This window comes from Lasiosphaeria miniovina (genome assembly GCF_030549165.1).
Source record: "Lasiosphaeria miniovina strain SMH2392-1A chromosome Unknown B0T26scaffold_2, whole genome shotgun sequence".
NCBI lineage: Eukaryota > Fungi > Ascomycota > Sordariomycetes > Sordariales > Lasiosphaeriaceae > Lasiosphaeria > Lasiosphaeria miniovina.
Window position 1 is genome coordinate 3,007,685 of NW_026848221.1, and position 128,425 is coordinate 3,136,109.

Below are 128,425 nucleotides of genomic sequence, written 5' to 3' on the forward strand. Positions count from 1 at the left end.
CATATAAGGACGGTTTGTCCCCTGGCCAGACCAGTATTGGCGAACTTTTCCAGGTTTACTGGTTGCCAATCTTTCGCGGTAGGAGAAAATGTTTTATTGTGGAGTCTCTCGGCAAAATCGGCTGTCGAAGTGTGGTAGATTTGTAGGTAGAACGAAGTGTCTCGGAACTGAATATGCACCTTGTTATGTATGCCGTGAACGAGACTATCGAGAGTTATTGGCTGTATATTGTCTTCTGATACCTCAAACGGCCTACTGAACCACCCAGTGAGTTTTTTCTTCATGAATTGACGAATACCGTTGCTATGAATGAAGGCTGTGCTCGCCATTGGGACCTCTCCATCAATCTTAGGCAGTTTGTTCTCCCATCTAGCGGCAGTAACCGGCTCGAATGAAACCCGATCTTTTGACGAGAGGAAATCCAGTGTCTCCTGGGGCGGGGGCGGTATGGTGGCTGAACCCGATACTGGCATGATTTGCAATGTGTGCGGAAAGGATAAGAATGATTATTAAACTTCCTAAAAGAAGATAAATGCCTTGCTGGGTATTACCGAGGAATTGATATCGACAACGTAGGTAGCCTCATACTTGGTTGAGAGCTCTCAGGAAAACGTAGGATTATTTAGTAAGTAAGTGGCCGGAGGCCAATTTATAGGAAAGGTAAGGCCCATGCCTTACCTTCCGCAGGCAAATCTCAGGTAGGTGCCTACTGTAGGTCCCTAATTAGCCCGGGATAATCGAGTAGCGCGACCGAGCGTGAAGGTAAAACATGACATGATGCAAACCAAAACGGAGCTCGGATTCTAGGACCTGATAGGGTCGGGCCAGGCCGAATTATAGTGCCACACGGCGTATAGCTCGGAATAATACAGTATGGCACTACCCCTGAGCCGCCCTTTGTTCGATTTTGGGGGGTGTCTGCTTGCCACCCCCTGCACACACCCCTCCCCCCCTTTGACATGGTAGTCCGCTTCCTCCGACCGCCGCCAACGGTTTCGTGTGTCTGCGGCGGAGATTTCGGCTTGGCTATCCCTGCAACATGCCGTGGGATAATTACCAGCCACGTCGGCTGCCTTCGGCTGCAGACTTTGCGGAAACTCGCTTCAAAACTCTCACCGGCCTCGGCTGGTCGCCTGGTGGACGGAACTAGTTGGGACCCGCTGGGTCCCGCCGCCTGGTCTCGTTCTCGGACTCATTATCTGGGAGTGCGAGGAGGCCCTGGTTCGGACCAACCAAGGTCAGCAGCTTTAAGATTACCAGCCGCACCCCCAAGAAAGGCCCTGCTCGCGCTTCTGCGCCCGTACCCAACAACCGAACTTCCCACGACCACGGTCAACGGTTCTGGTGTGTCTCATTAGGCTTCATTTAGCGGGCCCATTCGCTCTGGGGCCGCAGCCATTGCAGAAACTCGCTTAAGACTTTGGCCTGAGGTGGTCGCTGGTTGATCCTTTTAGGATTCTCGAATGCGAGAAGGAGTCGACTCGTACCAAAACCCTCGCCCCATGAACCCGGGCCATATTCCTCCCGCATCCTACGCTAAGTTGCCCCCCGGGCACAACGCCTAGGCCTATCCACTCTCCACGAGTCGGTGGATTCGCAAAGGGACTTGACCTCGTACCAAATTAACTAGGGAGTCAAAGTACCCCTCTTTTTCCTTGGCATAATCAACCAACTAGCAGACTGCTCTACTCAAGGAGGGACTGTTGCAGTTAGATTTATCACGAAAGTGAAATGCCTTGTGTCTATCACGCACACTAAAAGGGAACATAGGCATTTGCCGCGATGCACCAAAAAGTCAAACAATTGAACGGCACCGACAGAGTCATACCGACCGGCTCACGAACCTTAACACGGCCATGCAAGATCGAAGTTTTCGCCTTGGGCACATCAAAGCTGGTTTACTATGCTTGTTTCGTTTTAAAATTGCAACGCCCCGCGTCGCTTTCGGGTCCCACATAGTCTTCTTGTGCGCTACCTAATCAACTACCCAATCTTCCATTCCCAGCATGGCAAGAATATTTCAAAGATCCAGGAGGCGAAAGCCAGAGTACATGGGCCAGCGCGCACACCATAGCCTTCCCCCCTAAGCCATGGCAACAAGAAAAAAAATGACCCCCCTATACGCAGCTTACGTGGTTGCTGCTACTGTTTTTATTTTTGTCTTTCAAAGAATAAAAGAACCGTCACTAGTTCCCGCGCGTCTAGGCTTTGATCTTTCTATACGAAGCCCAGGATATTCTGCTCAACGTCAGTGGCACGTTCGACTTCCTAGCGGGCAAGTCCAGCTACCGTCTCGTGGGCACCTGCGCCACGTTCAAAATAACCAGCAAGCCGTTCGAAATAACCGGAACCAGGACCGCACACGCCTTTGCAGCTATACACTTTTTAGACGCCGGCCCTGCTCACCACTCGCCTTTCAAGGTTGAGGGTGACTGGCACTGGACCGTTAAGATAGTACCCCAGGTTCTGCCGTGCCGAGATCTTGTAAGAAATGGTCATCTCGCCATAGTAGGCTGCTGAAAAGTCCATCCCAGGACAAGCTGTTAATTATCTCGCTATGACCTAAGTCATTCCTCAATAACCCCTTTACCAGGTTTTGAACCGTATCTTCCGGATGCGTAGGTAATGTTCGTTCCATTGCCGGCCGGTAATTAGTTATCTTTGCTTTGCCGCGTGGAACTACTTGATTCAGCAACTGATTCTTGAGTGCTCGTTCGATGGCTCTGAGTAGCAACTGAAAACCCGCGAGGCCGCGCGCCAGAATGGTTGCTCCTTTCTTTGGGACTTCGAGCAATCTAGCAAAGGCCACAAATGAGCGAATTGAGCGGGCAGGGGACGGCGGTTTCTACTTTTTGAACAGACTATCTTTTGCTGATATATTACACCAGAACAGCTTCCCACTTAATTAGCCGCCTGCTTGTCGCTGAAAGACCTCCAAATAAAGCGTCGAGGAGCTTCAAACGAGAGGCGACTTATTAACTGCGACAAAATCGTACCAATCCGAGCCCCTTTTCACGGCCTTGTACGTGACAAGATCCTCTACCGAAGCGGTTCTGTTCTGGGGACCTACGAGCACCAGGACATTGCTGGAACAGGTGGAAAGACTGCCGTTGGCGTCATATGTTTTGTGGGGATAACCAATATCCTATCGCACAACTTCCGAGTCTCGTCCAATCTTATTTTCCATTCCCTCCCTCCCGGGGAATCGTCTTCCAGTTTTACTTCCCATGCTCCTTTCCTGTCCGAATCTAATTATATTATCAAACAGATAGAGACGAGTTGCCCGTATACAGCCCTCTGTGTAGGGTTCATTATGATCCCCATAGGTAGGCATCCATTGCGTTTGTAAAGTTGTAGAGGACTGTGATATAATTATTAGCCAAGTTAGTAAGACGATATGGCGGCCGGGGGGGGGGGCTGTTTCAATTGTTGTTAATTATCATAGACACCTTTGAGCGTCTATGATCATAGTTAGCCGCGCAATGCTTACCTGCCTGTGTTCCGCTCGCTAATTAGATAAACCATTAGCAGAGGTTATAGAGACTGGACCAACGGCGCGCAAGGGGCTTCTTACTAGCCTCGAGTTTACTGTTGATGACTATCAAGATGTCATTGTGGCACCACATGATGATTTGCTGTATCGCTTCCTTAACTAGCAGAAGTTGGCCAAATTTGAGCTCGGGCGGCCTGCGCCAAAACTTTGGTTGGCCATCAAGAGATAGTTTATGGTGGAACAAGGCCTGGGCCACCTCGGGTGTGGAGGTGTGGTACAACTCAAGACTGAAATTAGCTTTGTTTCGGTCTTTAACTTGTAGACTGGCCTGTAGACCCTTGAAGTTCTCGAAGGAAGTTACTATGTCGAGATTTGGGACCCATGTGACAGCATCCGGTGGTAGTTTACGGCGTAAGGCCATTTCTGCAACATGGAAGATGGAGGATTGATCTGGCGCCACGGCGCTCTTGTTTCGGTCGATTGGTATCCCAGTCCTGGCCAAGTCCATCGCTAACTGCTCTGGCGTTAGACTGGCCCCAGAGCCATGGGAGATCGTAGCCATCGGGAATGCTTGACTGGATGCTGGCGTTTCCTTGAGCAGCTGTCTGTTGCCTAGACGAGTAGTCCTAGTTGGGAGCGTGTAGAATTTGGCTTGATTTGAATCGTGAAAACCGCAAACCTTGCTTTGGAGAAAGCGTGTTGCTTCGATCGGGGTTGAGAGTGTTTTAATAGTGAGAATCATAAACCACGGAGGGCGAGAGAGATGTCATCCCATCCGGGTGCAGACTAGAATAAGATATTAGCCTCTGCGCCGGGGTCCGGCCGGATATGCAACAGCCAACCGTTTCGTGTCTGCGAGTTTCTCGGCCGTCTAGCGCCATGGCGAAGAATGCTAGGTAGCCATGTTAGCTGCTTTAGGCCTTGTTGGTAGATCCGTCCGTTCCGGGGCCGCAGCATTGCGGAAACTCGCTCAAAACTCTGACCGGCCTCGGTTGGTCGGTTGGTTGTTGGGGCCCGCCGCCCGGTCCCGTTCTCGGACTATCCGGGAGTGCGAGCGAGGAGGCGTCGGTTCGGGCCTCGACTAAGCAAAGCTGCCGCACCCCTAGGTCCTACTCCCACTTCTGCGCCCACCCAACCACTTTCCACGACCACGACCAACGTGATATCTTTATTGTTTTTACTTCTCTCTGAATATGTGGCTTACTTCCGTCATATCCCGATTTCTGAAGCTCGTGCAGTTTTTTGAAACGAGTGGGCATTTGCCCCTCATCAAGTCCTCTCTGCTTTATTTGCTTCTTAGATAGTGCTATGCATACGAATTTGTCTGTTAACCACTGACTTCGACCCTGTCAGTAGTTTCTGTTAGGGCCACTTGGCCTTTGCGGGGCTTCGGCCGCGGGGCTACCTAACATAACTGCCTGTGCATTCAACAGTCAAGGAATGGCAATAAAAACGACAGAACCTAGGCAAAAGGCCCACACGCGACTAGATGTCAGGGAAGCAAAGTAGCTAGTCGACGGAGAGAGGGCGAGACTGGATTTTGCTAACTCGACTAGACTACTCGACTAGACTAGACAGCCCGGGTCACTCGACGAGACTAGACAGCCCGGGTCAGATCTCAGCCAGGACTTTCTGGAGCCCGGGCCTGTCTTGGTCGAAAATGGCATGAAACGGCGCGCGCCGGGTTTTGGCGAGTGCAAAACCGGCTGCCTGTTAGCGATATCGTGGCGCGGCCTTCTCGCATTTCCTGACGGCGGCAAGAACCAACCGACTACAGAGTTCTGAAGGACTTTGGCCTCCGCGAGATCCGAGCCCACCAATTGTCGCCTAGCATCTGCCTCGGAAACTCGGACCCGAGGTTGCGCCACCTGGGTGCGCATTTGAGTGAAACTCGACTCGTTGCACCCCCGGCCCGGCCGCGGCCAAAGAGGGGGAGGAAGAAGAGAAACACTCGGGTATATTTAATCTGGGGCGTGCATCACTACAGAAGGCGCCGTTTTAGCCATTCTCGCAAATTCATGGCTTTCGTACCTAACCAGAGTACATACGCCTTATCACCGTTTTTGTAATGTCTTTATCCCAACACTTTCCGTGATTATCCGGCTAACAACTCGTACCCTCACCCATAAATATATATATTATTTATTGTTGAACTGCGTGTTGTAGCCAGGCGGAGCGGAAGCGGTAGCGTAGGTGGGGAGCTAAGTGCAGGGTAGATCGTAGGAAACTGTGCCCTACGGTCCAGTACAACAGTGCCCTGTGTGAGGCACTGAGGGAATCAGACAGACTGCGAGGACTCTGCTCAGCAGTCTACCTCGTAGGCTACAGGGGACTCTGCCCTGTAGACAGGGTCTTGGGGGGGCAACAGAAGTGCTGAAGAAGACTGAGAGGAGTTGTATTATAGAAGGATTATAGTACAAAGAGTGGTGAGTGTAATGCTTGCTTACTTGAAAGGAAATCTATCTAAGGGAAAGGATAGGTCTTCTAGAAGGTTCTAGAAGCCGTAAGTGGCCCTGTATTCGACAGTCTTCTAGTGGGCTCGTAGGGGGTTCGAGTAGGTGCTGTGGGGTCTGGCTAACAATTTGGGTATAGCGCCCACAACACCAATCACACCAACACAACCACTATAGTGCCCTACACTTTAGGGCCTATAACTGTAGTAGCTAGCCATACTTTAACATTTATTAAATATGGAAAACTTACCCCCCGCAGTTACCGACACTGACCATCACCCTCGCGTAGCAGGCTGCGTAGTAGGAATCACCAAGGAAGATTTGAAGGCGCGGATTGTTGGAGCCTCCCGGACCGGCATCCCGTTTTCTCGGAGTAAGAACACGGCAATATTAGACGAAAATGTCTTTGTCGGGCTCGCACGGCCAATTTTAAAGCAACTTGGTGAAACTAAAGTTAAAGCTGACACGACGGCGGGGCCGATATTGTATGTCAACAACACCCCGAGCGCAGTACGCACATTCAATATCTGGTCATCCAACATTGCAGTTGGCCTTTACCAACATGTCTGAACGAAAATGCCAAATCGAGCTTCTACAAATACGTGATTAACCATCAGCGAGTCTTTGGCTGGGTTAAGCCAAGGCCAGAGCCGCCCGAATCTTACCAAGCTTTGGCTCGTCAGCGACTGCTGGAGGAACACGCCGAGGGGTCTAGTGCCGAGATGTCCTAGTCGAGTAGCTCGCTTTTTGACATGTCATTAATTAAGGCAGATTTCGGACTTCAAGAGGACCCGTACGAGCAATTCCAGAAAGCCGCAGACCACTTAACCCCAGGACTGCGCCCTGAGAACGCCGACCTCCTGCTCGCGCTAGATGCCGCGGATAAGTTTCATTGCGTCTTGGGTGGAAAGAGGAGGCACAATACCCGGATCATTGCCGCTATTCTAGGCAAAAGAAAGACTTTGGTTGGATTGGAGAAGGGGCTATGGTCAGGGCTGCCAACTCGGATGAAGTTGCTCTTTGATCGGTGCGGTGACTCTCTGAGGATCACCGAGGCAGCAGTTATCACGGCAGGATAGAAGGTTTTACTTTTTTCTCAATTACTACCGCGGTCAGCTCGAGGTTACCGAGCAGGTCATCGGAGTTGCCACGTGGAACCATGAGACCTTCAAGGGAGTCCTTAGCCGGCGTACGCCAGAGTTCAAGGTGGACCAAGTGGTGGTGGACAAGGCGGCATCGGATGGCGATGAAAGGAGGGTGAAACTGCTATCTTCTTCGTCCCCCTACAGGTTCCTTTGTCGCTGCCTATGTAGCTGCTATCTCAAAACCATATTCCAAGGAGCGGGAAAGGAGACTATGTGGTTCCACTGTTATAATCCTCAGTTTGCCTGTGCCTCGGGTGTGGGGTTCAATTCTCAAATTTTGTCCTACAATTGCCCACCTAACATGGCGACTGACATCGCTAGTAATGCCAGTAACATTGCCACTTGTGTCTAGTTCGACCACAGTAAACGAGATTCCTCTCCAGATATGTAATATCGTGATCTCCTGTGGCACCCCTATAACGCATTTCAAAAGCCTGGGGTGGGTGCCGCCTGCCCTGGGCAGACCAAGCTCCACCTGAGGCAGGATATACGTCAACGTGGACGCGGCGTCGATGTCTTTGATACTTTCCCGAATCTTGCCGTCAATGATACGGGCAAAGACGAGCATCTCTAAATTATGGCGGGAGACAATGTCAGCGGGAATAGAACTGAACTTTAGGAGGCGTTTGCATGGCCCGCGAAGTCACTAGGGTATTGGTTAATAGCTGCAAGAAGAACCTCTCACCTTGAAATACCACGTCGCTGGCTATGAGGCCGAGGAGATTGTGTCAACGAAAGCGACAAGACAAACCAGGAGCACGGCTTGCGATCTTACCCGGGGGTCTCAACAGACTAATCTCAATAACGACTGCACTGTGGCACCAGACGATGACCCTTCTATCCTTCATGAGAGCAAACTGGCCCAGATTTTCCGCCGACTTTTCCCACTCGGAGGGATGCGCGGCCTTGAGCACACGGTAAAAGAAGCACCCTTTGGCCCATCTCTGTGTGGTGAAGTGGAGAATTTCGACGCTGATACTGTCCTTTTTGGGCGTCTTGAACCGCACCTCGCGGAACGCGCCCACGACGAAGCGGTGGACGAGCACCTTCCCCTGCAGCGCATCGACGGGCGAGTGTTCGATTTCGACGGCATTTTCGCCGCGGCCCTTCTTGAAGGACATCTTTGCGAACCCGATAATCTCCACCACTTCCAATGCTGCTGTGCTCATTCCCCCAGAGTCGGGTCTTCCGGTCCGGGAGAGTGTGTCAATCTGACTCGCCAAAGCTCCCAAATACGCTGCCATCGGAACTCCCACCTGGTCATGTTGGTTCTCAGTCTTGATAAGGTGAGCCTCATTTGTATCATAGGGGATAGAGGCCAACGTCGGTGTCTGGTCCTCGTTGTCCTCGGACTTGATAGGGAGGGTCTGAGCTCGGATATGAGAGGTAGAGTCCAATGCCATTGATTGGTCCTCAGTTTTGATACCGGATGGTTGGGGTCCGGTCCGTGTAGTCGGAGTTCTGGCCTCGGTGTTGGTACGGGGTGCAGGGGGCTCTTTCGGCATAACTGGCAACAGAATTGAGGTTGGCTGGACTGGTTAAACAGCTTCTTGAATCGGTACGTCGCGGATAATAGTTTTGAATGGAAATTATTGGACACGGGATGAATACGTGGGTAATTTGGCACTGAGGCTACCAAAGCCAACATTTTCTTTGGAAAAATGACCGCAATGCTTTACTTTATAATTAGCTTGGAAATAATTAGTGGTGCAGCCTCCGAACTAATGGAATACCGCAGGGCCTTTTCATTCCCCGTGGCCACTACTCTTTGGCGGCGGCCGGGCCCGGGGTACATAACCAAGGTGCACAAGGCGAGAGGTTGGCTCAAATCCACACCTAGGCGGCGCAGCTGGTTTCGGGTTCGGTTTCCTAGCTAGATTCTAGGCGTCAGTTGGTGGGTTTGGATGTTACGGGGGATGGGGCCGTCCGGGCCTCTCGTGTCTGTTGGTCCTCGCCGCCGTCAGGAATTGCGAGAAGGAGCTAGCGGAAGGAACGGCCGTCACCCAGAGCCTCAGGCAGCCAGGTTCTGACCCAAACACCCCACAAAACCCACGCGCACCGTTTCACATCATGGTCGGCCAGAAAGAGTCTTCAAAAAGTCCCAACTAGGACTCGGGCTGTCTGGTCCAGCAGAGTTTGGCTCAGTCTCTGATTCTCTGTGCATGCAAGATGCAATCTCGCTCCTAATGCCCAGGAGGATGTCTCTAATCGACTCGGCCAATTAAAGGAGCAGGCCAGTGAGAAAGGTGGAGAACGCCATTAGTGGAGTTCGTTCATTCGCTCGTTGCGAGGTCCCCCGTTTTCTTTCCTCTCCCCACAATCCCAACCGCCAAGATTGGCGCTTCGAATCTCCGACTACTAGTTTACGACCGAAACGAAGGAATATGCGTGGTACTTATAATTTCTTAGGTAATTAACCTCAGAAAAGATCAGACCCGCCGCACGCGGCGATGCTACAGTCTCTGCTCCTACCAGGCGGTTTGCCAAAGTAAAATAAGCTACCTGACCAGTCAGGAAGGGGTCAGCTGAACGGATGCCTCCGGCGGCGCCTGCCGCGGCCTGTCCTCGCTTCGCTCGAGGGAATGGGCGGCTGGGCAATTTTACTAAATTAGTAAGGACAACCCCGCTTTGTGCCATAACTCGCAGCCAAAGGTTGACTCAACTGTGTCAACTGTGTCAACTGTGTTAAAAGTAAAAAACACAGGAGAGTCATCACAAAGTAAACAGCATGGTTGAGGCAGAAAAAGTCGATTCTGCTATCTAGGCTACACCCGGAACCAACACTTCGCCGGTGTCAACACGGCGCTGGTAATCCGCCGCACGCAAGGCACTTGTAACGTCATACTTGTCCATCTTGACAAGCAGAACAAAGGGAGCCCGCGGCGATAGCCCCTCAACACCAAAACAAATTCTCGTCATAATTTAATGTTTCGATGTTCATGGTCTAATGTTGGATTTCTAGGGGGCAAGCCCCCTAGGACCCCTAGTGCCTACGGCGATCTTGGTCTGCGGCGCTTTCCTTCATACAGCTTACGCGTTATATCTACTAATTGGGAAATTGCTCCTTCCTGACACAACCACAACACAGCAAAGCGGCATTTCACGGCTTAACCTGTCCGAGCTTCATCCGATCGACCAGTCCCTCGAGTCCATTTCGACACGGACGAAAACTGGCCGATCGCTGTGCGGGAAACTTTCGGCACCCTCACGGTAATATAGAATACAGTCTCTCTACGCCACCTCCGGCTCGCAAGCTCGCCTACGGTAGCTCCGTTCAGCTGAATGAACATTCCGGAAGCAAGCGACTCCGTTGCTCTCTCCAACCTTACACAACCCCGAAATAAAAATCGACGCAGCCGACGAGAAGGTTCTTCTTTTGTGCCCGGTACAGTTTGAACATTCCCTCCCCCTTTTTCTTAGCAATGGGTTGTATTCGCTTACTCCCGGGTGTTGGTGGCTGGAGTTCCATGAAATCCCCGGCGTTGGCCACGGGCTCGATAAGCGCATGCCAAAACGTCTGATTGTTCTGTGGTTCTATTGAGTGGTGGTTTTTATCTACGTTGACGTCCACAGCCCACGGATTGGCTTTGGATGTCGACAAATCGTGCTTGACTGGAGGCCAGCCCACAACTAGCACCAGCCTCTCGCTTGGATCGTAAGCGTACAGCAACTTTCTACGCACTTGCCCTCTAGGGCTGCCCAAGTATTTGTCCAGGGCCGTGCCGAGTTTATAACCCTCGTCGGCCAGCGTCCATGCCCACGCCGCCTGATTCTTCGCCTGTTATTCTTCGACCTTTTTTATGTTATCGGGCCTTGAACTCCCTGTAACGGTGGGAAACGTTGTCGATGGGGAGCTCCCAGTGGATCTTGACCCACAGGTCGCCGTGGCACCACATTAAAAGCCGCCTTGGTCCGCCAATCACCCCAGGCTCTGTTGGTTTCAGTTGATTGTGCTCTGTTGCATTTCTTCTCCAAGCTTGGTCGAGTGTTTTGCAACCTCCTTGATGCGGCGTCGATTCACTGCTTCGGATCACAAATTTGCCTTAATAGCCTATTTCGAGTGGGTAGCATTGTAATATGTAGAACCCGTACGGCTATCTAGCATGTCTGATGATGTGGACGATGACGAGAAGAAAAAGGAAATGCCACAGCTGATGGGCATCTAGAATCGTATAGCAGCCTAGTCCTAGCCGGCTGCGGAAATTGGCGTTAAAATTCTGAAATCCACGGTGTACCGATCCAGGATAACAAGTGTTTTCTTATCCGCGACGTAAACCTGAAAGCTGCACATGCCTTTGCTCTGGAGTTCAAGTGCGACGGACTCTCGTAATTGCGGATACGGCGGTTCGGCCAGTACAAAATTTTTGGCGTTATCCAGAGGCTTGAGTGCCACGTAATACTTGCCGTCTTTGGGGTCGTCTACTTTTACATGAATTTTTTTAGAGTTATTCATCTCCAAAGCAGTCATATATCTCCCGGGCCCTAGGTTAATAAAGGGCACAGCCGTACTCCCAGGCGTAAAGACCTTAACCTCCGGCTTCGGCCCTTCGACATGACCGGGAACCGTACCCTCTTTCAAATGCCTTTCGATCTTCGAGGCAAATTGGAGCAGGCCTTGAATGAGCGTTGAATTAGCTTGAGCTCTTATGGAGGTGACTCACCAGCGGAACCACACTCTTTTAATCGGGGTGCACAAACAGAGCTGGATTCTTACGTTTCAACTCGGCCTCATCGGCTTTTAGCGTAGAGCAAAAGAGGGTAAAGATTAGTTTCTTCTTTTGCGACAAGACGAGGTACTAGAAAGGGGCTTACCATCTCTTCTACCATTTTTTTTGCCATAGTCGAGCTTGAAAAGAAAGTTATTGTGGCACCACATGATTATGTCGTACCCTTTTACCAGCGCAAGATGCCCGAGAGCAAGAGCTGGAGGGTTCGAACCAAGCATTGGCCTGTTGTTCCACTTGCTCAGATCAGATTTGTCTTCCCTCAGGAGGTGCTCGAAGTATCCTTCGGCACCGTAATTGGTCTCGAAGCGGTGGATAAGGACGTCAAAATCGACAGTTGCGTCCGTAACCTTGTACCTTTGCTTAACGCCTAGTAGCACTCTAGGTGGATTGCTCTTCGATTTCACCTCGTCAAGAATCCTGCCTTCGTCATCCTTGACTTGCCCCTTCCTTTCGCCGGCCACGAGGGCACGAGTATCTTTCACAAGCTGTTGAATTCGTGCGAGGTCTAGATCCGCGTTGGTTCTGAGTTCGTCGAGTTTGACATCTTTAACCTTGCCGAGTTCCAGAGTATCTTTCAATGCGTCATTCAGTGACTGATTCGCCAACGATTCTAACACGGAGTTAGCGTCATCCTCCCTGTTATGGCTTTGGATTGGCATGATGACTTGGTCCCAGTGGGTTTAGCGTCTCGGTAAAAGCTTGAAAAGGCAAAAAACGAAGAAACGAGGAGGCAAAAAGGAAAAGAAAAAAAAGCAAGGCAAAGCATTAATAATTCCTGGTCCATTTACGCCACAGCCAACTAGGCCGGTCCGACAGTTTACGGCCCAGCTGGAGTACTAGACCAGCTTCGCAAGCGTTTCAGAGAAATTTGGCGACGTAGGCTTCGTCGTTTGGAGCCAGGCCTGATACCTTAGGCCTCATCTAGCCAACTCCAATGTTCTGGCAGGCTAGGGCCATGAAGATTTAGGAAGTCCGAGAAGGATTCAGTCCATTTCGGAGAGCCGGACCCGCAGGTTCGGACTAAACAACGCGCTAATGAGGTTGAAGCCGCTAATCGAGACCATGTTTCTCCACGGGCTGGTCGAGGGCCTTGGCGGCCCGTTTCAACCCGCTTTAGAGTTTTAGTTACTGCACAGCTGTGGCAGAGGCTCGGGTACTCGTTTATTGAGACTCTACATTAAAGGAGCGACTGCGAAGCTGATTCTCGGAGCTATTATAAAGGACAGAATACCTGACCTAATAGAGGAAACACTCCAATAATACTTGCATTTCCAGTGTCCAAATTCCCACTGAACCGAGCAAATCCCGCAGCAATTATACCGTCTAGAATTCCATGACCACCCTACACAGACTGCTCCAGCCACCTTACAGCGCCAGGGCGAGGCCAAAATCAAATGCCCAGGTGTACTAGCGCATCGCTGTGCCATATACCCGTCCCTGGGCTGGGCCATATGCACTTTATCAGCGTTGCGCCTGCGCTGTTCTTGGAGAGAAAGTTCAACGCGATACGGCACTCGCCCGCCTGCGGCTGAAGAAATAGCCCGCGCTTCTCGTCTAATTATTTGAAACTGCAGCCAGCTGTTTAAGCCTGCTATCTTTTAAGTGCTTCTCAAGGTCGGAGGCGAAATCGAGCAGGCCTTGATTTTAGTGACGCGCCGTGTTAGCGGGAGGAATTAACCAAAAGAATGAAGAGGAAAAGATAAGAGCCAGGCAGGCTTGTTTTCTCGGGTTTTGGTTGCCTCACAGCCAGAGTCCAGACTAATTACTGAGACTAGGCCTCAGCTTACGTTAGTAAGCCCAGGGCCTCAGAATCCCCAAGGCCATCTAGAACGTTTTGGCCGGACTTTCGGCCGCCCCCGCCCCGGTAAGAAATGCGAGAGGTGGCCCAGCCGGCCGGCCACCTCGGACTATGGCCGCCCAATGGCCCCCGCCCCCCGCAGGAAATGCGAGGTGCGGCCACCTCGGGCTGCCCACCACACCACCAACAGGCCGTCGCAACTAGTGACCAGTGTTTAGATCTTAGAGCGAGATTGATCTCGCTCCAGCACCGTCTAAGAAGCTAGCTTCGGAGCCACCCTGGAACATCAAGTCGCGCCCGGCCGCTCCACGGACCACGCATCACATTTCTCGCATCAAAGGGCCCCAATCCGGAAACAAAGCGTCATCTTCTCTGATGGGGGCATCTGCTCTCGCAACTATGTACACCGGCCCCGCTCTAAGAGAAACACCCCCCAGGATCTAATAGAATTTCCAAAACCTCGTCGGGTCATGCTGCTATGACTGGGAACACGAGCACGCCCGCCGAAAACAAAAGCCAGAAAATATAATTAGATAGCATCGTCCTCACTCGGCATCCAATGGCGCCCTCGGCGCCGTGTTGTTGACCTGGACGCCGCCGCGCTTCTTCTCGTGGCTGTCGGGCATGGGCAGTGCCCAGCCGCCCTCGCCCTCGGGCGTGGCTAGCCACAGGCGCAGGAGATGCCGCCTCGGCGCGGGCGCAGGGAAGTCTGCACGCAGCAATGTCAGCAAAAGATCACACAGACACACATGGCGACGACGAGAACTTGGGCCGCCTACCCTTGTATTCCGTCCGGGCGTGCAGGAGGTGCGCGTTGCTGACGAACTGCATGTCGCCGACCTCGAGGACCATGTGCAGGGCGAGGCGGTTGCACGTCTCCTCCAGCACGGCCATGGCGTGCTTCTGGGCGTCGCTAAGGGGCGGGACCAGGCCCGCGTCGGAGAAGCGGGTCAGGGAGCGGACGTAGTAGGGGTCCCACTTGCAGTAGAGGCGGCCCTTGCCGCCGTTCTCGAGGTAGATGACGGGCTGGCGGATCCACTGCTCCTGGCCCTCCGAGACCTCGCCCTTGCGATCAAAGTACCAGACGGGCTGGGTCAGCAACTCGGCCACGTCGGGGTGCTCGCGCTGCAGCGTGTTCCAGACGTTGTGAACGCTGACAATGTCGCTCTCGCCGCCCTCGGCGGCGCGGTGGACACACAGCAGGCCGACTATGTCGCCGTCGTCGGCGTGGAAGAACTGGCGGGCCGTGGTGCGGTAGATGCGCACCTTGTGAATCTGGGTGGGGTCGTCGCCGACGTCCTTGACGTGGCCCAGCACGTGGCCGCGGCCGTTCTGCGACACAAAGTAGCCCAGGTAGGTGCCGAGGCCCATGTAGGCCACCGCGTTCTTCTTGGGGCCCCAGACGTCGGCGGGGAAGCGCTTGAAGAGGATGAAGCCCTTGCCGTTGAGCAGGTCTTGGCGCAGCACCGTCAGCACCTTGCCCAGCCGGGGCAGCGGGAAGTTGGCCTGCGAGATGCCGGTGAGGGGCGTGCCACTGGCGATGAAGGCGTCGGCCGTGTCGCTGAGCTCCTGCGCCTCGTCGTCGGTGAAGGGGTGCACCCAGCGCTCGGGGTTGTTGACGTAGTCATCGCGCTTCCACACCGTCGGGCCCGTGATCTCCTTGGGGAAGTCCGAGTACGGCCGGAGCACGTCGTAGAGAGGGGGGTGCTGGCCCGAGGTGCGGATGCCGTCGGGGAAGATGTCTCGTGGGGCTGTGTCCTCCTTTGGCTGTGATGTGCGGCCTGCATCTGTTGGGCGGTATTGGAGCTCGTCGACGAGGATTCCGGGCGCCATTGTCGGGGAGGGGTAGTGCTGCGGTTGTGTGACGATTCTTGTCGTTGGAGTTGGATTTGATGAAGAATAAAGAGGATTTGATTAGGAATAAAGAGGATTAGGGAGGATTGTTGGTCTTTGTATCAGCTCCAGGCTCGAGTCGCAAGCAGGTGATTGATTGATTGATTGATAGTGACGGATCGGTGTGGTGGTGCAAGACAATTGCCTATATAGCTACCTAGCAAAGTCGGTCGGGGTCATCATCGGCGACGTAACGGTGGACAGTGACGAGGCGATTGACGTTGGACAGTAGCAGCCGGACGGGCCGCTGGCCGAGACGGAATGGCGTGATTCCCGAATTGGAAGCCATCGGCCGTGTGGTTGGTCGCCTCCATTGGCCCGTAACCTTCTTTGTCGGGGGCAGCTTCCGTCCGTGCCATGGCGATATCAATCGCGCTGATTGCGTGCTTGCTCGTCGATGGCGCACAAACGCAGCCCCGCACACACTTGGCTTGATGAGGAGGTGGATCCGGAACTTTGGAGCCGTCTTAGCGCCTTCCAACCCACCTCGACCGTTGAGAGCCTATTAGTAATCTGATAATGACAAATTCGGCATTTTTGCCGGGAATAAGTACTAAATGCAAGCGCGATAAGCACAGGGTTAGGGTTGCTGAGACCAGGTGTGAAAGTCAACACCGCAGCTCGTGAAGCCCACGATAAGCTATTTGCAAATGCTAAGCGTTGGAATTTTTGAGTCAAGGACGATTTAACTCGTATCTATCTATTTCGTTTCTCTTTTCTCATAAAAAACAGGTAAATTTTCTCGGGACTGATCGTCAGGACGGAGAAGCCGAAATCGGCAGCTATGAGTTGATTTGTCTGCTGACAAACATGACAACATCGTCTGTCTCATTTATACAAAGAAAGAGATGCTCAAGACGGTTTCTATTTTATTTTATATGTCAATTGTTAACTCTGCAAGCAACTGAAGCTCGTTTTCGTCCCATCCCGTCATTATATCCCCATCATTACCCATTATTCGCTAAGGCTACACCATACCGGCTCGCTCACTCCACGGCCACATCCAAGATGCCCAATGAGTGCCTACACATCCAAATACCGGGAAAGACGACCCAAACATCAATTAACGCCAATTTTCAATGCTTTCAGATTCTCCGAGTCAATTAACAGAGGAATTTAACAGCTCGACACCCGCATCACGCAAGGGCCGTCAGCTCGTACGGCGTAACGTCAACATCAACGAGGCTGCACTTGATCTCGCGATCCGAGTAGATCTGGCCCATGGTCCAGTTGGGGTTGGTGTACTGCGTGTCTGTGCAGTCGAGCTTCAAGTTGACAGCTCCATAACCCGTAAAAGTAGTCCTGGTCGCCTCGCGTCAGCCGGGGCTCCCTGGCCAATAACCCAATCAGGAACAAACAAAAGCAGAAAAAGAAGACTCACGGATACTGCGGATCCTCGTCGCGACACGTCCACGACTGATTAACGCGCAGCGCACCCGTCGCGCGGTTAAAGTCGAACGACGCGCTGCCGCCGCTCTCAGACCCGGCAGGGTACGTGCAGGCGTAGGCCAGGTTGCCATAAAAGAAGTCGCTGAGCTGGCTGCTGGCGGCGGCGCACGCGGCCACGGACCCGTCGGCCAGGTTGGACAGGTTGAAGCTGGCATATCCCCACGAGTTCTGGTGCGCGGGCGTCGTGAAGACGTACGACGCGTGGAAGTCGAACCCGCGCACGCCCCACGCGAACGCCCCGAACGACGCCGCCGTGCAGCCGCCCTCAGATGCTGCTGTTTCTTCTGTAGCTATTGTTGCCACTGGCGAGGCCGTCGCTGGTGCTATTAGCGGCAGGGCGAGAAGGGCTGCCAGGAGGGTGCGAGGGGTGGTGGAATGCATTGTCGTGGCGGTGGTATTGGGGAGGTTTCTTGTATATATAAGAATATTGCGTTCGAGGCGACAAGTGAGGCAGATAAAGTATAATTAATTCGACACGCGACGGCTCTCGTGCATGGAATGAAGAACGAGAAAAGGTTCTGCTCGCTAATCAATCCGTCTGCCTGGGCATGTGACGTGGAGACTGGAGATGACGATGACGATCCGGCGATCGGCTATGGGTCCATGATTAGCGCTCGCAGGCATAAAACCTGGGGACTCCCCGGGCTTTTATATATGTACTTCCCGATATGGTACATCAACGATCCCTTTGGCTCCCTCTCCCATAAAGCTGCTAATTAATTGGGATTTTGGCGATTGGGTTCCTGCATTTCAGCTCCCTCTTTTCTTGGCTTCCGTGTGTTTTCCTAGGTCCGAGGTGCCCGTGCTACCCCAGGTTTTGGAGCAAGCGAGACGGACGGCGGTCGCCGCCCAAAAAAGTCCGGCTAAAATGCGAAGTGCGAGTACGAGAGCGTTGCCCCCTTGCCTTGCCGGGCCCCATTCAATAGCTATTATTAGAGCTGCGGATTCTGGCCTTTTTTTTCTCGTGCCTTGTCAAGATGTCGGTGTGGAGTTGAACGTGGCCCCGTAATTATGTTTTTTTCTCCCCTTCTCGTATCCCTAGAGCTAGGACCCTAGAGCTAGGATGCGTATTTTCCACCGTGCCACTGCAGCCCTGCGCGACGTCATCGTTCCCCAGCCTGTTAATGCGTTGTAATTGCGGCGCCGCTGGGAGGCCACCAATCAGCCATGGCCGGGTGGAGTCATGCAAGATCAATAGGAGGACCACGGCGTGGCTGACGTAGCGTTTACAGTACAACTCAGCGTTTACAGTACAACTCTTCAGGTCCATGTGGTATTGTGTTGTGAAACCTTGGAGGAAATTCTTCTTTTGGCCAAGATACATATTAGCGTATATTAACATTGATAATTAATGTTCTGGTTGTTTCTGTCTTTCTGTCTCAGTAGTCCTAGTCTGAAGACAGATCCTTATTTTTCGTCTTCATGCCTCCCCTGAATGTTCTCTACTCCTCCAGTTTGTGTCGTGCCATTTCTTGAGTCCATGCTGACCACGAACCAGGTAGCACCCGCCGCGGAATGAATGTCGGTTGTCAGGCTTGGGAGTGCCCGTCTTGTGCCTCGCACATTTCTAGAAGACCTCGGTAGTTGTCCTGGCCAGGCGGTGACTGCATCCCACCCTCCGTGCCACGGCGTACGGCAGAGGCTGGGAGTTGGCAAACCTCGTGCAGGTACGACCGTGTGTCGCTGTATGTGGCTCTGAATAACGATGTGTGCCTCGGCAAGGAGGAATGAGATCACTCGAAAGAAATGTGTCCGGGTTCTGCCAGAACTGCCACCACCTCGTTTAACAAACTCAACGACGCTCTACTCGCAGGCGAGGTTCAGTGACAGCCAGTGGATCTATGCAACGACTTTGGATATTATTGCGTATCACGAAGAGTATACAAGCAAATCCGGGTTTACCTTGCTCCGTCTCGCCCTTTCTATCCACGTAATCTAGCATTCACTACCCGCGTAGCCACAATTTACATCTCGCTGGGGCTTCCCGGGAGACTAGGGAGCCCTAAATCGATCGCGGCCGCGAGTCAGCATGTTTTCCCCATGCGGGTCAGGGGAGTAAGTCGTGCGGGGGAGACACTTACAGCCGTCGACATTCTCGTCCACGGTCACGGGCACAGTGCACTTGTTCATGTCCGAGATGCCCTGCGTCTTGAGGGTCGGGCAGTTGACGTAGCAGGTCGAGTCCATGGCCCGCTGCAGCGCGTCGTCCTTCCAGCCGAACACGTAGTCGCCGTGTGAGCCGAAGCCGGTGCTATGCGGGAGCTCTTGTCAGCGGATTAAACCAGAGGAGAATCCCCCCCTCCTTCAATCTTGCATCTGGACCTCTGTCTTTTTCGGCCAGGCCTACTCCGGCCTGAAGCTAAGCACGAACACTTACTGGTCTCCCATGGCCCAGACAAACGGCTGGCCGGTCTCGGGCCAGTCCGCCTTGTTGTTGAACCGGCTCGTGTTCCACACCGTCTCGTACATGAGCTGGGGCACGCGGACGGGGTGCGAGTCCGGGCAGGGGCCGCCGCTCTCAAAAGTTCCCGTCTCGGGGTACGACATGTGCGACATGTGGTCGGGCGAGTCGAGGTTCTTGCCGTCCCAGCAGGTGGGGAAGCGCACGTTGGCCATAATACCGGCCGGGCACGGGCTGGTCGGGAAGTTGACCGACTCGGGGTAGCGCGTGCCTGGCGTTTGCAGACACGTGTACGTGATCTGGCGGAAGCGCGCCGCCTGGTTCTTGCTCCGGTACGACGCCTCGCCGATGAGCATGCGGAAGCCCGGCTTGAACGCCGTCACCTTGGACGTCTGCGCGTAGTTCGCCAGCCCGTCCTGCATGTAGTACACCGTCATGCCGCCGCTGGCGCCCTCGAACCCCACGTTGGGGATGATGGGCACCCGGTGCACGCTCCCGTTCTTGGCTTGGAAGAATAGCACTGCCGTCCAGTAGTTGGAGAAGTCCTCTGAGAACTGGCACGACGTGCAGGTGGCCTCCTTGGAGATGTCCTTGGTCGGATCCATCGTGACGTTGAACGCATTCTGCACGTCTATTGTTAGCTGCTTCCCCGTAGCCGGCGTGGACCCAGGACACACTCACGCCGCCGATGATCTGGTGCAGATGAGGCGACGGGTTTTGACCGGGGTTGACCAAGGGGTCGAGGCGCTCAATGACAATCTGCGAGCACCCAAAACGAAGCAGCGCCGAGGTGGGCGCCGCGAGCCCGAGGGCAGCGAGTGACGTCCAATGCATTGCGGTTGTGTCGTCCACGGATTGATGTTGTGATGCCGTGCTTGAGAGCGGCCGGTCGGGGCCTCGGATATCAGCCCGATCAAGTGCAGACGTTGGTAGGAAGACTTGCACGAGGACAGGGCAAAATCCGCATGACACCCAGGCGCATTTCATGGGTTCTATGGACAGCCCGGGCCTTTATCCGCGGATCTTTGGTTCGGGTCACGATTACCCCTGACATCTTTCCTATCAACTTCGGCTCTTGGCACGGAAAGCAAGAAGACACTCTCTCGACCAGCAATTCCCACGCAGTGGATCCCGGTTGAGCGTGGCTCTGCATGCAAATTTGGATCAATCGACGATAGAAGCGTGGCGTCGGGACGCCAAAGGCTCCATGTGCGGGCTGCCGTGTTGTTTTGGAGACGATTTGCCGGCCAAAAGGGGGTAATCTGGAATTTATTTACTCAACAGCCATCAATCCTATTTTCCCGCCGATCGAGACCCCGCACCTAGCAGAAACTTTGCTCACGTCGGATCCGAACCGTCCCTCATTGGCTGGTGGCAAGTTTGGGGGGATATATACAGCCTTTATTATGCATGGCGCTGTGCCGTGCTCGACCACAAACACCACAAGTCAGAGAGACGTTTATTAGATCAATATCAGTGGGATGCCGCTAGCTTTCCCGGATTGGCAAATCAGCCTCAACCGGCCTGGGCAGGCCTTGGTGGCCTCTGTATGTCCAAAGGATGATAAAGCTTGGAAGCTTCCATGGGCTCTTCTAGTGGCCCTTTCTAGACAGGCACAGGATGCTATATTGAAGGCCCCGGTTTGCTCTATCAAACATCCGTGTTATCTCTCGCCAAGATTCCGAGTTAGTGCCTCTGCATCGGCGACTATACCACTCATTGCGATCATGAATAAGACCTGGGTACAGCAATAGTTATTGCAGCTCTACCTTTAATGTCTGTCGGTCCTCGTCATGATCTTGGAAATGCCTGATCTTCTCCTTTCAAGATTCATCAAGAGAAAACGTGGTCGCTTCGTCCTTTCTGAGTCTCAGACCTACAAATCCGGCCCAGTAAACCGTGAAGAGTAGTATCCCCTTTCCATAGGTATTAAGAACACAAAGAAAGCTATATGCAGGTGCAGGTCGCTTGAAAGCTACTGCAGGTGTGAATATAGCCACTGGTGTTACGTACATTCCTGTTTCCGGATAGAGATAAGTAAAGACAAGAGTTCCCGACTGTATCACATAGCTCACAACGGTTACCAAAACACCACGACTAAGGACTCAAGCCCCTTATACCCCCTGCTCAAGAAGGTTTCGTAGGTCTGACGGCTAGTTCCCCCACGAGAAGAAAGCTCGTTTCGAAATGTACTTTAAAATATACCTCCCGTAACATGGGACGTAAAACAGATAGAACATAGCAAACGTGAATGGTCCTCAAATCTTGCAAAGAGCACCCACCAAGTATCCTTTGGTGTCTCTGCTAACTATGCTTTATGGCGTCATGGCGCCTGTAGCAAATATTAGCACTGTTTCCCAACGAACGGCGCCGCTCAAAGGTTCTCTAATTAGCAAGGCCACGAACCGCGCAGCATTTGCCTCGGCGACAAAGCTCCCAGCTCCGTAGCATAAGGTGTGACTACTGTACGAAACACCGTCTAACGCACGCACCAGCCTCTCTCTGGCTCCGGGACTAGCACCAGTTGGCGGTCCCTCCAGGCCGCTATAGGATACCGGGCTCCGGTAGCGCAAACTTACTCGGTCGTCGACGTCATTGCTTGACACAGTCGTTTTTGATCATTATATCATATAGGATTTGTATCCAGCAACACCGACAAATGTACTATAAACTTCCTCTCTACCGCCGTCTTTGACATTGCGAAACATATACACCAGTCCTTGACTCAACCAACGACGTACACCACAGCTTGACTCAACCACCGACACGTCCCCTATATCCCGCCCCGACAAGACACATACACACACTAAAAATGTCGCCATCCAACAAGCCACTCCGCCAGCTGGCCGCCGAGAAGCTGCACGGCAAGGGCGCGAACCCGAGCCAGCTGGGCGACCCCATCAGCATGAAAGCCGAGACGAGCGACTTAACGTCGCTGGCGGAGACGGGCGGCGCCGGTGACGACGCGGGGTTCCCGGAGACGGTGCGGACGCCGCCGTCGTCGTCGGGCGGGTCGCACGAAGAGAAGAAGCTTCGCGGGGGCCACCACGTGCGCGGCATGATGACGGAGGAGATCCGCGAGGGCCGGGCCCTGCCGCCGAGCAAGAGCCTCGAGGGCGACGCGACGAGCCTCAAGGCCGAGAAGACCGCCGGCGCGGACCCCGCCGACCACGACAATGGGCCTAGGGCTAGCCGGGGGAGCGGAGGCAAGGCTAGGGGTTCCAAGATCTGAGGTCCGGCGCGGAGATGGACTCCCAGCATTGCAAGCCGGCTACATACCAGGGGACATATACAAATTTCGGAACGGGAGCTGAAGAGAGAAGATGGCTAGTATTCCATTAATATAGTTGTTGATAGAACCATTAATATAGTTCTTGTTGATATATTCAACAGAATTGCCAGGGTTCCATGTCGACCCTAGTCAACGATTCTATTGATCGTTTGCCCAAGGATGCGGACATTTAGCGTGTAATACTACCGAGATAACTGCAGACAAGCAGCCCAGCGGCAAGTCACCCTAGAAGCGTCCCGGATCCGTTCTCGTACCATCAGGCTCTAGTGAGAACTCTTTCTTGTACCCGTAGCCTCTGTCTAAATCCATCACCTTAGCGTCGTAATCCAGTCGATACACAGGTATCCGCCGGGGCCACCTCTTTCCTAAGAGCTCCCTTACAGTTGGTTTTCTCCGTGGATAGTTGGGCACTTCCAGCTTCGGCGCGGGTTCTTGCTCCCAGCCCTCGACCAGCGCGGTCACGGCCTGGAAGATGCCGTGGGGCGCCGTTTCCTCGATTACGGAGCGGCAGCGGTTCGTAACCTTACTGAGCACGAACTCGGACACGGCGTGGTTCGCGCGCGAAGACGGCCGCCCCGTGCCGACGGCAAGGCGCGCCCACGGGTAGTTGCGGCACCTCATGGACTCGTGCAAGCTCTTGACGCCGTTGTGGCCGCGCGGGCTCTGCCCCCAGGCCCGTGTCTTGATCGCGCCCAGCTCGGCCTCCAGCTCGTCGTGCACGACAATCAGCGCCGTATCGGTGAGCTGGAGATCGTTATCTTTGACGTAGCTTGTAAACGCTCTGTTGAGCCACTTGCCCGAGTAGTTCATGACCGACGGGCTCTGCCATAGTGTGATTCGCGGACCGACCGACGCGAGGGTGTACTGGCTGCCGATCTTCTCGGGCGTGAAGGGCGGTTGGTCGTGTGTTAATGATTTTTGTAACGCCTCGAGCGCAATGTGGCCTATAGAATGGTACGTGTCTCGGTATTGGCCCGGATTCCCGAGGCTGGTAATGACGATGCGCTTGATGCTCGTCATTTTGCGATTGTTCAAGCCGGCGGGAATCGCGGGCTCGCGAGCTTGGTTGTCGTCGTGCTTGTCTCCCGGCGGATATCGATCTCGGTTTTCGCAGATTGCAAGTTGAAGTCGCGGGAGGGTGCGTGCGGAGACATTAAAGACAGAATATCCCACGACTTGCTCGGTAATCAGTGTTGTTGCTACTAAAGTGCCACCCCCGAGAATTGGAAATCCTGTCGAAAACCCTAGAAGTGGAGCTGCCGCGCACTGGCCCTCTTGCGCCCAGTGCTTACTGTTCTGGTTTGACCCGCCTTGCCGAGGGGTGGCTTTGCAATGGTCGCGCTGACGTCGCTGTTGCCTGTGCCACACTTGATGTCTCGCTGGAATTGGGGTCGAGGAAATTGTTTGGGCGGGGGAATCTGGAATCAGCGGACGGCACCGCCACACTCAACGTCGTCACCCCTCCGCAAACCCGCTGTCCCCTTCCCAAGCCAGGCACGACAAGGATCCGCGAACTTGCCGGCAGTCATCATTCTTGCGGTTTGCTTTTTCGGCCCGGCCCTCTCAACACCAGCAGACGACAGCTACATCGACAACCTCCTGGAGCGCACGAGCTCCACGGCAATACTCAGCATTCCTGATTTTATTTTCGGCCATATTTCCACGTCGCCCTCGACCCGAGAACCCGCAGTTTGCCCATCATGTCGTGGGCAGGTATGCACGCCCCGCCACGGCCGCAACCACCAATAAATGTGTCTAACATGTATTGCCTTCCCTGTTTGCAGGCTTCAAGAAAAATGTCAACCGTGCGACGACGCAGGTGATGATGAAGACAGGTTCGTCACCCTCTCTTGTTTTGTATGTCGACCCCTCACCTCTGAAGGTGGCTAACCCGAGGTTCCGATAGGTCATGTCGAGAAAACGAACGACCGCGACTACGAGGTTGAGGAGAGGTACGATATCTTCCGAGGGGGTTGGGTGACGGCCAAGAGCTAAACTTTTGGATAGGCGGTTCAGGACCATGGAGGCGGCGTCACTGCGGCTGCAGAAGGAGGCGAAGGGATACCTCGATTCTCTACGAGGTAAACAGCCAGCAAGCAGGAGGGGAGGCAGGGTCACAAGAGATGGCGCCAGCTAACCTTGCGCGTAGCGATGACGGCCTCACAAATGCGGATTGCCGAGACGATTGACGCTTTCTACGGCGACGCCGGGGCTAAGGACGGCGTCAGCAGGAGCTACAAGCAGGCCGTCGAAGACCTCGACGCGGAAACGATCAAGGCCTTGGACGGGCCGTACCGGACGACGGTGCTGGAGCCCATTACGCGCTTCTGTGCCTACTTTCCTGACGTGAATGAGTGTACGTGGCCCACGCCCGCAGTTTCGCTGGATTTTAAAAACACTTCTTTCGTCTTTTCCCTTCAGCACCGCATGCGTCCTCTAACATGATCCACCCCCGGAGACAGGTATCAAGAAACGCAGTCATAAACTGCTCGACTACGACGCCCTGCGCGCCAAGGTCAAGAAGCTCGTCGAGAAGCCCGACAAGGACGTGACCAAGCTCCCGCGGGCTGAGAAGGATATGGACATGGCCAAGGCAGCGTACGAACAGCTCAACGAACAATTGTGCACGGAGCTGCCGCAGCTCATTGACCTCCGCGTACCCTACCTCGACCCGTCGTTCGAGGCGCTCGTCAAGATCCAGCTGCGCTTCTGCGCCGAGGCGTACAGCAGGATGGCGCAGGTGCAGCAATACCTCGACGCCGACACGCGGGAGCAGTACGCCCAGGGCCAACTGGACAGCAGGGTCGAGCAGGTGCTGCAGGAGATAAGAGAACTGAGCATCAGCGGGACCGTCTGAGAGGTGTTAGTTCGGGAAGCCGGCAGAAGTACGGCGGACAGAGGAGAAAACGGAACTACGGGCTTTTTATTTTTACGGCGTATGAGATGTGACATTGATAATTGTGGGGAGCCTGAGGCGAGACAACCTGGCGTGAGACCCGTGGTCAACACTCGTCCGCGTTTTTCTGTGCTTGCCGACGAGCATGTATTTGGAGGGGCGCCTTTGCCAAGGCAGGGCCATCCTCCACCGGGGCGTTTGTAACAGTATAGCATCATTAGGTCCTTTGTCAATGGCGGCACCTTAAACTTTTGGACAGACGGAGTACGAAGTACTGGTGTTAAGATCTAGTGTTTCTGCAGAGTCTTGACTAGTACTAGGATGCATGTACGAAATATTCGTACAAGCTTTGTTGACATCTGTATTGACAGATATTCAGGATCCAGAGAAGCAAAGATCCATAGCGGGAGGTCAAGTCCGTAAGCTTGATCACTGTTGGGCAAGACACAGCAGGATGAACTACAGTGCCGGGCTAGTTATCTGTACTCTCCCCTTCCTTGTCGTCATTGAGCTGCGTGTCCGGATATGGGAATCTAGTGCAGCGAGGCCGTGGTCGGAACGCCCCGGCATCAACTTTAATGCACAGATATGGGACCCCACCTTGGTGTTTCATGAACTGGACAGGTATCCCATGCATTCAAGGTCTATCCAGACGCCGCCGCATTGAGTCTGGAGACATTGCAAAACCAAGCAGTTCGGGGCTGCGAATGGCGGGCGCGTGGTGGATCGTTGACGACGAGCCCAGACAGACAGGCATTCTCGGAAGCATCCCCGGAGCGAGGACGAATAATTACCAACTAGATCAGCGCGCGGATCTGAGCGGATGTGATTCTCGACCTGAGGGACAGAGGGATAGCATGCAGGAACACGGCATTTGGCAGTCTTGGCATCCAAAGATAGATCACCGCGCGCATAAGAGATCAGCCCTGCAACGAGGGCCCCACGAGAACGAGACGGTGACGAGGCGCTAGCAACAACGCCTACGTTCTAGAAGTCGCAATTTGGGCGACGGTTTGTTCCGGCCGACACCAGAGACAGACAAGGCTTTCTCTGCTGCAACGTGTGACGATGTTTTAGGTTGTTTGCCTGTTGGGTAACCACACCGAGGCTAGTCGGTCGCCGCGTCTTTTCCAGCCAAAGACAAACAAATCATCGGATCCGAACAGCGATTAAGAAAAAAAAAAAAAAAAGGAGCTGGCGGCAGAAAATGTTCCCCGTCGATTGGATTAGCGGCTCGCCGACACAAGCCGGCCCAGCTGGCGGGAACGCGACGATTGGAGGTACCCCGTTGAGGCTGAAACATGCACCCAAGCCAGAGCCCACTTTCCGGGGCGGTTTGACCACAGCTTAAAATCGCAAGGTCTGGCTCAGCGTGACGCAAAAGGGAGAATGCGTTTCGGGACTTGCCATGGCCTGGCCACACGATTGGCGACCAAGGAGAGGCACATGGGTTTGGCGGCTCTGCAGCGTTTAGTCTGAGCGCCGGGCCCGGTGAAGATGTTGTGAGATGGTGGCTTTTTCTGGTTTCCATTTTTACACCTTGGCGTCAAAAGCTCAGGGCAGCTCTTTCCCCCTGCTTGGGCCCCCGGTCATTCGATGCCGCTGGACTGGCATACGGAATACTAAGCGCGAATCCGTCGGCGCCAAAGTCCGAGAGTCTCTGATCAATGGAATAGTATTACGGCATCGCAGGAGATGGCAGGGGATTAGTCGCACACCACTTGCGTTCTTTTCGGGCCGGAATTCCAGCGCCCAGAGTCCTCTTTGAAGAAGGTGCATGTCGTGATGTGTAGCCATGGCAGTCATGGCGAGAGGGGGATACGGTAGCTCTTTTAGGCTATTGCACCGCGAACATGTGGGTGGGGGAGACATTTGGCGGCCCGAAGACAAATCGCGGCCGAGACGAGATTGCAACGACAAGCGCATGACGGTGGCCACTAATCTCCAGTTGGTGGGCGTCCTTTCCCGAGCGATGCCCAGCCAGCTCCGATCCTTGAGCTTGTGTGGGAATTTTCTTTGAAGCGCATCCGCAGGCCCATCGCATCGTCCCATTGAAACACGCCGAGAAACGTGTCTGTTGAGATGACACGCTAGCTAGAGGCAATAGACTAGACTTGTGGGGGCGGAGATGCTGCGCCTCCTCAAAATCGGGAACCGCTTGGCTGGGGAGACCCAGAACGACCCTGTCATGCTGCTATTTTCCGGGGTCCAGGAACCAGCGACTCTGATGCAACGGCAGGCAAATGGTCGCAAAGACGGCCGCCGCTTGCCATACAACGCAGAAACCGTCCCACTGAGCGTTTCGATCAGGCAAATAGGATAGCCAAGGCTGGGGCCCTTGTGGACTCGCGCGCCTTCCTCATCCGTATCTGAGAGCTGAGACGTCCCTAATTCGGACCACTGTCAATCGAGAAGGTGCCCAAAGTGCAGAGCGCGCCGGCGCCGTGGTCCGCCAGTCGCCATCATTATTCGCCAGAGCGACTGCGACAAATGGAAAATTGCGCGTTTAAATGGGCAGGTTGGGCCGGCGGCCGGCGCCGGGTGCTGCACGTTGGTTCACTGGCCCCCTCGGCCAGTCCGTCACCGAAGGAGTATTGCGTGGTGCAGTATGTGTGTGTGTACATACATTCATACAGTATCTGTCCCCTTAAGCGGTGTATTAATGAACATGGTCCATGGGACGATACTGTAACGGTATCGCCATAGCAATGAAATGGTGCAGTGGATGCTACCAGTGTGGATGTGTGAGTTCGCGCATCGCACCTTCCACACTCCGGCTTTCTGGGCAGCTGCGCACCCAGGAAATAGAATCGCACTTGGAGGATTAAATTATTTTCCCACTTCGGTTGGATTTCCCGGGATGGGGTATTGTTGTCATGGTGTGCGCATCCATTAAGACCTGGGCCTTTGCCCCGCTCTACGGCCGTGTTAGTGGCATTGACGTTGACTGACCCCTGCAGTAGGTGCAAGTGTGCCTTAGCGCTCTGCAAGTACTGAGTGGGCAATCGTGGGAATCGTGGGAAATCACTGGCCCGCCTGCCCCCGCCCCTGGTTGCAGCGATAAGACTGGCTTAAACTGGGGATCTCAATTCACCCGTTTTTGCGGTGTCGCAAGAAAAAAGATACCACAGTACATCTTCCAGGTATTGCCACCGCACCATTTCCACTCCTTTGCTCTGCTATCGGTACATATCAAGCCTTTCTCCCACCTACCCCCTTTGTACGCTTCTTGGTCTCTCTTTTTGATCTTGTGTCTGCCACTTCACTTTGGTTACCTGCAGGAATTTGGGCCAGGCTGCTTTGGACCGAGACGCAATACGTGGGTGCTACATTGCAATCCCAGAAGCCGTCGCACTCATTACAGCATCACACCAACCACCCCTGACGTATTCTCGGAGGTTGGAAAGCCCAACCTTTTCGGCTGCCATCTCCAGTGCCGGCCACCACAAAATATACAATTAGCGTCCGGATTTGCAACAGTCGCCGTTATCCCTCGATTCTTCTCTACACAGCCGTCCGTCCTGCAGTCTACACACAACAGTCAAGACTCCTCGTTGCTATCGAACACCGCCACCCACCATGAATATCACCAAAAAGTTTGACCGCGCCTTCCAATGGGCGGGCGAGAAGATGGGCTCCGAAGCCAAGACCACGATGCCAGAAGACTTCAAGCAACTCGAAACCGAAATGGCGCTCAGATTTGACGGTAAGCCTGCACGAGGGTCTGTCGCTGCAATAGCATGCGTCCCTTGCTAACCCGGTTCATCTGCACAGGCATGGAGCGCATGCAAAAGTCGATGAACATGTATGTCAAATGGCTTGGCCGCCGCGGAGAGCTCGCCGACGACAAAGAGAAGGGTCTCCCAGCTAGCTACTTGGGCCGCACCATGATGGCCCACGGCGAGGAGTTTCAGTCAGATTCGGAATTCGGCAACTGTTTAATAGCAATGGGCCGCGCCAACGAGCGGGTATCTGGTATCCAGGAGTCGTTTGTCAACGAAGCAACCGCTACATGGCTCGAGTCCCTGGAGAGGTCTCTGGCCATGATGAAAGAGTACCAAGTTAGTGCCCACACACCTCCGCAGTCACCACAACTATGTCGCTGACAGACCGCCCAGGCCTCACGCAAGAAGCTCGAGAGTCGCCGTCTAGCCTACGACGCGAGCATAACCAAGATGCAGAAATCGAAGCGGGATGATTTCCGCCTCGAGGAAGAGCTCCGCACTGCCAAGGCCAAATACGAGGAGTCCTCGGAAGACGTCCTGCGCCGCATGCAGGACATCAGGGACGCCGAAGTCGACAGCGTGCGGGACTTGACGCAGTTTATGGATGCCGAGCTCGACTACCATGAGAGGTGCGCTGAGGAGCTCAGACGCGTGCGCAACAACTGGGCCGGAACAGCAATGGCCGGTGTATCCAGCAGCTATGGCAGCGCCGTTGAACGTCGCCCCACAGGCAGAAGCCGATCAAACACGGCGCGCAGTTACACGGAGCGACTTTCGCGGACCAACAGCCGCAACATCTACGAAGCCGACGAGATGGAGCTTGACGTCGCGCCACCCGTCCGCATGCCTATTCGCGGCAACACATCTCGGGTGGGCCTCTCTGTGCAGCCGCAGAACCAGCAGCACCAAGATGCCCCAATCCGCCCAACTATTAGCAAAGCGAACACCTTCCAGGGCGGAGCAAGCCTGGACCGTGAACGCATCGGTGGGCGCATCTCTGGTGCAAACACACCCACCTCGAACTACGCGGTGGTCAACCAGAACGTCGGCCCCAACGTCGGAACCCTGCGCAATCAGCTGCGTCCTGTCACCAGGATCGTGACGACGAGAGATGACGTCTTTGGGGATCGCGACCGCGACGACGACACTACCAGCGACAGCGGGAGTCCAGACTGGGCCAACCGCAGCGAGAGCCCGGCCACAAGTGTCGGCAGCTTGAGTCGCACTTCCAGTCATGTCGGGGTGAGCGGCAACGGCGGTTTAGGATCACGCAAGGCGCCGCCCCCGCCCCCGCCAAGCCGTTCCAAGAAGCCCGCGCCTCCTGTTCCGGCAAGACGAGAACTCGGATACTAGATGTGCCGCCACGGCGCCTAGCATGGAGCTGCCAGTGCATATCGGTCGATGCATTAAGTTCGCTGTCTGTCCTGGACATGTTTGGCAACATCCCGGACAGAATGGGGCTTTACGCGGGGTGAGCTAGACTCGACGGCAGGCAAAGAGTATCCCTTTGCTCTCATGCCTTGTCATTTGACTCTTTAAGGAGGAGGATTATATTAACAGAGAAGGGAGTTGTGATTATTAGTGCTAGCGTGTTAATTATGGGCGGCGCTCGGTTGTTGGTGAGGTGGTTGCCATGTTGATTAGCCTCAGTGGGACTGGATGGACTGGATCCGCGACCTGGTGGGAAGGCGTTTATCCTCAAGCTTTTTGGACCTTTGGACTTTTAAGTGGTAATCCTGTTAACCCCAACTACGTAGATTATGAACGAAAGTATCACTTACATAAATAACTCTCGTCCCCTTGTTGTGTGAATTTCGGTCTTCTCTCCGCTCTCTGAGCCGTTGACAGCCTATGATTACAGCGCACAGACTTTTATTGCGTCTAACAGGAGCCCCACTTCGGGGTTTTCTTTGTTCATCCACTCTTCGAGGCCGGGAAGTCGTCAAGCTTCCCCTCCATCGCAGTGCAGCAACCCAAAAAAACAGCTACCTCGACGTCCAGAAAAAAGGGTCGAGCTTACTGCGACGGTAGCGGAAGACAGGCCAGACTCTCCCTGCGCCTTATTTCGTTGAACAATTCTGTTCGATTGACCCGAAATGCGATCAAATTCCACCGCCCAAATTCCACTTTAGCCCTCCCTTCCATCGCTCCGAGCTACGATCCATTCGCCTGCGCACCCCTCCACCCAACCCGCGGGGCCGTCACCCCCGCCAGCCATGGCCACCGAAGATGCGCGATACCGGCTCTCGTCACAATACCGACTATGGTCCTTCTCTCGCGCGGAGCTAGCATCGCTGCGCGAGAAGTCCAACTCCCTGGCGCGGGCGAGCATCTCGGAGCGCCTCTCCCGGGCGTCGTCTTCGTCGGAGAAGAACAATAATGACCGGTCCGCCTCAACGTCGAATGCGAACACGCCCGACCCGGACGGCGCGTCTTTCCGCCTACCCGAGTTCCTGACGGTCGCCGACGAGTCCCTAATGACTACCTTCTACACGACGCAGCTGCTGGGCGCCGGCAGCGCCACGGGGTTGTCAGACGAAATCTGCGCCACGGCCGCCGCCTTCTTCCGCAGGTTCTACATCACCAACAGCATCATGACATACTCCCCGCAGGACATGATGATTGTCGCGCTCTTTTTTGCCTGCAAGGCAGAAGGGTGGTTTACGAGGGTTACCGAGTGAGTCAGGCCCCCTTCCGCTTCCGTCTCAGCCACTCTCTCGACTGCGAGTTCTGCCATGGGCAGAGGGGTTGGAGAGGGATTTCGAAGGGTAGCCCGGGAAGAATCACCGAATAGACTGCTGACCAAGAGTGTTGCCACCTAGCTTTCTCAAAATGGGCTCTTTTCGAAGTCTAAAAAAGCAACCCGAGGACATCCTCGCCGGCGAATTTCTGTTTTGTCAAGGCATCCGCTTTGCCTTTGATGTTAGGCACCCTTTTCGCCCGCTTATAGGCGCTGGGATGGAGCTCCGAAGGCTCGGCGATATCAAGGTGGGTCAAATTACTTCCGCTCCGTGCCCATAAATCTATACCATTGTTTAGCCTAGTTGCTGATATTTCTCATCGACAGGAGGAACGTATCCGAGCTGCCGAGGAGCGTGCCAAGTCGATACTGAGATTCAGCTCGTTGGTCACCGACGCCTACTTCCACTACACACCGAGCCAGATCATGCTGGCCGCGTTATCGCTTGCCGATCGCGAGCTGGCCGAACGACTTATACATGAAACCTTCCACCATATCACCCCGCCAGCTAACAAAGGCACGCCTACAAATGGCGGCGATGGTGCACCGAATGATAGTCATCAGCCCAAGGGCCAAAACAAAGAAGCCATCATAGGGCAGCAGATCCGGGACAAGGTACTCGGGACCATCGAAGCGTGTAGGGAGATGATGGCGCATGAAATGCCGGAACGAAGCAAAGAACACTGGCAGAGCGTAAGCTAACCTTACTACCCCTGCCTCACTCGTACTTCTCAGACCCGTCTCTGACAATTGCCACAGAAAGACATGTACCAAGACCTGATTCTTCCCATCAAGAAGAAGCTCAAAAAGTGTCGCGATCCGGACCGCTCGAACCTTGTTGCGCTGCAAAGAGCACGGCGCGAAGAGGCCCTCAAGAAGGGAGACTCCGACGACGGAGATCCGGAAGACCGCGGAGGGACGGTCGACGACGACGCCGCCGTGTTTGGCGAAGCGGCCCGAGACGCTAAGAGACGAAAGGTCGCCAAGGGTCTCGACGACCCGTTTGGAGGACCCCTGTGATTTTGGGAGGGGTGACGCAGATCGGGTGGAAGGGGTGCGGCGTAGGCGCGGGTGTAAGGCAAAGTCGTCGGCCTAAGACTAAGCAGGTACGGCAAGGTCGTCGGATTGAGGCACGGCAAGGGACGGACGATAGCATATTCGCACGTCATTTGCATATTGTATAGGTACGTATATTATTGATGGCTGGCGTTTATAGGGCGAATTGCCTTTTCAGGGGGCTACGATGTTTTAGAGTGGGGCAGCACGTGGGCAAGAAAAAGTTTACGATATGATGCGGAACTTTGGTCGAGGCGTTTATCACGGCCGCGTATATAGAATGCATGTGGCATAATTATTTCTCCTGTCCGTATTGGTATCATCACTCCAAGTGGTATCATTACTCCAAGGAGTATCGTCACTCCAAGTAGTATCATCACTCCAAGTCTTGGAACTTTAACTATTCATTAGGTCAATATTTGACGATATTTTTAGTATGTGTATTTCGGTCATGGGCTTTATTTACTAGACTACCCCTTTATTTCATGAGTATCGTAGTATTGTTATTGTTGTAAATACCCCCGCGTTGATAGTTGTATATTTGTATTTTTTCTTTATTCTTTCTTTGGTGTATTACCTTGTTCTTTACTTTACTACCCAAATATGCATTTTGGTCTAGTCTAGACTTGATTTCGCTATAAAATTTAGGGTGATTATATGGGACCAAGTGCTTGGTTTCGCACGAGAAAGATAGGAAAATATTGCGAAAGGAAAGTCCATAATACGGATTCAAGCCACTGGTACAAAGAGATAAAAGTGCGGTTCTTAAAGGCATTCGTGTGCGTAAGCCGTTAGCGGTGATTTGGCGGCTTAAGGGATGAAGGATGAAAGTATGTTCAATTCCTAGCTAAACCCAATAGTCTAATCTACTGTCTAATTACCGTCCTCTTCGTTTCCCGTATGAGATGCCGTCTCGTTTACGTCCTCGCCAACACCACATACGCCTGAAACAAGACACCGCCGCGAGCGTCAATCTCGGCCTGGACGGCCTGCTCGACGGCCGCCGGCCACCGGGCCACTTCCTCATCAGTCCAGCCGACCCTGGCGGGCTTGACAAAGTCGCTCGCCCAGAACCCGCGTAGGCCGTCCAGCTGCGGCCCGGGCCCGACCACGACGCTCTTCTCCAGCACCGTGACGTTCGCCTCGTCGAACCCGGCCTCGACCGCCAGCGCCGCCAGAACGCCGGGCTGCCAGAACTCTGGATGCGGATACGCCATCGGCGGCAAGTCCGGCCGCACGAGCGCCTGCGCTGCGCGCACGATCTCGCCCGCACCAAAGCGGCGCCAGGTCAGCAGCGCCGCGACGCCGCCGCCGCCGCCCGCCAGCGTCCGCCGCACCTCGCGCACGCACCGCAGCGGGTCCGATATCGCGAAGATGCTGAAGTTGAGGATGCTGTGCGTCACCGAGCTATCCACGACCCCGCTCAGCGCGAGGCTGTCCATCTCGGCCGCGGTTACCGAAGGCACGTGCGCGAACGACTCGCGCGCAGCCGAGACCATGGCCGCCACCCGGTCCGTCACGAGGATATTGGGCAGAGAATCCGGGGTAAGCCGGTCGACCAGCACCGACGCCGCCGTGCCCGGGCCCGCCGCGTTGTCGTGCACCCGCGACGTTGATGTGAGCGGCACCTGGGCGGTGATGTCGTCCAGCGCGGCTGCGAACAAGCTGCGCGTCGTGTCGCCCGTCTGAGCGTTGTACGTCGCTGCTAGTGCTGCGAAGTACTTAGGGAACGGGATGCCGTGCGCCTGCGACAGGTGCGGCGCGCCGCTGGCGCTCTTGCCCTGCGTGGCTTCTTGTGCTGTCGCCATTTTTGGGGTGTTGTGTGAGTTTCTTATTGGGTTGGTCGGGAGAGAGTGTGTGAGGGTGGACGAGGTGTTTCTAGTTGTTGCTTGCTTGTTGGATGTGATGGAGATGATGGTTTCTTGCTTTGCTAATTAGAGTGCAAGACTGGAATCTTGTGGGTGTGAGACGTTGGAGGTTTTATTTATACTGGAGAATGGCTGCTCGGACTTGTCATATAGACATCAACTCGGACTGGGCCAGCCAAGAGGTTACATTACATCCCGTTCCGGTACTTCGGTCGCCACAGCCAATGGGATCAGGGTGAGCTTGTTAACGCCGTTGTACTGCTCACCAGAGGCAAGGATTGCAGCGCTGCTATTGGCTTGCGGCGCAGGCTTATTATGCCCGAGCCTAGTATATCCGGGCTTGCCCGTCGAAATCCGATGTGGGCCGATCTGTTAACCCCGGAGGATTCGAACTACAACGTCAGTCAGCACGAGTTCTGTTCGGTTCTCCACAGCGTCTCCAAATGATTCCAAATAAGGTCTTACATAGGTAGATCTCGGCTGTCCACTTTACGGATACGGCGGGGTGCTCCCATGGGCCGCAGCTCTTTCGGGATGGTCGATCCCACGGCCTGCAATCTGTTCTGGATGTGATGATTATGCCACCGCACTTCGCTGTAATTATTCAGATGGACAGATAGCTGTGCGTCGGTCACCCGAGAGTGACATCAACCGACTCACGCTCTGCCGACTCCCAGACGGAGGCCAGCACACGCCCAAGTCCTTGCCGGTACGCGACGCCATCGTCCCAGGTAACGAAGAGAACATTGACGAAACGGTACTCACCCCCGTCCCGAGGCCGTTCTGCCATCTTCATCTCGTCGAGCTGGGGGGCGTAGCCGTCGTGTGTTACGGCTCCCGTGGATATGGCGAGTAGCTCAACCATTTCCCCACGGCCTGTGACTGGGAACTTCCGGGCCGTCTGGTAGTTGTGCAGGTTCAGGAATCCGGCCCACGACCCGTCTTCGCATCTCAGGGTGACGCCTGGACGATGGTTCCCCTTGTAACGTATTCCGTGCAGCCAGGCTCTTGTTGTGGTGAAGAACAAGAGCGGGGTCTGTGGGTGCGTCGGCTGCGAGCCGGGGAGTTCGTTCAGCGTGCTTGACATGGGGATTGGATAGCTGTAGAGGGCATTTGGGTTTTTCGGATGCGTGTAGACAGTAGACCCATCTTCTTGTTGATGGCGAGTCCATCCGGGCGGGACGGGATCGTTGTCAGATATCTCCGAGTACTTGCGTCCCGACGGGACAATTCTTCTTCTCTGTTGGGCAGATGCCGACGGGAAGCCCGTCGACCACTCCACCGACTCCAGTATCCGCACGCCCCCCTCTTGGGACATTACTATATTGCTCTGACCGCCCAACCAGCTCAAGCCGTCGATCTCGCCACACCAGCCCATCCAGGACCAGCTTGGGAGGAGGGAGCCTCGTAAGAACGGAGCACTGGTGTCTGTTGCAATGCGTCTTGTGACACGGGGAAAGGGCAACCAGAGCAAGGCATCGTCGAAGAACATTTCCGGCAGGCCGTAGAGGAAGCCTCCGTCGAATGTGGATACCAGTAGCGACGTGATTCCGGAGAAGGCGGGCAGAACATCTTCCTCTAGCGAGAACTTGCGCGTGTTGTAATATTGCACAATGCTTGCATACGTTTCAATGTTTGGCCATGTGCTCGAGAGGGCTCTGGTCAGAACGCGATCGTCGTCGGGGCCGATTGGAAAAGGGGCCACGTCGAGACCGGAAAGGTGGTCGACATCTTCCTGCCAGTTACTGCAGGGACACTGCCATCGGACTCTCGCGTCGCCAAACATCAGTCGCCGCGAGGAGAAGAGCCACTCTTGAAAGGTCCAGCCCCGGCTGAACCAAGTCTTGTCGTACATCTCGGGCCACGGGACGTGTATTATGTCAGTATCCCCGGGAAGTTGGAAGACGTGTTGTTGGCAGTTCCTGGGCTCGGACACATTCCGCAGTCCGCATATGCCGTGGTTCGCATCATGGCCTTCGGCAGCGATGATGGTCAGGACCGAGTTCGCATAGATAGATGCCATGCTGCGCAATTGCTGGTGTTTTGATGCGTCGTCGTCTTGGACGATACAGAGGGCGTCAACCCATAGGTAGCGCTCCTCCAGGATACCGACAAAATGCATGGCGTGCACAATGGTGTTTGGAATCGAAGAATCTCGAATGGCATGCGAGAGCGCATGGTCCCTTTTCAACTCGGTGAGATTCTTAGTCGAGGTTCTGAAAGTGTTGCAGTTTCCCCAGACGTAGCTGAGGGCGATGTAGGATTGGTCTCCAGACGCGTCCGTGAGGCACATTCGCCACGTGTCGATGAGAAGCTGGGGTCGCTGGGTGAGGAGTTCTGACGCTGCCTTTGGCAGGGCGAAATCGCAGCGGTCGCCGTGGTCCTCGAGACAAGACCGCTTCCAGGAGCGGAGAAGCCCCGTATCAATCCATTCACGATTAATAAGCTTCCCGTGGCCTTGGAGTTGCACATCTTTTCGGACCGAGTGATAGGATGTGTGAACGAGGCCGTCCTGGAACACCAAAAGAGACCCGGGCGAGTGGTGCCTCGAGGCATGCACAGGAGAATCCACACACGGGTTGGGCGGTTTCAAGGATTCAACGTGCGTTCGGTTCACACCTGCGGCGATGGAGTGTAGGATGATTGGTGTGTGGAATCGGCACGACGACCGAAGTAGATTAGACGGGGAACCGAGCTCAAACCAGAACGGCGACGCACTTGTTAACACGCACAGGAGCTTGTCACAAACAAGGCATTGTGTTTCCCCATTCTAGACACGTATCAGCGCAAAGGTTTTTTTCTTGGTTTGCCCTGGTAATTATACCTTTTGAGGTGCGTCTCTATCGGGCCCTATGAGCAACGACTTTGACCTTAGATATGTTTGCACTTGCTCTAAATTTAGCATGGCCCGGAACCGTTTCTTCATCCACTCGTCCGGATCAGGGTTGTAAAACCACTTCCAATCGAAAGGCTCGCTGGCCATTTCTTTTAATCGCGATAATTAATTGGGGAGGTAGGTAGCATATAAGAAGATGGGTTTTCGGCCTGTCGGTGTTCACTTTTCCGAAGGCTGATAATTGGTGGGAATGCTTGAGGAAAGGTAAGGTAGTCGGATATCCCTCCAGCCGGGTCGTATTGCATATGTAGAAGCAGAAAAATAAAAGAAGAAGCAACTCAAAATCCCGCGGCCTCTCGGCTGGGGGCTGTGTTTAATAACCCCGAAAAAGCGGGGTTTTAACTGTGCCTGCGCTTCAGCACATGCGTGTTTTTTTGGCCAATGGGCAGGCAGTGTGGCTTTTCCCACACGCATTGCGTAAAACCTTGATTTGCGGGCTGCGCAAGAAGAGGGCTGATAACTTCAAATGGCATAGTGTAGCTTGACACGACGTCGTGACCGACACCTCACAGAGATGTTGAAGACATCGGTCGGTACTCTCCCCTAATCTACCTTACGGTCGAGCTCTCTGGTAGTGCAGTGCTTCAGCCGAAATTGTGTAATTGTCACGTCAAGAATCTTGTCATTGATTATTTCTCTACCTGCCCCTCCCGGCGTCTTCATTTCCTCACCTCTCAACGATCAACTACTTCTTTTCGCACCATCTTCGCCATCCTTCACCAAAGTTATCACCACCTCTCTTACGTCTAGTAAGTAACACTTGACCACTAATAGTATAAAGAGTCGTATCCTGGCGGTACAGTTTCGTGCCTACTTCCTGCGACGATCTCGGTTCTAGCAAAATCGGCAAGGTACAAAATCTTCCACCCTGGTCTTTTCTTCTGTGCCATATCAGGAACAGCGAAATCGGAGTCTTGAGCTCCGAGGACCTTGCCTAGGACCCCGAGCTTATCGCACGTCGACCAACTCGTTGACTAGGCAGAATCGTGACATGTAGCCCTAGTAGTAAAGGCTCTCTGGCATCTATATATACGGTGCTTATATATATCCTTAACATCCTGCTCGAGAGTAAGCCCAAACTTGAACAGAACTCAAGCGTCTGACACGTTTGTGTCATTTCCGAGTAACCTACATTGGTATTTGGCTAGGACACTTTAGGGGAATTTCCCCAATACTCTCCTCAGTCTAGAGCAGTCCTCGCACAGAGTTCACATCCACTGTGCCTAGTTACCTACCTTCCCGAGTTGTCGGTTCTAACCCCCTAACAATCCATCATGCAAACGGTCATCTATGATCTTTTAAGGCGGTTCGACGTCTCCGTCTACTTGGTTTGCTGAAACGCCTCGGCTTACCCTGCCTGAAAGAACGGCAAATATTGTCCTGCTCTTCCTTCATTGCGGTTGCTGCTGAGACTCACACGAACCTTGACAAGCTTTGACTTGAGGCTACGGGAGTGGTCTAAAGGAACGAATACTACCCATGTTCCTTTCTGGTCCGGTCTAGCCACTGCGGCAGCGACTGATTGCTGATGATACAGAGTCGTATGGGGGTCACCGTAGAGGAGAGAGGGGGGGGAGGGGGGACGAATCAGAGCTTATGTATTCCGTTCTCAGCTGTCTTCTAAATCCTCTCTCAAGTGTAAGCCTCTATATTCTTGCTATGCAAAGACCTCCAACCCGTAGTCTCTACCACGGCAAGGGACCGCGCCATGCGTCCGTATCATCCGAGTCCTCCGATTAGGTATTGCCGAGTCCATTGGTTCCTCCGTTGACAAAATCCACGCCCTTGGGCTGCTGGGTCCTCATCTGGGGGCAGACGGGACGTTGTGGATCCCGCGAGGGCCAACTCGCTCTTTGACCGTCGACATGTTCAGCCAGTCGCTGGCGTTGCCGGTTTCCATTGTCAGTAGTATTTGCTCCGCCGGCAAAAGACTCTGCACGCTGGTTGGCGGGGCCTGCAGTTTTCGAGCCTTTTTTGGCCGACGGCTTGAAGGTATAGACGAGTCCCGCCAGTATTTGACGGGCCAGGCCCAGCCGCGGAAGGGGTCGAGGCGAGGTGGGAACTTCTGCCAGCACGGCGACAAGAGGCTCGAGTTTGCGTCGTTTGAATGAAAGCTGTCGAATGTTGAGCTTGTGTCGGTCGGCTTGTTCGGTTTGGTTGCTGTCAGTAATTAGGGCAAGGACAGCGTCGGGGCTCGTTTTTCTTTGAGGAGTGGGCTATCTTTAGTTGTTAGAAAGGAAAGCGGACTCACATCTTGGTCAGCGGTGACCGAAGTCCCCTTCGGTTGGGATTCCTCCATCCGCTGTAGCGGCTTTGGTAAGGGCGACGTTGGTAAGGGCGACGCTGGTAAGGGTGATTTTGCTTTGTGCTCAGTAAGACGCTTCTCAAGGTCTTAGGCTCCTCAGGAGCCCCGATTTCGACCCTCTTCGTCGGACGATAGTCAGCCCGATTTTTAGGGCGGTAACTTTTGTTGTCGTTGTTGGGTCGGTCTTGGGGCGGGCGATTCCTTTTGGGCGGGTGATTTCTTTTAGGTGGGTGATTTCTTTTGGGCGGGGATTCCTTTTGGGGCCTAGGCGGAGAGATTCAATCGACGAGGTGAAGCGAGTGACCAGAATCGAGAGTCGGTGGAAAATGAGATGGTTGGTGTCCAGCTCGTGGTTGCCGCCTCTGGCGGCCGAGGATTGGTGCACTGGTCAGGGACCTACCTACCTTAAATACACCAAATTTCCTACTACACTAGAATTAATTGTGGGTCAGCCTTTAGACGTCTTTCAGTTTATGCTTTACAATGTTATGTTCAAGTAAGAAAACACGATACCAGCTAAGCTAGGTAATTAATCCTCTTGAAAGCTAAGGCTTCTTGAAAATTCAAAGCCTTGCTAAAAGATACAAGGCTTTTAACTAATAGTAAATATGTAGGACCGCCTATAGAATAGTGAAGGCATTTTATTAAAAGTCTAAGACCTACTCAATTAACGCCGAGGCCTCGCACACAAACAATGAGGCATTTTGGTTCCAAATTCACGAGTCACCATTGGAACAAGTTTAGCAACGCTGGGGCTGGTTGAATTCTACAGCTAGCACAAAATATTAAAAAAATCAAAGAATTGAAATAAGCCTCAGAGGCGGTAAGGCGAATGCGGCAAAGTGCTGGCGCAAGCAACGAGCGAGAGACGTAAAAGGGGGGATTGGCTATCCCCCCCCTGAACATGACCGCTTTCCCGATTAATAAAGGCCACAACAAAAAAAGAAAAAGAAAAACCATCCCCAGCCCAAACACTTCCCAAGGCGCAACCACCTACCGACTACCTAATGCTCTCTATCAGTAGCTATTGTGTCCTCCCGAGGCAAGGGCCACCGGTGCGGGAGGGGGCAAGAAACCACGCCCCGTGAGGATGAGGTCCATGCCGGCGCGGAGCCTCTCGTCCACTCGGGACAGGGAGGCACGCGCGGAGAGCAGGGCCATGATATGGGGCGCGTGGACCCAGAAGTGGTGGCGAATGACGGAGCCCCAGATCTCGTCGTCGCCCGATTGTTCGCGCAGGCAGCGGCTGCGCAGTTCCTCGGACCGCGGCTCAGGCTCCTTGTCCATGGGGTACTTCTGCATTTGCTTCTGCACCTTACGCTTCTCCTCCGTCTTCTTGGCCGCGACGGCTTTCGGCATGACACCCCACGGGGTCGACCCCGATGGCTCAGAGGCTAGCAGCTGGTGGTGGGCGTTGAGTCCGAGCTTCGCCCCGTGGCTGATCGTGACGTGCGAATCAGGCTCGGTGTTGGAGGGGATGCTCTGTTCGCCTTCGCCCGGGTCTGGGCCTGTGGTCGGCGCGGCGGGTGTGATGGGGTCGAGAGGGGTCAGGCGGTTGTCCAGCCAGGCCGTCATGGCGTACTCGGCCGTGTTCTTCTCGATGAGGCGGTTGTAGGTATCGGAGCTGACCTTGTCCATCAGCTTCTCGCGGCCAGGCTCGTTGTACCACGGTTCTGCGGTGAATATCATGGCTGTGACGATGCAGTGTTAGTTTTCTGGTCTTGTGAATGCACGGGCGGGAGAGGATTGTGGGGGAATAAACCGAGACTTACCCTGTATGGACACCAAGAGCTGCAATAAGGTGGAGCGTTCTGGCTGCCATGTCGGGCCGTTCCACGTGCCCAGAAGTGAGAAACAAACTGCGAGTAGTATTAGCATTAGACACGGTTCGGTCAGATAGGAACTTGACACCACGGAGAAAGACATACCTTTGCCATTCGTATAGAGGTTTGGATTAAACGCGACTCTCCCGCGCCCAGTCGTCCGAAAGTGCATCTTGGGGGGGTGTACGGGGAAGTTCTGGTTGCAGAACAAATCAAACTCAAAGAGGCCGAGCTCGTATGGGGTGTCGGCCGGGCCCGTGACAATGATACGCATGACGTCGAGCCGCGAGCTGCCGTGGCGGACGTAGATACCCTTAGGCAGGTCCGTCTGCAGCGAGGCCAGCTGGGCGACCAGCTTCTTCATGCGGCCCTTGGGCATCTTGCCCGGGTCCATCTTGTTGGCCTCGTGGTAGAAGTGGCTGCATCCAACAATCTTCTCGTCGGCTATCTCGCCAACACAATGCGACCGGTGGAAGCGCTCGATCTCGTCCTGTGCTTGGCGCTGTGCCGATGGCAGTGGCAGCGCCTTCTCCACCGCCGGCGCATAGGTCGGCCGCGCGAGAGCCTGGGACTCGGCCACGGCGCAGACGCGCGCCGTTACCTTGATGAGGCGCTGGTCTTGCTGGGCGTTGAATTCTTTCATGTTCACTGCGGCCGTGTCCCTGAAAAAGCGGCACGGTATGGCCAGCTTTTCCAGGATGGTGATGATGGGCTGGCCAGTGTTATCCTTGCCAGCTGCGGCATGGCTGCGGAGGAAGCGGCGGGTCGGCGTAGGCCAGATGGTGACAGGGCCGAGTTGCTTTTCCGGCGAGTAGAAGAAACGGTCTTGATACAGGAGGGGAGCTGTGGAAGGATGAGACCCCACGACATCAATCAAGCCGATCATGGCGCTGTACACATCGGGCTGCTTCCCGATTTCTTCAATCGAGTCGTTGCGCAACAGCTCGCACATCTTAGGCAGGAGTGGGCTCCGCACAATCATGGCCGAGACGAGGGGGTGATGGTGGTCGTCAAATTCCCAGGCCCTGCGTTGGACTCGCTCATCTCTCGGCAGGACATGACAGAGGCACGTCATATAGTCTCGCAAGACCTTCATCTCGTCGCTCAGCTTGGGATCCTCCTTGGATGATGTTGCCAGTAAGCTCTTGGCTGATGGTAGAACCCCAATCGTTAACGGAGGGAGAATGTCGCTGTTACCGCCATACCCGGTTCCTGGTGACAGAGGGAGTAGATTACCGTCGGCTCCCAAGTTCGTTGGAATCATTGGCAGCGTCGGCATCTTGAGCACTTTTGGGGAGCTGGGGATGGGGTTGTTGTCCGAGCCGTTAACCTTGGCCACCCCGGTACGAGATCGCAGCCTGTCCTTGACTGAGGTTGATGGCTTACTCGACGAGCTTGGATCAACTTCCAAGGCCAGGCCAGGCTTCTTAATTTCGGTTGTGCCGCATAGGAGAGTCCAGACGAGGAACAGGCGGCCGTCATCGCAGCACCAGGTGATCTTGTGCGTCGAATTTGCAGACGCCGAGCAACCAAGACTGCGGATCGTCTTATCGCCGGCGCCGCAGCTGATGCAGCACATAAACTTGCAGCTGGAGCACCGGACCCATGGACTAACAATGCCTATAGGGCGAGGGTGTGTTAGCAGTGCCCGAGACGAAGGTGATGGAAGCAAAGAAACCGCATCACGGAATCTGTCCGAACCAGGGGTAGAACGAAAAGTGCTGATGAATATTTCAAACGAGACAGGGAGAATTGCGATGACATAATGATCATAATGAAGCGGATATATTCAATTTCCGATCGTCATGATGAAGGAGAGTCTCGCAGAGCTAGAACAGGTGGACGAGAGTGCAAGACGGAAACCCTGGGTATGGACAAGAAACGCAGACAAGAGTAATATGCTGCGGTGTGTGGTGAGAGTGAACAGAAAGGTCGTGTGAAAGGTGAACGAGGGGCGCTGCCTTCTGCTGAAATGGAAGGAGGCAGAGGATGAGGAAAAGCACGAAAAACAAGAACAAGGTATCGTCGGAAATAAAGTCGGCTTACCATCCCTCATCATGACCTTGGTACGGCCAACAAAATCTCGCACCTGTGGGGAGACATCGGCATCGCACTTGCTGCAGGCCGCACCGGCGAGAAAGTGGCTATAGGCCTCAAGGTCGGTATCGGTGCCCAAAGGCAGCGGCTTGCCCGATTCGGGATTCCAGATGGCGCTCAATGGCTGCCCAGTGAAGCAGCTCGCCTTTGAGCCCCGGGCGCTCCCTTTGGGCAGACCCGTAGCCAGGTTTGGCTCCATTGGCTCGGCTGGCGCGAGAGAGAGCGGCGAGGTTGCCGGGGTGTGACCTTGGGTCAAAGTCGATGAGCCGCACGTATCCGCGAGATCTAGGGGAGACGGCCGTTAGCGCTTGCGCACATGCAGCTGCCTTCATGTTTTTTTTTCATTCAATTTTTTTTCATTTTTTTTTTGGCGAGGGTCGAGACTGAACGGTGTGAGGGAAAACGAGACGCCGGTGGCTTGCGGCTTGCCGATAGCGTGTGGAGGGGTGGAGGGATGGAGAGCAAAGAGGGCAGAGGGGTGGAAAAGATAACTGATTAACACACCGGCAGCAAGGTTTTGACTTCCGAGATTATTACCGCTGTCCCCGGGAGAGGGCTGCAGGTTGCCTGCGCTGGCGCTACTCGAAATGGACGCTTGGGTCACCGTGGAAGTTGTCAAAACGACGAGATGCGGCGACGACTTCCTCTTTCTGGCTTTGGATTTCCTGGAAGGGAGGGAAAGACCGAATCGAACCCTAAAGGCCTGCTGTGCGACCTGGAGATGTGCAGGTTGCGAGAGTTCGGGAGGGTCTGGAGGTTCTGAGGGGTCTAGTTGCGCAGTTAGGGTTTGGAGAGGGAGTGGAGGCGGGCTTGAAAGGGTGGACGTGGAAAAGTTCGGTTGACTAGAGGTTGGAGAGATGAAAGGGTGGGTCCTGTAAATCGAAGTAGAAGCGGCCGTACTAGTCTGCAGAGATTGCTGGCTTCCGCCTGTGCCGTCTAGGCCTGGACCTGGACCTGGACTTCCTAGGCCTGACTTCGAGCCCTTCGAGTGCCGCAGCTTGACATTCAACTTGTGCAGCATCTCCTCGAACTTGGCCATCAGGGGCGCCATCCTGGTAATGGGCCTCCTGCGGTCGGCCTGAAAGGAAGCAGAGTCTGTTGCTGGTTCTTGATTTATGTCTAAGAGAAAGTAGTGGTGCGTCAGCGGCGGGAGAGGAAGGAATTAAGGTAAGGCAAGGTCAGTTCAGGTCAGGCCAGGCCAGGAATGGAAGGCCCAGACGTCCCTCCAATTCCGGTTCCATGCTTCCAATGCTTGCTTCGAGAAGCAACCAGGGCAAGCATGCTTAAGCACCAAACCTAACAGCAGACCCGACTAGAATCCTTCAGCAGCCAGCGATGCAACCACCCAACATCGCCATCTCTTGCCCTCGTCGGCCCCTTGCATCGGACTGAGGATGCAATCCCTAGAAGCAGCATGTGGATGGACACACGTACCTTTCATCACTCACTGCCCTTTGTTTATGTCGTTCGGTGCACTCCGGTACCCGCTCGAGTTCCCAAATAAAACTGTTGCCGATACCGACCGCCGTTTGCTGTCCAACAAGCAGAGGGAAGTCGACCGTTCAACAAGAAGAGGAAATTGACCGTCCAGCCTGGGCTCCAGACCCACCGAAGCAGCACACAAAGATAAAGCAGCAGAGCAAGCCCCAATATAAGCTTTTCGCTTTGATTAATAACTTCGTTGTACCTTGCCGGTGGACTCGCCGAGTGCTCGCTTTTCGCCGCGGTAAATGCCTCGTCGCCAAACCTTAGATGTGCCGCTCTTCTGCTGGCTGTGACGCCACCAGTATTGTGCAAAGGCGTTCCATGTGCAACCAACGACCCGAGAGATTCCCGCTTCCTCTCCTGCTAGCTCCGGCTTCCTCGCCCTCGGTCGCGGCGTGTGCACGACAAGCGCGCGTCGACGTTGACAGGAGGCGCAGACAATCAAAGCGACTGCGACCGAAGACGGACGGCTGCGCGACGGCAACACGGTGACGGGAGGGCCGCACCCCGGCCTCGGAAGTCGGGGAACGGGCGGGCGGACGATAAGACAAGAGCCGGCAGCGACGGACGGCTCGGCGCACGATGGATGCACGATAAGACCACGCGGCAACGGCAAGAGACAGCGGCCAGAGACAGAAGGGAACGAGGCGGGGAGCGAGTTTAGAATTCGGCGCCGGAGCCCGTTGAGGCTGGGGGCGGAGACGGCGTCGGATGAGAGCAGACGACGGCGTGCGGTTGCATGTTTGGGGCGACGTTCTAAATGAGGCTCCTTGGCCGACCTCCGCCGGAAGCACGCCTTACCACGATGCTTCAGTCCTTAGCTGCAGGCCTGTCTGCCTGCCTGCAGAGTCCTGCACCTGCTGCACGAGGCACAAGACTACCTTGGCTATTGGTGGGCGGCGGAGGGTGTGCCCGACTGGCTGATCGACTGATTGCGAAGCAGCACGCTCACGCGCGCACGATGTGGTGTGGCCGGTATAGCACCCCCTCTCGCTCCCCTTCTGTCTCTCGTCTCTTGTGCAACAACCAAACAAGCCTCGCTCGCTGGTGGCCCGCTTGAGTAACCGAATCGGCGCTTGCCAAACCCCGACGCAAGCTGCGGCGTGCATGCGTTACCCCCCTCCAAAGCACCCGCGCCGTTTTGGACCACTCATGGGCCGCCATTGGCCGTGGGTGTGTGTGTGTTTGCCGTGTCTGCCTTGCACCCACCAATCCGTCCGCATCAAGCTCGGCGCGCCGTCAACGGAGTCAAGGACCGCTGCCAGCCTGGCAAGGATTCTGGGAGAGTTCGGAATCAAAACAAAACAATAATAAACAAGCAACAAGAGGGAGGCAAGGCGGCACTAGTCAGCCAGTTCAGATCGTCTTTGGTTTTACGATATCTGCTGCCCCTTTTGTCTGGTACACATCATGGCAGACTCCCCATCCAACTGACAGTGCGTTCAGAGTCGCGCACCCCCCTGCTCGGAGCACTCGATGCACATGAGTCAAGAGCGAACAAGGATGCAACTAGGCATAACGGAAGCCTGATGCACTTGGGACCACAGCACGCACGCCCTTCCATGGGCTTTCCAGAACCGCCTGGTTTATACGATTAGGTAGCACACGGATATTGCTGCCGGACTAGAACTAATAGGTGAGCGATTATCAGTCTGACACGCCGGATCCGGATATTCTCCGCACGACAACAAATTGTCTGCTCCTCTCAAACACCGACAGCCAAGGAGACCCGGACAGGCTTTCTCGGACCCCGGCAGCAATGAGGGGCAACAACCCCATAATTATATACATGCATACGGGTTCTGGTGGGCGTTTCGGACGTGGCGGAGCACAAGTGCATGTTCAGAGCCTGATAGGATATTGTGGAGACGGCGCCCTTGGCGGCTGCGAATCAATCGCAACCATGGTCTGGCAGTGGCCACCGACGGCTGAGCTGGGCCAAGAAGCAGACTGCTCCCACGCTAGAGCCTCGGGTCTCGAGAGTCGTGCAGGTCGGCGTGTGAAGCGAGACGGAGGAAGACTTCAATGGGTAACAAGACATGCACAGACGCCGGGGTTGATTTATAGTAAACGATTGATCTAACGGCTGGTTACTAAAGCGGAGTGGCAATATATCAACAGTTCAAACGGCCAAAGACGTTATATTAATCACATAAGAAAGACTCATAAACTTCCGTAATCACATAAGAAAGACTCATAACCTTCCGTAATCACATAAGAAAGACTCATAACCTTCCGTAATCACATAAGAAAGACTCATAACCTTCCGTAATTACATAAGAAAGACTCATAACCTTCCGTCTCTCAAAGACTACCATTTCGCAAGTCAATAGAATGTACCAAGCGGTCTCTTGTCGCTTGTCTAATAAACTCCAGAAAGAGGGTGGATCGTGTTATGTGCCCAGAACCTTCAGTGTGCATCGTGCCCGATGATCAACAGTAGTTTCAACGAAGCCACTCGCCAGGGCATTGGGCTGGCTATGTTGGGAGAATCACCAAATAATGCGTAGCCTAATGCTCAATTTAGCACACTCTCTTTCTCTTTTTCTCTCTTGAGTAAATTGCCAAATATCTATCTCGATCAAGGCGTAATCAAACACACCGTCCACCAAACTGGGCCAGAAACCGACCGGGCGGATTCTCTTGCTGTCCGTCTTTTTTTCGTCGTAACTAATCAAATCCGAGCCCGGAACAACTGGATCAGTAGTATTGCGCAGCTATTTACCATCGTGCGCAAACCCGTACAGCTCTGCGCGACCCAGGTCGGTGTTTACTTGCTACCCATGTTGATGGTGCCCTTTTCCGTGTCAACAGGGGGTTAATTGGAGTCACCTCGCCCCACAGCCCAGCACACGCAGCTGAGCAGACCAGCCGGTAGGCTTTTGCCCATATCGATTAGTTGTTAACGATGTGATTCTAGCAGAAGTCCCCGCTCACGGTATGATGTCATCCATGTATGATATCGACAGACAGCTCGCGGTGGAGAACGGAAGAGAAGTTGAGATAAGCGCACTTTTAGCCCCGATTTGGATGGCTCATCATGAACGGGAGGCTGTGCAATAGCGGAGACATTGGTGCCGTGGAGACATTGGTGCTGTGGAATTTGCAGTCTTGCAGTTAGGTATGGATCCCCAATGAGGCGATGTAACATTTGATGGGGAATAGCTGATACAGAGTAGTGTCGATACCCTCGTCTCCACTGCACGTATCGCGCTGCTGATACCGCAAACGAAGCAGGTAATCAACTTTTCAAGCGGAGGACAGCTGCGTAATTGTTTGGTGGGTTTGACCTACCCGGGGCTCGAAGAAGGCACTGCCTAAGCAAACCACCTGCACCCGAGCCAGAGCACTTCGGAGTCCGGAAGGAGCAATCAAACTGCACGTTGAAACCGCCCATTCTGCTCTGGGGCTCTGGGAGCGGAAAGAACTGACGCTTGAAGACACACCACTGTCGACTGACCTCGCCACGATGCACTGGCCAGAAATCCCGAGCCAAATCCTAATGCAGCATCATGGTCTTGCAACTGTCGCGCCACTCTCCCACACTCGATGCACGGTTCCGCGGTTGCTCGACGCAGCAGAGCCCAAGGCCACATCATTACCACGCATAAATAACCAGCACTTGCAATCATCATCTTCCATCCTTGTTGTCGTCGCCATCGCTGTCGCCATCGCCGTCGCCGCCGAAGGCGCTCGTTAAGCTCCAAGCCTACTCTCAGTCAAACACAACCTCTTCCTCCCAATTTCCGCCGGCCATGAAGGTGCTCCCAGCAGCTGGTATGGCCTTGCTAGCGTCGACTGCCCAGGGTTCGCCGTCGCCGCCCTTGAAAATCCAAACAAGAACATCTCTCGATTCTCGCCTATCCAACGTCCACCTCGATTTCCTCACGCCCATCCGTGAATCTATCGACCTCATATACGGCTCCTGCGATTCTCTAGCACGAGCCAGCGGCTCCCACCACGCCATAGGCCAGACGATCAGCTCGTCGCATGATCGAGTCGTCTGGGTAATTCCCGAAGATGCATACTCTGGAGGCTGCATCTCGGCATGGGGCAGTTCGACCGGCCTTCTGCTCGGTCGCAGTCGAGAACAGCACGTGGACTTGCAAACGATGGACCGGCGGCGCCACTCGAGGCGGAGGTCCAGGCTTCCTAAGCGTGACGACAGCCCCCACAACATCTACATGGACAATTCTACGGGTGTCGATGTTTGGGGCCCCTGGTTTGAAGGCGTCGAGTTGCTGAAAAATTCAGAGACGGTCTCCGTGGACGCTGCAGCCGCCAAGCGCAAGAACATTGCCATCGTTGGCGCCGGAATGTCTGGGCTCATGGCCTTTCTCTGTCTGACACAGCAAGGAATGACAAACGTGAGCATCATCGAAGCCGGGAGCCGCCTGGGTGGCCGCGTGCAGACAGTGTACCTGAGCGGCGGGCCGTTCGACTACAGCTACCAGGAGATGGGCCCCATGCGTTTCCCCACGACGCTTACGGTCAACAACGAAACCCACAACGTGTCAGACCACCAGCTCGTCTTCCAGCTTGCCGACGAGATGAATAGAATCAACAACCACGACAGAAATCTCAGCGTGGACTTCATCCCCTGGTACGATTCGAGCGACAGGGACGACGGGTGGTACCCCAGCGAAGGGAGCCTCCGGACTGGAGGCAATGGTAGCGTGAGGCCCTTTCTGCAGTCGCACAGGCTCCCCGATCCGTCGACAAGAGAGCTCTTCAACAAGGTGAACAAGGCGCTTCCGTGTAAAGACTTTTGCGTGGAGATGGCCAGAAATATGTTCAGGGCGCATCGCAAGTGGCTCGGTGAGTTAAAACGGACACTAGCGCGAAGGCTGAGCCCCCCTGGCCGAGAAGCCCAACTTGGAGCGCCGATTGCTGACCGCCCTTGCGCACGTCGTGTGTGTAGACAACGGTCTGGGGGATATACAACAGTGGAGGTTAGTGGTGGGGGCATTAGTCGAACATGACAAACAGGCAGACTAACAGGACGCTTCCGTCTAGCGAATATGCCTTCATGGCGAACTATATCACGGCGAGGTCAAACAGCACAAACCCCGAGTTCGTCGGAAAAGGGGCCTCTTCATTTTGGGACAAGGTCAGTGCACCGTCTGAAGGTCTTCCTCCCCGTCTGGCATCGGACCGTGTCTGATCTTGAATCAATGGCTAGCTCTACGAGGGCATGTACGCAAACGCCACAACGTGGAGGACCGTGGATGGCGGTATGACGATCACCTCCTACCCCTTCAGCCTGAACATTTAGTTAATCAGTGGTGACTGCGCAGGGTTAGACCGGCTCCCGCTTTCCTTTGGGCCTCTCGTCGACAAGGCGACGACATTGAACCGCCGCGTTGAGAGGGCCTAGTACTCCCCAGACTCAAACAAGGTCACTCTCCAGTTCCCGGGCGCAGACGCGGACCCTTGGATCAACTCGACCCACGACTATGTCATGTTGGCTGTGCCCTTCTCGGCCATGAAGAACTGGAGCATATCCGGCCTCAGTACGACAATGCAGGACGCGATCACGCGTCTGCCATATGCCTCTGCCTGCAAGGTCGCCCTCGAGTTCGAAACTCGGTTCTGGGAGCACCTCTCCGAGCCAATCTACGGAACTTGCCGTGCTGCCGGCCGCGAAATGTTCCCCGGGATTGGCAACATCTGCTACCCTTCTTATAACTTGAACGGCACGGGGCGCGGCGCGCTCTTGGCCTCGTACATCTCTGAGCCCGGCTGGGGCGACAAATGGGCATCAGTCAGCGAACGCGATCACGTCCAGTACGTGCTGGACGCCATGATCAAGATCCACGGCGACGTGGCAAGGCGACAATATACAGGGAAGTTCAGTCGTGTCTGCGGCTGTCTGGACCCTCTGGAGGGCGCAAGCTGGGCAGACCCAACTGTCCGACAGCACCAGATATACCTGCCCGAGTACTTTAAAACCCACAACAATGTGCGTCCCCCTGAGTCTAGTTGTCATGGATGAGGAAGCCGTCGGAGTCTTGCTGACATGGTGGGAAGATGATCTTTGTCGGCGAGCATACGAGCCTGACACACGCGTAGATCGCGTCAGCGCTCGAATCTGGCATCCGGGGTAGCGTTCAGCTTCTGCTCGGTGAGTCCGAACGACTAGTCGAGCGAGCTACGGCTCTTGCTGACAGCAGGTTGAGAACTCGGGCTAGTAGACGAAGCCAAATCGACCGTGGAAAAATGGATGGCGCGGTGGATCGACATCGTGAGTGTACCCGCCCTTGACACACGCTGGCACACAACAAAGGGAGTTTCCTTCACCTCTCTGTGCACTTCTGGCTAACAAACACGGGCAGTGAGTTTGCCTAGACAAGAGCGCAAAGAGTCCTGCGTAGACGGAGCTTCGATATCGTCGCCATCTTGATTCAGGAGTTGGCGAGGGAAACAAGGTCAGGAGTCCGGAGAAAGACGGAAAAGGAGAAGGATGCGGGAACCATGGATTGATTACATACTTAGTGACCAGGTAGCAATAAGACTGATTATTGTTTTGTCCTATCAACGGGCCGCCTCGGCATCCCCGGTAGGGACTAGGGAGCTGTGCAGCTTGACAGGATTCGCGACCTTGCTAGCCGGCAGCCAACATTGCCTGCAGGAGTGCAGATGCAGCGAATAATGGCGCCTCTAGTTGACCCCGAATCGATAATTCGAATCTGCCAAGTCAACCCCCTTTTGCAGGAGACGGGCCTCTGACGCCGACGAGAGAAAGAAAGACCCCCACGTCTCAGTCAGCCCATGCCGACTTCCGGCATGGCTGTCCCCCACCACCACCACGTCCTGAATTACGCGCTACGCCCTCTGTAGAACCAAGGTAATTAGACACCTAAAGCAAACAAGGCTGATTACAGGTCGGCTTGTTCGGAAATACCGCACTAGCCCCCCTCCCCCTCCCCCCCTGGGGAAAATACGCAGCCAACTCAGCTCAGGTCTCGTCTTGTTTGCGCAAGGGTTAATTCGACCGGGTTCTCCGCTGGCCAATGCAGACAGCGTACGGAGTACAGCGCATGCATCCATACTTCTTACTACCCAGTGCTATTATGGAGAGTGTATGTATGTTGTGCACGCCTTTTCCATTTTCACGCACGCAAAGGCCTGGAATTCGAATATGAAGATGCATCATTGGGGATGGTGGGTGGGGGTGTTTCAGCTGGTCATTCCGCTCTCTCTGTACTGACGACGGGACGCGATTGGATGTTTTTTTAGTGGAGGCAATGTCTTTTTCTGGTTACCTACGGATACCCATGTAAGTAGGTACGGTAATTAAAGAGTTGATTCAGTGGCGGACTATGGAGCAAAAGACTCTTTCAACGTTGGCTGTGTAGTATTCATAAAGTCTTCGGATATTGCTGCAGCCTGGCCTTGGACGGCTAGAAAGTTGCCTGGTTACCTGCCCAGGGGAGGAAGTGAGAAGTAAGAAACGGGAAAGAGGGAAATCACGACCCCGGAGCTTGCGCGAGCACGCTGTCAAAGAGACCAATCTCGAACTTGAGCGCGGTACGGAACAGGTCGTTCCACTCGACGTCGTTGACGGTCGAGGCGTAGAGCGGCCGGTTGGCTTCGATGAATTCTTGTTTTGGTTTGCAATTGTTAGCTGTTGCCGTTGTTGGAAACGGAGCCAGGACTTACGAGAGAGCTGCTTTCCGTACTGCTCGTCGAGGTTGGGCTGGATCCACGTCTTGTAGAAGGACGAGCCTGTTGTCGTAAAAATTGGTCACGTCACGTGAAATCGGCAAAGGAGTCGTGATTATTAGTATGAAATGAAGTCACGAACTCTTGTCTGTCTTTGGGTCTTGGTCCAGCATCTTGGCGATTTGCCCCCAACCCTGAGAAGCAACGACTTAGCAAAGAATATCCCCGTAACAATGCAGCCAAAGGAGCCGCCACTCACGTAGACGCACGGAATGGTGATGATGTAGAGGCTCAGGTAGTCGTCGAGCGCCGTCTCGCTGCGCAGGAAGCTGGCGTAGCCGATCTCTGCCGCGCTGGGCTCGATGTCCCCCATGGCGGCCGGCGGGATGCCGAGGTCGTCGATGCACGTCTGCTTCCACTCGCCCGCGTACTTGACCGCGCTGGCAATCTTGTCGGCCTGCACCTGCAGGAAGCTGAACGACGTGCGCGAGTTGAGCTTGGAGAAGCGCAGCGCCTTGAACTTGACGTCGTCTAGCAGGTACAGGTAGTCTTGCTGTTGACAGGGGGTGGTCTGTCAGTGTTTTTGCGCGTTTATCAAGGGTTAGTTCCTAGTGCTCTAGAAATGCACCTTGGCAAACTCGTCGTACGTGGACGATGGAAGCGTGCCGTAGGCCATTCCCTTGCAGAAACGATTGTTGAGGAACTTATTGTAAAGGTCCTTGTTCTGCTGGATGAGCTTGAAGATCAATGTTCTTTTCACACCATCAGCATCTATTTGTCACCAAGATGGTCACTGAGTCGGGTAACGGGTTAAGTAAACGAGTAAATAGACTTGTATTCACCCGTCTTCGACCACGTTTGGCGCTGCCCGGATGTCGGCCGGGAGAGCTCCGTGGTGTAAATCTGCAGCATCGAGATTTGCGTTCGCAAACAGCTGCCTGATGCGGCCTGACGCAGTGAGGTCTGGGATGTTGAAGACGGGATCGTCCATTATTTTGAATGCGGGTGCGCGATAATGGAGTATAATTACGTTTGAGAAGTAGTGGTAGGGACCATACCTAATGGCTGGGCTATCCGGAGGCACAGTAGAACCACTCTTTGAAGAGCTCAGGTTTGACCGACGACCGACTCAACTCAATTTCTCATGGTCTTTATGGCCTCTAATAAAACGATGGTAAATTGCACAAAAGAGGGGAAAACTTCAGCTTGGGGGGACGACGCCACGAGATGCTACGTTGCCAGAGATGCGTTCCACAACATGACCCGGCTAGCACTTGTAATTACCTGTGGCGAGCTGAGCTGTCATTTTATCCAGCCTTATATGCCGATTGCTATATATATATATATATATCCGAGATGGCATGCACACCTTTCCCAGCGTACAGACCTCGCTCAACTGGACCGCTCAACTGGACCGCTCAACTGGACCGCAAAGGTGCGGTCTATCGTCATTCACCACAACATTGACGACGAGTTTGGGAATACCAAGGCTAAATGTTAGGTCTAATTACAGTTAGTTAAGAAGGGTAATAATTAATTGGCTACGTGTCTAAAACAATACTCAGAATGGTATTGTGACACATGTCGCATGTCAAGCAAAGAGGATGTCTGGATCGTGGAGAGAACAAAGACGAAGCACAATTGTCTTGGAATCGACACCAGAGTCGGGCTACCATGGATGCTGGATTTTCTTGTTCTTTGGCGTAACTGCTGGTCTAGACCGAGACGCGTCTTTGACTCAAAGAGTCCAGGCCAACAATAACGCAGTCTACAACTCGGAAGCACAAGCTGTCGTATTTTGTGGCTCAGGCTTACCCAATCGGGGATTTTATCCGCCAAAGCACAAACGGGTGCAATTATGCGTGATAGTTGTTAACTTTGCAGCATACAGAAGACGGTACTAGTGTGGTGTGCCCACTTTCAAGCATGTGAGAAAGAGTGTGGGCGTGAGGGTGAGTGAGTGTGGCAGATGTGGCTGTAGGTGTGGCCTAGGCTCTGCTAAACCCGGGGCCTGGAACGGCGCAGCACGCCACCAGGCGGCCGGATTCGGGGCGAGGCCTGACAAGGCCACGGATCGACACGGAGCCTGCACGTCGCGTATTTTCCCCCACGTTCGGATCCAGAAACCTGGCGGCCCCTCCGTGGCCGGGTTCCCAGGCTGCACTGCGCCGTGAATAGGGGGGAGTTGACCCGACCTGACCCATGAGATAGAGCACGAGACCCTGATCGTCGCCCTTACCCACGGAGGGATGTGTAAAAAAGGGAAAATAACGGGACTGGGGGAAAGACAACAACTCGCCTCTGCGGGGCGCGCTCACGGCGATCGCCAGCCCCTGCTTGATTGCCAATAAAACAGACACAGACTGGAACTTTGCGTCTTTTTTCCCTCTTCCTTATCGCTAAGATGAGCACACGAGAAACAAGCATTGGCCAAGCTGGCGCCAAGGCGGGACCCCAGGGCAAAGGCGCTAACGCGCGCTCACGGCGTCTGCATGTTCGTGCGTGGAATTCTTCTAGAAGATCGAAGGGTGGGGAGCCCGCTGGGGGTGCTGTGATTTTCGGTATGGACTTGGATGACTTGGTTCGACAGATAAGGGTGAGCGAATCGTCGCCCTGCTTCCGCTCTGCGGAACAAGGCAAGACCAAGATGTTTGACCAAGGGAATGGCGGGATGGCGGCGGTCCAACCAGTAAGAAGAGCTGGAGCGTCCGCTAGCTCAGGTTTCAGCTCTTCGACGCTGAGCTCGATTGGGCGGCCTCATTGGGTGCGGCATGCACGGAGATGGTAGTGGCGTCCAAGATGGAGTGTAGCGTATTACACGCTCTACAATATACCCTCGCCTGATTTCGATTTTACCTGATGGTTGCGTATCACGGCGTCTGCGCGTGTGTAGTGTGTGTGCGTGTGTGCGCGCGCAACAAAAGGGAAGAGCTTCGTTCCGATGGGTTGCCTGATGCGGGGCTGAAGATGAGGGGCCCTTGCTGTCCGTTTGCCTCGACAACGCCTTGCTTTCAGCGACGTCGCCTAACCAGCCTCTCCTTCTAAAAGGGGTCGCGGGGTTATCTGATCTTCAAGTTCAACGACATGTGAACCGCACACGCTCTGATGGGCTCTCAATGAAGCCGAAAGTTGCACTTTTTACACGCGAGCTTTGTCTTTCTGTCTTCCCAGTTTTGTTCAAAGAGAAAGTGGAGTATCCGTAACCCGATCCGGTGGCTCAATGTTAGCGGCGCCAAGACGTTCGCCAAGGGTATTCTCCACTTTGCCCAGAGATAAGAAGATGTAAGCACCAATGATGGCCCAGAGCTGCGACAGACATCGAACTGTCATGCCTTCCTGCTTGCCGTCGTTGAAGTTTGGGGAGGTTGCTGGTTCAATTAATTGCAGTTTTTGACCACTCTGCGCCCTCCGTTAGCGAGGGGCTGTCGCATCAGTGTAGCACTACCCTATACGACGAGGTGCACAATCTGGCACCTGATCTCGAGACGCGCTGCGCGGTTGGTGTCGCAAAGATTCCATGTTCCAATGTTAAATGGTGGGGCACCACAGCAAACTCTCACTAGCCTTTAGCGGACGCGTCAGGAACGCTATGGCCACACTCCACTGAATGGTGCTGTGGACCCGATAAGAGCAACACAAGATGGAATCTCGTAATGTCGAGGAAGCGCATTGCCTTTTGCGCTGAGGCCGATTTCGCACCCATTGGAGCCCAACTATTTGCTGTCTACAATCAGGGTTGGGATCAGGAATTACCGAACAAGCAAGAGGGGAATATAATAATACGGGCTTTTCTAGGGATTCCGGGCGCTAACGCATTTCACCACAGGGAGCGGTTGAGCTGAGCCTGCGGACCTTGGCCTGCGTTTGTGGCTTGCACGAAGCTTCTGGTTTACGAAGTACGAGCCGATTGCGGCAGCCGGCCTGCGAGGCTCTGGAGTTTAGATACCCGCGAGCCAACCGTATTCACGAGACTCGATCAGGTGTTGTCCGATTATTCCATAGTGAGGTTTCCCCTTTTGGGCGACGGGCGCGAGGCAGATCGGGCGAGACGCAGCCAAGCTCAAGAAATTCGATGGTGTCTGCAGAGTGAAACAATTTGTCCCTCCGGCCCTCCGGGCAACATGATGTGTTTTCTTCGTGCAGGCCGACCTTGCCCGTCTCGGTACTGGCAAGGCAAAGCAACCGCGGTGCAGGTGCCCCCCCTTGCAGCCAGTTTGGGAAGCATCGGGCCAGAGTCAGGTCGCACTGGAAGGTGCTCTGAAGTGGTGGTCACACTGCCGCAGTCCCGGATCATTCTTGCCAAAGCCCAAGCCCAAGTTCGCGGGGAACTTAACAATTGGAATATTAATTAATTTCGTCGGCGAACCCGCAGAGACAAATGGGGACTGCAGGCAACCCTGCAGGACCCCATCGTCTGGGTCGACTGCCACTGCAGGCGGGACAGGACGGCGCAAAAAAGCTTAGTGTCTGGTCGGATTTCTATTAGGGCCAGAGAGGGGAGATGGATTTCGAGTTTTTCTTTCTAATCGCAGCCCGTCGACTCCCTAGGCGCGTCTGATGCCGTTGACTTGACGGCTGGTGCTGTGAGCTTTCGGGGCCGTGGAGCCAAAGTCCTGAGGCTGCGGATTGCGCTCGTACCATCATTGGCCGCCTGTCTCATTTCCCCACATCAGCTGCACCTGGCTGCAAGTGCCTGGCCTGGCTGTCCGTCTGTCTCCTCTTGACCCTTCTGCCTTCTGTGCGACCGACTCCAACACGACTCCGCCTCTCGGAGGTTCAGAGTTTGTGATCCAACCCAGACGACAGCAGAATCATCAACCATCGGGCGGGCGATCTGGGACGCAGCGCCTTGCTGGCGCATAGCCGTGCTCCCCACCCGACGGCTCCATAATTCCAACAAGTCGATAGCAGGCAGGCAGGCCGGCCGCAGTTCGCCAAGGCGCCAAGTTGGGGAGAGCCTGGGGGGAGGGGTTTCGTCTGGCATTTCTGGTGCCCGGATCAAAGCGGGTTGATGACCCACGCCTGCACCCCCACCGCTTCCCTGAGCGCCCAGGGATCCCTTATCTCGGGGGGTCCACAATTCCCTTGACATGAGGTCTTGGCAGGCTTGCGAAGGGGGCCCGAAAGGGCAGAGAGTCGCCTCCACACCTTGGTGATAGCAGAGTTGTGTTATCGGCTGCTGCCAATGCTATTCCGTATGCAGCGTTGCAGACCGGCTCGAAGCTCTCGGGAACTGCAGGCCCAAGGTATTTTACCGTGCCGATCCCCCATCAAACGGACCTGTTTTTCTTTTTCGTTTACCTTGTCAACCTTGGTTCAGCCATTTCTTGTCTCACGCCGAGGCACGCAACACGACACCGAATCCTGTCCAGATCGCTGCGCGAACCTGCCTTGACCATGTCGACTGGTACTCCCGTCGTCTACGAGGGCACCGCTGGCGTCGCCGACGCCGGTGGTGACTCGCTCAACGAGGACCTCAACATCTACTACGCGGTACGCGCTGGCCCGCCCGCCCTTCCTTCAGCGCGCCAGAGCGCATCGCATCTTGTCGCAAACTAACTTGCGTGTCCTGATAGGCTGGAGATTTGGCGTGGATCATGACCTCGTCGGCCCTCGTGCTGCTCATGGTGCCCGGTGTCGGCTTCTTCTACAGTGGATTGGCGCGCCGCAAGTCGGCCCTCGCACTCATTTGGCTGTCTTTGATGTCAATCGCAGTCGTGTTTTTCCAGTGGTTCTTCTGGGGCTACTCGCTGGCTTTCTCCCACAGCAGCAACAACCCTTACATCGGCGATCTTTCCAACTTCGGCCTCAAGGATGTGCTCGCCCAGCCCAGTGTCGGTGGCTCGCGTGTCCCTGACGTTCTGTTCTGCCTTTACCAGGGCATGTTCGCGGCCATTACGTACGTGCATCCCGGCTAAAAAAAAAAAAAAAAAAAAAAACCTCGAGTTGCACAGTTCTGACATGCATTAGCCCCGCACTCGCCATTGGCGCCGCTGCCGATCGTGGTCGCATGCTCCCCTGCCTCGTCTTCATCTTCATCTGGACGACCATTGTCTACGACCCGATTGCCTACTGGACATGGAACCCTAAGGGATGGTCGTTCATCATGGGTGGCCTCGACTTCGCTGGTGGCACGCCCGTTCACATCAGCTCCGGTGCTGCCGCGCTCGCCTACTCGCTGATGCTTGGAAAGCGGACTGGCTATAACAAAGTCAACGGTCTGCCGTACCGCCCCCACAACGTCACCCACGTCGTCCTCGGCACGGTCTTCCTCTGGGTCGGTTGGTTCGGCTTCAACGGTGGCAGTGCTCTCGCTGGCAACCTGCGCGCTGTCATGGCCTGCCTGGTTTCCCAGATCGCTGCTTGTGTTGGTGGATTCACCTGGTGCCTGCTTGATTACCGTCTGGAGAAGAAGTGGAGCACTGTCGGTTTCTGCTCGGGCGTCATTTCTGGTCTCGTTGCCATCACCCCGGCCTCCGGCTTTGTCCCGCCTTGGTCGGCTGTCATCTTCGGCATTGTCGGCGGCGCCGGATGCAATTTTGCAACCAAGCTCAAGTTCATTATCGGGGTTGACGATGCTATCGATATCTTCGCTGAGCACGGTGTTGGTGGCATCATTGGCAACCTGCTCACCGGTCTCTTCGCTGCGTATGTGGAACCTTTGCCTCTTATTGTGACGTCTTGCTAACGTATACGACAGTAACTACATTGCCCATCTCGATGGAGCGACTGTGATTGCGGGTGGCTGGGTCAACCAGAACTACATCCAGCTCGGCTTCCAGCTCGCCGACAGCGTTGCGGGCTTCTCCTACTCGTTCGTCATGACCTGTGTCATTCTTTTCCTCCTGAACCTCGTCCCGGGCCTATCTCTGCGCGTGTCGGCCGAGGAGGAGGAGCTTGGTCTCGACGATGCCCAGCTCGGAGAATTTGCCTACGACTACGTGGAGCTTAGCCGTCACGTCAACGATATCGTTACTCTCGCCACTCCTGGCAGCTCTGGAGATGCGACTAGCCTCAAGGGCGCTGATCCCGAGAAGGCCGTTTAATCTCACGATGACACGGAATACGATGGTCACGGTGGAGCGCTTTGGAGTAGATACTATCTAAAGAAATAATCTTCATCTGTCAATGATACCTTTGGCATTTGCCGCTTTCATTACTAATTTAATTAATATATAAGATCTTGGATCTGCCCTTTCTCTTCGTTTCTTGTGATCCCGATCTCTTGGATCTGGAATGAAGTTCAAATCCCTTGGCGATCGGGCGTTGGCGGCATCTTGCACCCTTGCGTGATACGCAAAACCGTGCCACGCAAAACCTAAGCTAGCTGCGCCCCCGTCCTACTGTCGCCATCCAGGATTCAGCGTGGTCAGCACTCTAAACATGGGCCCCTTGGCCCTGAAGATCTAGCTTCCCTAGCTGTCGACGGATTGGCTTACGAGCGCGATCCGATGGCGTGGTTTTCCTTCCAGAACCTTGGCGGCCAAGACCTTTGGCCCATGGGATGGCACCTTAACCTCGGCCATCCCGAGCAGGATTTGAGTGGGCCGTGAGAGCTGGCTGAGGATCGGCTGTTGGCGGCGAGCTGCTTCACATTCGCGATTCCTTCCTTTCACCAAATGCCAGGCACAACAGTCAAAAATTAAGTCTTAATCTCCGTGATTTCTAATTGATAGACAGTTCTGCGCCTCAAGACAACTTATCAATCTGGGCCTTATCTTTGGCCTGCAAAGCGGGGATGAGTGTGATTAGGTTCGCGAGTTGGGATGGTGTTGCACGTGATTTCGGTTAACTGAGCATTGAATTGTCTGCTCAAGGAATGCCGCGATTAGAGGGCATTCCGGGTGTAAGAAAGGGAGGAAAAATAGGCATTTGAAGTGGGGTTGACCTGGGCATGTAATGTGGGTCAATTCCAGGCGGCAGATGACAACAAGTCTCCCATCACTCGACTACACTCCCTGCACACGCCTCCTTTCGAGAAACGAAACAGTGGCTTGCTTGTCTGAACCCTTATCTGCGGGCCGGTCCTATGATGTCAGTTTGAAACCCCAGGACCGAAATCGGACTCTCAGAACCAGGGTCCACAGATAACTTTAGATAAGTGCCAAGGTGGCGGGAGGGGAGGAGGAAGATCAGACGGATCCAAATGTCTTCTTGTCTTGTCTTGTCTCACTCGCCTCGCGCTCTGCCGCAAACGCCACTCTCATATCATCCTCCCGAGAACCAGAACCGAGATCCAGAACCGAGATCCAGAACCGAGATCCAACACCCGAGACAATGCGGCGCAGCGCGGCACTCGCAGGCGGCGCAGCGCGGCAGATACGAGAGCCGCCCAGCATCCCATTGCAACCCGGCCGGCATTTGAGCTCGGGACACTGGGGTGGGTCTCGGGTGATATGCTGCCGAGCCTTTTTGCAACCATGCTCTTGTACGCCAGCTGTGCCTTGCCCACACGGTGTGTGCAGCTTCTGTGTGCAGCTTCGACTTCGTGTTCGAGCCGGTGCTAAGGCGGGATTCAATTCACCTCGGCGCCAAGGCTCGAGGCGGCGGCAACGAACCAGCCAGTGCATAATGTGGACAGGGCTGGCCGTCTGACTGGCGGCGAGATGAGAGATTCTGAAGGAAGTCTCTACTGGAAAGCGAGCGCCGTTGTCAGCTTGAGAAGTGCGATGTACAGATGTAGTAACAACTCTAACAGGCCGAGTTATATGTCACTGCCATTATCGTATTTGCGCACGCCGCGTTTTATTACTTAGCGTTAGGATTAATTGGCATTACTCTGTCTTAGACCGTAAGGTATATCGGACTTGGGAATCTACAATGGCTTGGGCAGCTATAGTGTAATAGTTGAATAGCTCGACTCAAAAGGCACGCGGGGTACGTGCTACGCCCTATTGCAGCTCCAACTTTGGGTGATGAGCCCTGACGAATGGCACGGGAACTACCTTATTGGTTCTCCAGGTTCCAGACCAGCGAGACGCACGGAACAGGTCGAGCTCTTCGAGAAGCTGGTGCAGGGACTACATGACTTGGTGCCCTGGGATACGGAGTAGATCACACGTTGCACGTCGAGATACGGCGGATCCTGGATCGGATCGAAGGGAAGATTAATGGTAAGGTGCCGCGCCTGCTTTCTAGGTTCTAGCCCCGCGCTAACGCCCTGAAGCCGAGACGCGACGGGAGCTCCACGTCTGGCTCGGTCGCTGCTGCCCCGGTACGAAGGACGATTTTGGTCTCGGCGGTCGATGAGGCTGACTTCGTTGTACGATGCGTAGGAGTGATGCGCGAGCGGTGAATCAACTGCCCGAAGGCCAGCAGGTGGGCGCCACCGGGAACCACCAGGCAGCGGCGGTGCATTAGCGAAGAAAGGTAGGGTAAGACCCACAACAACGCCACCTTCAACGACTCAACCTCTTCGACTTCGCTCTCGACCTCCCTTTGATGATCGTGAACTTGCCTCGCTCTCGCGGCTGTGAGGTGGCGAATAGGCACGCTAGGCGAGCCTGCGTGACACGAGAGGAAACAGACGAGCGCAGCCGCTCCGTCGAAGCATCGTGGACCGGCTCAACTCATATCACGTCCCCCGGTATCGCCCTCGGCACGCCATTTGCCGAGGACGCAGCAGGGCAGCGGCTGATTTGTTAACATCTTGGGGCTTGGCAGAAGCGAGGTCAGAGGTTTTCGTAAGTGCAGATCAACGGATTTAGTAGGTACAGCGGCTTTCAGGGGCATGTACAAAGCAAGTAGAAAATATAGTGATCCCCTTTACCCCCTCCCCCCCCCCTTTCCCCGCCAACTGTTTTTCTCCTGGACCTTAGGTGTTGATGTACAGGGGCAGCAGCAAGAAGAAAACGGAGACGTGTTCCTAACTAACGACACGACTGCGCAGTTTGCAATAAGGGAACACTTGAAGCGTGGGACTGGCGGGGAAGACGAGTGCTGGACACGGGTGCAAGGTGCCGAGCTTAGTGGAGCTACAACTGGCCGGACAAGTCCTTCTCTATTCCCGTTCTAAATTCTTCTCACCTCATCGCGCACCAATACCATCCAGCCTCCTTCTAGCCCGTTTCGACCTGTTGCGCCGCTCTATGGAATCGGAATCCATTCATTTATATCATCGAGTACACAGAGCATCACGGACACGCTGCCCTTCCGCGCCCACACAGCGGCCCGATACCGTGCGTGTTGTGACCATAGCCTATGATCGGGACTTATTGGTCTCCAGCCCACACAAAAATTCCCCCGCCGCAGGTGCAAGAAACGACTGAGTTGGCGCGTGCGGCTCTGTAGGCGGCTCGGTTCACGGCTCCCCGGTCGGGAAGGTCCTCGGCTTCGTCCCCTGCCCGCGGCACGGCTCGTTGAGCGAGTGGGCGCCGCCTTGGGCTTCTTCTGTAAGGACTCGATTTCCACTTGCTCCAGACTTTCCAGGTTGCAACTTGAACGGGTATCTCGTAGATTAGCTTTTGCGCATTAAAATTTACGACCCTAACGCAGTTAGGTAGGCGCGATCGAGCGCAGCAAGCACGCCGCCTCCCAGCCACGGACCACCACCTATAGCCGAGCTACCCGACAGCAGCAACAGCGCGCCCCCGCGGCCCAACGTCGCCGAGCTAGCAGGCGACGACGCCACCGACACGCAGACCGCAGCGAGCAGTAGCCTCGCAGCACAGCTCGACCGGATATCCTCTCGCCGGCACCGCTCCGTCTCCCACAACACCCAACGGCAGCAACAGACACAAAAACACAAGCAGCAGAGCTCCAAGCATCGGCCCCAGAGCACCAGGGCAGCAAAATACTACGGCACTAAACATGCTCGCACTCGCGGCATCGCAACCCAGTCATACGGATTCAAATACGGGCGACATTGTGGCTGAGGTCATTGATGCCTTCTTTGCTGATACTACAACACCCATCAGCCACGACCAATCTAGTACCTGTTTAGCGGATGACACAGCCGCAACGACTCCAGAGGCTCCTCGATGCTGTCCGGCTGAGGTCACATTAATACTCCTGTTAGCCCTGGGCAACCCGTCTATGTTCGGTGCAGAGGCGGCGGAGCAACTCTCTCCTTTCCTCTCACAACTCTGCCGCTCGCATCTCCAGCCTTCCTCAAGTCCGCAATGCGGTGCTGATGGAGGATAGCGCCGAGAGGCTGGTAGCATCAACGTAGGAGTGGAACGAGTGGAAGAACGTTCTCGAGTGGGTCCTATTGTCGGAAGGGGGCCACAACACGGCGCCGCACATGGACAGTCACGGCTTTGCTACGTGGATCACTCCCCAGGAAGGGTCTGTTGGGTTCGGCTGGATGTCTTGTCCGACGGAGGAGGAGCGAAATTCGTGGATAGCCGACCCCCACTACTATACAGGTGGCCGCTGGAGATATATTATCCTGAAGCCTGGCCAGTCTGTTTTCTTCATGCCGGGAACGATTCACTTTGTGTTCCGGGTGCGCGAGCATCAGACGTTGGCGCTTGGTGGCCACGTTATTCAGTGGTCAGACATTAGGCGCTGGATACAAGTCGTATTTGCTTAGATAAAGAACTCGGCCATTACTAACGAAGATATAAGCGGAGCGCGCCGAAATATGTCCGTGCTGTGGCGATGCTCGTCAAAGCTAGAGTGGAGGAAGGCGAGGTGGACCAGCTCGGTGGCGAAGCTGCGGTTACACAGTTCTTCGCATCTGTGAAGGTAGGGCTCCCAGACGTTTTGAGGCAAAGGCTAATCAGCTCAGGAATTCGAGGAAAGGCCAAGGTCCTCTCTTTCGCTGCGTCCTCTACGCCTTCGCTACCTCGCTCGTCTCCTCTCCGATTTATAATAGCAAATAGTAGGCAGCATCCCGTACAAAGAGCGTCGAGCGTAAGTAAATGTCTCTTATCTAGCAGCTTCACCTAACTTAATGTTGGCGCTGGCTTAAGCTGCCTCCACCGTCCAGAAGACTCCAACACGGCAAACCGCCGGCATCAGCGGAAGAGCCAGGGAGCCGGGAAGAATCGTAACAGCGCTTTCAACATCGATCAGGACGGCGGGCAGGATCCGGCTCCTGAGAGAATGCCCTCAGCCTTATGAGCGGGCCCATCAACAGCTGCTTGCCGACGACAGATACGTTGCCATTCGGGATAATCCCTCATACAAATATGGGTGAAAAGGATGAACCAGGGCTCCTATTTCCATTAAGCGGGCTTACCTCGAGAGGATATCCCAATGCGGTGGCGGTGGCGGCGATGGCTCGATGTTGAACGAGATCCTTGCGGTGGCGGCCGACGAGGCAGGAGGTACGTCGAACGGCCCAGCGCTGCACCGTCTACCTTACTAACAGCAAGTTACTTATAGCACTTGTTGCAGGAGCTTCATCCCTCTGGATAAAAGGAGGGCGTTTCCCACCTCCCCCGATAAGAGGAGGGCTTTATCTGAGTCCTCTCACCCCACTTCTGTCTCTCCAATACCAACCGCAAGCAATCTTCGCCATGACCCGTTTGCACCCGCGCATCGGGCACTCCCGGGCACGTAACGTTACCTAATAAACCTCGATCATTTTATCCGACAATAATCCGTGTCCGAGAACCGAGGTTCCGATGGTCGTAATACCCCGCCAGAGATGGGTCGACAAGGATTTTATTGCACATATCGCAACTAAAGGCGTAAGCCGACCGACAAGAGCCCAAAGAGAGCGCGTGACGTCTGATAACTCCGAGTCATCTTTAAGCTGGTTCGTTTTTCGTTAGCGATCAACCTATTCATGCCTGTAGGTTAACTTTTGGAATATTCACTAGTTTCTGCGTCCTAATAAAAAGATCGTAGGGAGAGATAGCTCTGACAGGCTAGTGGGGAGAAGTCCCATATCGATGGTAGTTTCAGTTGGCATAACGAGTACTGTTGAATAGCGGGGATGTGAATTACCTATTTCATACTTTAAATTGGTATTAGGGAGACCAGTCACTTTGTGGATAGAAAGGGATATTGAAGGTAGTAAACTAGTTCCAGCGGAACATTTAGTATATATTCTCGACGGGTGGCTAAAATATATATAATATAATGGACAAGAGTTAAGGATGATAGTTTATTTTGATTATCTAAAGAATTTATTAGGGAGTATAATTCAAGGTTCCACAATACCGTGAAATAATTCCCACGCCTTCTAGAAACCCAATATATAGTTCCAAACGAACGTCATTACTTGTATAGCAACTAGTCTTAATGATGGCACATTTGGTGAATCTCTGTCCTTTACTTTCCTCGTCTTTCCAGCGGTTACTGGTCTTGAATGCTTCACCAAGGCCCGGGCCAAATATCGTGAGTGTATGATCGCGTGCGTGTAGAAGAACTCCATCTACCTCTAATGCTGAGAATTCCATTAGATCCAGCACCTCTTGAAACCCAATCCACATTTGGAGAGAGAAATCTCTAGGTAGGTGGGGTACGTCAATATATAAGTAAGTCGAGTCGGATCGCCAATATTAGCTTGCCGCAATGGCACGACAGAGACTCTCCCCAAGACATGGATCCTGAAAGATACTCGGCGAAGGGAACAGACGACTAAAGGAAACAACTGGCGTTGACGGAGAGGCATCCGTCGAGGCTGTTGGGGTCGCGGTAGCAATGGCCTTCGGGTGCTACGAGAGATTGGTACCTGGTAGCCGAGCGAATTTTCAGCGATGCTCGTCCTATAATGAATCGACGTGGGAGTAGGCAAGAGTGCGTCTCACTATTCTCGAGCACGGCGGAGCTCGTCGTGGCCGTTAGATTGCCTGATATTTGGGCGGGGATGGACTCACGAACTATATTATTTAGCACTATAGTTACTCTAGGTAGTTTTTGTACTTACGGCCATTAATCTCCCCGTACAAGCGTTGAAAATTCTCGTCACGGGAGCTCCGCATGAGCGGGCCAAGGCGGACTTTAGCTGCTTCGCAGAGCGCTTCCACTTGTTTCAATTTGGCATCGCGAATTTTCTGCGCACTGACGAACGCTCCTAGTAGAATGAGGATCTTGATTGGTAATTGCCTAAGAATTTTCCGCTTTTCCGGTCCCATTCTATCCATATGCTTGCCAGCGAACACATATTGAGCTGATGTTGTGACTTGTCGCCGTTTATGACCACTAATATCGGGATTGGGCAATAGGAATGCAGTTATCTAGCGAGTTCATTATTTCTAGTCGCCGGTTTCTCCTCTTACGGGTAATACCGAAACATGGGCGGAGGCGGCGTCTGGATGGCCTTTTAATGGCGGTAAAGGTAGAGCAGTAAGCGATGACGGTGCATGGAGAAAGTTTACTGGCGAGTGTGACTCCAGCGACGAAAGTTGTGTGGCGGGCATAACACTCAGCCACAAAGAGCCACTATTACTACATCGCGGGGTCCGTATTGTAGCAGTTGGTCGCCAAGCACAGGAATGATAAATTTCGAGAATTCTACCACTGGGTAATTTACCACTTTTTACCACAGCGCAGTAATTCTGCTGGATCCGTTAGAGCGTGGCCTCGATTGATCTGGAGAGACTGAGATAAACTGCGTGGTAGCTTTGGTTTGGTATGTCTATGCCCATTTTCCTCTGTGCATATATATGACGCAGGTAAAAATGATATGGTTGAGTGAGATAATTTTTATAGCGGCGTATGCAATGTAATAGCAAGTTCATGAGATAGTTTTACCGCCCATCCACACTGTCTATTGTGATCTCTCAGGGAGGGCGGCAGCTGTATTCGATCTCTGTTGAAATATTTCTGTTGAAGTCCCTTTCTCTAACACTCCATAACAGGACATTTTTGACGGACCGTGATATGGTGTGTGCTCGGTAGATCCATGTTGTGTTTTTTTTCGCAGCCTTTTTACTTATTGTTTTCCTTTGACTCCACATATTTATTGTACAATTACATCTCCAATCACTGCTCTCGTATGGTTGGACAAAGTGGTTTCAACGGCCATCTTGGAGTTCTTGCACGTGAATGGGCCGCCAAGAACGATGACGCAGACTGGAACGCGCCATTGCCAACAACGAATGGCACGTGGGGGACGAGGAGAAGCAGGGGACAAGAAGAAGCAGGAAACGACTTGGACGAGACGTCATAGCCAGCCCGCCTGACTCTCCCGCCAAACTTTCTCGCCCCTTGTTGCCACTGGGCTACATGGTATTAAATGTCTACAGTAAATCTACCGACCCGCTCATATGTATCCTAAATGACTTTTGCATCCAAAGACCCAAACGTCGAACCAACTAGGTACACACCTGCACGATTTACACGTGCCAACCAACTTTTCCGATCACGCATATACCGCAAACGTTAGTCCCGAAACAGAAACATCGCACCATGGACTCGGCGGGCGCAAAGTCGGTCATGTCCAACGACATGAAGGAGCTCCACGAGGGCAAGGAGGAGACGTCCAACACCATCCGCGGCCACAAGGCCGCCATTTCCAACCCGAGTAAGTAAAACCCAAGCTCTTCTGGCACAGTCGAGTATCTATTTCCGCACGCGCAAAGTCTGATAACCATTGCTTTTGGTGCCCGTCTTCAAGACACAGGCGAGGCGGCCAAAGAGAACAGCGAGCGCGTCATAAAGGAGCTGGGTGGCAGCGACACGCAGGAGGCGGTCAGGAACAAGCCTGTTAGCAAGCAGGCGGCGGACGAGCTGTACGGCACGAGAGCTGCGGCTGGTTAATCAGATGGCTGTAATCACTGCAGGGTTCTGGGTATCACGGAACAAGAGAGTCGCTCTACTGAGATGAGATGTGCTATGAACCGAACTCGAGGAACTTAGTATGGAGATACAATACGTGTGCCGATCTGGTTGACCAGAATCATGACGCTTTCCAGCTCTTCGCGCTTCTCACTCGACAACCTGCAGCCACTGCTTGAACCAAGCGACGGCGGCGTTTTTGCCGCGCACCATGGCGTCCCTCGAGCCCTTGGCGGCTTCGTCGCCACGCGTGAGGCAGCCGTGCTCGACGCCGGGGAAGTGGTGGTACTCGAACGGCAGGCCGAGGGCCTGGAGGGTCTGGAACGTGTGCGTCTTGAGCTCGGGCGGGTAGTGCTCGTCGATCTCGGGGGCCAGAAGCTGCGTGGGCACGGCGAGGGCGTCGACGTCGGCCTTGGTCATCAAGCCCGGGTGGCCGATGCTGACGCAGTCGACGACGCCCAGGAGGTCCTTGGCGCCGAGGCGCGCCGACGCCCAGCCGCCGTAGCAGAAGCCGACGACGCCGACGCGCGCGTACTTTGCGCGCAGGGCGCGGGCGGCCGCGATGATCTCGGGCTCGCGCTTCTCGCGGTTGTTCCGGGCCAGGAAGCCCGCCATGTCGATGTCTTCGTAGCGCTTGGCGAAGACGGCCTCGCGCGAGACGACCCAGCCGTCGAATAGGTCGGGAACGTAGACGGTCACGTTGGCCTCGCGGGCGTAGTGGTCAGCCAGCAGCCGGGCGTTGGGAAAGGTCCAGCCGAGAATGTCGTGCAGGTAGAGCACTGCAGCTGACGGGTTGTTCCCGGTCACGTAGGCCGCGTGGTTCGTCCCCGGGATCGTCGAGACGGTCCCGGCGGGTGTGCCGTCCCACTCAAACGCTCGGAGGCAGCATTCGCCGCCGATATTCGTGGTGGATGGTGCCATTTCTTTCGGGGCCGTAATTACTGACTTAGAGACGGGCTCTTCGGGACTGCCGTCTGGGAACGAGACGAAAAGCAAAGGGACAAGCTAATTAAGTATCATGTAGCCAAGGGTACATGTAGCCTAGGGTAGTAACTTGTCAGGGAGAAGGGCTTGACTGGCTCGAGCTGGCGCAGCCGGCCGCTTCATTATATATACACCATGCGACCTGGTAGTATCGGGGCTTCCGGATGTTGTCTGGAAAGGCGATGAAGACACGACTGGGTGGTATTGCGGACTTTGACGGTGTGCTCATGCATGCTTGATAAGCGGTTGGAGTTTTCCCCTTCAATGCCAGCTCGGCGCCGTCCCTAGAATAAATGAGACTTTGGTACTCAAAATGAGTCTGATCCGATAATCACCGAAGAAGGTTGGTAGAAAGCCAAGATAATTGGTGATGTTCCTTGGAAATAACGGGGCCTCGAAAAGGCGTCAAAAGAGATTTGGCGGTGCCGAGCTGGTGCTGTCCGTTTGCGCTGGGCGCGGCATAGTTCAGACCGCCCGGCAAACGCAAAATATGTTTCCGTCTTGGCCCCGCTCGTATTGCGTATTCCGTATCGCGTATAGACGCCCTGAGGCGAAGCAAACAAGTCCGGACACTAGGTTGGTGGAGATTCACCTCGCTGCCCGCGCCGGGCTCCACATCTAGGAGCTAGACCGCTAAAATACAGGGCGTTGGGGAGGGCCTGGGGCTAGAGCAGGCTTCCGGTCGGGGCGGGAGCCCTCACGCAAGGCAGACCTTGAGCAGACTCAAATATGGTGAGCAATGAGACTGCAAAAGAAATGGAAGGACCGCTTCAATCAAGTTCAGAAAGACGCGACATTGGCGCAATGCAGGTTGACGGATACGCGCGGGTCCGACTGCGAAGGCAACCACCCACCTGCTCAGGCCTGCTGGGCAATTGGCACAACACGCCCGCTCAATCCTCGGAATACCTAATAGGGCAGGAAGCGGCAGAAACATACAGCATGCCTGCCGAATTGGACTGCACCACCCGGCGGATCTTGGGTTCCTACCTCCCAACAGCAGGGAGCAGCAGACAGACACCATCATTCTTCTCCATGGCACCACCCGCAGGCGGCAATCACAGCGAAAAAGGATGAGGTTGGTTATCAAAAATTGCCACCGGAACGGCCCCAGAGGGACAATTCATGGCAGACTGCTCCGCGATGTGCAATGCAGGCTTTCCACCATGGTGCGAGGGTTTCTTGATCTCCCCGCACCCAATGAAGGTAAGTATAAAGAAGAGAAAAATCAAAAGAGAGGGAGAAGGGCCGCGGGCGCCGTTTATGTAGGCGAGCCTGTTGGTCCGTGCCAGGGAAGCCTGGTTCGGGCAGGAACAAATTTGGAGCCGACAAGCTTTCCGCGGGTAACTCACTGCGGGGCAGCCAGGTGCTGTCGCCTGCCGTTCTTGAGTAGATGGTCGCCAGTTTGGCAGCCAATTTGCGGCGAAGTCCCAACAACAGCCGTGACTCGGAATCGTAGAGTCAGACGAACTAATTAACATTTACTATCCCTTTCATTGCTCATTTGACGTCAACTTATGCCTTCAGTACGGATTTCTCCGCTGAAGCTGAAGTCTGAATTCCTGAGTGTCAATGGTTTACCGGCAACAAAACTGGGCCGGTCGGCGCTGCCTACAAAATAGACACCTGGCGTCACGGCACGAAACAAAACGAAGAAAATTAGGTCAAAAGCCTCGCAGGTAATTTACATGATAGATACTGATAAGATCAAGCATTCATCTTGAGAAGCAACCATACCCCAACCCTCATGGTTCTCTGATGGGGGACTTCACTGTCAGGAAAGAGCCCCCCTTTTCTCCCAGAGCACATGCATACAGACAGAACCGTGCACCACGCGCAGCATCAGTGGTTCGACACGCCCTCGACCTTGCCAAACGCCAACCAGACGTACTTTCCCTCCTCGATATAGGAGGTGAGGTGGATCTCCTGCGGTGGGTCCGTCGCCAGGGGCGGGTTCCTCCCCGAGCTCGCCATGAGCCCGTACTGTCCCCAGCGTAGACACTCGACGCCGGCGATGGAGTTGCCCCACGGCCAAAGCTGGAAGCTGTCAGCACTGCAGCCTTCTGCGCCACGGATGAAGAAAAGACGTTGGCAAACGCACCCCGAAGTAGTAGCCCTCGTTCCCCTTGGCGCAGGTGAACTCGGCGCCGAGCACGCGGCACGGGCCCGCGGAGCTGGCCAGCGTGAAGGTGGAGGCGTTGAAGCGCACGGCATCGAAGATGTCGCAGCGCGAATCGTCGGCCGTCCACAGCCCCGCCGCTGTCAGGCACCCCAGGTCCGCCCGGTACTGGTCGCCGTAACCCCACACGGTGCGGATCTGCCCCGTGCCGTTGAAGCCGACGTACTCGACGGCGGCTGCCGCGAGTCCGGCCATCGCGAGGCCCAGGACTGCTTTCAGCGTAACGACCATTGTCGAGGGCGAGGGATCGAGGGTCTAGACTGGGCTCGATTGACGTGGGAGCGAGATGGCGTCTCTGCTGTTCAGGGGTGCTAAGTGCGCTAGGAGCAGTGACAGCACGCTTCTGGGATATGACGTCGCCAAGGGGAAAGCGTGGATAGAGACAAGGGGGCTAGACGGGGGAAAGGGGAGTGAGGATGGTGTGGACTCTTAATATATCGCCTTGCAAGGGCCTGGCTGGATGCAAAAAATGGCCGAACTAATTCCTGTATTTTGCGGTCTGGCCTCTTGGCGGCTAATAACCGACCTGCTGGTCCTTCCCGGGATGGAAGGGCATCTGTCTAATTGCTTGATGTCGGGCGTGCCCGGTGCCCGGGTCCTTGGAACGGCGGGGTTCCCGGGTCCGCGTCTGCCCTGCAAGGTGGCTTCTTGACTTCTTGGTGTCTTTTGACTATTGCAAGCAAACTCTGTTGGGTTTACGAGGCCGTCGCTGCCGGATCTCATGGCCAATGCCCAACGTCTACGTTGCGAACCGATCCAGGCGTAACCGCTCTGCCAGGGCAGATGTAATTGTGACGGGAGACTTTGTCCACCACAGGGACCAACTACAGTCGTATTCCAGAACATCCGCGTCAGCTCGCTTCCAAATTGCGTCGGGGTTTTGCGGTCGGATTTAATAAATAAGCTGCACCCCGAGAGGGCGACCAAACACCCTCTGCTCTATTTACCCGACCGCACTAAGCTGAGAGCGTGTCGTGCGGTCCTGGCACCCCCGCATCCGGTGACACCCCAGTTAATATCCCGTCCGGCAGGCGGACAGAGTGCCGTAAAAGGGAGGAGACAGACGGACGTGGTGCGCTTGCCCTGGTAAAGTGATGAGTTATTTACGAGCGAGGACTTGGGTTGTGTGTGAGAGAGATTCCTCGAGATCCGGGGGAGTGTCTTTTTTTTCTTGCCAAGGACTTCGGAGGCCATCGCGACGGCGGCCCGCCGTCTAATCCGGCTCGGCCGCGCTCAGGAGTTTCCTTTCCAGGATCAAGTCCGCACCGTGATGCAAAGGGGGGTTTTTGGGGGTTGTACTTGTAAATCGCATAATTCCGGCCGGAATTCTTGTATTGTTCGTAACTAGGACAACTACCCAATGTAGCAACTCCTCAAAACAAAGCGGTGACATTCTCTCCTTTCCACCAGAGCTGTTTACAATGACGCGGACAATGAGTTGGGCCCGGCCCATTCATTATCACGCTCCCAATTCCCAACCTTGGGGGCCAAGCTCAAGATAACAGTCAAAGAAACAGCGGAGCTTTTACTAAAACGATTTTGGTCTGGAGCCCTCAGGGTGTTCTATTACTGCCAAATTTCAGGATTCATATTCAACGCTCAAGCGTCAGCTTTTACGAGACCGGACGTCGATGAGGCTCGTCGAGGGATGAGCTGGTTGCCAAGCTGCAAAAGTTCGACGAGTTTAATTAGCCACCTCAAAGGCTAGAGGTGAACACGTAAAGAGCCGGGAGCTATATGCCATTTGTCACGCTGCGAGATGAGAGGCCCAAACCGGGTCTGGGTTTGCATTCAATACGTTGCACCTCCTTATTTGCTTTGGAGTTGGTCAAGAAGCCCACCTTTGACGTCTTATCATGATCGGCTTCAAGCTCACCGTTCTGTTTCTTGCACTTCTACGCACCGGCGTGGCTCAAAGCTCCCCAATTTGACTCTGCCATGGGCCCAATGTGACTGTGCCATGGGTCAAATGGCAAGCGGCGCCTTGCGCGCATGACCCCAAGGCAAGTATTCCCTCTACCGGCCGGTTCAAAGGACTCGTAACTAACAGCTCAACTCGACAACCACAGCTATACGTTTTCAAAAACATCCGCTTCGGAGCCAAGCCCGTCCGGTTTGCAGCACCTAGATACCCAACTAACCTAGACTCTTCCATCCAAGATCCCACCTACGGGCCGGCATGCTACCAGATCCAGCCAAAGGCCCTCAGCAACCCTCCAGGCGGCTCACACAGCATCAAGGCTCCTCGCAATGGCCTGGAGCAGCCCAACCCTGGGCTGTACGACCAGGCGCTGCTGTTGGACTGGGTCCAGAAGTACGTCGGCCAGGCGGGCGGCGATGCCAGCCAGGTCAGCGCGTGGGGCGAGTCCGCCAGCGCCGGCTCGATCCTGCACCATCTCGTCCGCGAGGGCGGCACGGTGAACCCGGGCTTCAAGACCTTCCTAGCACAGAGCCCCGCGTTCGAGTGGTCGTGGGATAATAGCTCGGACGGGACGCTGGACACCATATACAGGGACTTCTCTGGCCATGCAAAGTGCGGCTTCCGCTATGAGATTGAGTGCCTGCGTGGCGCGAGGGTCGAGGATCTTGCGAGCGCCAACCAGAAGCTTTTCGATGTCGTGCATCAGACTGGCCTCTTCCCTGTTGGGCCTTCGGTCGACGGTAAATGGATCCAGAACATTCCTGTGATTCCTGTCACAAGTGTTAGGACAGTTCGCTCTCATTCTCTTCTTCCTCTATCACTTGAGCATGAAAAGGTTAAAGGGTTCCCGTAAATATGCAAGGAAACTATACTTACTTATCTGCCGCCAGGGCGATACCGGTGCGGTATCACTAGAGCGCTCATCTCGCACGTATCCGACGAGACGGCGTCGTTCACTCCGGCCTACGTCGTCTCGGGAAACCCTAGCACCGCGTCCACCGGTTCCATCCACTAGCCCGTCGTCATACCTGGAGACCGGCTGGGCAACGTGCTGCAGGTGCACGACATGTCCTTTGGCTTGCTTCGTCTCGGACCAGCAGAACACGAAGCAGACTTACGGGTTCTGGCAGGAAATTGCCTGGATGGTTAGGAAGATTGGGAAGGGTTCGCCTTGGCGGGGGGCGTGTCAACAATGAGAGAGAGCCGACAAACAAGCAGAGAGAGGGCGCCGCAGTGGGGAAGGATGAGCTTTGAGATTATTTGAGATCATGAAAAACGAGATTCGCAAATCACAGTCACACAGCCCACTTAGGTACCTAGGTAACTAGGCAATGATACTACGAAAGAAGCAGCCGCCATTGTATAGCCAACCGTACAGTGACGTAATTAATTACATTCCCATTTCCAGTTCGTAGGTGCTTCTGCAAAGCCCTGTACAGGGCGGGCGCCTGGGGCGAGGCTTCAGGGGGCACGTACTATGAGGCAAACGCATCGAGCACATGGAGTTGGGATGAAATTTACTGGAAAGGAAAGTGGATATCGATCGAAATAGTGCCCCCTCCCGCTGTTTATGATGCCTCACCACCCAGCCGTACTTCTTGTCCTTATGAAAAAAAAAGAGAATTTGAAAAACCTGCCCTCACCAACCCACCAACCGTCAATCAATTGAATCGTCCACCACCACCAGATAGCCCCCAGTCCACAGAAAACAGCAGTCTGGCCCCACATCAGGAGCAGTTGAAAAAGATGATGCACTTGTCGGAAAGGCTCCAGAAAGCTCGCGCTGAGGCCGACCTTGCCATCGGAGACCTTATCGACGGTACGCTCAGGGCAAATTTATTGGATGCCAGTTGTCTGAGAGGGAACGAGAACCTCGCAAATCTTTTCAAGCACGACTTGCTCGAGAAAGCGAACGGAGAGTAAGTAGCCAATCGAGATCCTGGAGTCATGACTAGACGCAGAGGATGCTGACCAGATTCGTCGCTATAGTATGCTCTATGCCCGGGTCGCCCTCGCAATAATCGTTAGGAAAGTCCCAGCTACAGAAGATTGGCTGGATGCGTTCCTCGAGGAACTGCCAGAAGATGTGCCCGGGCTGTACATGCGGACGCTGCTTCGTGTACCGGAGATGCACCGCGAGACGGTTCGCCGTGCTCTGGTTTGGCAACGATTTACCTTCCAGAAGATGAGCCTTGGCGAGTTCGGGGAGGCTCTCCGGGTTCCGCTGGAGCCTCTTGATAAACTTGGAGAGTTCAAGCTTGGAGACTTCGAGCTTGGAGAGCCGTTTCCGGATCCCCTCGCCACCGTCGACATGCTTCCGGGCATCTTGTTCGTCAGATCGCCGCCTTCTCCTGCCTCCCCGTCGAGCTCAAGCTCAGACGGTAACAACAACGACAACCTGCAGCAGGTGCAGATCGGCCACGGCTCTTTTCTAGACTTCATCGAATCCGAGTTGATCAAGAGGCCGGGCCCCAAGGAAGCCCAAGACTTTGCCATGGACAAGGCCGGCACGAAACAAGGGTTTATAGTCGCCTGTCTCCGTTACTTTCTCCACGCTGCCGGCGAGGTGAGGGATCTGGTGGACAAGGACGAGATTCTAAGGGCTTTCCCCCTGGCGGAATGTTCGGCCAAGCACGGCCTTCGCCTGGTCGAGGGCATGACCTACGAGAAGCAGCGGCCAGAGCCATTGGAGAACATGATGCGGCAGATATTCTCCTCCAAAGACGCCGTCCGGCTCTTGAACCTGGTGGGGACCTGGAGTGGCACTCTAGTTGGCTTTGAAGACTTCCTCGGGCCGCTATCGTATCCTATCGGCAAGGGCCAATTGCGCATCTTGAGGTTTCTGCTCCGAAGGCGCAACGACGACAGGGCAGGAACATTAGCACGAATATCGGCAATTGTGACGGAGGAAGATGTCAATGCCGGGCTGCACCAAGCTTGCGCATCCAACAACTACGAACTTGTTGAGTTCTTGCTCTTCTACGGCGCCGACGGGCGAGCACCTGCTGGCAAATACCTATGCGCGGCCGACACGGCCTTGCAGCACGGGTCTGATTTCATTGTCAAGATCCTCCTGAACGGAAGGAACGGCATTGCGCAAAGCTGCGCCGAGAAGAAACACCCTCATCTAGTCACCTGGCCACTGCCAGGGAGTCCACTGCCAGTCTAGCCGAGTGTAAGATAGGCTTCTAAGTCTATAGACCTATACCTAACTTATAAGGTCTCGCCTGCTAGGACTAGATAGTATTCTTACTCGTCCTCATTCCCTTACGTTGATGAACGAGATAGTGTAGTTTACTGTACGTTTTTGCTAGTTATAGGCAAACTGTTTAATTAGACTACAAAGTCTGGCAAGGCGCGGGACTGATTCGATTTATACTTTGTAGTGATGCTGCCAGAATTATTCACCTTTTACTCAACCTCTTCCGAACGAGTCAACCGGCAACCTTGAATCGCAGCGTCAAGGAGCGGGAGATGCCGCTTGTGGGACCCGAGAGTCGGGATTCTTAGGGATGTAATTACACCAAGGCGCTAGCCAGAGCACTGCCACCACGCCGGCAACGGACCCATTCCGGCGCTTTAGGGCCGATATAAATAACGCGAGCAGCACCAAGCATTGAGCGACGAAGAAATTCCCTATAAAGAGTTCAACCCTTTCTTCCACTTTTACCTGTCTTCGCGATTGTATCAAAGCCACCAATACGCTGTTCTTCACGCGAAAATGGCGACTCCGCAACGACTCGAGACGGTACGGCGCCTGCAGCTGGCCATGGCGACGTCCTACAGCGCCATGGGCGCGTGGTATGTCTTAACTGCCTCGTTCACCGTCTGCTAACACAGCGCATCCCCTCTAGACACAATTAGCTAACAAGTCTCTCAAGGTGCCTCGTCCACCCGTCGTCGGTGATGGCGCTGGGGTTCACGCCGGCGTACGCGGCGCTGTGCAACACGACGACGGCGCTGCTGATGCGCTGCTTCGGCGCGCAGGCCATGACGTGCGGGCTCGTGCTAGGCACCAGCACTATGACGCCACTCAGCTTTACCGCTTTTGGCTTGGCTATGATACCCTACGTCGGCTGGAACTTTTGGTTTAGCGCTGTTGGCCCTGCTGCTGGTGTTATTTCGGGCCTGATGTGGATGGATTTTGCTGGGAATCTGTTCTTTGGTCTGGGGTCGCTGTACTGTGCGAGGCTGTTGAGAGAGCAGCAGCAGGAGGACGGTGCGAGGTTGCAGGGTGCAAAGGAGAAGGGGCTGTGAGCGAGGGAGTCTGGGAGGTTGGACTTATTGATGGTGAAGTTTTGTCTGTGTTTAGATATGGATACCAAAATCGTAGGACGGATGGCTGATACGGAGCTTTGCTTTACAGATTTGTGTACATTTACTACATGTACATTTACTACATGTACATGCACACGGAATCCTTTTTCGGTTCCAGCCCAGCGACCAGAGGCCTGGAGAACTGGTTACAACACCTGATTGGCGGGTTTTGAGAGACAATTAAAATTAAAACACAAATCTACAGGGCAGGCCCCAAGTCTCACCCACTCTCCGAGACAGGTACCTCGATGTTTCGGAATTTAAAGCCGTGACATGATCCCCCACGAACCACTCGGTTCTCCCTAAAGTTGGAGGTCACTACCCCGCACTGGAGCTTTCAGAAGAGCGTGGGGGGAGTATGGAGCAAGCTAGGCTCAGGCCACACAGGCCACACCAAAGGTTGGGGCTCCACGTGGGGTTAAAGGGGCGCATGATCACCGGACGGACGCCTGACAGGTCGACGCTCGCTCGCTGTGCGAAAACCTGAGCCTGAAAACCTACCAACCCAAGGTACGTGCAACATCCATCCCATGGAACGAACCATTGCCTCTCGCTGCCCCCTCGGAATGCGACGCGAAGGAGCGCGCTCCCGAACCGACCGCTAGGGCCTTTCGTGACTGCTCTTTCCGATGCCCAATGGAAGCCATTCCTTCGTCATGCCACGAACGGCGTCCTGCCTTTTACAACTCGAGGCGCCTCCACTACTACTTATAGAGCGAGGCTCTCCTGCAGCTGCCACGTCTGGGCAGCCAAGCAGCCATGGCGAGCCTTGAAACAGGCCGCTAATTGCTCCGCCCGCTACCCGTACCCGTCCACGTCCCTCATCCGATGCTGCTGCTGCTGCTGCTGCCGCTGCTGCCGCTGCTGCCGCTGCTGCCTCTTATCGCATCGTCCCGCTGGGATTCTCGCATTGCAGCGTTGACCCGCGCCGGGTATCGCCTTGGACCTGCCCGCCCGCCCTTCCGCCCGTGATATCTACCGTTCTTCGAGATAGACGAGGTGGGTCGTATCCTCAACTGTTGAGCTCTCTGGCAATCCGGTCCCTGTCTGTTGCCGTTGGCGCTGGAGTCGCGGCAAAATCTCACTTGCATACCCCGTACCGTGCCTGTCAACACCTTGCTCAAAGGGGGGCAGCGCTGACGACGACGTTGCTATAAACCCCCAGAGGCTCTTTGCTCCGCATTGCCTCGGTCACCCTGCTACACAGCCGCCACATCCACATACCCCTTCCCCCCCCCACCCGCAGCGTATTGAAGCCGTGCAGCGCATTGAAGCCGTGCAGCGCATCGAAGCCGTGCAGCGCATTGAAGCCGTGCAGAACCATGGCGGAACCGGTAAACACCCCCATGCCGCCCAGCACGCCGGTGTCGGCGACGACCCCGCGATCAGGGTCGCCTGCGCCGCCCGTGCCGAGCCTCACGCCGAACGCGACCATGACGACGATCCCGCTGCATCGTAAGTCGCTGGACGGCGGCGGTGGCGGCGGCAGCGGCGGCGGCTCGGCGGCTGCACCGATAAAACGGCCCGTCGTGCTCCACATCGGCGACCCCATCAAGTACAACCCTGCCACGTACGCCGAGTTCAGCCAGGCCTTCGACGTGGTGCGCCCCGCCGCCGCCGAACGCGAGCGCGCCGAGTTCGTGCGCGCCCTCAAGGAGCGCCGCTGGGGCGACTTCGGCGCAATCTTCCGGCCCTTCTGGGGCACCGGCGGCGAGATGGGCCGCTGGGACGCCGAGCTCATTGCCCTCCTGCCGGACTCGGTGAGGATCTTCGCCAGCGCCGGCGCCGGGTTTGACTGGGCCGACACCCGACTGCTGGGCGAGAAGGGTGAGTCTGGTTTCCTACAACAAGTCGACGTGGCGGTATGGCCGCTGACGGGCTGACTTGGGCGGCGCAACAGGGATCATCTACTGCAACTCCGGGCTCGCAGCCGCCGAAGCCGTCGCCGACTTTGCCGTGGCCATGGTGATATCGACGTTCCGCCACCTGCCGTGGTGCATTGGCGCCGCGACACTCCCGCTGCTCGCGGCACCGAGCTCGTCAGACAATGCCGCCGCCGCGACAGAAGCCGAGGCGCGCCGCATCTTCCAGCTGTGCCACGCGCAGGCGACGGCCGTGAGCCACAACCCGCGCGACCACGTGCTGGGGCTGATCGGCTTCGGCAACATCGGGCAGCAGATCGCGGCCAAGCTGGGCCACGCGGCCTTCGGCATGAAGATTGCCTACTTCGACGTGATCCGCAAGCCGGCGGGCGTCGAGGCCGCGCTGGGCGCGACTTTCTATCCCACGCCGGAGGAGCTGCTCACAGCATCTGACTGCGCCGTGCTGTGCACGCCGGCGTCGACCGACGGGCGCCCGCTCGTCACGCGCGAGCTGCTCGCCGCCGCGCGTCCCGGCACGCGCTTCGTCAACATCGCGCGCGGCTCGCTCGTCGACGAGGACGCGCTAGCCGACGCGCTCGAGTCGGGCCGCCTCGGCTCCGCCGCGCTCGACGTGCACGCCGAAGAGCCTCGCGTCAACCCGCGCCTCGTGCGCCTCGCCGGCCTCGACTCCCCCACCCCCGGCCGCGTCATGCTGACGTGCCACAACGCCGGCGGCACCGTCGAGACCCACGTCGGCTTCGAGGAGCTCAGCATGCGCAACATCCTCGCCGTGCTGCACGGCAGGCCGGCCATCACCCCCGTCAACCTGCATTTCCTGCCCTCGGGCGCGGCGTGAGAGTGTCGCGCTGGTTTGACGGGAGGGAGGGGGTCCATGGGGTGCGTGTTTGCCTGTTTAGCGAGGAGTACGGGGCGAGAGCAGCGCGTCTCTGATGGGAATAAATACCGACGTCATGATTATCAGGATACATGGTTATAGGCACCCAAGTTTGGAGAAAGACAAAAACAGGCCGAGGAGTGCGTAGGGTGATAAAGACGTTCACGTCACATCACATCACATGCACGCGTTTAGACGCAGATGTAAGGTAGTCTCGGGTATTAGAAGCACGACGTACTTTGTATTTGTACCCCCTGGATTCGCCCATCCCATCCCTTCCTTCCTTCCCTTTGCTATCTACCACCTGCTATTTAATTAGAAACCCCGAAACGCAAGACATACATCATAAGACATTGACGTTGTAAAGATGGAGAACAACTCCCACGTCTCGGCTACGTACTCCCCCTCCCTCTCCATGCCGGCCCCAACACCGTGCATGTGTGGAGAGTTCTGCAGCGACGAAAGAAAGAAAGAAAAAAAGATTATTTACATTATAAAACCGCCGCCCCCTTTGCAGCAATTTCCAGGATTACTGGGTCTGCTGTAGGCTTTTGAAACCCCATGCAACCCGTTTCATACAACCCGTTCCATGCAACCCGTTCCATCCGTAAATGCCCCCAGTGCCTATTAGGCCGTGCAGGCTCTTTCCTCCACGGAGGGCGAGCGACGGGGCTACCTGCTCCCGGGGCCCGTGCCGGGCATCTCGGCGCGCTCTGACGGGATAGCGGCCATCTCGGCGGGGTTGCCTGGCCGGCCGGCTGCGACGGTATGCGAGTCGAGCTCCGACATGACGTACGGCTGCTGCTGCTGCTGCATGTGCGGCGGGGGGTATGGCGCGTAGACGGCGTTGTCGGGCTTGTTGGGGTCGTAGTAGGGGGCGGCGTACGCCGACTGGCGCTGGTCGAAGGCGCCGGCCGCGAGGTACGGGGTGAGGTTGGGATTATTGCTCGGGTTGTTGTTGTTGTTGTATGCTGCTGTCGACGCCAGCGAGGCGCCCGACGGGTAGAACGGGGTTCCGTCCTGTAACATCTGCGGCGACGACGCGGACTGTTGATAGCCGCCTCCGCCTCCGCCTCCTCCTCCGGCCCCGCCGGGCCCTCCACCAGGGTATGATGTATCGGTCGGCGCCACTGCACTATAGGGGACGACACTGCCGCCCTTGGTCTTGTTCCGGTTGCGCAGCACGACAAACGCAATCGCCGCGGCGATCAGGCCCAGCGCCGCCACGCCGCCCACAGCCCCGCCCACGATGGCACCGATGTTGCTGCCGCCGCCTGATGAGCTGCCGCCGCTGTTGTTGGTGCTGCTGTCGGCCGTCCCTGTGTTGTCCGCCGGGTTGGTTGCGGTAGATGTCGTCGACTTGGATGTTGTTGGAGACGAGGTTAAACTTGACGAGGATGAAGACGTCGAGGACAGGGAGCTGGACGACGACGAGGAGCTGCGCGACGAAGTCCTCGCGTCGAGCACGTACTGCGGCACGTCTAAAAGCGAGACGAGCTCCGGCTTCGACACACACCGGTACATGGACCGCGTCGTGCTGCCGCCCCACAGGAAGGTGCCGCATGCGCCGAAATCCGTTGCCGTGCTGGAGAGGCGTTGTCGCGGGTCAGTTTCTGTGCGCATTCTTGATCATGTTTTCTCGCCACAGCACGGCGAACTCGCAACTTACCAGCAGCCCGTCTTGCTACCCTGCGCATCGCAGGCGCCCTGAAGGTAAGCCTGGCGGTCCAAGCAGACCGTGAAGAAGGGCTGCTCAGACCCAGACGCGCATCCCACCACGCCGCCTACCTCGCCCGCCGATCTAGACAGGCTCGTCGTGCAGGTGGCGCCCTGCTCGCAGGTAAAGGGCTCAGCTGTTGTTCGCCAAAGACGTCTGGTCAGCATCTGCACAGTCCAAGAGTCTCGGCACGGACGAATGCGAGCATGGGTCGGGTCGAGCCTCCTAAGCGCGCTGCAGACTTACATGACACGCCCGCGTAGTACCCGCACGTCGAAGGTAGGATGAAGGCGTTTCCCGTCGTCGTCTGCCTCCGGGCTAGTCCGCCCTTGAGATAGCCCAAGACTGCTTCGTTTGGCGGCAGTCGCGCGCCGGGCGCGGCGGTGGGTTTCGGGGTCCAGCCGCGGACGTCGTCGGGTTGCGATGCGCCCGTCTGCTTCGGGGCCCACGGCTGTACTCGGTCATCTGCTGCTGCACCGCCGCGCCATTTGACCCAGTGCGCGCTCGCCAGGCAGCCCGACGCCGCAAGCAGCAGTGTGGTGGTGGCCCGCATGGCCGGGACCTCTGTCCGTGTGTCTCTCCGTCTCGCTCTCTCTCTCCCTCTCTCTCTCTCTCTTTCTGTGGCGCGAGGCGAGGCTGGGCTGGCGCCGCGGGCGGGGTTCGCAGCTGTCGCGGGTCGATCGTAAAACGCAGTTTAGATTAAATGGCAGATTTTTTAATCAATAAAAATCCCTGGTCTCAGACAAGAGACCAGCAGGTCGGGTCGCGCCAAAACAGATATGCCAAATTAATTCAGTATTGCCGCACGCGATTGAAGTTCTGCCGAAAAAAAAGGTGCATGCGTCGGGGGTAGGGTAGGGGAGAGGGGAGGGTGGAACTGGCGCGGCGAAAAGTTAATTGCCCAGACTGATGGTGTGGAAAAGTCGAGGCACAGGGTTGGGACGACCGACGAGAAGCGGATGGAAACCGCCAAAAACGCGAGGATGGGATGGGGTTCCACAGCACTACAGCCCAGCCGTCGTCGGGTGGGTGCGGGTGGTGCCTGTCAATTGGCCAAGCCGCCCGCGCCGTGGGCATCAGGAAAACGAACGGTGAGGGGGCCATGCATGGCATGGGCCATTGGGGGAGAGGGGGGCGCCCCGGTTCCTAATCGCCGTTTGGGGGGGCTAAAAGGTGAGCACTTAACTTTAACGAGGCTGGGCTCTGTTGCCGAGAGCGAGGGGGTGAGCGAGGGGATAGCTCAATTCTAGTGCAAAAGGGGCACAGCAAAGATTACAGGCCAAGACGGGATAATTAGGGGCCGAACTCTGTTATTTCGTTCAGAGTCGTCTTGCTGCTCGAGGTGTTGGGACTATTCGAGACATCTAAATGCTTTTGCCATCGTCCTGGCCAGCTCATTGACCTCATCGACCTCCAACGGGCTAACGACTGGCTGCCCTACGCTGCATTGGCTTCCAGGTTCGGCTCAGATCCAAGCTGCAGAGAGAGCCTTCGGTCCAATAGACGGACGGGGCTGCTATGGGGCATGCAGCTCAGCCTCAGTGGGCCAGAGTCGCGACACGGTCGATCGTTCCTCTTTCGCTTGCGGTTTGGTTCCATAATAAACGGGAGCCAGGTTGGTTCGACAGCGCACTCTTCTGAAGCTGCGCAATTGCACAACCGCATTCGTTGTGGGCTCTTTTGGCCTCGGTAAGGCGATCGATTTCCATAACGACGTAAAGGCCTACATGCCAAGTCCATAGTGGAGGTCCCGCAAGCTTTGGTTGACATTCAGGAGCTTGTCGTTCTGCTCGTCTCGGAGACATGTTTCAATTAGGATAGTAGTTCCGTAGCGTCGGACTTTATCCTCGGACGTTGCACTAGAATTGCAAGACTCGAGTAGTAGCTAATGTTGCTACCTGCAGCCTGCGGAATCCCCCGCTGTTAGGACTAGGAGGATGAAAGTGGGTCTAGGTCTTGGATTTACTAGATTTTGTCGCCGTTTCTTTCTCGCAACCGAAATAAATAAACAGGCCATATCTCTCAGGTTCTGCCATTAAGCCCATGACAGAACTGTTTCGCCATGGTTCACGGACAAATATGGAGGAGCTGGCTGGAAATTGTATTCACGGGCGTTAGGGCTGCATTCCCCCTGTCTTCTCAACTCTCCCAATTCCAGTCTCCAAAGGCATCGCAAAGTTGCTTCTTAGTGTGAAGGCGTCTGACTGAGCAACCAACTCTTTTGGAAAATTGACTGTTATTGCTGCTAGGTAGAACCGCGAGTTGATTTGTACTCTCCCTAGACATAAAAGGAAGACGCTGAAAATTTGGTAGGAATATGAAAAAACCTCAACCGATTTTCAGTTTCATATGCTGATTTCCAGACTATCGTGATAGTTGGTGTTGGTATCTCAGGACATAGAAGCCTGTCTTAGTAGATGCTTTGTGTTTCATCGGAAAGCGACGGAAGTATTGGTGCGTGTTTGTGTCTCGAGGCAGTGTCCAAGAGCTGCTACTCTGGGCGGCTTCTTGCGCGTCGACATCCATCAACGCCGTGGTTGAGAATGAATTAGACAAATCTATCTTCTTCTCCAAGCTTCGAAACACCGACTAGATCCTCCAGGGCATTCCTACTTATATACTCTAGCTCTAGCACCATTTCTAGCACCATTAAAGATAGTAGTTAACCTGCATAATCAATGGCTTCATCCTTGTGGCGTCTAAATAACCTAATTATTCCCGTCATCCGCATCGACTTTAGCACCCTTCTAGAGGAGATATTGAACAACATCGTCGTATCTCGCCCAGCCCTATCCCGCCCAACCCGGCCGTGCCCGAGCTGTATTATCCTTTACTTCGATATCGGCACTATGATCGAGAAGAACCCGGATATTGGCTTGACGTTCCTGCTCAGACTTCCATAAGAATGGCGAATTCTTTCTCCTTTCAGCCGCCCAGCTTAGCGGCGTATGACCCGTATTATCCTTCGCTTCAGTATTGGTGCCACGGGCGAGAAGCTCTACGTTCTCTGCGCGTCCAACCATGGCCGCCCAGCTCAGCGGTGTTCGGTCTGTATTGTCTTTCGCTTCGATATCGGCACCATGGGCGAGAACAGCCCGGGTACTATCTCCATATCCGGACTGGGTAGCCCGGGTGCTATCTCCATATCCAGACTGGGTAGCCCAGGTACTATCTTCATATCCGGACTGGGTAGCCTAGCTTAACGGCGTCCGACGCACATCATCCTTGGCATCTACATCAGGACCGCAGGCGAGACCAATATGTACGGCGTTGCCAAGTCCGCCAACCGCCCAGCTTAGCGGCGTCCGACCCGTGTTGTCCCTGACGTTGACATCGGCACCGTGATCAAGTAGAGGCTGTGGAAGGTCGTCATACGCAATGCTAGCCACCCAAATTAGCGGCGTCGAACCTGAACATCCTTGGCATCAACGTCAGCACCGTGCTCGAGAAGGTATTTGACGATATCAATCTCCGCTTTCTTAGCCGCCCAGATTAGTGGCGCCTGGAAATCCTCATTCCTTGTATCGATATTGCCACCCCAGTCGAGAAGAAGCAAATCATGCCACAACACAGTAGCCATAGTTTGCTCATACTCCCTAGATTGATTGATGTTCTGTCTTTTGTGGCATGGTAGACACCTTATTCTTATACTTGTTGTTTAGTGTCACCGAGGTGGTGGCTGTAATGGTCGCCGAGGCGGCCGTCAATGGTCACCGAAGCGGCCGTCGATGGTCACCGAAGTGGCCGTCGATGGTCACCGAGGCGGCCGTCGATGGTCACCGAAATGGCCTTCTTTCTGACAGCGGCATCAAGTTATTGTTACTCTTCTTTTCCACGTTGGCACCATTAGCAAGGACAACCTAGAAAGTTGCTTCGTCCGCCGTACGGACCGCGATTGTTAGTGGCGTACACTTAAGCCAAGTGTCTGGCCCACACTCAAACTAAGTGGTTCTTTCGGCTTTAGCACCCGCAGCGAGAAGACCCTGTACAACGGTTGCGCACTGGCCCCCGATTGCCATTTTGAGAGGACAAAATGTGGTCATTGTATCCGCATCGACAATAGCCCCGTAGTTGATAAGTAACTCCACAGCGGATTGATGCCCACCCATCGCTGCCCAGCTTAAGGGCGTCGGAAGATCAGAAGCATCGTCTTTCGTTTCGATGTCGGCGCCATGGCTGAGAAGAAGCTTCGTGGCAAATTGATGCCCTCCAAATGCTGCCAAGCTAAGCGACGTCTTACCCGCCGGGTCCTTCGATCCGACTTCAGCGCCTTGGTTGAGAAGGAACTGCATGGCGAGTTGATGCTTCCTAGACGCCGCCCAGCGAAGTGGTGTCCTACACCAGCTGTTATCCTCGCATTGACATTGGCGCCCCGGGCGAGAAGCCACTGTATTGGAGCCACATGCCCAATGTAGGATGCCACTATGATGGAATCAACGGGTGTCCGGGCTCTGCTCCAATTGCCCAAGTATCGAGAAGACTTTCGAAAGGCATTGGAACCGTGTCACAAAGTTTCAATCAGAAGAGATACTATGCCACATTTCTACTAATACGGGCCTGAAGGTAGATGCTCGTTTCCATAGTAGAATAAAGTCTGAATCGGTTCTTCCCGGTGTATCGATTCTTCTCTCTTTCGATTCTTCTCTCTTTCGATTCTTCTCTCTTTCGATTCTTCTCTCTTTCGATTCTTCTCTCTTTCGATTCTTCTCTCTTTCTTCCTTTGGCGCGCGAGAATCGGAACTGAACAGGTCCAGATACATGACCGAGATTTCGACAAGAACTGCGTGGGCTTGTTGTATCGTAATGGAAGGGTACCGACGCCTAGGATCTGGCGGAAAAACGGGCGTTGCGGGCGGCGATACTGATTCGGGGTATGCGAGGAATTCTCGGGCGGTCTGGTGTAAAAAGTATATCTTGCCGTGGTCAATCGAGATGAACAGTCCGCACAGGGATCTGAGCCTCGTTTCAAAGTCCTCCTCTTCTTCAAGGTCGAGTTCTTCTATGCCCTGCAACAAGGCGTCCACGTTCATGGCGATGTTCATTTCCTCAAGCTCAAGTGGCCGCGTCGCTGCCAAGACGGTGCTGAGTGCTCTCCGGACCATTGTATCGTTGTTGGGTCTGCTAAGAATCTTCTCGTACGGGCGGCTTGTCAGGAGACATTTAATTTTGCTGTCTTGGGCCCGGTAATCTGACAAGAGTTAGATAAGAATCATTGGCCCTGTCTGTGGGTCTCGGACGGCTTTTCTAAGATGTCCCAGAGCGATGCCGCGGCGTGTATTAGATTGGGTCCATCCTTGGAGTATTCCGGCATCGCATGGCGGATCGGAAACAGGTGGTGGGAAAAGAGATGGTGCAGCAATGCGCAAAGGGCTTGGCTGACAGTGTTTTGGTCCTGGTCCTTGAAGAAGAAATAGCATATGGTCGCTGTTCGCGGAAGACCGTGATCAACCAAGCACTTTGACAAGACTGACTTACCGCACCCGGGGTCGGCTGATACCAGAAGCGGTCCAGAATCTTACTCCAGCCACTGTTTGAAGTTGTCGTGCTTCAAGAACCACCCGCAAGTGCCTTGTATCCGGTCAGCCACGCGGTTTTTGTACTACTCGTACGTAGCGCCGTTATTGCCAGTCGTAAGACGGAATGATTAGTGGCACCCTCCTCTTTTTCAGATAGGATCTGACTGAGTGTTGTTTGTCGAACCTTTGGTTGTTCCTTTCCGACAACCCAGTGCTCTTGTGCAACCCGTAGATGGTCTTTGGCGACGGATAGAAGCTGTCGCATGGTATTGAGAGATTGCGCGCTCTTTGTGTTGAGATCCTCCAGCTCCTGCCTGGATGTGAATGCACTGATCAGACTCAGGTCTCTATTCACGGTAGTCTCAAGATGCTGGATTTGCTGGCGCATTTTCTCCCGGTTGTCATTCATGACTGCATCCTTCGCAAACGTCTTGGACTAGTTTCGGTAAGGACGAAGCACGCTTCGTAGTTGAAAGTCGAGGATTTGCTGATAGAGCGACACGATGCCGTCGGTGGCCTGAATCATCAACCCACTGTCGACGCCGGGGTTCGTTTCAATGCGCAGCAGCAGCGTCTCAAGTGCCGTGTAGTATCGCATGCTCGTGGCCACAGAGGTGAAGCCATCGCGGTTGGCTTCATCGTCGATCTTGGAATTCGTGAGCAGCGGGAGGGCCCTGGAAACGCCCGCCCATACAATAGAAGCTCCGGGCGAAGCTTCGACAGCTTTTCCGATCCAGTCTTTCGCCCACACCACCAGCCCGGCGGCCTGTGAAACCTGATCCCTCGAAACAAACTCGTAGCCGGCGATGGCGTATTTGATCTTCTTATCGTCCAACCGTTGTAAACCTTGCTTGATGACCAAGTCTAGTTGGGCTCGGCGCACAAGCTCGGGAGGATGGCGATCATCTGACGCAAACCCTGTCCTGTATCAGCAGACGTAGTATCCGCGAAAGCTAACCAGTTGCACGCACCCGTCGCCTTCGATTCCTCGGCGATCAACACTTCATACTCGTCTACTTCGATTCCTCGGCGAGCAACACATCATACTCGCCTACCAGCTTCGGATCGTCGTCTCGAAGTTTGTCGTATGCACGGTCCCAGAATGACGGGACAGAGGGCGCAAGTTGGTAAGCCGCCGATGGACCGTGGTTTGAATCTGCGAGGCTGCTGATGGACCATGGTTTGAATCTGCGAGGCTGCTGCTGCTGGCGGGGAAAGAGACGACACCCGAGATTGGTCGCACCACTTTTGCCATGTCTCGCTTCTCGGTATGGCTTAGTCGTAATCGTCTGGAAAGTCGCTTCTAGCCCGAGGGCCTGTCTTTCTCGGCCGCGTCTTGGCTGAAGGTGACCATGGCCAGGCAGCGCAGCGGGAGTCTCAGCCGAGGACGAAAGATGCCGATCTCTTAAGCCGATGTAGCCACTGTCGTTACTGTGTGGAGGGAAGTTGACGGTTTTAGGCGGGGGTTTGACTTGCGTAGCGCCTGTCAGGCAGGCCGCAGAGAATAGATAAGTCGTCCATTAGCTAGATAGAGCCTAGGCTAGTTTTGAGACCCCTAGAGACTGTGCAGAAGACGCAAGGGATCACGTGGCCAAGAGCAATTCTTGGGGCTGGAACACATTCGCCAATCATTGCCAGCAGCACTTTGGGGATGGATAATTAGAAATAATCAACTATTTGAATTATGCCCGAGTAATTCAGAGACTACCTATACAAGGTGTACTATGTTTCGGATTTTGCTGGCACTTCTGCCCCAGCGCTGGAATTTCAGTATCTGTCTCAGCACATGAAAATTGGTTGGATCATTGGATGGAAACCAAACCGTGGAGCTATAGCGGTCATAGCTGAGGCAGCTGCTAACCACCAGTGTTGAATTCAATTAGGTAGCCTCAATGAACAGTAACAGCGCTCTAAGGGTTTCCATGCAGAACATTTGACGGAGGTAGAACGCTGCAATAAGCGCCAAATACAAGTCCACAAGGCAGGCAGGGATAAGGTCTCGGAGCGGTGTTGCTATGGGGCGGACTGTGCTAACCATCGTACTGGTTGTGACGTTGCTCAAGTCCTTATCCACATTCTTCCAATGCTGTGCAACAGACGGTCACAGTTAGGTTACCACTTGCTGAGGCCCCATTTCATACGACCAACAGCTCGGGATTCGTAGTCCGAGCCATGACTGGACCTTGGTCTAGATGACGACCTTCCCACCGTGGCTTTCATGGTTATCAACTGATAGCTCGAGAAGATGGCAGGGAAATCCAGCCACGTGGTGCAATCGGTCAATTGGGGTGGAGATGGCCAAGGAAATTCAGACCCGACCTGATCCTTCGTTCTTGGAGGTCTGCAGGGGCCTAGTGAGTATGCTAGAAGAAGCCAGCGGTGTGGGCGTTGCTTCAAGTGGATTACATGCCAGACAAGGAAGGGGCTGTTGGGAGCTGGCCTGACTTCGAGGTGGCAGCACCAAGGGCTGCGGTGTGCCAAGCACCTCACCCATCAGAACCTCACCCATCAGAACCTCACCGTAGAACTATGAAGGATTATAAAAGAGGCATTGGGAACAGCACAGAAAATCAGTTACACTATCATTGCTATTGTGCTGTCTAGACGCAAATTCGAGTAGCAGTGGATACAGCGTTCTTCATTAGGACGGTTTTGACGTGTTTTGGCGTTTCACAGTACCTTCCGACTCTCGTGCTAGCATGTCTCGTCTCCCATATCCAAGCCCGCTCTCCGGCCCTTTCTGGTCCAAGACACAACGCCTTGCACACAAGTGTCCGCGTGTGCCGTCTTCTCTCCTCCCTGCCGGCTGACCTAGGACAACGCCTTCCAAGTTTCCCTATTGTGTCTGCTCCCGGGGTCTCTCAGCTTCTGATAAGCTCCCCTTTTCCTCGCCGAGCTAGGAAGCAGTGCCTTCCTCCTTTGTCTACATGTGCCGTCTTTCGTTTCCCAGGACTACCCGGTCTCTGCTGCCTAAGGATCTGTGCCTTCCTGCTGTTGTGTCTACGTGCATGTGAAGTGTTGCGTACTCATCCCGACTGCCACCCCTGCCCTTGCGAACATAGAGAGTAGCGCCTTCCTTCTACTGTGTCTGCATGCGTGGTCTTTTGATTCCTCGCCGCCCCACACCACCTGCCACCTCTGCCTACAAAATTTCCCACCTTCTCCCGTCCTGCCTCCAAAATCTGCCCTCCTACAACCTCCCACACTTTCACAGTCACGCGTCTCCAGCGCCCACCCTTCAATCAAGCCTCAGTTCTAATCACCAGTCCAGGCTCACACACAGTCCTCAGGCTCACACACAGTCCCTAGGCTCACACACAGTCCTCAGGCTCACACACAGTCCTCAGTCTCTCTCATACAAGTCTACTCTTTGACAAGTCATCCATCTCTTCCAATCACACCTCGCCAAATCACCTTCATCGTTCACCCCTGCACGGCTTCATCATGAACGGCTACACAGCATCCCCTCGGCGTCGGAGACTGACGAAATCAGTCTACTTGAGCAGCCAGCTCGGCTTATCCCTCGTCCCCCATACCCCGATTTCGACTACCACTGCCCCAGCCGGCAGGCTGTGCCCAACGAAGACCCGGTCAAAATCGTCATCGGGCCTATCACAGCCATCGCCTACGAGGCGTGGTCCCTGGAGCGGGACAACATACACGACTACTTCGCCCAGAAGTTGTCGGAAGGAGCCGCATCTAAGCCACATATAGGCGCAGGTGGCGCACATGCTAGACCGTTTACAGCCTAGACTGTGTCAGCCGAATGCCGCATCACTATGGTATTCAGGTTATGCCCACCTTTCTGAACCTTCCGAATACAAGCACTTTTTGGCCCTCAATTGATGCAGCGTTGTATGTGACAGAAGTTGCCCAACTGCAGGGTCGTCTCCTGCATCTTCAATATCGACAGGGCAGGGCAATACCACATGGTCCTGATGTCGGCATATTTCAGGTCTTTCATAAGATGCAAATCATTCTCCGCGCATTTAATCCTTGATCATTGTTGGAATGGCGACATCGGACCGTACTCCACGGCGATGGAGAGAGGTAGCGTAGGTCACGTGCCAGCCCACGTGTTGCGGGACAAACACGTGGTCGCACGGACCCCGCGCACACAAGCATGAAACTGGGAATTGTGCGGCCACAATTCCTTCCTAGCTCTCCATATAGCATATGAATCAGAACCACTTTACCCCAACCTTTGGCAGTACTACCATCACCCCTTTCTAGGCAGCCCATCAGTGGTATTGACTAGAGCGCCACGGACAATCATCTCTACCTTGCCGTTTGGCCGAATGTTCGTTCACCTGCGCGGGCAATTGGGGATCTTGCAGGTGCTACAGGGACCCGCAAATTAGCTCGCGGGGATTTTTCGATTGGCTGGAAGCGACAGACCCGGCCCGCTGGCAAACGTCATCAAAGCGGTAGAAAAGAGCCTTGAGAACAGTATCGGTCATCATTCGACCATCAGTTAGGGGCTTTCTGTCGCATTGCCCGCCGCTCTCCAGTCTTGCGGCGGCGGCTCGGACCCCGCCATGGCCGCCACCGACCCATGCCGCATCGTCGTCATGGCCAGCGGAAACGGCTCAAACTTTCAGGCAATCATCGATGCCGTTGCCTCGGGCCGCATACCCGAATCCAAGATCATCCGTCTGATTGTGAACCGTGGCAAAGCCTATGCCACCACGCGCGCCGATAAGGCCGGCATCCCCTGGGAGTACTTCAACCTCATATCGAACGGCTTCCAGGCAAAGGGCGAGAAGGATCAGCTCAAGGTTCAGCAGGCAAGGGATGCCTATGATGCTGCGCTGGCCGAGAAGCTGCTGAGTGGCAGTTTCAGGCCGGACCTTGTCGTCTTGGCCGGCTGGATGCATGTCTTCGGCAAGCCGTTCCTCGACCCCCTCGAGGCGGCCGGCATCCAGATCATCAACCTGCATCCAGCGCTACCTGGTAAGGAACCCTCAACGCGCCTGGGGGACACGAGAAAGGGCGTGAAGTAAGCTGACGGCTCTGCAAGGAAAATACGACGGCGCAAATGCCATCGAGCGCGCCTTTGAGGACTTCAAGGCCGGCAAGCTCGAGAACAACAGGACAGGCATCATGGTGCATTTCGTCATTGACAAGGTCGACCGGGGAGAGCCTATCCTGACTCGCGAGATCGAGTGCCGCGAGGGCGAGGACTTGCACCAGCTCGAGGAGAGAATACACTCAAACGAGCACGACCTGATAGTCGACGCCACGGCCCAAGTCTCCGAACGAATTCTCGCGAAGAGGGCCAACAAGCCGTGACTGAAACAGCGCCGGCATCAACTCAATTTTGTCCAGTTCAACCGATCAAACATAGCCAGTTAGAGGGCGATCTTTTTCTCGGAAATGGCACGCGGAAAGCCACCTTCGGAAATGCTATTACGGAGAACAGCATAGGCCCTTCCGTAGGGCAAATTCCGCCCTGAATTCGAGATTAGTCAGTTTGTCCAGGAAGACTTTTCCGACCGTTGGTCTTTTCTCCCAAAGCCTAGAAAACGAAGGTTGATCCGGGCCGCATTTTTCTTCCTTAGCGCGGGGCATCAAGCCTGCAGTGTCGTCAGTATAGCAAGGGGCTGGTTTTGGTGCAAATTTGCACTGCAAACGCCCCTTCCTGTCATATTTGATCCGTCCGAACGACAGGCTCGATGCGAGTGGCCGAAATGATGCCTTTTGGCTGCATTTGTTATACAGTCGTGATGTAATTATTGGTGCTGTGCCCTCCTGTTTGGACCTTTTCTTCGAGGGTCAGGTGCCGTGATACCCTCAACTCTGTGTTGTGCTTCAGCCAAGCAACCAAGGCGAAGAAGGTCGTTGCGCGCATACGAATGAGGCTGGATAACCGACCTGCATAGCCGTACAACAGCTCATTCGTAGCGAGCTGTCCCTTCAAGGCATTGAGATTGACTGGCTGGTAGGGATCCCGAGGTACAGCGAGGACTTTGTAAGGCGTTGCGAGGCATGCTGATGTCAACAAGCAGGGCAGTCTCTGTACCACTACGTACAGCAGTTGAAGCCTCCAGTGTTGTGTGCAATGGCCAAAGACCCCTCAATTTCACGTGTTTGGCCACATGTGGCAATTCAGGGCGTTCTCAGGACCCCATTGGGCCCTGAAGCTTCCGAGCCTCGATTCCACGAAAAAGATCACCCTCTTAGAGCAATCAATTGTACGATTTTGAGGTCAAATCTCTAACTGCCGGGCAGGCCGCTGGCCGCTGCAATGCACCGTTGAAGCTGCAATGCAACCATCACGACGTGAATAAACAGCCGAATCCGACCTTTCCGCCGAATCCTTCCATTCCTACAGCGATTTCCTTGCGCCCAAACTACCGACAAGATGCCTACCGCGACCCTCAATGCCGCGACCCTCCCCATAGGCCAAAAGCGAGCATTTGATGCCCTAAGGAAGCCGTCGCGAATCTCTACATAATACGAGGAGCGGGTCAAATTTGATATCAAAGAGCTTGGGAATATGGAGGTGAAGGACTGGCCCAAAATGACAACAACACGGGCACAATACGTACCGGAATACGTGGCGGGCAAGAAGAATACGAGGTCATGGTGGATTACTTCGCACGGCTGCTGGCTTGCCCATGTCGTCAACAACGTCATAAAAGAGGGAGCATACTTCCAGGCACGCCACTATTGCGAGAAGGTCTTCACGGCCGTGAGCACAAGCTCGGCGGCAGGCCATTTGCAAAAGGAGCATGCCGAAAGCTTCACGGCGAGGAAGACGGCGTTGAGGTCTAAGTCAACTAGGCTAAAAGCGGAACACGCTGGCTGTGGAGCATGCTGGTGGCGCTTTTCTCGCCTGTGTAAGCTAGAGACACTCAAACAAATTACTACCGTTCAATGAAGCGGTCCGGCGCAAGAAATGAAGGAATTTGGAAAAGAATTGAAGAATTTATGTGTTACACATGATCGAAGTTGACAACGCATTGACTTGTCTGTCTAGGCTCGAAGAAAGGTTCAAAGGACGAAGCCGTAGGCTTCCTTGTATAGAACCTGTAGCCCTGTGCCTCCTACCGCCGCCTCCGCCGCTTATTGTCTTGTTGGTTCAACCAACACACATCCTCAAACAAAGGTCAAACGTAAGATGACGGAATAAGCTGACTATGGCTTGAAGAGTGGCTCAAAGCGGCTCAACTCTGGGCGACATTATGTGTACTTGGAAATATAACCTACGCGAAGGATATCGTAGCGTTTGTGGCTTACACGGCATATGGTCTTCGGCACATAGAGACATAGAATAGGCGACGATAGCTTCAATAACATGTGTTTGAAGGATTGGGTACGTTGACGAGCTTTTCCAGGTTTTAGGGCTTTTTTTTTAATAAAAAAACTATTTTGGAATTCTTTGATGACTTTTTACAAGATCCAGTTGTTTGAGCCATTGCCAACACGGACTGAAAGCTAGGGTTTAGGCCGTATCAAACCATAGATGAAGCTGCTTTGCAATAATTCACTGCCTGGGAGCTCAGTGCTTCGCCGAGACGTTACTTCAACCCTCAGGCTTGGGTTGCTGGTTTAATACCTGGGCCAATCCATTGCACGTCTCCTCATGTCGAATTTGAACGTGGTCTTTAACTCTTCAGCACAAACCAGCAGTGCAGGCAAAAAGCCAAGAGCATCACAGGATGGTGGCCTACATGACTAGAACAATTATCACCAGTTCAGGGTCAAGACCTTGCCTTCCGAGGTCTAGTTGTTAATTAATACTCGGTTCTTTGCAAAAAGACCCAACCGTACTCGTTCAAAGCCCAACTGCCTTGTGATCTACCATACCTTCCTGGCTGGGCTTCCGGGTTGTGCGCCTCGCTAGGTTTGCAAACCCGGCTGCGTCAGATAATTTATTATGCAACCGGCCATTTTGATTGATTGACTGGCACTGGCAGAAGGCAATGCCGTGTGACCTTACCTGCCTACTGCGGCTCATTTTTATGTAAACAAAATGTATATTTTCCGATCATATCAAAACTTGATTTGGAGCAATCTTGTAGGATTCGCACCACTTGCATCCATGAGTCTCTAAATCGACCTCTCCCCTCCATCAGACAAGGCCCCGGCATGCTTGGAAGGCCAGGACCCACTTGTAGCCGTTATCTAGTAGCCATCCCGCACACTTATTAGATAGATGCTGCCTAAGACCCCCACGTGACAGCGCGACTCCCATTCGATCGCCTTTTAGTTTCATTCACGCACTTCGTCATTTGCAGGCAGCAGCAGCAACTAAAACCACACCTTCCGGCGCGCACGCGTTCCTGCCAACCTCGTGTTTTAAATGCTGCCCTGACTGCGCTCCCCTCTCCTTGTTCACTTCCATCTTCTTGATGCAGAGAGACTGCAGCAGCAAGTTCTCTCCTAGAAACCTTCAGAAGTTGCTGGTGGAATTAGAGGCCGCTTGTGCGCTCTTTCCAGCCCTCACTGATTGCCATCATGGATTCCGAAAACGCCCCGACGCCGCAGGACATCATTGACATAGGCCTCGATGATGATTCGCCTTCGCTTCCCATCGACCCTCAATCTGCCTCCCCGCTCGTTCGCATACCTCTAGAGGTGCTTGTGCGAGTGACACGCCACGTCTCCACGACGGACCTCGGCAACCTGCGCCTGTCGTGCAAGGCCGTCGAGAGGTCTTTGTGGAACTTCTTCTCGCTCGAGTTCTTCCGCAAGAAGCAGTTCATGGTCTTTCCCGCCAGTCTCCAGGCCTTGGTTGACATCTCCAAGCACCCCCAACTTTCGTCCGTCCTCAGCCATGTCATCATTGCCACGGACCGCCTGAGGGACTCCGTTCCCATGTCGGTGCGCGGTGGCGAGACGGGCCGCTTCCTAGAGGATGCTCTGGCCGGCCACTATGCCCTCATATCCACAGGCCTCCTTAAAGACATGCTCGCCGACGCCTTCCGAAACCTCCCAAACTTAGATAAAGTCGACATTCGCGATTTCAACTCTCCTACCCGCACTCGCGACGGCAGTGGCGCCTTCTGGCGAAGCTACGGCTCCGTTACCATCGAGGCAGCCATGACAAGGCCCATGATGCATCACACAGATGAGCCTTGCCGTCACCAAGACTACCCTTCACAAATCTTCATAGCCACCCTCGCCGCCTTGGCAGCTGCTAAAGCTCGACCCAGAGCCATCGAGACACTGCTCAGATGGACCGAGTGGGGTCTCGACAATACTGCCTTCTACATCTCGCCGTATATCGAACCCTCGCTCAAACCAGTCCTGGCCGGCCTGTCGGTTTTGCACCTGTGCCCAACGTTCGACGGGCACTCGGCTACGTCGTACCTACTACAGCGGTTCCTGACGCTGACCCCGAACCTCACATGGCTTCGCCTCAACTTCCAGCACAAGAACGAGAGAGCTGTCGGGTTCCTTGACTGGCTTGGATCCTCGGCGTCTCCTAACACCTCTGGAGAGATCACGGCATCCAATGGATCCATCGCGACCTGCCCGCCAATCAAACTCGAATTCCTCGAGGTTATCGACCTGGGATCGCTGCAGACTACCGCTGACGCCGTCCTCAAGCTCGTAGCCAAGTTTGTATCGTCGCTGACGGGCCTGAGCTTTCGTCGGGTGACGCTGATCGGCAGGACCTCAAACAACAAACCGGACGAGGTCAGCCCCTGGACCGCCTTTCTAGAAGGCCTGGCTAGCCTGGACGGCGCCAACCTCCGCAAGCTACAGATGAGCGTGGTCGACCAGTGCACGCAGACCAGGATGCCTGTGATTCCAGTCTTCTTCGAATCGTCACAGATGAAAGCCCGGGACCGAGTCTTCAAAACAAGCTTGACGGCCGAGCTCGTCGCCGCGGCCCTGGAGGAAATGGGACGGGGCACCAAGTGGCCTGGCCCGATTGCCGCTGCCGCCAAATCAAACCGTAATAGTAAGTTGGCACTTGCTAGTCTTAGGAGATCGAGACATTTACATTAGCTGACATCCCTTCGCCCAGCTGTCGGCAACGGCCACGACGGCGTCAATTCCGACGACGACGCCGACGGCAGTGACAGCGATGAGGAAATGTTGCTTGAGGCTTGAGGGTTTTAACTTGAGCCCTGAGATAAACTTGGAGCGCCTAATTAATCAACGGAAATAGTCTTGATTTCTTTACTCAAGGCATTAAGGTTCTAACTTGAGGCCTGGGACTGAACTTGGAGCCCTAAGTCGGGTGGGGGACTTTTGGAACACCCCTGCCTATGGAACAGCCCCTGAACCGGACCCCGCACAACACCACAAACTTCAATTGCCAACAACTTTGTCAATTAATTAGCTACAATGATGAAGTCTTCAGTATCGGATTCTCCTGATTCTTCTCTTTCAGAATAACTAAGGTCATCTCTGCCAGCCTCTCTCTGTGAGGCACGAACCTCCTCAATTCCAGCGAACTGCGTATTAGGGTCGACTTGGACCTTCCTTCTCTTTCGGCCTCTTGTGCGTTCTAGGCTTTTTTTTGCAGCCTCCAATTGATGCGCCGTATTGGCTAGTTGGAAAACCACGTAATCGAAGGCTTTTGCGGCCTTGCGTATGAAAAGTCGGTCGTTGGCAGTCCGTTTCTGGCCGGCTAGAAAAACCTGCCCCTGAATACGGAAATCCTTCGGCTTTTTAGGGGTAAACCATATAGGCCGGCCCTCCAAATTCTTATTTAGAATGGGGTTATGGACCTCTTGAAGGTCTATAGAAACCGTAGAGGTCAGTTGACCAACGTCGCCGTTAGAATTCTTAATAACAAGGCCGTTGCTTAGGGGCTTCCTGAGGCTGACCAGCCAGAGGCCTGTAGCTTTCCAGCCGGCTTTGATATTAGATTCAGTCATTCCATAGACCCTGGCTTGCCGGTAGCATTCTAGGAAGGCCCTCTTTTCAGCAACAGTGCCTTCGTCGAAGCCGGAAACAACCTCGTTATGCTTGGCTCTGTACCGGGCTTTTAGAGGGCCGAAAACCGATAAATCCAGGGGCTGGAGAACGTGGGAGGTGTGGGCTGGTAGAAATAACAATTGTACGTTATTAGAAAAGGCTAGTCACATGAATTCTTCGGTGGTATGACTACCGTGGCCATCTAAAATAAGGAGGCGCTTCTCCGAGGGGGTAGCTGGCCGAGTCTCTGGAAGAAAGATATTGCGGAGCCATGCGACGGCAGTATCATCGTCAGACCAGCCGTTTTCAGTGGGTTTCCACTTCCAGCCCTTAAATGGCTGTAAATCGCGTGGATACCATTGTTGTTGAAGGCTTCCACCTTTGAAAATGACGACTGGGTTCAAATACCGGCCGTCAGCGGAAATACATTCGATAATCGAGGTCCAAATTCGGTCTCCTTTCTTCTTTTTCTGGAATTTCTTTCTTTCCTTAGATCCAACAACCAGGCCGTTATCTCCAATGCCAGAAGCAATGCCAGTTTCATCCATATTATACCTATGCTTGGCTGGAATAGCCTCCACGCCTGGAGGCTTCAAATAGTCAAACCAAGGCCGGATAACGGCCTCACAGGCTCGATCAGCACGGTTTGCATGGATTCTCCGAGGCCTAATTGTAGAAATAGATGGATTTCTAGCCAAAAACCGGCTAGTCCAGCGTTTTCCGAGGGTCTCGTTATCTTCGAGCATTCTTCTAGCTAGTTTCCGAATTTGGGCGTGGGTTGGAGGGTGACCGAGCGACCCTTGGAATAGAATCCATTCGGTTAAGCGTTCTTCCATAGCCGGAGAAAGCTTTTGATTAAGAATTTGGGCCTTGGAGGCTAGCTCAGAACCACGAACCCGATTAAAGAGAGTAGTAGGGGGGATGCCGTGATTTTCAGCAGAGCTACGGAGTAAGCCGATTTCTGCATACTCTGCCAGCGCATTCTGCAAATCCAACTAAGTATATCGCTTCATCTTTCATTTCTCAATTGAATGGAGAAAAGAAGATAAGTATTGAAGCAGAATTGGTCGAGTTGCAAGCGATTGAAATAGGTGAGTTGGGTGGCGAGCGGCAAGTCCTTGATGACAAACCTTGTTCCAAATCCAGGGGTGTTCCATAAGCAGACCACCTGACTTAAGTTTTGAATCAAGGCGCTTGGTACGTGGGATCATCTCTTAGACCACTATACTCTGTGGAGACTTAATTAGGTACACAAAAGAAACTGCAATAAGACCACGTCCTCCAGTGTCTAGCTTCGCTGTTCCAAACCAGATTTCTTCTCGTAAGTGATTCGCGCCCAAATCTAGAGCTTTTGCAGACATCAGAAAGTTCTTGATCATTCGGGTAGTAATTTGCCATATAGATGAGATACACATCTAATTAGCATCAAACAACTAGATACGCCGTCCCTGAGTAATTAGCATCCCGACAAATAGAACAGCCCTCAAGAGTTTCCCCATAGGCAACCCAAACTACCTAGCACCATATGAATACATGCAAAGATGCACTAGATACAGGTTAATTGCAATATAAAGCTCACCAGACTCTACGTCTCGAGAATAATTCCGTTAAGAGAATAATTCCGTCAAGAGAATATTAGAGGAAAGCTTGGTAGTAAGACAACTTCCTGTATAAGGCACCTATATGATTGGCGCTTCAATTTTTCCCTTTCTTTTGTCAGTAATCTCTTTCCGTGCTTTGAGTTTGCCGCTGTGGTCTATAGGATCAAGGGGGTTCTTTTTCAACAGCGTCTTAGTATTCCTAGAATTGTTGTCACACTATCCGGCTAAGGAACCATACGTAGCTGGTATATACATTTGTGATGAATAGCAATTGGTAATCGCTGTTCTCTACCTGAGCGCTCACAGGATCAACCGAACGTCAAACCACGCCCCCATGTGGTCAAGTTCCCATTAACATCTCCTCAGGGCATCCTGTCCCCGACATACGCGCCCCCGCCGCCGACGGCGACGACAAAGACGTCGGGGTCGCCGGCGTTGACCTTGCCGGACTGGTCGGCGCCGCCGTCGGGCTGCACGTCGTCGTAGGCAAACGAGTAGCCCTTGCCGTCGAGGTTGGCAGCGTGCACGACGCGCGAGTAGTGGTTGGTGGGCTCGCAGCGGTAGAACGTGTCCGGTTGCGACGGGTGCTCGTCGACGCCGTCGGCCGCGATGGCGCTGCGCTGGAATGCTGCTGCCAGCCGCGGGATGATGGCGTTGCGCGTCGCCGACGGACCTGTTGTGAACGGCCCGCTGTTGCACCCCAGTATGTCGGCCGTCGTCGGCCGCTTGAATGACTCGCCTGCCAGTATGAGCTCGTCTGACTGCGCGGCTACTGACCCCGTTACGATGCCCGCCGCCGCCTGCGTGTTGATGCGCAGGAGCGCGCAGCCGGCGCTGGGTTGCTGTGATTGCTGTGCTTGCTGCTGGTCTGGGCCTTGGCCTTGGGCTTTCGCCTCGAGGCGGGCGAGCAGGTTCGGGCCGTGCTTTTGAGGCTCGCCCTGCGCCCGCCCCCGGGCTTCAGCCTGCTGCTGCTCGCGGTACCGCTGCCACGCCGCGTCGACCAGCGGCTCAAAGTAGCCGGTAAAGCTCGCGCCGACAGCTTCGCCGTGCGTCGGGCTCAGCACGCGCAGCGGCTGTCCGTCGCGCGAGACGATCAGCTTGTCCCATGGCCTGCCGTCGCGGGCGGCCTGGGCGCACAGGCCGTCGCACACGCGGGTGAGCCCGTCGGCGGGCATGCCGCTGACGTGCTGGACGGCGCCGGTGCGGGTGCGCAGCGTCAGGGCGATGGGCAGGCGGGCGACGAAGTCGACGTAGCTGATGTTGGCGAAGAGCTGGTCGCTGTTGAGGGTGAACTCGCAGAAGCAAAAGTCGACGCCGGCGTTGGGGTCGCTAGGGTTGAGCACCGACGGCTCGACCAGGGCGGCGCCGCCGCCGGGGCCGCCTGGGTTGAGCAGGAAGGTCAGCTTGCGCTCGCCGGCGCTGAACCAGATGCGCCCGCCGGCAATCTGCGGGATCGTCACCGTCGCCGTGTTGCCCGGAGCGCCCAGCGCGATCGCGCAGTCTTCGGCCAGCGGCTGCAGGATCTTGCCGCCAGCGGGCGACGCAGGGTAGTGCAGCCCCTTGCCGTCGGCCTTGAGCAGCACGCGCGCGCAGTCGCGCTGCAGTGCGAGGCCGGTGATGTAGGCGTAGACATTGGACGACGTGGTCTGGTTGACGAGCTGGATTGTCAAAGAGTCCGGCATGGTATCGGTTTGGCGGAGTTGATCTGTTAGCCTGTGACGTTACAGGGGATGGTGGACACTGGAATTGGGGTTGAAGATTGTCTCATCCAATTCCGCGCTTGCCCGCGCCCAGAAATGACTTCTCAAACCATGGTTGGGGACTTCTCACAAACCATGACGTTGGGGAGCAAAGGTGGATGTCCGATGACGCCAAACCTTGATTTTTGGACTATTGTACACTCAACCGGTTGCCAGAAAAATCCGCACACCAAAGCCTGCCACGTGACCCACTGCACTAACAAGCCCCCTAACAATTCTACACTTCTCCATCACACCACGCACCACACCGCCAGTTCTACCATTTCCACCACTTCTACCACTTCCACCACTTCCATGGCTCTTGGTGATACGCATATTACTACGCCTATCAAGGCACAAGTTCTTGGCGCCATTCGCTTTCTGGAAGGCCATAAGATTCCACACTATAAGAACGATGTTTTCAGCTCTTTTGGTGTAAGCCGCCGGTCAGGCTGGCAGATCCTGCACAACGCGCGCGAACGGCGGCACCCAGAGGTGGAATCCAGGGGCCGGAAGCCGGTCCTTACGCCAGCCAATTTGCTAGCAATGGAAAGCATTATCTGGCAATACGGTTTCCAAGCCCGGGCACTAAGCTGGCAAGGCCTTGCCAAACCCGCCGGCATCTTGACGCCAGTTTCTACACGCACGATCGAGAGGGCAATGGGTACACTAGACTACCGGAAGTGTATTGCTTGCGAGAAGGGTTTTGTCTCGCCAGCGCACGCCAAGCGAAGGATAGAAGCAGCCAAGCTTTCACTTTCCTATCGCCCTTTGCCTGAGAACTGGCGCGATATAAGATGGTCAGATGAATCTCACTTTGGTATATGCCCTGAAGGGAAGGTCCAGATTATACGGAAGCCTGGAGAGCGTTACTGCCTTGACTGCATCCATCATGCTGAAGAACCTTCTAAAGGTATTGAACGATACCATGTTTGGGCTGCTGTTGGCTGGAACTTCAAGTCACCACTTCACTTCTATAGTGTTCCTACCAGCACCAACGGAAAGATGTCCTTAGCTGTATATCGCGATATCTTGGAAGAAGTGGTAGGTCCTTGGCTGGCACGTGGGGATTCTTTTGTTCTGGAAGATGGGGATTCTGGCTATGGTGGAGGAAAGAAGCCTAATATTGTAAGACAGTGGAAGGAAGAACACCAGCTCAAGCACTATTTTAATACGCCTGGCTCACCAGACCTTTCGCTCATAGAAAACTGTTGGCGTGCAGTAAAACAATTCGTACGTGCACACTATACTATAGGAGCTGAATTGAAGGCACTGATTTTGGAAGGCTGGGAGCGTGCAAGTCAGGAGATATTACAAACCACTCGACTGTTAGGGTCGTCTGTCTGTAAGGGAGCACGGGCTCCACAGAATGCTGGGGTTGGTAATTATGAAGATAGAACAAAGGGCAAGCTCCTTCCGCACGGGTAATACAGTCAAATCGGAATGCCACTCAAAGTGTATGAGTGCAGTGAATGTGTATTGCTTGCTTGAAGAACCAAGCAAGAACTATCTAGGACCGTGGCTACGGTCGTCGTATATATCTATTTAAGAAGGACCAATCAGAGTTCCTGACTCACATGCTCAGTCGTGCTCAGTTCCTAGACGCACTGATCCCTACTGAGCTCCCCGCTCAGTGCGCTCAGTGGGTCTCCGGCACTGAGCCTACTGAGCTCCCCGCTTAGTGCGCTCAGTGGCTCTCGGCAATGGCCCCACTGAGCACTCCCTCATTGGGTGCATCTTTAAGCGAGAGCCCCCCACCTTAAATGCTGTTCCAGCCAATCCACAGGAGGCGGGCAACGCCCTCTGCACCTTTGAACCAGGATCGTAACAGGAGAGCATCAATAAGATGGTGGATTCTATGGTAGTGCGGATGGAAGATGTGTTAGCCGGCCAGGGTCAGATGACTGGGTGGTAGAAGGCCCTGTGGTGACTTGCTTGTAGGTAGGAATTTCTATGGCAGTGGAAGTACTGTGCGGGGTCTGGTGTGCTGGTTTTTTTTTTTGGCAACCGCTTGACACTGTAACTGTAGGTGAGGTACGTAGCCGGGCCCGATGTGTCACCTGCAATGCACACCCCACACTCGTTTGACTTTGAAATCCTGCTGGGTCGATCGTCCCCGTCAATCGACTGCGGAGTCTCCAAGATGCGATGCCAACTCTTGGTCAGAGCTCTTCTCCCTCGGGGAATTCGGGGCAGCTTTTGCGGCAGCTTTTGCGGCAGCTCTGGCCGGCACTTCGCCGTGGGGAACTTTGCTGCCCGTCCCTTGCTTGCTCTGAATTTACGCGGAGAAATATTACAACTACATAGGCGAGCCCCAGCGGACAATAATCCGTACTCAGCAAGATCTACGGATCCGTTCTCCTTAGGCGGAAGAACTCCCGCTAGGGGAGCAGAAATCCCATGCGTGTCAGGCGATCCTCATCGCTGGCAAGTTTTCTCGTTTGGGACTGCGGCCGAGCTCAAAATTGCCAAGAGGCCGAAGCAGGAGCGGCCCAAGACCCCGGGACACCTTGCATCAAACCAGCAAATGGCAAATGGCTGGCTCCATAGCTCCATGGCTCCTGCCGCACACAGCACAGACGGCGGCCCATTGCCCTTCGTCGCTGGGAAGGAACAGCCCTAGAGTGCCTTCCTGGGCCTGTTCTGCCAATGGATGGATGGATAAGTATTGAAATGTCAGATTGACCATCTTCAAAGTTCAGAGGGCAGCTACGAAAGGGCTTTTCCACGTATTTCTGGCATTGCTTGGCCTGTCTCTAGGGGGCCCGTCTGGCCCGTCTCCCTCCTCCCTCCGCTCCTTCCAGGGCCCCAGAAATCCCCAGGTTTTTTGTCAACCGACCACCGGCGCCCGGGGACGCCTGCCACAACGGAACGGGCGCGATTTAATTGGCCGAGCCCTTCCCGCGCCACCAATTTCGCTTCAGGGCCCACTGCCTCACCGATGCTAGCGCGGACGAAGCTCTCAATGTCTGGAACTGGCTTGCGCTAACAATGGGGTTTTTCGGATTCCTAGTCGTGTCAGTGGATGCCATCGACTGTCTGCCGCCGCTCGGCCCCAGACCGACATCCGTGCATGCATTTGTCTGCCAGCTGCTGCAGAGTGGTGCAGCAAGTCAGCAGCCACCAACCAAGAGTGCTGTGTGTGTGTGCCCTCCCTCCATCTCGAATGGCTGGGGAAGGCGGACGGGACGAGGCGACCTGACACGAGCATACCCAGTGCTGTGTATGAAATAAAACCCATGGTTCCCTAGTAACCTCGCTGTCACGCACGCTGTTACGCTGCTGTCTTGTTGCTACCTGTCGTCTCTTCTACGCGTCTTTGCCTCTTCTCTGTCGCCGACACTTGTCGCCATTGTCGTTGTCCATCCATCGCTGCCCACGCCGAAAGAGACAGCACCGCGCCAGCGAGCCATTGTCCTCCATACTTTTAGGTATGGATGCGTCTCGCCTACCTCTAGCTTCCGCTCCCTCTTGAAGCCTCTTTCCCCTTGTACGCCTCCTCCGACCTCCCCCCCCCCTCTTTTACGAACGAGGCCCTGTCGCCACATGGACGAGCAGCCCTTCCTGATCCCCATTACGGATCGAGCCGCCTATTTAGCACGTGTCCACATCGGCACCACCATACCTCTTCTCGCTCTCTGCCTTGTGCCCTTCTCCGCCCGGTTGTACATCCGCGCTTGGCCGATATGGAGGTTCGGATGGGATGATGCCCTCATTGTGGCCGGCCTGGTAAGCTTTGTCTCTTGTTTGCCCCCTTCTTGGGCGGAGTCGCCGGTTGCCCCATGGGAATCTGCTGCTAACATTTGTACGCGAATCCTAGGCATTGGCCATCACCGATTGGGTTTTAGTCTTGGGCGAGATGTTCACATCGCCTCAGCTCATCACTGTGTCTAGAGCAACCAATGCCACCATGCTTGCCTACATCGCCATCCCCGTATGGGGGCTCGCCATGACGTGCATCAAGGCGTCGGTCGCCCTCACGCTGCTGCGGCTTCCGCTGGATCGCGTGTGGATTATATCCCTCCGGGTTATCCTAGCTGTTCTTGTCGTCTATCTTGTCGGCGACACGGTCTACATCTTCACCAAATGTCGACCCCTACAGGCCAGCTGGGACTTTACCGTCGTGAATCCGCAATGCACCGACCCACATACCGATGTGATAGTGTCCAGCATAGCTACTGCCGTCAACATCACCACCGACGTGCTATTGTCGCTGGCGCCTATGATCACTCTCTGGAACGTGCGACGGCCCCTGCGCGAGCGCGTCCTCGTCTGCATCCTGACGGGCATGGGCCTCTTTGCGAGCCTCGTCTCGATACTTAAGGCCGTCTTGATCATGTCGTGGGGAGACAGGAATGTCGAGGATCCCTGGGCGCTGGCCGTATCCATCTCAACCTACACCATTGGCGAGCAATTCCTCGCCCTGCTGGCGGCCTGCAGCCCGTCCCTCAAGGGCCCCATCCAGAAGCTGCTCCGCAAGTTCGGCATCCTGCTCACCCGATACGAGACCAACATCTCGTTCGTCCACATATCCCCGACCCGGAGGCGGCGGATCGACGCCGAGTCCGGCATCAGCAGCGGCCAGTACGATGAGATAGCGGACGGTGTAACGAGCGGCAAGCCGAGCAGAGCCGCGTCAACTTCGGGGGAAGCGTCGACGTCGACATCGTCTTCAGCGGCGTCAGGCCAGGATGACGCGCTGAAAAGTCCGGATATAATTACTAATCATGTATCATAACACTGGCTGGGTTCAAACATCAGATCGCCATTTCAGTGCTTCACAAGTAATCCTGCGTGCCGTCGGGCACCCCAGCGTGACAATTTGCGGCTGATATTACCATAGCCATCCAGACTAAGAACTGGCGGGGTCAATCCTCCTTGTATCCCTTCAAATGCAACCCCCGCATAATCCTTCGCGCACCCCGGCGAATCATTAGTTTTAGGCATACAAAGCCTTATCAGAATGCCGTGTCCGCTGACGTCCATTGATGAGCCTCTCAAATGAACAGAAAGTAACAGCACGTTCCCCTAAAGGGAAGATCTCCCCATGTTGAAGACGAAAGCCAGCCGACGATGAATCTTGGTGCTGCTGCTTGCTGCTGCGCCGCAATATCAATTAATTGCCCTGCGGCTTGCTCCCGCGCAGGTGACCCCAGATCTTTCACAGGGGGAAGGGGGGGAGCTTTGGAGTCGGACAAACGTTGCAACTGCCGAGCTGCGAAGGATTCTTTGACAACCCTCGGTTGCGATATGATATCAAGTATGCGACGAGTCCAGCAGGATAGATTACGTTGCTCGTCCCCCGCTGTATGATTGTGGTGTGTACTCTCGTAGCCGACGGCGCCCGTCAAGCGAAGGCAGACTGGTAATTAGGTTGAGCCGCTTCTGGCGAAAAAGGGGCTACTGTTGACACCATGCACGGCGTTTTCCGCTGTCCTCGACACCGTGTTACTCAAGCATGTAATAATGCATGCATGCAAAACACAAAAGCGCTCCCAATTGGGATGTGAAGTGAGACGCAAGTTCAATAGTCTGTCAGTGAATTGTAAGTAGGGGACGCAGAAACTCTATATGTATTTCAGTGCCCCATATCACCGACTGACTAACCAACCAATGACCATAAAGAAACCTCTGCCTATAGGAAATGAACGGTGAAGTGACGTCAACAAGAGATAATGCTGTGGATGGACCAGGTATGCAAAGAGACCCCCAAATAAGTAAGTATAAGAAACGCCCATGAGAAACGCCAGAATGCTGCTGCTGCGGTCGTGTCGGCCAAGTTCTGCACCCTCGTGCTTTTGTGAAAGAGATCACCCAGAAGAAAAAGAGAATTACGTTTCGCCCCAGTTTGGTAGTTAATTAGGTAGCCAGCAACATGGGAGGAGGGGGGGAAGTTTCGAATCACCTCCCCAGATAGATTTATCTCGAAGCTAGTCGGAGGTAACTAGTACATCGGCGGGGCATGGACACCTCCCGGGCCTGATGGAAAACCGCCCTGCTGGAAGTTTTGCAGGTGAGCAGGTGGTGGTCCCTGAGGCTGTAGTGGAAACTGGCCGGAACCCTGGCCTGAAGGGACTCGGGCCATTGGAGAGGCCTGCTGCACCGGGGCATGTTGTACATTGTGCACGAATCCTTGGGGTTGGACTACTCCTCCCTCCGTGAACTCGCCACCCTCGGAAGATCTTGGTTTTGCAACGTTCGTAAGTCACATTGCTCTTCATCATACTTAATTAACCCTAGGGATATTAGTGTCAGTATTACGTACCCGTCGTCATCGGAGTCACTGGAGCCGCTCACAGAGTCTTTGGACCTCATCATGGGCAACTCAAATGGGCGGTTGGTGATGTGCAAGAGAACCAGGGTGGGGAGGGTGGCCACGAAGCCGATACCGCAGACGACGGCGCCCAGGTGGGTGTGGTACGTGTACGCCTGGTTTCCGGAACGGAGGACGGCGGCGGCAATAGCCCCGATGGCGCCAAGCCAGGTCGCCATCAGCAACATGCAAATGATTCTTGCCCAGGAATAGTACTTGTGTCTGAAATGCTCTGGTATAGGGTTGCCTATAACATTGTCATCCTCGTCATATTCGTCATGATACTCTCTATAAAGTTTAAGGCGTTTGAGAGAAGCCGCAATATGAACGAGGACGTAGACAGTGGAGAGAAAAGACTAGGTAAATATGCAATCATCCACGGTGCACTGTGTTAGCTGACAGGGCCGAAATTTTCGCTAGGGCATTATAACAGAAGCGAGCGGGAAGACAATGCAGTGACTTACGCCTTGCAAGATCAGGGCATGGGCGAGCGCCTGCAAAGGCACACTGAGGTCGTCGGGGCTGGTGAAAACCAAAGCCGATACTGTGGCTCCGCCGCCTGCGGCGATAATGTGCAGGAGAATGAGGATGCCGGTAAACGCGAGGCGGAATTTCCTTTTCCTTACGCGCTTTGGGCTTTTGCCCATTTTGAAAATGCGCGCGCGGTTGAAACGAGGGCCGCGTCCGAATCTGTACTGGGCTGACCTGGGTGTTGCGCCAGGAGCAGAGGGTTGGTGATGGGAAATGTAGTTATTGGCGACCGAGATATCTATGAGCGTGAAAGCCAATGGCAGAATGTTGGTAGAAGACGAATAGTCCGGGCAGAGTCTAACATCGACCGTTTTATAAACGAGAGCCGGGATGCACGGCTTGGCCATGGGACTCTAGGAGCTCCATGAGCATGAGGTACCCATGAGCTACCCATGTGCCAGGCAAACTGTCCGAGAGATGCTTCAGAATGTGTTGTATGCGACAATTGAGAAACCATTGAACCACGAGGACTGCAACCCCTTTTCGGTGCGGATGAAAACAAGTGTTGACACAAGGTGGGCTGCTGGACGCAGAGAGCTGAGTCCGCGAGACTCTAGAAACAAATAGAGACAACAGATGAAATACGGGGTTGTGTTTAGGAAAGGGGGAGAGAGAAAAACCCTCGTCAGGGCTACCAAAACGCCTCCCACCCACTCCGAGAACCAAGGGGCTTAGTCCGTTAGTCCCTACGCCTTTGCCGCCTTGAGACGAGTAAGCCGATCAAGTACATGAATCAACATGGATCTTTGGAAATAAATCAAATTGCTGAATAACTAGCTACAAAAAAAAGCTTGCTAGGGGCAACAAATTGCACCAGGGTCGGTGTCCGGCAGGCGGCGAGTTTCATACCCCAATGTCATTAGAGGTCCGGCCAAGAGAAGTGTAAAGAACACAAAGGAACAAACTAGAGGTCCTCTCCGACTCTGGCTCCTCCATCGCCGACCCATCCATCACGCTCGAAGAATCGGAAAACGAGATCGTAATCCTCAAACTCATGAACAATACGATCGGTACGGCGGTAGCCCTTGATGCGCTCAAGACGCTGCTTGGTAGATGATAGCCCGGTGGCGCGCGGGATATCGCCATCAAGCACGTCACTAGCAGATCTTCCCTTCATTTCGAAAAGGGTCACACTGAAGCGTCCAGGTCGGAAGATGTTGACAACATGTTCAATGACATCCGAAGTCTGGCGTCCATTCTGCCCGCCTGGAACATTCGTTTCAAACGAGGCAAACGAGCAGTGTGGTTCCGGCGTAACATGGACGGTGAAGTAGTGCGCAGCCTTACTGGCGCTATCGTCCGTCTGATGCGGGGCTGGAATCACGCCGTTGGCCGAGAAGCCGCAGGGCGAGAACAAGTAGGCATCGATACGGGCCTCCGGGTAGCTGGAGACGGGATAAACTTCGGAGAGGCCGCAGGTATCTGAAACAACGGTGCCAAGTGCGTGGCCCTCAGTAGTTGGAGCCTCGACCACCACCAAGCGTCCGGGATTCGTGCTGCTTCCTGGAAGATCGGACTCTCCACCGTTGCTGAAGACATCGAAAGTCGAGTCTGAATCGCCAACTGGACCCTTCTCCTTGGCTTGGGCAAGAATCTGCGCACTGGCGACCGCACTCGCTTGCGGCAGGTAGAACTGCTTGGAAAGCTCGGGATCAAGGTCCGTCATCAAAATCTCCAGCGTTTCGTCAGGGCTGGACTCGGCGGCCGTAGAGAACGGCAAGGTGATGCCTGTCGGAATCTTTGTAGTGCGCGTGGGGCTGCCGTTGTTGCTCGAACTCGGGGTCCGCGGAGGCGTCAAAGTGTCTGCGAGAGACGTCAGGTAGAGGTACCAGTGGTCGCTATTCATTCTGCCGACCATGTAGGCGCTTCCGTTCTCAAACATGTCGTCCAAAAAAGCGACCTCCTCCTTCCAATCCCGGTGAGGGCCGTGCTGCCTATCGGGGAACAGAAAGTTCTTGCGGCTGTAGAAGACGCGATGGGGGGTGGCGGCAGCACGGACGTCCTCCAGCGAAGTGGCATTGTGGAAAGGGAACCCGGCGTCGATGGCGGCAATGCGCAGGAGGCGGCGGAGTCCCAGCAACAGAGTTGTAGTTCCGCACGTTTTGAGAATGATCTTGTGCGGGAAGACAAACATGCTGGACTCGGAGAGAAGGTAGGCGTCGACGTGCTCCGACTTGACGATGGATAGGACCTTGCAGTTGACGAGATCCAACATGCCTTCCCAGACTGTCGGGGAGACCGCCTTCAGACCATTCTCCTTGGCGCCGGCTGGAAGCGACTTTGCGCTCGGGGAGAACCAAACTTCGAGAAGCTTCTCAGGGCCCTCAAAGGCATTGGTAGAGTCCAGGTCGGCGGCAATATCGTGATTGATAGTCAGATGAGGCGTGCCCGGGGAAGTCGAGAGGACATGGCCACTGGAGACATCGAGATTGGTCATCTCGACCCGACACGGGCTGGCGCGTGTTCTTCGAAAAGCAATATCCGCGGGACACTAGCTGCCGCTCAAACGAACCTTGCGGCGTTCGCTTGAGAGAGTAGGCCCACAGGAGCGGGGTGTTTTCTTAGACGCTGGCGGAGCCAGCTGCAGTCTGCGGATGTAGTTTTTAAACGTCTCGCCAAGGGGACGTTAGGGAGGGCGGGCGCGGAGGGGGAGGTGGTAGAGCTTTGAGAGCGGAATGTTGGGCTTTCTCTTGGAGTGAGCCGTGATCGCGACTTGGCCGATACCCGGGGTTAAGTATCGGGAGGTGGGCAGGCAATGCGGCACAAGTAGCCTGACGTGTATTCCTCGAGGTGGATGGAACAACAGCGGCCGGAACTGATACTATCGGGATCAAAAGGCCGACTGGTTAGTGAAGGAACTGAAGGATGTGGGATTTGGGATGCGGCAAGGCGCAAAGAGCCGGCCTGGACAAGGACGGAATTCGACCTAATCCAGGGGCCGGAAGCGGCCAGAAAGAGTAATCGTTGTTACCTTTAGTGCTGAAGTACAACAACGGCTAGAGCGTTTCGAGAAGAATATCTCTCAGGCCGATATGCGCATTGCGGTTGCAGCGGTCTTGTGGGGATGGCGCGAGCGAGGTTGCGGGCGAGCTTCGGGAAGCTTTACTTTGGCTAGCCGTGGCCGACGGGCTTGGAAAGGTTGCAGGGTACTTGTCTTGACCGGGAGATCGGCAATTGACAAGCTGCAGCCCAAATTTTTTTTTTTTGCCTCGGTAGGGCGCTTTGGCCGGTTTAGTTGGAGGTGTTGAGAAAAAGAGTTTGACTGAGGTCGGTGAGAGATTTTTATATTTTAATTTTCTGATGTCCAAAGTTGGGATGGCTGCCAGCGAGCTTGCGGTGGAGCAGACGCCCCTGCTAAACCCCTCCAAGCGCCGGCCTCACATGGACACTGTTGAAACCCCGCTGTTAAGGTTCGCTGCAAGGGCACGCGCCTGACCTAACTCCATGGAGAATTAATTGGTGGACACCCTGCAACGTGGGTGAGAGGGTATGGATGCGGAGCCAGCCGAAACTGTCCGATCTTAGTGGCAGCAGCAGCCACCAGTCATTCTGGAGCATGGCCCATACCGTAGATACGGCTCGAAGTACGGAGTCTGGAGACCCGGTAGTGAAGTGTGGTATCCGTAGTGTATTTATTCCATGATGCACCTCCCCGGCCTTGGCGCCTGGGCAAAACCACTGGCGACTCCAAGAAACGACATGGTTACCTAGGCAAGATAGCATGGAAAGATGTGATCGCCTCCACCTCCAAACGAAACAAAGCGGCCATGAGCCAATGCAATTCGTTAATTCATTAGAGATCAAATTTGAGGAATGCCCCTTTCACAAGGACGGCGAAATTTGAGACTCGGTGTCAGGTTGTGTATCATTTTTCACCTGGCTCTACGTACCACCAGGCACAGAAATACCGACTCGCGATGCCAGTTTCACTGGCCCAGCCCAGAGTTCCTCCCTCGAGTGATTGATGAGTTGCCTGTTCGTGCCACGAAGCGCTCGAGAGTTTGCGCACCGATTTTCACGGGACCAAGGGCGTCTGTCTGCTATGAGAGTAAGAGACAGCATGTTCAGCAACAACTATCGCGTTGATGATAGACGAATCATGCGCCACTAATCCGATCTCGGAGGACAACCTAGCTGCATCGCGCCGTTGTCTATCCTTGAACGCGGCTTACCATCACCACAAGGGCAGATATAGGCATGGCCGTCGGGCACAAGTTATGACGCTCGCTATTTGGATCAAGGGCCGACGAGCACAAGAGTTACCCGGGGATCGAGTCGGCAGCCGGCAGCCGGCAGCCGGCCTCAAGGGGCTCTATTTCTGGTTTGCGATATCTGCCGCAATAATGACATCCGCCGTGATCGTGTGAAATATGGGGGCAAGAGAGCAGTCGCGGTACTTTTGCACCAGAGGAGCGGTATCCGGGGTGTCGTCCTGACTCTTTACTGTGGCAATTGGCGTGGAGATATCCCGCCCGTTAACCTCGGTCCCCACGGGATACGTCGGCCTCGTCCCTGCCTCTATAAGAACTAGGAACTGGGGGTCGATGGGAACTCTTCCGAGGAATGGAACACCAAAGTCGTTCGCCATCACCTCCCCCCCGCCGTTCATGAAGATGTTGGTGCATTCGCTGCAGTTCGGACACACAAAGCCACTCATGTTCTCCACAACACCCAGCACCTGGATGCCCGTCTTGGAGCAGAAGTTGAGCTCCTTCCTGACATCCGCTGTCGCAACGGCCTGCGGTGTCGTCACGACGACAGCGCCCGCAAACTGCTCCGGTCGCGCTCTTTGCAGCAGCGTCTCGGCCAGCGAAATGTGCTCGTCGCTTGTTCCAGGCGGCGTGTCGATCAGGAGGTAGTCGAGTTCGTCCCAAAACACGTCTGACAGGAACTGGCGTACCATGGCCGTCTTTTTCGGCCCGCGCCAAACAACAGCATCGCCGCGACGGGGCAGGAGAAAGCCGAGACTCATGACGCGAAGGGATCCGATTCCGTCGGACGGGTCGGCTTCGTGGACAGTGATGGGCAGCCACCCGCCGGGCGCTTGGGTCACCTTGGCATCTTCAATCGCAAACATGCGCGGGATCGAGGGGCCAGTGAGGTCGACATCGAGCACGCCTACCGAGTGGCCGGCCAGGGAGAGCGACAGGGCAAGTTGCGTCGTCACGGACGATTTGCCGACACCGCCCTTCCCAGAGAGGACCTGAAGGAGTCTTGTTAGTCGGTTGTGGTGGCCATGGCCGGTGGCCAGAGGCCACTGGGGCGCTAGAAGGCATGCGAACCAGGACGATGTGCTTGATTTTTGACAGAGACATGGCCCCTGTGGAGCGGACGAGCAAAATAATAGCGCGTGTGAATTGGAAAGCGCGTGTGAAAAGCGCGTGTGAATTGGAAACCGCGATTAATAAACACAACCCTATATCTGGTCACTCAGGGCGGCTGGAAAGATGCCATTTCGTAGGGTGCATTTCATCGGGTGTATTTCGTCGGGTGCATTTGTCGAGGAGCGATTTTCGGGTTCATTGCTCCAGACAGGTGTCGGCCCCTTCATCGGCCTGTATCGGCCCCGCCAGCTTTATCAGCAGGCGAGAGACTTTGTGGATTACGGATCACGCCGCACGAAAGCAGAATAAAAACCCCGCAGTAGCGCGGGGGTCTCAAGTGCCCGTCGGAGTATTCCGTCAGTGCATCCACACTTGGACCTTGGGACCGAGTGCAGGCGCCACACAAAGCCCTGAAACTCGACACAACAGACGTGCTGACCTTCCAAACAGGTCTCCAATCACAAGCTGTGCAGTGTTTGCTGCGGGAAGGCCCAAGGTCGATGATGACGATCGAATCTGAAACAACGTACGAAGTGGATGCGCTGTAGCGAACAGCCTACCGGGTACGTATGAACTCCGTATGCCGTATGGATTGTAATACACTATACTTCCTGGGGAAAAACCACCGACACGTTTATTCCATCCGAAGACTGCGATTTAGTATGAGAAACTTGCACCTAATCCCAGGGCACAGGCCAACTGATATCTTAGGGTGCTATGGGAAGGTGTTTAGTACACTGGAGCGCGCCTTGCGCTTGCGACTCGATCCCGCTGTATCTACCTGGTAGCAAGCCCTTATATCACAAGAGCCCTTATATCATGAGCCCTTATATCATATGATGCACTAGAGTCATTGATGTTGATATTGGTTATGCCATTGCCGAAACAATCCGGTTGGCAACCTAAAAATATGAACTCGAGGTTCAAGCCTATCGGGGGGTGGGGCGCCGATCTGACGCAGCCAGGCAGCCCGGTTTCCGCAACCTGAAGCTCTTGGCCCGGCCCCCCTAAAAAAAAAACCACCAACCAATGCTTGTTTGACATCGAAACTGCCACATTTCAAGTTGCATTCCTTCGCTGCTGCTTTGCTCGGTATCCGCTTTGCCACCACATTTGCTCCAAATATTTTCTCATACGATTGCTTCAGAGTACCGAGCTCTCTACGAAGCCCCATAATTACCCAGCAGCAGTATCTTCGTGCCTAGTTATTATTAGACCGCAAGACTGCGTGACGGTCGAAGCACACGCGAAGCACACGCGCGCAACAGCTGTGCGACTCCTGCATCGATCCGACATGCTTGGTCGCCGATAAAGGGGCCTGTCTGGACGCGCAACATGACACTTGTCGTTTCTATATAGGATGGACGATCCATGGGGCTCTCCATGGACAACAGCGACAGCCGACAAGGACCAGAAACGTCCCCCCTCGCCCTCTAAATCCGACCTCGAGCCTCCCCCGCGCGCGTTCTTCTCCGCCTCCTCCTCTCCCCGGATCCCGGCCGTCTCGGGTGAGTCGCCATGGGCCGATGATGCCGACGGGTTTGGCGACTGGGCGGCCCCTGACGCGCCCTTACCGACACAATCCGGATGGGGCGGCGGATGGGGCGGCGGAGCACTAAGTCCGAACCTGGTCTTGCCGGCGCGCGATGATTTTGCCAAGACAAGCCCGATCGCCTGGCCCGGGAACATCGCGCTTCCGAAGCCTGCAAATGGCGCCGCGCTTCGACAGCTCTCGCCCGATCCGTGGTCCGTCGACTTCTCTACGCAAAGGTCTTCGAACGATGGGCTGTCCACGCCTCGCTTGGTGATTGACGCTCCGCAGCGTGCAGACGCGCCGGACGAGAAGCCCAAGGAACGAGGCCGGGGAACTGATCCGGCATGCAATCCGGCATGGCACGCCGATGAAGAGAGCGGCCTCGATGGAGCTAGGGGCGCGAACGAAGAAACACGTCCTACGTTTCTTCCCACGAGTAAGGATGCTACATTCGAAGAATCGACAGAGAACAAGGCGTCCGAGTATGTCCCTGCACGCGTCAGCGTCGAGTCGGCGGCCGAAAGCCATGGGTCGCGCTCCTCCTCGCCGTCTGGAAACGAAACAGACCACGAAGACGAGCGGCAGGACTCGCCGATCACGTCAATCGACGAAGACTCCAGGGCACGTCAGCAAGTTTCCCGGAAGCTCTCAGAGAAGGTGCAACAACTGGTCGAGAAGTTTGACGGGCTTGCCCGAGCGGCAAGCCAAGAGCCTCGCCCGGTTAGTCGCAGCCACAGTACATGTCCCTCGAATTTGGATAGGAACTATTCATCGGATGACGGCGGCGACTTTGGGGACTTTGAGGACGCGGACGAGGGTGGACAGCCGCCTGCGCTGTACAGTGACACGGCAATGACGCCAAAACCACAAGCAGCTGAACCTGTACCTGAATCCGATGATCTTTCGACAGCAGAGTCGACACCCGTGTCTGCTGAACATCCCGTTGAGTTGGAGCAAGTGGGGCAGGCGGGGCAGGCCGAGCAGGCTGAGCAGGTGGCTGGCAGACCGAGCCCTCCAGAGTTTAAAGCCGATCTGGCCAACGTGGAGAGGCTGTTCGGGCTTGCGGGAGCGGACAGCACTGATGGCGTCCTTGGCGTCGATGGTGATGTCTCGGATCAAATCATAACCGACAGCTTCACCGAGATTTCAGAACGCAAGACGTGGTATCGAATATCTCGCCTGGGATCCTCACGGAAGCACAATGCCGGAGATGAAGACAGCTACAGACGCGTTGTTTGGCCCACTTCGTCCATACACCAAGATACGCTCAAAGTGGTTCGCCGGTGGATGGAAGAAGACTCGATAGCAGGGCGAGTAACGCTTGGTGGCGGCGTGTCCAAGAATCAGAAGAACATGTTTGGTTGGGATTCGTCTGCCAAGCCCATCGGACTGGATGCAGTTTACAGGAAAAAGAAGGCACACTCGAGAAAGTCCTCGCTCCAGGCTTTACAGACTGCCGGCAATTCCGCGCAAGGGATAGAAGTCCCGGCGAGAAAGGTCTCTGGCCCCCTACGCAGCCCGAACCGACGAAAATCCAGCATCACAGAAGCCCCCGTGGCCTCATTCGGTTGGAGCACAGGCTCGCCGGCCCAACAAACGCAAACGCAAACGCTGCCACCTAAGCTATCTTTACAGCCTTCAAGACCTGTTGTAGCGCCTCTTGAGCCGCCAATGCAATCGTCACCGGCACTGGGTACACCAGTTTTGATTCAGCCGCCCCTTTCGATCTCGACTGCGAAGTCGTCGGTTGTAACCAAATCGCTACCGCAACCCCAGGACGACGATGACGATTGGGGTGAAATGGTATCGTCGCCCTTGGAGTCGGAACCTGTAGCGAATGGGTTCCAGAGTCTTGACGATGCTTTTCCATCTCAAACTTACCACTCTACCGTTGTGCCAACTGCCATTGATCACACACCGGTCAAGCCAAAAGCGCAGGGCGAAGTTGGGGTCGACAGCAAGCCTGCGGCAATACCAGCGGCAATACCAGCGGCAATACCAGCGGCAATGTCAATGCCAACAGCAAACAATCCCTGGGCGGCCGTCGACTTGTCGCTGTTTGAACCGGTTCCAAAAGCAAAAGCAACGCCAGCAGAACCCAAAGCCCCCGCGTTCTTGCCCGAACCACCGACAACGTTATTAATACCCCCTCTTACCCCAGCCACACCTCTCCCTACGATATCGCCTGCACTACTCTCAGCAACACATTCGGCCTCATTGTCCGCCACATCTGATTCCAGGTTAGCGTTAAGTGGATCGTCTAGGGAATCGGTATCTAACCAGGACTTCATTCCCTCAACGCCCCTCCCGATTTCGTCCCCTCTTGTCGTGTCAGACTCTGTGGGCGCTGACTACGCACTTGGATCTCAACACTACGACGATAGCGATATAGTCGGGGAAATTATCGCCAGCCTTCCTGACCTTTCCTATATGCTACGCTGAGCCACCGCCTCGTAACACTGTGTCAAAGTCTCTGGCACGTTCTCTGACACACAATCTGTTCGAAACGGGGGTTCACGCCCTCCTGTGCACAATAAATTTAGCGTCTACGTTTGCTAGAAGGGGAGTCGATTCATGTATTTGTTTTGGGGCTGCATGGTATCGGCGTTGGTTCAGTGTAAGGCGTGGCTCGGCGCCTGTATGTACTGTACAATAGGTACATCGTCTGCATGCTGCTACGGCTAGCTGGTAGAAATGCATAGGTCATGTTATTTGTCAGGACTTTGCGTTCATTGTCAGCCTGTTAGACTCTGCCGTGGAAATGTCGGGGAACGAGTCGACACTGGAGGGTCGCAGTTGGGATTGGCTCCCACGCTTCTTATCAACAACAGGACATCCGGGCGTTATCCGGGCGTCTTGAGAGTGGCACTCTTAGCCGTTGGCATCTGCCTTTCGCATTCGAATGGATATGTCGGGCAACTCCAAAGCGCTCTTGGTGAGCCGTGGCGGCAAGCTCGGAATCGCGCCAAAGAGCGACTGGCTGCGACGGGTTAGCTACACCCGCGCTGGAGATGTCTCCGCACCGGGTGAGTGCCGTCCTAGGCTGCCGAGTGCTGCTGGCGGAGCTCCCCCACAGTTTCTTGGCCTCCAGTTTCTTGGCCTCCACAGTTTCCTGGCCTCCACAGTTTCTCGGCCCCATGGCGCGGCCAAGAAATCGTAGGGCAACCGCTAGAGTTGGGGAAAACGTTGCGCGCCACATGCCCCGGAGCAACGGGGCAAACTTGGTCTTCGGGAGACGGTTCGGCTTGCTCGTGACTGGCGTTTCCTAGCATGTGTCGTCACGACGCCATCCCCGGCCTTGGCACAAGCCCCCTAGTTTCCCCACCATCTCCATCATTCGGCCCAACACGGGGTTTGTGGCTTGAGCGAGGGCGGTGGAGACGGACGAAGCCGTCAGGGCTAGGGCGTGTCGGCGGGAACAGGGGTGCCGACCTGCAAGCGGCTAGCCCGAGGCTAGCCCGCCATGCAATGCACTCACTGCCTGCCTGCCTGCCTGCCTGCCTGCCTATACATAAACGGGGGCTCGTTGCTGATACCATGCCGTGATCCCCTCGTCTCGTTCTCAACGTCTCAGCCGTTCTGATCCCGGTCTTGCTCTTAGCATCCGCCATCTCCATACCCAAGTAGGATGGCTGTCTCTAACCTGCTATGTTCGCCCTGGGCGCCAGTCGCGGCACTCGTCGGCTTTGCGGCCTCCTATCTGTTCTCGTATCTCGTCACATACAAGCATCTGAGGCACATCCCGGCTCCATTTCCTGCCCAGCTCTCCAACCTCTGGCTGTTGGCAGTTGTGCGCCGGGGCAATCGGTACGAGACGGTCGACCAGGTCCACAAGAGGCTAGGCCCGGTTGTCCGCATCCAGCCTAACCACGTCAGCATCAACGACGACGAGGCCATCCAGGCCATCTACGGCCACGGGAATGGCTTCCTAAAAGCGTGAGTGCTCGCTGAAGCGTAGACGGACATTCCACACTGGTCTTTTCTTCGCTGACTGCATCTTACCGCGCTGCACAGGTCCTTTTACGATGCCTTCGTCAGCATCAGGAGGGGCCTCTTCAACACGCGGAACCGCGCCGAGCACAGCCGCAAGCGTAAGATCGTCTCACACACCTTCTCGGCCAAGTCGGTCAGCCAGTTCGAGCCCTACATCCACAGCAACCTGGAGCTCTTTGTCAAGCAATGGGACACGCTCATTGCTAGGTCTACCAACCCGGACGGCGCTGCCCACGTCGATTGCCTGCAGTGGTTCAACTTCCTCGCCTTTGATGTGATAGGGGACCTGGCCTTTGGCGCGCCGTTCGGCATGCTCTCGTCGGGCGCCGACCTCGCCGAGATCCGCACCTCGCCCGACAGCCCGCCCACCTACGCGCCGGCCATCGAGATCCTCAACCGCCGCGGCGAGGTCTCGGCCACGCTGGGCATCCTCCCGCAGCTCAAGCCCTACGCCAAGTGGCTACCCGACCCATTCTTCTCGCAGGGCCTGCAGGCGGTCGAGAGCCTCGCGGGCATCGCCATCGCGGCCGTCAAGACGCGCCTCGACAACCCGCCGCCCGTCTCGCGCAAAGACCTGCTCGAGCGGCTGATGGAGGGCCGCGACGACAAGGGCGAGCCGCTGGGCCGCGAGGAGCTGACGGCCGAGGCCCTGACGCAGCTCATCGCCGGCAGCGACACGACGTCCAACTCGTCGTGCGCCCTACTCTTCCACGTCGCCCGCACGCCTGGCGTGCTGGCCGCGCTGCAGGCCGAGCTCGACGCCGCGGTGCCCAGCTACATCGACGTGCCGACCTTCGACATGGTGCGCGACCTGCCATACCTACAAAACGTCGTCAACGAGACGCTGCGCTTCCACTCGACGTCGGGCATCGGGCTGCCGCGGCTCGTCCCGCCCGACTCGCCCGGCGTCACCATCCGCGGCCACTTCTTCCCGCCCGGCACCGTGCTCAGCGTGCCGACGTACTCGGTCCACCACTCAGCCGACATCTGGGGCCCCGACGCCGGCGAGTTCCGCCCCGGCCGCTGGGACGCGCTGACGCCCCGCCAGAAGAACGCTTTCATCCCCTTCAGCTACGGCCCGCGCTCTTGTGTCGGCCGCAACGTCGCCGAGATGGAGATGAAGCTCATCGTCGCCTCGTGGGCCCGCAGGTACCACGTCGAACTCCGCCAGGACTACATGCACACCCGCGAGGGCTTCCTGCGCAAGCCGCTCGGCCTCGAGATCGGCCTGCGCCGGCGCTGAGGGGCTGGTGCTGTGGCGGTAGGAGAAAGCTGCACAGCGTGAGACGGAGGTTGGGGTAAGGTTGTATATTTCATAACTAGGCCTTATAGTATCCGCCATCGTTATACCGGCTCTTGATATAAATAGTCTGAACCTCATCTTCAAAAGTCGCTTACAGTATTCCCCTGAACGTATTGTTATAGTGTTATTTGGTCTCTTGGTGAACAGGATCTGCAAAGTCTGAAAGGTGTCCTTGAGCCGGCGGTCAAGTCTTTTGCGCATATGTAGGTATGGTGGCTTGGTGAGCATCTACGGGACTGTATAGGTGGATCAGATGGCGTGTTAGCTTGGATGTACAGGGTATACATTACCCCGGACTTGTGGATAACGTAAGGTAGATGAGATCTCTTGAAAGAAAATGTTAGTTTCGAGCAGTGTAGTCCGAATCGTTGACAAGTCTGAAAGGACTTGTCAACGTATGTAATAGATGGCATTGATAGGGGCTTTGATGAGTTCAGGGAGGTACCTAGATACTTTGAGAAGAATACGGAGCAAATACACCGGCTCAGGGAAGCCTTTAATGTAGAGGAATTAATAGGAGAGAGAAAGGCCTTGACGATTCCATACCTGGGGTTCATCAAGCTATTGCATCCCTGGGCAAAAATCCTTCGAGGCGAGCTATGAGTTATTGAGGCCCTTGGAATCTTGGAAGATCTCCCGCCAATAAACATTCAAGGATTCGATTTATCTCAACGGAGAGTTGGATATATGTCAAACTCGGTCAAAGTTCGTGTCCGTATGCGGGCTACGGATTGATACGATCAAAGCCAGCCGACGTCATGCCATGCAGGCAAATCGAAGACGCCAAACCGTGCAAACCAGAGTCACGCCATCTTCTACCAGCTCCCAAACCCATCCTACGCAAATTGCAAGCAAACCCGAATTTTGAGAAGACCTGAAGTGTTCAGGCGTGTCGAATCTGGCGTAGGCGATGCAAGCGTAGGCGATGCAAGCGTAGGCCTGGGGCCTATTCTAACCGCGCCGAATCGTGCCGTCGGCTTTGTTCAAGAAGCCGAACGCGTCGCGACGGCCAGAACGGGGGGCAGCGGCAGCACCACGCGGCTTGCGCAGCAGTCGTGCCAGCTAGGCCGCTAGGAGGAGACGCCCAGATTCCGGACGCGAGTATGAAGCCCGTGGGCTGTGCTGCTACTGCAGCGGCGGCGACGGACAGCGGGTCGACGCCGAAGCGCACGCGCACCTCTAGCCACGTGGGCATGATGACTGCGATGGCGTACTTGGCCTGCGCACGGAATGTTGCACGTGGTTGAAGTTGATAGCGCATTGAATTAGTTGTCTAAAAAGGCTAGACATACCAGAAGGCCCTTTTATACCCAAAAAGTAAACAAAGGAAATCCAGTTGTACTAGCCGGAAGTGAGCGTCATAGAGTAAGAAGTGACCATCATAGAGGGCCTTCTTAAGATTCAACTCGGATGTGGTTCAGATGTGGCTTAAAGTGGCTTCTATCTAGGCGACACGGAACGACCTAGACTGGAACACGAGTGTGCGGTTGGCGGGCGAGTTGTCGGCCACGATCACGTCCTGCCTGTGATATTGAACGAATGATTAGTATCTGTCTGTTAATATGGTGTGTATGTGTGTGTGTGTGTGTGTGTGTGTGTGTGTGTGTAGATGGCCCTCGGAACAAAACTCACAGCGTTAAGGCGCTAACAGCGCTCACGACGGCCTCGATGGCGGCGCGGTCGACGACGACCGGAGAGCCCGAGACAACGAGGATGCGCGAGATGCAGGAGTCGCCGGCAAAGGGGGCGGCCAGGTGGTGGTTCCAGGCCGTGCGGACCCGGACGCCGCCCATGACGAGGCGCCGGCAGAGAGGAAGCTGAGGAGGCGCTCGGCGGGCGTGCCTCTCTGCGCCAAAACGGCGCACGGTGAGCCTGTCAAGTCCAAAAAGTTAGCATCAACTACTAAGATGTTCCGATTCTCCCTCTTTTTCTTTTCTTTCTACTCGGCGCCTTGTTTCGTTTGTCCCATTCTTCCACCACGATGCCACGAACCCCCGAAGAAGCCGTTGCTCGAGTCGAAGTGGAATATGATCACGTAGCCCTTGAGGCGAGGGCGGTGTTTTCGTTCATTCTCATTGCTGCAAACACATCTTTTGTTCACCATGCGGACAGGGACTTACTTCCACGGCCTCTGGCAGGCCCACGAACGACGGCACGGGCCTCCTGGTCGGTATTCATCTAATCACGAGAAAGAATGAAGGAAAAAGAGAGGGAAAGGATTTTGTGATCAAGGTAGGTGAGGAGATTGCCCACGTCAAGCAGGAGAATGAATAAAACGGATCCTAGAATCAACAAAACTTGTACAACTTACTGTGATGCGACCTTTTTTTCTGCCTTTAACAAGGCGAACGAGCGAGCGAGCGAGCGAGCGCGAGAAAAACCAAGGGGGTGGGGGGGAGGGGGAAGCCGAGGACGAAAAGAACGGAGCGGGCGAGAGAAACAAACGGAATGAAAATTCCAATTTCTATATTAGAAAAGAAATATTAGCCTACATGTCTTACTACTCTGTGTCTCGCGAAGGGTGGTGGGCATCGGGGTCATGATGCGTACCTGGTCTCTGAAAACTGGCTTCGTCTGAAAACTGGCTTCGGTGCGCAAAGATCAGGAAAGGAAAATTCAGAGGCCGGGAGGGAAAACGAAATTTCATACGCAGACCGGGCAGCTTCAAAAATTTCCCAGTTTCCTTATCAGAAAAAACCTGAACGACCGGGTGGTCCTCTGCTCGTCGTTCACGCCTATCTAAAACACAATGGGCTCTGCAAATCGTGCCCCTCCCGGCCGTTTATCTGAGGTCATCGACGTATCCTGCTGATATTGGGGCCGTGCTGATGTGGGGAGGAAGAGTACCTGAAAGATTCTGTGCAGATTAAATCGAAGCTGCGGCCTTGGGTAACGTACCTTTGTACGAATATATCCCCATAACACTGAAAAAAGGAAATAAGAAAAGAAAAAGGTGACGAGAGGGAGGGGAGATATGACTGTAACTAGCAGAATAGAAGTCGAGCATCCCAGTTCCAGAATTAGGAATTTTGACTACGGCCGGGAGGGGGAGATATCATTGGGGGGGGAAGCAAAGTGAGTTATACGCAAAGACGTGCCAATATACTGCGAATTTCGGGTTCCGAGTACGGAATTACATTGTTGAAATGCTTGCATACGCGGGGCAGTGCCTAAGTTGAAAATTGGTGGTTATCTCCCTGTCTTATAGGGCTCTATATGGCCTGGGCTGGAACTAGTTATAGCACTTGCCTTTGGTCTCCTACTCGCACTAGCACTCCTTCTACGTGCATCAAACGCCTGCATTGGGTCCTCAACCAAGGGCACTCTTTACATGTCATAGTCATTATATATCTTCCGCTGACTCCCTTTCAGGCTCCCCTCGGCCACTAGGCCATAACGCGATCCCCGAGGCCGAACTTGCCCGTCGGAAGCGAGGCCAAACTTGCCCGTTGGAAGCGACATCGATTGCCCAGCAACACAGACTGTGACGGAAGCACCAGATGCCAGACCTTCAAGCCCTTTCGTTTTTGAATCAAACAGCCAACCCTGTTTCAAGCTAGAGCACGACTCCAATATCGAAGTCCACAATTTGGAATCAGCGAGCCTCAAAAGAGCACTGCCATCAACATACAGAACATAAAACCGAGTCTCAAACCTGTCGCCAAGCCCGCTCGTGGTCTCTACGTCCTCGAATTGCTACACACCCAGAAGAGAACCGGTGTCCTAGTCAGGTTCTCTGGTAAGCACTCGAGATAAGCCACAGAAGCAGAAAGAAGGGGGGATTGATCTGATTGCGGCGGGGCACTAATTACTGCTCAAGGAGGCAGAGAAAGCACACTTTGTCCTCCACGTCTGACTTTCCACCGCTCAAAGACAGCGCGATAACAGAGAACCATGCCACCGCCCCACACCCAGAGAAAGAAAACCCCAATCAAGCAGCCGAGGGCGCCGCCGCCGCGCTACTCTCAGCGCGCTAGAACCAGTCGACCCACTCCCTGTACAGCATCGGCTTGTTGAAGCAGTGCTGGCCGCTTCTGCGGCCGTGGACGATCTCGAAGAGCAGCTCGTGCCACCAGCCGCTCTGGCCGCGCGCGTAGGCGAGCATTGCAAGCGGTACGGCGGGCTGGCCGAGCTTAACCAGCTCGGCGTACGCCGGGCCCGACGTGAAGGCGTCCGAGTGCGACACGTGGCGCGCCGCCTCGGCGTGCAGCTTCAGGACATAGTACTGCTCGATCTCGATGTTCTTGGGGTCGACCTTCCTGGTGGTGTCGGTTTGGAGTTTGTTGTCTGGGCGCATGTCGTCAATGAGAATTCACATCCTTTCAAACTACCCGGCAGGATTGGAAAAGGGAGAGGGGGAGGGGGTGGCTCACAAGCTGGCACCCGAACTGGTTCCATCTGTCTCTGAGCTTGTTGACGACCTGCGGCAAGATATTGGGTCCCATCCTGACAAGGGCATCCCGCTCCGGGCCGACGGCTAAGGCTTTCGAGCTGGAAAGCGGGTTAGATTGGCTCAGCTAGCCGTCTGGACGCGCCAATTCTTCTCTAAGTCGTCGACCGTTATGAGGAACTCTGCAGCTTGCTCCTCAACGATCGCTGTGATCTGTCTGCACGCCACGCCGATGTCTGGGCCGGAGTGCGGGCCGGTCGAAGGGACGCTCGCCGTGGGCGATGCGTCCTCCATTGTGATAATCCTTGGATCGAAGATACGGACGGCGCAAGCAATTGCAAATGGTCAATGTGGATTACGGAACAGGAACAACAGGAGGAAGAAAGGGGCAGGGCCCGAGATGAGGGAAGATATAGGGGTGGGATCGGTCCGCGCTCCTAGGGTCGGCAGCGGAAAGTACACGTGTGCCGAGTATAACACAGATGAAACTCGAGAGCCTCGGATCTTCAGGACCAAGCCATGTGATGGAGGATGGAATGTTGGGTCACAACCGAGATGAGCTCCTCCAACATATCTTATCACGGGAGCAACGAGAGGTACTTGTCATTGGCTAGACGGTTAGATCTAGCTTCCCCACCACTACATGCCCATCCTCAAAGCCACGAGACAAGATTCCTAAAAGCCACGAGACAAGATTCAGACCGTCTCCAGAGGGCTGCCACACATGTACATGGGGCAGCCGTAGTCCATGCTGGACGTCGCCTTTTCTCCACAATCGTAGCACTCGTGGAGCTGCGGGACGTTGTTGAAGACATAGCCGTGCTGACCAAAGATGGTGGCCTTGATGAACTCCTTGCTGTGGACCTTGAGGCCCGACTTGGCCATGTCGAGGATGCTGAAGGCGCGGCCGCAGTTGGCGCAGCTCTCGCCACCCTTCGCGAAGCGGCACACAAAGCTTGGCACTGTCTCGGCCTCGACGCCGAGGAGCTCGGCCAGCACCCGGTTATCGCTGGCCGGAGTCTCGGGGAGGACGGCGTGGTCTGCGTCCTCGTCGAGAAGGTGTTGCCGCAGGCTGGCCAGCTTCTCCTTGGTCACCAGCTTATGCGGACTGATGCCAGGGACTGCGGGCTTTCTGCATTTCATGTCAATATTATACACAAGGTACGATAACTCTGTGACAGGAAGGCGTACTGGGCGAGAACCGAAGCCATGGCGGGCTTATAAGCGTAACTGTGTGCGTGTTTATGAGGGAAGAGGTTGGACTGAGAAAGGAGGCGATTTGTTTGATGATTCCGTCCAAGACATGGGAGACACGGGCAAAAGCCCTCCTTTTGTATTCTGTTTCGGCTACCATAATCGATATCATGGAATTCGCGAGACAGAGACTGCTATACCCAATTTGGCCTTGTGCTGAAGCTATCTGCCCTGTGCATATTGCGCCAAGCAGTTTTTGGGGGGCATCATCCGGCGATCCCCCGCAAGCCTTTCCCAATACGTCGCCGCCATGCCTTTAGCCAATCTTGCTGCGGAGTCTATGGTTATCTCGGCCCTTTGGACAGGCTATCAGCTGGCCACATGTCTGCGATGCTATCCAGTTTCGGGGCTTCAGCTTTTTTTGTTGGTCTTTTGAACCGGGGTTCAGATAACCACGGCAAGGATAAACACGATAAGAACCGCCACTGACGCGTATGACCTTCGACCAAAGATAAAGTCTAGAGCAAGACATACAAGGATAAGAGTAATAAATCGATTTAGAACTGATACCTCTTCAGCTATCGAAGGCTGTGTCGAGCTGTTGGTTGGGGCGTCAAGCAAATCCCCAAACTCGTTGGAGCCATGCAATATCCGCCAACGACCTGCAGGCGGCGACTCGCCATCACACCATCCCAGCTCCATACATGCCTATGGAGCCATACTTCACTCGGCTTAAATTTCAATAAACAGCAGGTCAGGGCTCCTGGCCGTTGAATCTTCAGGCCCCGGAGGATATTTCCTCGCTCCGTTGCTCCCTGTGTGATGCACCAAGGTCGGCCAATCACACCCCGCGCTCGAGCTGGTAGTCTAGGTATCCTGTGTTGTACAGTACCTAGGACCTCGACCGGCGAGCCTCAGTATGTACCAGCCTTCAACAGGGAGCGTGCCTATCCAGGGCGTAAAAAGGTGTGTGTACTTACTTACCTACACATGTTAGCCAACATGTGACCTCACTAGTCATAGTTTGAGGCAGAATCGGAGAAAAGAACGGCCTTGGTCAGTTCCAAGTTACAAGTTCTATCTGGACTACCTAGGGACCCCCCAGCCGGACGCTGGTGCGGGGTCGGAAAACGGTTCCAACGTTCACTACTTCGTAACTAAAGTAGGTTGGTACTTTACCGTATGCCAGCTTCTGCCGTCTTGATACCACGTGCACTTTTCACTGTTGGCTGGCGATAAAATTAAAAAAAAAAAAGCGTAATGTAATTCTGGGCGGCCAGTGACCACCTCTTTGCCTTTCAGGGTTTAGATAATGGATTTCTATTGGCTGGTGATAAAATTAAAAAGAA

At 54.8% G+C, this 128,425-nt stretch overlaps 44 protein-coding genes across 44 annotated transcripts; 20 read left to right on the top strand and 24 right to left on the bottom strand.

Moving 5' to 3' along the window:
* Positions 1-309: 309 nt before the first annotated feature.
* B0T26DRAFT_672253 (uncharacterized protein) lies at positions 310-1,251 on the top strand (the record flags this gene model as incomplete). The annotated part of the gene is made up of 5 exons (XM_060439427.1): positions 310-445; positions 556-572; positions 617-625; positions 688-698; positions 1,086-1,251. 5 exons carry the CDS (start codon positions 310-312, stop codon positions 1,249-1,251), a joined length of 339 nt encoding a protein of 112 aa, XP_060300464.1.
* A 1,723-nt stretch (positions 1,252-2,974) lies between these two features.
* On the bottom strand, positions 2,975-4,674 carry B0T26DRAFT_140866 (uncharacterized protein). Its single transcript, XM_060433397.1, has 4 exons — positions 4,336-4,674; positions 3,575-4,279; positions 3,491-3,508; positions 2,975-3,361 (listed from the first exon to the last, which is right to left on the bottom strand). The coding sequence occupies exons 2-4, from the start codon at positions 4,233-4,235 to the stop codon at positions 3,312-3,314; spliced, it is 729 nt and encodes a 242-aa protein (XP_060300465.1). The 5' UTR covers positions 4,236-4,279; positions 4,336-4,674; the 3' UTR covers positions 2,975-3,311.
* A 2,464-nt stretch (positions 4,675-7,138) lies between these two features.
* B0T26DRAFT_140897 (uncharacterized protein) lies at positions 7,139-8,385 on the bottom strand. The gene is made up of 3 exons (XM_060433398.1): positions 7,867-8,385; positions 7,777-7,797; positions 7,139-7,661 (listed from the first exon to the last, which is right to left on the bottom strand). The coding sequence occupies exons 1-3, from the start codon at positions 8,333-8,335 to the stop codon at positions 7,252-7,254; spliced, it is 900 nt and encodes a 299-aa protein (XP_060300466.1). The 5' UTR covers positions 8,336-8,385; the 3' UTR covers positions 7,139-7,251.
* A 2,892-nt stretch (positions 8,386-11,277) lies between these two features.
* On the bottom strand, positions 11,278-12,477 carry B0T26DRAFT_672256 (uncharacterized protein; the record flags this gene model as incomplete). The annotated part of the gene is made up of 5 exons (XM_060439428.1): positions 11,278-11,513; positions 11,601-11,705; positions 11,753-11,767; positions 11,806-11,826; positions 11,904-12,477. 5 exons carry the CDS (start codon positions 12,475-12,477, stop codon positions 11,278-11,280), a joined length of 951 nt encoding a protein of 316 aa, XP_060300467.1.
* Positions 12,478-14,161: 1,684 nt separating this feature from the next.
* Positions 14,162-15,449, bottom strand: B0T26DRAFT_738257 (uncharacterized protein; the record flags this gene model as incomplete). Its single annotated transcript, XM_060443570.1, has 2 exons — positions 14,162-14,325; positions 14,396-15,449. 2 exons carry the CDS (start codon positions 15,447-15,449, stop codon positions 14,162-14,164), a joined length of 1,218 nt encoding a protein of 405 aa, XP_060300468.1.
* A 1,196-nt stretch (positions 15,450-16,645) lies between these two features.
* Positions 16,646-17,339, bottom strand: B0T26DRAFT_638622 (uncharacterized protein; the record flags this gene model as incomplete). Its single annotated transcript, XM_060437059.1, has 2 exons — positions 16,646-16,811; positions 16,891-17,339. The coding sequence occupies 2 exons, from the start codon at positions 17,337-17,339 to the stop codon at positions 16,646-16,648; spliced, it is 615 nt and encodes a 204-aa protein (XP_060300469.1).
* A 1,583-nt stretch (positions 17,340-18,922) lies between these two features.
* On the bottom strand, positions 18,923-20,193 carry B0T26DRAFT_672259 (uncharacterized protein; the record flags this gene model as incomplete). The annotated part of the gene is made up of 4 exons (XM_060439429.1): positions 18,923-18,960; positions 19,040-19,209; positions 19,336-20,000; positions 20,041-20,193. The coding sequence occupies 4 exons, from the start codon at positions 20,191-20,193 to the stop codon at positions 18,923-18,925; spliced, it is 1,026 nt and encodes a 341-aa protein (XP_060300470.1).
* Positions 20,194-22,171: 1,978 nt separating this feature from the next.
* On the top strand, positions 22,172-22,591 carry B0T26DRAFT_747928 (uncharacterized protein; the record flags this gene model as incomplete). The annotated part of the gene is made up of 1 exon (XM_060444898.1): positions 22,172-22,591. The coding sequence occupies one exon, from the start codon at positions 22,172-22,174 to the stop codon at positions 22,589-22,591; it is 420 nt and encodes a 139-aa protein (XP_060300471.1).
* A 368-nt stretch (positions 22,592-22,959) lies between these two features.
* Positions 22,960-23,671, bottom strand: B0T26DRAFT_738260 (peptidyl-tRNA hydrolase; the record flags this gene model as incomplete). Its single annotated transcript, XM_060443571.1, has 2 exons — positions 22,960-23,016; positions 23,063-23,671. 2 exons carry the CDS (start codon positions 23,669-23,671, stop codon positions 22,960-22,962), a joined length of 666 nt encoding a protein of 221 aa, XP_060300472.1.
* A 680-nt stretch (positions 23,672-24,351) lies between these two features.
* B0T26DRAFT_672262 (BAR domain-containing protein) lies at positions 24,352-25,508 on the top strand (the record flags this gene model as incomplete). Its single annotated transcript, XM_060439430.1, has 6 exons — positions 24,352-24,364; positions 24,436-24,486; positions 24,558-24,603; positions 24,659-24,732; positions 24,801-25,007; positions 25,114-25,508. 6 exons carry the CDS (start codon positions 24,352-24,354, stop codon positions 25,506-25,508), a joined length of 786 nt encoding a protein of 261 aa, XP_060300473.1.
* A 3,132-nt stretch (positions 25,509-28,640) lies between these two features.
* B0T26DRAFT_695183 (uncharacterized protein) lies at positions 28,641-31,120 on the top strand. Its single transcript, XM_060441282.1, has 3 exons — positions 28,641-29,253; positions 29,322-29,608; positions 29,666-31,120. Exons 1-3 carry the CDS (start codon positions 29,127-29,129, stop codon positions 30,623-30,625), a joined length of 1,374 nt encoding a protein of 457 aa, XP_060300474.1. The 5' UTR covers positions 28,641-29,126; the 3' UTR covers positions 30,626-31,120.
* Positions 31,121-31,390: 270 nt separating this feature from the next.
* Positions 31,391-33,032, top strand: B0T26DRAFT_847333 (cyclin-like protein; the record flags this gene model as incomplete). Its single annotated transcript, XM_060447600.1, has 4 exons — positions 31,391-31,949; positions 32,095-32,260; positions 32,340-32,705; positions 32,772-33,032. The coding sequence occupies exons 1-4, from the start codon at positions 31,489-31,491 to the stop codon at positions 33,030-33,032; spliced, it is 1,254 nt and encodes a 417-aa protein (XP_060300475.1). The 5' UTR covers positions 31,391-31,488.
* Positions 33,033-33,886: 854 nt separating this feature from the next.
* B0T26DRAFT_765903 (uncharacterized protein) lies at positions 33,887-35,331 on the bottom strand. Its single transcript, XM_060446468.1, has one exon. It carries the CDS (start codon positions 34,874-34,876, stop codon positions 33,986-33,988), a length of 891 nt encoding a protein of 296 aa, XP_060300476.1. The 5' UTR covers positions 34,877-35,331; the 3' UTR covers positions 33,887-33,985.
* On the bottom strand, positions 35,186-38,079 carry B0T26DRAFT_141104 (heterokaryon incompatibility protein-domain-containing protein). The gene is made up of 3 exons (XM_060433399.1): positions 37,761-38,079; positions 35,402-37,706; positions 35,186-35,328 (listed from the first exon to the last, which is right to left on the bottom strand). The coding sequence occupies exons 1-2, from the start codon at positions 37,917-37,919 to the stop codon at positions 35,568-35,570; spliced, it is 2,298 nt and encodes a 765-aa protein (XP_060300477.1). The 5' UTR covers positions 37,920-38,079; the 3' UTR covers positions 35,186-35,328; positions 35,402-35,567.
* Positions 38,080-40,876: 2,797 nt separating this feature from the next.
* On the bottom strand, positions 40,877-45,178 carry B0T26DRAFT_695193 (uncharacterized protein). The gene is made up of 6 exons (XM_060441283.1): positions 44,958-45,178; positions 44,562-44,825; positions 44,007-44,342; positions 42,066-43,580; positions 41,910-41,996; positions 40,877-41,828 (listed from the first exon to the last, which is right to left on the bottom strand). Exons 1-6 carry the CDS (start codon positions 45,106-45,108, stop codon positions 41,155-41,157), a joined length of 3,027 nt encoding a protein of 1,008 aa, XP_060300478.1. The 5' UTR covers positions 45,109-45,178; the 3' UTR covers positions 40,877-41,154.
* A 4,119-nt stretch (positions 45,179-49,297) lies between these two features.
* On the top strand, positions 49,298-51,614 carry B0T26DRAFT_747936 (flavin-containing amine oxidoreductase-domain containing protein; the record flags this gene model as incomplete). Its single annotated transcript, XM_060444899.1, has 6 exons — positions 49,298-50,360; positions 50,464-50,494; positions 50,559-50,652; positions 50,725-50,776; positions 50,930-51,504; positions 51,573-51,614. The coding sequence occupies 6 exons, from the start codon at positions 49,298-49,300 to the stop codon at positions 51,612-51,614; spliced, it is 1,857 nt and encodes a 618-aa protein (XP_060300479.1).
* Positions 51,615-53,011: 1,397 nt separating this feature from the next.
* On the bottom strand, positions 53,012-54,198 carry B0T26DRAFT_868878 (uncharacterized protein; the record flags this gene model as incomplete). Its single annotated transcript, XM_060447878.1, has 6 exons — positions 53,012-53,145; positions 53,205-53,270; positions 53,350-53,401; positions 53,467-53,760; positions 53,836-53,959; positions 54,050-54,198. 6 exons carry the CDS (start codon positions 54,196-54,198, stop codon positions 53,012-53,014), a joined length of 819 nt encoding a protein of 272 aa, XP_060300480.1.
* Positions 54,199-58,589: 4,391 nt separating this feature from the next.
* On the top strand, positions 58,590-60,680 carry B0T26DRAFT_141253 (ammonium transporter AmtB-like domain-containing protein). The gene is made up of 3 exons (XM_060433400.1): positions 58,590-59,106; positions 59,178-59,855; positions 59,908-60,680. The coding sequence occupies exons 1-3, from the start codon at positions 58,805-58,807 to the stop codon at positions 60,251-60,253; spliced, it is 1,326 nt and encodes a 441-aa protein (XP_060300481.1). The 5' UTR covers positions 58,590-58,804; the 3' UTR covers positions 60,254-60,680.
* A 3,697-nt stretch (positions 60,681-64,377) lies between these two features.
* B0T26DRAFT_603930 (uncharacterized protein) lies at positions 64,378-64,578 on the top strand (the record flags this gene model as incomplete). Its single annotated transcript, XM_060435793.1, has 1 exon — positions 64,378-64,578. A coding segment is annotated over one exon (201 nt), but the record flags the coding sequence as incomplete, so codon positions are not given.
* A 1-nt stretch (position 64,579) lies between these two features.
* Positions 64,580-65,485, top strand: B0T26DRAFT_141458 (uncharacterized protein). Its single transcript, XM_060433403.1, has 2 exons — positions 64,580-65,031; positions 65,123-65,485. Exons 1-2 carry the CDS (start codon positions 64,809-64,811, stop codon positions 65,347-65,349), a joined length of 450 nt encoding a protein of 149 aa, XP_060300483.1. The 5' UTR covers positions 64,580-64,808; the 3' UTR covers positions 65,350-65,485.
* Positions 65,486-66,637: 1,152 nt separating this feature from the next.
* On the bottom strand, positions 66,638-67,575 carry B0T26DRAFT_141602 (uncharacterized protein). The gene is made up of 2 exons (XM_060433404.1): positions 67,030-67,575; positions 66,638-66,982 (listed from the first exon to the last, which is right to left on the bottom strand). The coding sequence occupies exons 1-2, from the start codon at positions 67,244-67,246 to the stop codon at positions 66,741-66,743; spliced, it is 459 nt and encodes a 152-aa protein (XP_060300484.1). The 5' UTR covers positions 67,247-67,575; the 3' UTR covers positions 66,638-66,740.
* Positions 67,576-68,513: 938 nt separating this feature from the next.
* Positions 68,514-68,864, top strand: B0T26DRAFT_738267 (uncharacterized protein; the record flags this gene model as incomplete). Its single annotated transcript, XM_060443572.1, has 2 exons — positions 68,514-68,628; positions 68,722-68,864. The coding sequence occupies 2 exons, from the start codon at positions 68,514-68,516 to the stop codon at positions 68,862-68,864; spliced, it is 258 nt and encodes an 85-aa protein (XP_060300485.1).
* A 168-nt stretch (positions 68,865-69,032) lies between these two features.
* B0T26DRAFT_747940 (Alpha/Beta hydrolase protein) lies at positions 69,033-69,803 on the bottom strand (the record flags this gene model as incomplete). The annotated part of the gene is made up of 1 exon (XM_060444900.1): positions 69,033-69,803. The coding sequence occupies one exon, from the start codon at positions 69,801-69,803 to the stop codon at positions 69,033-69,035; it is 771 nt and encodes a 256-aa protein (XP_060300486.1).
* Positions 69,804-71,708: 1,905 nt separating this feature from the next.
* On the bottom strand, positions 71,709-72,240 carry B0T26DRAFT_636695 (uncharacterized protein; the record flags this gene model as incomplete). The annotated part of the gene is made up of 2 exons (XM_060436854.1): positions 71,709-71,903; positions 71,968-72,240. The coding sequence occupies 2 exons, from the start codon at positions 72,238-72,240 to the stop codon at positions 71,709-71,711; spliced, it is 468 nt and encodes a 155-aa protein (XP_060300487.1).
* Positions 72,241-74,037: 1,797 nt separating this feature from the next.
* B0T26DRAFT_747942 (Alpha/Beta hydrolase protein) lies at positions 74,038-74,981 on the top strand (the record flags this gene model as incomplete). The annotated part of the gene is made up of 3 exons (XM_060444901.1): positions 74,038-74,052; positions 74,115-74,706; positions 74,857-74,981. 3 exons carry the CDS (start codon positions 74,038-74,040, stop codon positions 74,979-74,981), a joined length of 732 nt encoding a protein of 243 aa, XP_060300488.1.
* A 731-nt stretch (positions 74,982-75,712) lies between these two features.
* Positions 75,713-77,405, top strand: B0T26DRAFT_765951 (uncharacterized protein; the record flags this gene model as incomplete). Its single annotated transcript, XM_060446469.1, has 2 exons — positions 75,713-75,885; positions 75,956-77,405. 2 exons carry the CDS (start codon positions 75,713-75,715, stop codon positions 77,133-77,135), a joined length of 1,353 nt encoding a protein of 450 aa, XP_060300489.1. The 3' UTR covers positions 77,136-77,405.
* A 144-nt stretch (positions 77,406-77,549) lies between these two features.
* On the top strand, positions 77,550-78,510 carry B0T26DRAFT_695230 (uncharacterized protein). The gene is made up of 2 exons (XM_060441284.1): positions 77,550-77,767; positions 77,848-78,510. The coding sequence occupies exons 1-2, from the start codon at positions 77,688-77,690 to the stop codon at positions 78,221-78,223; spliced, it is 456 nt and encodes a 151-aa protein (XP_060300490.1). The 5' UTR covers positions 77,550-77,687; the 3' UTR covers positions 78,224-78,510.
* A 1,095-nt stretch (positions 78,511-79,605) lies between these two features.
* On the top strand, positions 79,606-81,001 carry B0T26DRAFT_738270 (uncharacterized protein; the record flags this gene model as incomplete). The annotated part of the gene is made up of 2 exons (XM_060443573.1): positions 79,606-80,110; positions 80,184-81,001. 2 exons carry the CDS (start codon positions 79,606-79,608, stop codon positions 80,999-81,001), a joined length of 1,323 nt encoding a protein of 440 aa, XP_060300491.1.
* Positions 81,002-81,712: 711 nt separating this feature from the next.
* Positions 81,713-83,310, bottom strand: B0T26DRAFT_738271 (uncharacterized protein; the record flags this gene model as incomplete). The annotated part of the gene is made up of 4 exons (XM_060443574.1): positions 81,713-82,427; positions 82,512-82,625; positions 82,710-82,893; positions 83,004-83,310. The coding sequence occupies 4 exons, from the start codon at positions 83,308-83,310 to the stop codon at positions 81,713-81,715; spliced, it is 1,320 nt and encodes a 439-aa protein (XP_060300492.1).
* Positions 83,311-85,546: 2,236 nt separating this feature from the next.
* Positions 85,547-87,094, bottom strand: B0T26DRAFT_640178 (ankyrin repeat-containing domain protein; the record flags this gene model as incomplete). Its single annotated transcript, XM_060437206.1, has 2 exons — positions 85,547-85,859; positions 86,841-87,094. Coding segments are annotated over 2 exons (567 nt in total), but the record flags the coding sequence as incomplete, so codon positions are not given.
* Positions 87,095-88,709: 1,615 nt separating this feature from the next.
* On the bottom strand, positions 88,710-89,379 carry B0T26DRAFT_639661 (uncharacterized protein; the record flags this gene model as incomplete). Its single annotated transcript, XM_060437155.1, has 2 exons — positions 88,710-89,196; positions 89,291-89,379. Coding segments are annotated over 2 exons (576 nt in total), but the record flags the coding sequence as incomplete, so codon positions are not given.
* Positions 89,380-90,906: 1,527 nt separating this feature from the next.
* Positions 90,907-91,978, top strand: B0T26DRAFT_695240 (uncharacterized protein). Its single transcript, XM_060441285.1, has one exon. It carries the CDS (start codon positions 91,366-91,368, stop codon positions 91,645-91,647), a length of 282 nt encoding a protein of 93 aa, XP_060300495.1. The 5' UTR covers positions 90,907-91,365; the 3' UTR covers positions 91,648-91,978.
* Positions 91,979-92,811: 833 nt separating this feature from the next.
* B0T26DRAFT_738273 (formyl transferase) lies at positions 92,812-93,565 on the top strand (the record flags this gene model as incomplete). Its single annotated transcript, XM_060443575.1, has 2 exons — positions 92,812-93,226; positions 93,294-93,565. 2 exons carry the CDS (start codon positions 92,812-92,814, stop codon positions 93,563-93,565), a joined length of 687 nt encoding a protein of 228 aa, XP_060300496.1.
* Positions 93,566-96,497: 2,932 nt separating this feature from the next.
* On the top strand, positions 96,498-98,552 carry B0T26DRAFT_822195 (uncharacterized protein). Its single transcript, XM_060447412.1, has 2 exons — positions 96,498-98,189; positions 98,256-98,552. Exons 1-2 carry the CDS (start codon positions 96,737-96,739, stop codon positions 98,339-98,341), a joined length of 1,539 nt encoding a protein of 512 aa, XP_060300497.1. The 5' UTR covers positions 96,498-96,736; the 3' UTR covers positions 98,342-98,552.
* Positions 98,553-100,930: 2,378 nt separating this feature from the next.
* On the bottom strand, positions 100,931-102,641 carry B0T26DRAFT_695256 (uncharacterized protein). The gene has a single exon (XM_060441286.1). It carries the CDS (start codon positions 102,435-102,437, stop codon positions 101,118-101,120), a length of 1,320 nt encoding a protein of 439 aa, XP_060300498.1. The 5' UTR covers positions 102,438-102,641; the 3' UTR covers positions 100,931-101,117.
* A 3,399-nt stretch (positions 102,642-106,040) lies between these two features.
* On the top strand, positions 106,041-107,688 carry B0T26DRAFT_847371 (uncharacterized protein; the record flags this gene model as incomplete). Its single annotated transcript, XM_060447601.1, has 2 exons — positions 106,041-106,232; positions 106,315-107,688. The coding sequence occupies 2 exons, from the start codon at positions 106,041-106,043 to the stop codon at positions 107,230-107,232; spliced, it is 1,110 nt and encodes a 369-aa protein (XP_060300499.1). The 3' UTR covers positions 107,233-107,688.
* A 748-nt stretch (positions 107,689-108,436) lies between these two features.
* On the bottom strand, positions 108,437-109,963 carry B0T26DRAFT_141758 (uncharacterized protein). Its single transcript, XM_060433405.1, has 3 exons — positions 109,272-109,963; positions 108,792-109,163; positions 108,437-108,730 (listed from the first exon to the last, which is right to left on the bottom strand). The coding sequence occupies exons 1-3, from the start codon at positions 109,683-109,685 to the stop codon at positions 108,725-108,727; spliced, it is 792 nt and encodes a 263-aa protein (XP_060300500.1). The 5' UTR covers positions 109,686-109,963; the 3' UTR covers positions 108,437-108,724.
* Positions 109,964-110,242: 279 nt separating this feature from the next.
* B0T26DRAFT_747953 (S-adenosylmethionine decarboxylase) lies at positions 110,243-111,775 on the bottom strand (the record flags this gene model as incomplete). The annotated part of the gene is made up of 1 exon (XM_060444902.1): positions 110,243-111,775. One exon carries the CDS (start codon positions 111,773-111,775, stop codon positions 110,243-110,245), a length of 1,533 nt encoding a protein of 510 aa, XP_060300501.1.
* A 1,875-nt stretch (positions 111,776-113,650) lies between these two features.
* Positions 113,651-114,653, bottom strand: B0T26DRAFT_637548 (P-loop containing nucleoside triphosphate hydrolase protein; the record flags this gene model as incomplete). Its single annotated transcript, XM_060436937.1, has 2 exons — positions 113,651-114,541; positions 114,621-114,653. 2 exons carry the CDS (start codon positions 114,651-114,653, stop codon positions 113,651-113,653), a joined length of 924 nt encoding a protein of 307 aa, XP_060300502.1.
* A 1,035-nt stretch (positions 114,654-115,688) lies between these two features.
* Positions 115,689-118,638, top strand: B0T26DRAFT_847378 (uncharacterized protein; the record flags this gene model as incomplete). Its single annotated transcript, XM_060447602.1, has 2 exons — positions 115,689-118,205; positions 118,461-118,638. The coding sequence occupies exons 1-2, from the start codon at positions 116,023-116,025 to the stop codon at positions 118,636-118,638; spliced, it is 2,361 nt and encodes a 786-aa protein (XP_060300503.1). The 5' UTR covers positions 115,689-116,022.
* Positions 118,639-119,824: 1,186 nt separating this feature from the next.
* On the top strand, positions 119,825-121,432 carry B0T26DRAFT_738279 (cytochrome P450; the record flags this gene model as incomplete). Its single annotated transcript, XM_060443576.1, has 2 exons — positions 119,825-120,132; positions 120,211-121,432. 2 exons carry the CDS (start codon positions 119,825-119,827, stop codon positions 121,430-121,432), a joined length of 1,530 nt encoding a protein of 509 aa, XP_060300504.1.
* A 1,011-nt stretch (positions 121,433-122,443) lies between these two features.
* Positions 122,444-123,285, bottom strand: B0T26DRAFT_747956 (uncharacterized protein; the record flags this gene model as incomplete). Its single annotated transcript, XM_060444903.1, has 4 exons — positions 122,444-122,554; positions 122,622-122,711; positions 122,946-123,015; positions 123,125-123,285. The coding sequence occupies 4 exons, from the start codon at positions 123,283-123,285 to the stop codon at positions 122,444-122,446; spliced, it is 432 nt and encodes a 143-aa protein (XP_060300505.1).
* A 2,180-nt stretch (positions 123,286-125,465) lies between these two features.
* Positions 125,466-126,176, bottom strand: B0T26DRAFT_747957 (uncharacterized protein; the record flags this gene model as incomplete). Its single annotated transcript, XM_060444904.1, has 3 exons — positions 125,466-125,747; positions 125,866-125,983; positions 126,064-126,176. 3 exons carry the CDS (start codon positions 126,174-126,176, stop codon positions 125,466-125,468), a joined length of 513 nt encoding a protein of 170 aa, XP_060300506.1.
* A 402-nt stretch (positions 126,177-126,578) lies between these two features.
* On the bottom strand, positions 126,579-127,093 carry B0T26DRAFT_747958 (uncharacterized protein; the record flags this gene model as incomplete). Its single annotated transcript, XM_060444905.1, has 2 exons — positions 126,579-127,014; positions 127,074-127,093. 2 exons carry the CDS (start codon positions 127,091-127,093, stop codon positions 126,579-126,581), a joined length of 456 nt encoding a protein of 151 aa, XP_060300507.1.
* Between the last annotated feature and the right edge of the window lie 1,332 nt (positions 127,094-128,425).

Bases quoted from the DNA above. Each gene is read 5' to 3' on its own strand.
- B0T26DRAFT_140866 (XM_060433397.1), bottom strand. From the start codon at position 4,235: ATGATTCTCACTATTAAAACACTCTCAACCCCGATCGAAGCAACACGC.
- B0T26DRAFT_140897 (XM_060433398.1), bottom strand. From the start codon at position 8,335: ATGGCAGCGTATTTGGGAGCTTTGGCGAGTCAGATTGACACACTCTCC. The intron at 7,798-7,866 runs GTAAGATCGCAA...TCGGCCTCATAG, and splicing joins TAGTCTGTTGAGACCCCCGG to CCAGCGACGTGGTATTTCAA. The intron at 7,662-7,776 runs GTGAGAGGTTCT...GCCATAATTTAG, and splicing joins CAGCGACGTGGTATTTCAAG to AGATGCTCGTCTTTGCCCGT.
- B0T26DRAFT_695183 (XM_060441282.1), top strand. From the start codon at position 29,127: ATGAATATCACCAAAAAGTTTGACCGCGCCTTCCAATGGGCGGGCGAG. The intron at 29,254-29,321 runs GTAAGCCTGCAC...TCATCTGCACAG, and splicing joins AATGGCGCTCAGATTTGACG to GCATGGAGCGCATGCAAAAG. The intron at 29,609-29,665 runs GTTAGTGCCCAC...CAGACCGCCCAG, and splicing joins CCATGATGAAAGAGTACCAA to GCCTCACGCAAGAAGCTCGA.
- B0T26DRAFT_765903 (XM_060446468.1), bottom strand. From the start codon at position 34,876: ATGGCGACAGCACAAGAAGCCACGCAGGGCAAGAGCGCCAGCGGCGCG.
- B0T26DRAFT_141104 (XM_060433399.1), bottom strand. From the start codon at position 37,919: ATGGCCAGCGAGCCTTTCGATTGGAAGTGGTTTTACAACCCTGATCCG. The intron at 37,707-37,760 runs GTATAATTACCA...ATACGTGTCTAG, and splicing joins ATAGAGACGCACCTCAAAAG to AATGGGGAAACACAATGCCT.
- B0T26DRAFT_695193 (XM_060441283.1), bottom strand. From the start codon at position 45,108: ATGGCGCCCCTGATGGCCAAGTTCGAGGAGATGCTGCACAAGTTGAAT. The intron at 44,343-44,561 runs GTGTGTTAATCA...CGTCTCCCCTAG, and splicing joins AAGTCAAAACCTTGCTGCCG to ATCTCGCGGATACGTGCGGC. The intron at 43,581-44,006 runs GTAAGCCGACTT...CTCGCCCTATAG, and splicing joins CAAGGTCATGATGAGGGATG to GCATTGTTAGTCCATGGGTC.
- B0T26DRAFT_141253 (XM_060433400.1), top strand. From the start codon at position 58,805: ATGACCTCGTCGGCCCTCGTGCTGCTCATGGTGCCCGGTGTCGGCTTC. The intron at 59,107-59,177 runs GTACGTGCATCC...GACATGCATTAG, and splicing joins GGCATGTTCGCGGCCATTAC to CCCCGCACTCGCCATTGGCG. The intron at 59,856-59,907 runs GTATGTGGAACC...CGTATACGACAG, and splicing joins CTCACCGGTCTCTTCGCTGC to TAACTACATTGCCCATCTCG.
- B0T26DRAFT_141458 (XM_060433403.1), top strand. From the start codon at position 64,809: ATGCTCGTCAAAGCTAGAGTGGAGGAAGGCGAGGTGGACCAGCTCGGT. The intron at 65,032-65,122 runs GTAGGCAGCATC...CGCTGGCTTAAG, and splicing joins CCGATTTATAATAGCAAATA to CTGCCTCCACCGTCCAGAAG.
- B0T26DRAFT_141602 (XM_060433404.1), bottom strand. From the start codon at position 67,246: ATGGATAGAATGGGACCGGAAAAGCGGAAAATTCTTAGGCAATTACCA. The intron at 66,983-67,029 runs GTAAGTACAAAA...TAAATAATATAG, and splicing joins GTACGGGGAGATTAATGGCC to TTCGTGAGTCCATCCCCGCC.
- B0T26DRAFT_695230 (XM_060441284.1), top strand. From the start codon at position 77,688: ATGGCGACTCCGCAACGACTCGAGACGGTACGGCGCCTGCAGCTGGCC. The intron at 77,768-77,847 runs GTATGTCTTAAC...AAGTCTCTCAAG, and splicing joins TACAGCGCCATGGGCGCGTG to GTGCCTCGTCCACCCGTCGT.
- B0T26DRAFT_695240 (XM_060441285.1), top strand. From the start codon at position 91,366: ATGCGTGGTCTTTTGATTCCTCGCCGCCCCACACCACCTGCCACCTCT.
- B0T26DRAFT_822195 (XM_060447412.1), top strand. From the start codon at position 96,737: ATGGATTCCGAAAACGCCCCGACGCCGCAGGACATCATTGACATAGGC. The intron at 98,190-98,255 runs GTAAGTTGGCAC...CCCTTCGCCCAG, and splicing joins CGCCAAATCAAACCGTAATA to CTGTCGGCAACGGCCACGAC.
- B0T26DRAFT_695256 (XM_060441286.1), bottom strand. From the start codon at position 102,437: ATGCCGGACTCTTTGACAATCCAGCTCGTCAACCAGACCACGTCGTCC.
- B0T26DRAFT_141758 (XM_060433405.1), bottom strand. From the start codon at position 109,685: ATGGCCAAGCCGTGCATCCCGGCTCTCGTTTATAAAACGGTCGATGTT. The intron at 109,164-109,271 runs GTAAGTCACTGC...ATATTTACCTAG, and splicing joins ATGCCCTGATCTTGCAAGGC to TCTTTTCTCTCCACTGTCTA.